The sequence below is a fragment of the Silene latifolia genome, chromosome Y (genome assembly GCF_048544455.1).
Source record: "Silene latifolia isolate original U9 population chromosome Y, ASM4854445v1, whole genome shotgun sequence".
Taxonomy (NCBI): Eukaryota; Viridiplantae; Streptophyta; class Magnoliopsida; order Caryophyllales; family Caryophyllaceae; genus Silene; species Silene latifolia.
The window spans coordinates 356,759,901-356,904,079 of NC_133538.1; the positions used below are offsets into that span (position 1 = coordinate 356,759,901).

The 144,179-nt window shown below is 39.3% G+C and overlaps 1 non-coding gene across 1 annotated transcript; it reads left to right on the forward strand.

Annotated features, from left to right (window-relative positions):
* Positions 1 to 108,416: 108,416 nt before the first annotated feature.
* Positions 108,417 to 108,523, forward strand: LOC141635027 (small nucleolar RNA R71). The gene has a single exon (XR_012539736.1). It is a non-coding gene; the product is annotated as a small nucleolar RNA R71 (small nucleolar RNA).
* The last annotated feature ends 35,656 nt before the right edge of the window (positions 108,524 to 144,179 follow it).

A 144,179-nucleotide genomic window follows, 5' to 3' on the forward strand; every position in this document is an offset into this window, starting at 1 on the left:
CGTGCTTGATCCAAAACGAGCCCATACACGACCCACTACATCTTTGGGACCCAAGGTTCTCCTCTTTGGTGGCCTCATCACATCCGGGCTAGCTCATTCGGCATAGTTCTCAAAGATGGCACGGTTGGCCTTGCCAACCTCTCGATAATTCAAGTCAACAACCTCGTTCTTACGAGACTTGGACCTTTCCTCCAAGGATTGGGCTCTTGCCCATTGACATAGGCGGGAGTCACCCATGTCATGGCAACGGGGTTTGGTACCTCCCAAAGCGGCCGAGTGTCCTACCATCTTTTGAAGACCTCCACGAGCTCGGAGTTTCGAAAAACACTCTCTTGGACAAGGGTATCTTGAGCGGGCACCTTTTGTTGACGCCCCATTTGCCTCATGAGCCTTTCGGGATATATGAAGGAAGCAACCTTCAAGCCCACCAGCACCAAAGAACGAGGACTAGCACCCGAAGCGGGCAACCCCGTAGAGGACCTCAAGTGCCACCATAGCACCATCCAACGGATATGAGGACCACCATTCTCCGCCAATCTTACAGCCCAATAGGTCTCGGTGGATGCGAAACTATCCGAGTAAAACTTCTTCCTCATAGTAAGGTGACGGAAGGAATAAGAAGAAGTATAAACCGGAGGCTCCACATACCTTAGCCTCTCCAATAGCCACATTTGGAGGATCCTTGGAGATCCAAACAAGGGAGCTTCTCCATGAGAGTCCTTCTTGTCCAAAGCTTGGATGATCCCGCCAAGCACCAACCATGATGGATCTCTACCATGCTCCATTTGCTCAACCACATGTACAAGGGTCATGCTACCATAGAATTTTGGCCCCTCCTTCTTCAAAGCATCAACAAAGAGGTATGCATGGACAAGACAAAAGGCAAGAGCCCTTCTCCTAGCCACCTCCAAAAAATTGGCATCCAATCGGTTTGACAAAATGTTGATAAGAGCCAACATATCCACACCATGAAGAGCAAGTAGAAAGTTGACTTAACTTTTTGACAAACCCAACATCAAACGGAATTTCTCCTTATAACATAACCAAGTCGGGGGAAGCACTGGAACACAACCCGGCCACGTACCAATGGCACCTACTTATTCGGCAAGAGGACAAATTTCACCTTTCGGGAAAAGGAAAACATGGTTTTTCGAATCCCAAAACCGAGAGCATGCTTCAAGAAATGAGGATTGCACCTTGACTTGACGAAGCACCAATAATTGACCAACTCCCATGCAAATGAGTTGATACTTCTCGGGAGGTGACAAATCCCGACACCATTGTCGCAACGCATTTTCAAAGGCATCCATGAACGATTTTGTGGAAGAAGAAGAAGTTTTTTGTAGAGATGTTTTTTGTGTTTCGGTTGATGAAACAATGAAGGGAGAGCTGGCTTCTATCGCCAATTAGCTCGCGCCTCTTTGGGGCTGTTCTCAGGATTCCCCCCTTGAATTGTCCCTTTCAAGTTGTGTTTTCTCCTGACACCTCAAACCTCCCGCCGCTTCGGGCCTATCCAGGATGTTTTGTGTTTCCTCACACTCGCATTCTCTTCTTTTCGCGTTTTACGAAATCCGACACGGTTTCCATGACGCAGCTTTAAACGTACGGGTTTTTCTCTTTTTTTAGGGGGAAGGGCTAGTCGCCCCGATCCGCGACGGATCGTTTCCATGTCAGTCGAAATTCCGAATTTTTTTCGCTTTTTCCACAAAAATCGGAAATTGATAACACGACATCAGTTTTCTCCAAAATCCGTCTTGATCTCACAAAAATCAAAAACCAAATACACTCGCGAAATCTAATTTAAAATTCACCTCTGACGGTTTGAGTTTGAATTTTTCGAGTAACAAATCAATTTCAACAATTACGATACAATTTAATTCAAGACACGAGTTAATTGTTCAATTTTCAAATCATTTCTTTTTTCGAGAAATCTAAATGTGACGATTTTTCGCGGAATTTTCAAAATATCATTTCAAATTTCAATTTTAACTTCGAGTCATCGTGGTTAATTTTGTTTTCAATCAAACGCTTTTTACTTGTTTACGTTTACGCGTATGTGCTACCTGTTGCCTGTGTTCTACACTAACGATGCAGGAACTAGTGCGACGCAGAAGGGAACTGACAGCCAACAGCGCTTCTCCGAAACACAACATAAAAAAAGCCAAAAATCACAAATAAACCACAATCCAAAAACACATATATACAAACCGCCTCACGCAAAATACATCGACACACGTTTGATACAAACAAATGACCATACAAACAGGAGCTAGTACAGACATCTATCATACAAACACTGGCTTAAAATAATGAACTGCGGGATATCTGCCACCTACCGAACTAAGCACTCCCTATCCTTTTGACCGGAAAAGAAAAGGAGAAACAGGGAAACAGAGGAGCAATAACGGAAGAAGAGGTGGTTACCATGACTGTGATACCTTGTTCCTACTCCACGACAAAAATGAATACAGTGTCTGGCAGACTTTGGATGATAGGAGGCCAAGAGCCATGCCACCGGACGCTACCCCGATGTTGAACCCCAATCATCGGAATTCAACAATGATTGAAGACGACAACGTAGAACAGTGCACCCTTCCTAACCCCCAATGATATGCCATCCTGCCTATGAGTCACAATGAAAAGGACAAGTCGGCCGCGTCAGCCGCCTCCCCTCCTCTACAGAAGCATCCTCTACCACCACCTCAGCTCTGGCAGCCTCTCCGGTCACTTGTGCTCCTCCCGGATCATCCTCCTCCTCCAAGCCCTCAACGAGAGACCCCGTAGGTCCCGAGCACTCCCCTACAACCAAAAGGCAAACAAAGAACGTCAGGCAAAATTTTGGCATTACGACAACATAAAATGGGCGAATCAAAAAAAAAAAACCTGCAAAATAAGACAAGGGCAATCCCGCCCGAACCCAAACAAACAAAACAATTTACAAAAAATAAAAAACACACACAAAAAACGACTCGCCATTCTTTTCAAGAAAAAGACGAGTCAAAACAACAACAACAACAAAAACAGTACCTCGAGATCCACACAAGGTCCGCCAACAACCCAAAATACGTTCCCGATCCAATGGGGTATTTTCTACGACTCAAAAGGGCAATCTTACGCCGATTTAGGCGCAAACAGGTCAAAATTTCAAAAATACTACCACAACGAGGCAACGTGATTTTACCACGTCTCAAAGCGACCTGAACTACCAATAAGGTCCATTTCAAAACAAAATGACTCAATTCAAGCCCAGACAGATGCTTATTTCGTCAGACATAAGACTGTCACAAACGGCAAAAATTCCAATCTTGCCCACACCCAACAGAGGTCCAAAATGGCAAACACGGTCTTCCCCGACTACGATACATCCTAGTGGGGCACACAATCAAGCAAATAAACTTGACTTTGTGAAATGAGACGGTTTCCTTGTCTCAAACGTTTTTCGAGCATAGGGAGCGGGAACGGGGATCAAAATGCAAACTAAAAGTACCCTTATACTCCTAAATAGGTCTCTAACCTAATGCAATCTTCAATTTCACTCGAAATGGGCTCAATCAAAAACGCCCAAATCGATTTGGAGGGTGTAATATTTCGCCCTAATTCAATCAACAACAAAGATTAACAAATTCAAGGATTAAAGAGGAATGACATACCTTGAGATGACATATTGATAATGGCACGAACTCAACAAAGCAAGAAGACTAACAATGGCGATTTTCTGCGGGTTTTCGAGTTTGCGTGAGGAAGACGAAGTAAATGGGATCGTCCTGATCCACACGTCTTTTTACAGAAAAAAAGGAGGGTTCCCTTCCTTCGTCAGGTAGCTCGCGCCTCATTGAGGCGTCCATATTTCCTTTAGCGGAATTTTGGGCTTTGGCCCAATTCCGCACATATTTCTTCAAATTTCATTACGACGGCAATTAAAACCGTCATTTAAAAAATAATAGTGAAAATTCAAAATTCACTATTCCTTCAAATTTCAAACGACGGCAATTAAAACCGTCATTTCAAAAATAATAGTGAAAATTCAAAATTCACTATTTGTTCATATTTCATTTCGACGGGAATTAAAACCGTCACCACAAAAAATAATAGTGAAAATTCACTATTCCTTCAAATTCCAAACGACGGCATGAAAAATCGTCATTTCAAAAACAACAGTGAAAGTCAAAATTCACTATTTCTTCAAATGTCAATAGCGGCGACAAAAACCGTCACTTCAAAAAACAATGATAGTGAAATTCAAAATTCGTTATTTCCACGGCGGCATCAAAAGCCCCATCTGTCAAAAAGCGGGCAGTAGGATCCAAACCCGCTATCCCCACAAACATTCAATACAAACACCGAGATTCCCCAACAGGATGTCAGGGGCTTCCTCGCGAAGCCCGCTATTTCAAAACAAGCCCATCCAACGCGACTACTTCCACGCTCGATCAATCGACCCTTCATTATGGCTGGCTGGCCTTACAATCGCATATGGCTGTCGAGCCTTACAACGCGCAACGGCTGGCGACCCCTTCATATACGCACAGCAGCTGGCGAGCCTTTGTCCGCAAATAATATGCAAATCAAGGACGTATCCCGAAGATGCCTCGGGTACGACTCCACCAAAAAGCTGGCGAGCCTTTGTCCGTAAACAATACACAAATCGAGGACGTATCCTGAAGATGCCTGGGGTACAACTCCTCCACACAGCTGGCGAGCCTTTGTCCGCAAACAAAGTACAACTCAAGGACATATCCCGAAGATGCCTCAGGTATGACTCCTTCTAATGGCTGGTGCAGATACCCAGTATATGCACCTCCCGAAAACCACCCGATGATGATCGGTCTGTAACGTGTTTTTGATATGCGTGCGTGAATTGGCTAAACAAGATACGGTTTAATGCACAACTCGAATATGAAAAATGATTTCAAAAGTTTTCTAACTTCATTTGCATTAAAATAACACTATTTAGAGTTAAAACCGTCTTCGAAATCAAAACCAACTCAGAAACCCACAACTCGAGTCAACCTAAGTCAACTCGAGTCAAACCAAATCTCGAATGTCAAAAATAATGCCATGAATGCCTTTATCATGTCATTTCCATTAAAATGACCCTAATTAGAGTCAAAACCGTCTTCGGACCCAAAACTGACTCAAAAACCCGTAACTCGAGTCAACCTGAGTCAACCCAAGTCAAACCAAATCTCGAATGTCGAAAATGATGACATGAATGGTTTTATATTACCATTTGCATTAAAATGACCCTAATTAGAGTCAAAACCGACACCGGGCCAAAAACCGACTCGAAATTCAAATCCCGACTCACACGGGTCAAACCCGAGTCAAGCACACAAATTACCTACCCCAAGTAACACCAAAATCATCTTATTAGATACCCATATTGTTACACGACATCTCATTTCAATACTACAAATCAAACCAACCAAACAATAGATAGAGCAAAGGCCACGTCCAAATTGAAAGGGACAATACACCCATTTGTATCACAAGGTAGCTCGCGCCTCAATGGGGTGTCTGCTTAGCCTCTAAGCAAACTCAACCGACCTACCATCCCACATTTCTCTATAAACACCACCCTTCACACACCATAATCCCCACGCGAGAGTCCGCCCCCTCCTTCTCCCTTAAACTTCTAGACCCGAATTTCTAAGTCACAAAATCGACACGTCTTTACGACCTACCGATCCTAAACACAAGCCGTACACATTTTGTTTGGTACCGTCGCCGTGCATTCGACCGACCCATTCGACCAACTCAACATTAATCAACATGTTTAATTAACATATTTTCAACTCATTTTAAAAACAAAATTCTTTTTTAAGGCACTCTTTTAAACTTCTTGATCGTGAGTAGTCGCTACGAGAAAACCGTCTCTAAAGTCGTCTACGTCGCAAACATCAATACACGTAAGTTTGAGGGTGTAAAAAACTCATTTATTTCTTGTCTTTACTGTTTTTATGAGTTTGTGAGCATGAACAATGCATAACGCGATTCAAATATAGGTTAGACGAGCCAAAACCGAGTTTTGGCCTAAGACAGAAGCCCCTTGCTATGCAAAGAGGCTCGCGCCTCAAGGGGTGTCCAGGTCAGACTCAAACATGTATGAGTTTGTCTTTCCTTCAACACTTTCTTTTATTTTTACTTCTTTCCTTTTATGGTTTTTACCATTTTAATCCATTTTCATGACAAATATTTTGACCATTACAAAAATCATCCTTGGTTTTTTATACCATGACGGTTTCTTCCGAGACTCGATGATATTGGTTAATTACAAATTAAAGGGTATTTTAACCCCCTTTTATTTTATTTACCATTTTTCTCATTTGTTCACATTTGTAAATATATTAGTAATAATTCATAATCATCCTTGGTTATTTATACCATGTCGGTTTAATCCGAGTACGATGATTAACTTGACTAATTACAAAGAAATGAACTTAACATAATTAGTTCAAATCAAACATTTTACATTTTTATTTGTAAACTGTGCTTTTCAAACTTGCAAATCCGACAACGAATATTACTAACATAATAGTATTTATTCCGAGTCATGCAAACAATACTTGCAAATCATTAATCACAAAAAACGGTTTTAAACAACCTTTTAAACAACCAGGAGATGCTCCTTGGGTCGCCTCATGGCTCGCGCCCCAAGGGAGCTCTTGTTTTCATATTTTGAAACCCGGGCAGAGCCTCACCCCTCGCCAATAGGCTCGCGCCCCAATGGGGCTGCCTGGCGCTGTTCTGTTTCGTTTTATCATTTGTCTAGGACGATCCCGATTACGGTTAACCCGAATACGTGACGGATCAGATCGACAAGTTTATGTTTTTCCACTTTGTCATTTGACACCCCTTTTCAAATAAATGAATCGTGTTAAGCAGCATAACCCAAATTTGGTAAATGGATGTTTAATTTCCATTTTCACATGCAAATCAATCTAAATCAAACTCGACATCAATTTCATTATATTTGGATAAACAAACCGAATTAGGAAATCTTCACATGTTAGGTTAAGACTTTTGGATGTGCATTCATGCATTTAAACCGTTTTATCAACTCTTGCACTTAAACAACCACGATCGATCAGTAGAGGCCGCTAACGCGGGCGGGATTGGGTGTTCTATTAAAGGGCTTCCCAATACGTACCCTTACCCCTTACTCAGAAGCTTTGGATAGTGGATGGTCTTATCCAGGGCGTACGAGAGTTATTTTAGGCATAAAATGCTAAAAGGGGGACGAGTCCTTATCTTTAGTACCTATGTCAAACACCGCTTTTTACCTTGATTGACCTAAGTATAAAGTGTATTCGAACGGGTTCCATGCATCCCACAAATTCTTGGTGGCGACTCCGAACATCTCTGCATCGTTTCGAGACCTTTACCTAGACGAAACCGACCGATCTAAAGCGATCTGGTCGAAAGCATTTTTACGTCACCGAGCGTGGCTTTTTGACCGCTGCATGTCCACGGATTGGCTTGGCGTGCAGGTGGCCCGTGACCGTAGATCGGTAGGTGGCCCATATCCATAGACCGGCCTGTGGCCCATGTCCACAGATTGGCGACTCCGCTGGGGAGAACTAGGACACTTATGTCTTCGTGATCCCTAGATGGTGAGACTCGAACGAGGTCTTGGTTGCAATGCACTAATTGATATTACGGTCATAAGTCGGATTCCTTGTCCGGGCCCACAACCTAACCCTTTTCGACCGATTGGCTCGTCTCGTCGATGTGAGTTTTCTCATCCTCGCGTTTCGAATCCCGATTGATTCAAGCATGCCATTGACGTTACACGTTTCTGTTTTGTCAAAGAGCTTTCATCACCTTCGAGCAGGAGGCTAGGGCACCCTCCTTACTCATTTTGTTTGGATTGGTATCCCTCTCGAAAATCGGGGTTTGATTGCTTGGTGTGTAACCCACCCTTATAAGCAAAAAACCCGTGTCAGCATTATTCATAATATAATGAAATTGTGAGTGCTTATGTGTTATGTGATCATAAGTCCTTCGGTGTCAATTTCAAACTTTCAAAAACACACTTTTGCGCCGTTATAATGGCCGTTTCAAACCTCGGTCTTTCGCCGACCATTGCATTTCAAATAACAAGCCTTTCTAGGCTGTCGTAATGACGAATTTCAAAACCGGTTTTCCAAAACCGTTACAAAAACACCTTTTTGCGCCGTTATAATGGCCGTTTCAAACCTCGGTCTTTCGCCGACCGTTGCATCACCTTTTTATGCCGTCGTAATGGCCATTTCAAACCCGGTTTTTACAACCGTTTCAAAGCACCTTTTTATGCCGTCGTAATGGCCATTTCAAACCTCGGTCTTTCGCCGACCGTTGTACACCTTTTTAGGCCGTCGTAATGACGATTTTCAAACCCGGTTTTTAAAACCATTTCAATGCACCTTTTTATGCCGTCCTAGTGACGACTTTCAAAACCGGTTTATTACAACAGTTTCAAAAACACTTTTTGTGCCGTTATAATGGCCGTTTCAATCCTCGGTCTTTCACCGACCCTTGCATACCCTTTTTATACTGTCGTAATGATGATTTTCAAACCTCGTTTTTTTTACAACCTTTTCAAAACATCTTTTTATGCCGTTATAATGGCCATTTCAAAACCCGGTTTTTATAACCATTTCAAATGCACCTTTTTATGCCATTGTAATGATGATTTCAAACCTTGGTTTTCACAAACCATTTCAAAATACCCTTTGCATCGTCATAATGTCCGCTTCAAACCTCGGTCCCTCGCCTACCGTTACATTCTCAAACCGCCCTCTTTACGTCGTCGTAATGACGAATTCTACCCTCGAATTTTCAAAAATTCGAAATCAATTTTCAAATTAAAACGTTTTTCAAACCGTTGTAATGACGATTTTAACCCGTGCAACTTTCCAAATTTCAAATCTCGTTTTCGAAATCAAATTTGGCTTTTCTAAGCCATCGTAATGACGATTTCAATTCTCACAATTTTTGATTTGCATACCGTCTTTCAAAGGTTAAAACGGTTTTCTACCCAAAGGGGGGGGGGGGTGAATTGAGGATTTAAAACTTTTGAAAGCTTTTTCGATTATGCGTATGTAATTTATTATTTAAAGTTTATTGATTAAACTTTAACTAATCAACTAATGAAAGTAAACGAAATAAACGAAAGAACGAAGAGACACACGGTTTTTGAAGTGGTTCAGTTTCACAAGTCGAAACCTACGTCCACTATTCTCGATTAATAAATTTAGTACCTTTCTACGGATTACAAATTTACTAACCCAACTCGTACAACTAACTCTAGCTGTAACTTAATGAGTACCGTTAAATACTCGAGTGACTAACTTACGCTAATAAGAAAGCACTAATGATTCTAACAAAGGTTCACGTTAATGAACAAGTAAGAAATCAACTAAGCACTATTATCTTATAACGATAAAATAAGAACAAGTATGCGAGCTTTAAAACACACGACCTTTCAAAATAACAAATCGGTTTTTCTGCTTTAAAACACACGATTTGCTTTGTAAAATTAAAATCAATTTTTATGCTTAAGGTCTCTACTTTAGATGTTGTAAATAGCAAAGTATTTATAGGAAAGAAAGAGAAGGCCACACGGTTTTGCACAAACCCTAATAGCCAAAATAATAAGATATGTAAACAAATCATATCTTCTTATTATCTCTTTCCTAAAAGCCTTAAAAGGTAATAAAGAATATTCCAAGAGATAGAATATAATCTATTCAAATATTATCTTTACTATAAATTCCAAGATTATGATAAGATTTCCTAAAACAAGAATATTTTTTACCATAAACAAATATATTAAGTAAGATATATAAGATATGTAAAGATTTTATTATAGAATAAAATCTTTACCAAACATACCCTAGGTAACACGAGATGTCACGGCTCATATGCCTCGTGACTCGTGCAAACCCTAGTATTAACATATGGGTTAGAATTTAGGTTTTAAGAGAGGCTATATTAAAACCCTAATTAGTAGTATGGTCCAACTCATAAGTTGGTCCAAAATAACTACTAGTCAACGTCCAACATAAAACCAAATTCCGCACTAAACCGGGCTTTAATATATAAATACTTTTATTAAAACAATTAACATAAGCTTTAAAAAATTTCCAAAACAATATTCGAAACAATATAAGTCGTGTATAAAAACTCAGCATCTCAATGTTATAGTAGGAGAGCTATAACATTGAGCTCTTTTACTAGTAATGTTATAGCTGCGAAGCTATAACTTTACTAATTCAAGAAACTCATTCTTTATTACCGTTACGAGATAATCACCTATATTATTCTAATCTTCAAGGAGATCTTCGAGTATAGGCTACGTCATCATCCAAGCTTGATTAATCTTTAGACGGACTTCGTCTTCACATAAATCTTGAATGAATCTTTATATCGTTTGATCTTGAATAGATGCTTGAGCATTCATGCTATCATCACAATCTTCTTTGTTACTTGCTTGTAATAAGTTGATTCTAAAACACTTAGACAAACGATTACACACAACAAGTATATAAATTATAAGACACCTTGACATCATCAAAACATAAACATATAAGCTATATGGTTCAACAAATTCCCCCTTTTTGATGATGGCAAGCCTCCTAAAATTGTGACTAAGTATGCAGTTCCCCCTCAACATAATACCGTTATCTTAATAATAAAGATCAACGCAAGATCAAAACGATTTATCAAAAACCGAAACTTTTGGGACATTAAGAGACAACCGGTCTTGATAAGGAGCAAGCTTAGGTAGATGCTTACTATAGACGTTCTTTCCCCCTCTTGACATCATCGAAAAGCTAAGAATAGAGCAAAAATGAGTAGAATAATATAAGACGAGACAAGAGATAAACCGTCATAAAAATTTATATTATCTTACATAACTAAAAGCATCGAGAAATTTAATTATTAAACAACTTAAGAAGACACGCATAAAGCCGATGGGCCGAATAACATGCATGTTTAATGAAACACTTGGGCCATAACCACAAGTGCATGCCAAAATTGGGCCGATTGACAAGTTTGTTAAACACACCAAAAGAAAATGAAAAGGAAAGCTAAAAATAGAAGGGGCTAAATATGGTAAGGTAGAGGGAGATCAAATGTTGCGGGTACGGTACGGGTTCATATAGTCGGGCCGAGTACGATGCTCTAAAGCATCAAGACGATCGAAAGAACTCAGCACAAGCTGAGAAAGAGTCTGAATACTCCTTTCAAAGTTAAGCACTTTCAGGGATAGAGCTTTCGTGGCCTCCAATGTAAGTGATTGATCACTTGCCATGGCCTTCCCGTGCATGACCAACGCTCCACCTTGACTCGTAAGGAAAGTAAGACAATCACCGTGTGGGAACACTTCCCCACGAATTGCCTTCAATTCCCTTTCAAAACCCGCTAACCTCTTATCCACTGCCTCCATCCAACAATACACCCGAGAAGCATCCAAACCCGAGTCTAAAGACCGAGATGGTCCAACCCGTGAAAATACTGTAGCCAAATTTGTTGAATGCTCCTCAAACTTCTCCATTAAACCACTCATAAAACCTTCCAATTTCGCCTCCATAGCTCCTAAACCCGAATCACCCGGGGTTTTCAAAACATCCTTAACAAGAAGTAACTCGGGTCCATCAACACCAAGACCCATAATCTTGATCAACCTATCACACATGCAATCTCGTGCACTAACACCGTAACTATCTTGTCCCACCACTCGTTTTATCTCCAACAACCGAGACACCCACATCCCATATGGTAAATCGATTGTTGTGCTCAACTTCTTATTTGTTACCGTGAGACTTCTTTGGATTATACGTGCAACACGACACTACCCAAATTCACTTTTTGTCCCTCCAACCAAGAATAAACAATGATAGCTTCATAACTCGACCCCTTATCACGACCTCCTCTCCTCGGCACAACCGTGTTCCACAAAAAGTTCAAGAGGAACTTGATTTTTGCCGAGAGAGGATGAACCACAATATTACCTCCATCCGTCCCAACCTCCTCAAAATACCTTTTAATTAACATCTCTTTTTCAGTCATCACATTAGACCATTCAAGACTCGGATTTACTTCGATTCCGTCATCGGGAACCGAAAAAGCAGAGCAAAAATCCGAAACAGAGACCGTCACATCAACCCCATTAACAACCGCATGCAAGACTCCTTTCTTAATTGATACACTAGCAAAGAATTGAACCACCTCAACTGGATAAATAGGACCCGAAAACAGACTAATGTGACTCCACCCTTGAAAATCAAGAAAATCAACAAAGAATTTAAGAGCGGGAACATTAATCAACCAAGATTTCAGATAGTACCGTCCACCATGAATAGAATACCTTACAACTCGATTAACTAGGATGCATTCTGATACGTGCATTTTATATAGTCTTTTTGGTCTATTTATGCACGTATTTCTATGCCATTATCGTAGTTTTATGCTACGAAATGCCCCGAATATGCTACTTTGGTTTATTTTGTCTTAATTGTAGGAATGGACCAGAAAGTAGTGAAATCAAGCCTTTTACCGTCCGATTTGCATGCATTTGGAGGAAGAGTAAATTTGGAGCGGAAATATAGCTGTCTTGGGATGCGTGAAGCCATTTCGGGAGCTAAAAGGACAAGTCAAAGCTTCACTAACGAGAATAAGTAGCTGCTGAAGTTAGTTTTCACTCGATCGAGTGCTTTTCTAGTCGATCGAGTGGTTTTAGGTCATATAATAAGTCGATCGAGCACTTTATATGGTCGATCGACCAGTTGCCATTTAGTGTTTAGTCGATCGAGTGGATCTTTTGGTCGATCGAACGGTTTGAGCCTTATTTTGCTCGATCGAGTAGTTTTAAGCCACTCGATCGAGTGGAATCGTTATCGGGCTTGGGCTTTTTAGTTTATTTTCTTCACTAGGTTAAATAATTCCTATTTTCTTATAAATAGGAGAGTAGGACGTCATTTGTAAGGGTGCTTTTGCTGGGGGAATCACACATTACTTTTCTCTGGTTACTGTTTTAATACTACTTTATGTTCTGCCTCTTATTTTCCGGATCTATTTCAGTAACATTTCTCTCCCTTTTCCTCTTTAATTTGATGTTTATTCCTCTTTCTCTCTTTATTTATGTTCTTTATTTAATTATGTCTAGCTAAATACCTCAGCTAGGATTAGGTGATTCAATAGACCAATGTTAGTTGCTAATTAGGTTATTAGATTTCTCGTTGTAGTTATGTCTTTGTTGTTAATCGCTGCTTTAACTGTATCCTACTAGTTGATTCGAAGCAATTAGCCTTTTAATATTGGTAAACCTTGACCTAGACCGAAAGGTTGGAAGGGGTGAGACCTGCAGTGATCAATAGGGTGCTTTAGTGAGGGCGAAAGTTAAGCTAATAGCATTTTAGGGTGAATTGAGACCGAAAGGAGATATTCAATGCCCCTTAGACCGACACATCGACTGACCTATAATCTTAGTTGCAATTGACTGACGTTTATTGATGACCCGAAATCCTAGTTCCCTCTTCCTTCTGTTAATTTCTCTTATTCATTCCTCTCTTGCCTTAGCCTCATTAGTTTAGTCAAAACATTTCAATCCCCTCATCTTGTGATATTACACAGACAGAATAGACAAGTAGATAGTAAACCGCCTCCCTGTGGAGATCGAACCTACTTATCGCTAGCTTTTGTTAGTTATATTTAGGTATTTATTTTTGGTATAGAAACGACCGTATCAAATTTTGGCGCCGTTGCCGGGGAGGCAACTATTTATTTATTTGATTAATTCTGTCTGTTTTTAGCCTTAGGGGATTTTTTCCTTGAGGTCGTTCTAATCTTTTTCTTTAGTGCTGTTTTGATAGGCCTTACAGGTACTACCTAGACAGTTCTAGGTGAAAGATCGTCAAAGGGAAGGACCTTTGACCCGTCACCTATGTTCCATTATAAGGCGCATCAGGTGATTTACTTTGGTAGATATGGTGCTGCTGAGCACAATGCAGCCTTTTGCATGGCAGAAAATGACGAAGTTTACGCGTTCTAGCAGCACAGTCGAGCTAGTCAAGCAGCTGTAGTTGTGCCACCATATCCACCCTATCAACGAGGCTACCAAGAGCCTCCGTTTGTCTGGCCACCGCAACAAGATCCTCCTGATATTCGGGAAGAAGACATGGCGGAGCTGAAGTTTTTAATGAAGGCACTTGCATTCCAAGTGCAAGAAGGTGATAGAGACACTTTTTCGCGATTTGATAAGCTCGAGTCTGAAATAGCTCAGTTAGTTGCTGAGTTGGATAGTTGGCAACCAGAAGAGGTACACTGTACCGAGATCGGTTTTCCCCATGAATAAACTGTGTTGCCCAATGCTGAGGATGAGTTTTATGACTCGGATGACGAATTTCTATCATATTTCACTGCCTTACACGAGGATTTCAGCGCTGTAAAGGAATAATCACTCGATCGAGTGACTTATATTAGTCGATCGAGTGAATTTCCAGAAAAGCTGTTCGATCGAGTGAAAATCAGGAGGGAATTCCTCGATCGAGTAATAATTCTGCTCGATCGAGTGAGTTTGCCAGCGAGAGCAAAGATTTGTTGCTTGGGTTCATTTTAGACGACAATTTTTATGATGATAATGGATACGGTGAGTCGCCCCTATTCAAAGCCGAGTTGGATGCACTTGAGGCTGCGATTTACGGGACGAAATCCACTGAGAAGGGTGACGAAAGGACAGCTGAGTCGGTAATTGCTCCTAGCACAGAAGAGGTAATAAATTCCTTTATATATGATTCCATCGTTGAGAGCAACCTACCTGAGGTAATTAGCGATAATTTTATTATTGTTAATATTCAAAGTACGCTACCTCGTTTGACTCGTGCTTTTAATGCTATACCCCCTCCCATGTGGACGTTTAATTTAACGAATTTTAACCATCCTTGTCATTTCAATTTTGTTAATCTAAAACGGAGCCCTAATTTATTGTCAATTGCTGCTGCGCTCCTTTATTTTGTGGATAAATTTATGAGCTCACATAGGAAATTTGTTAGGCTTAAACGGTTGTACAATTTTATTTCCTATTTCTTTATTCCACTGTGGTGCTACTTACATTTCGTAGCACATGCGCAGATTATGATTTAATGTCTGCGCGCTTTGAGTTGTTTTGATTATGACCGTTTAGAGAGGCTCAAGAAAAAGAAGGTCGAGCTGGGACTGATCAAGTTAGCGCTACCCGGGAGGCAACCCGCAGCTTTTATTTTGCATTTTTATTTCATTTCATTGTAATAAATGGTTTTCATACCATAGAATATATCAAGATGCTTGTTTTGTTAGTTTGCGGGCTGTTTTTATTGCGTTTTGCGGAACACATCGAGATCACTCGATCGAGTACTTTTGTACTCGATCGAGCACTTTTGCCGATAAATCCTCTCGATCGAAAGCGGTTGTTCTACTCGATCGAGCACTCGCAAAGAGAGAACTACTCGATCGACCTAATTTCCTTTCGATCGAGCAGTTTTGGATGCTCAACCCACTCGATCGACCACTGTTCGAGTGCCATCGAGTGTTTTTGACTTGGATTAGCTTCCTGTGACGGTATTCCGGGCCTTTAGCAACCTCCCATGTTCATGGCTGGTTTGGGGAGGTCCCTTATTCGTGTAATCTTGTGAGCTTTCCGTATTTACTCTCTTTCTCTTTTAGTTTGCATTTCCTTTCCATGTTTTTGTACAATGGGGGCATTGTACGGTTTGGTTTGGGGAGGTTATGCATCCATATCTGTGTCTGCATATTATTTTTATTGCATTTCTGTTATCACGTTTAATTTTTCTGTATGCATTGTTGTTTATCCTTAAATAAAAATTTAAAAATCCCATAAAAATTCAAAAATTCAAAAATTTCCCGGTAATTTTAGCATATAGGTTGAGTCGGAACAGTAGATTTCATATAGGTTGAGTAGGAACAGTAGGTTTCAATGATGAAATTGCACTGCAATTGTCTTTTTGCTTAACCCTTGCTATAAACTATTATCTTTTCAGCTTTGTCTTTTGCATATCTATGAGTTAATGTTGAATTTAGCTGGACATATATACTGGACCTGAAATTTTGGCAACCTACTTATAATTTCTAAGATTTAGATCCGTATAAACTGGTGACATTCATAACCAGTTTCATGTAGGATTGTGAGTAGTATACTCCTTGCATAACATGTTCATTAATTTGCACATATATGAAATTCAATTGCTTTTTGTCTTCATACATTCGGGTTAGTGGTTGTTGTCACATGCAGGGAGGTGCTTACAATTTCCCTTTCTTTCATTTTTACCCATTTAACTCCACATTAGCCAAATTTGCTTGTTGACCCTTAGCTACATCCAAATTTAGCCTGCCTTGTCAAGCTAGTTTATTGTGTTTTTGCGGTATATTTTTCATTGTGCCAAGTTTGGCTTGTATCTGTTGATTCGGAGTTGGTAATTTATGAAGGAAGGGAGGATGATGAAAAAAGATGTGAAAAAGAAAAAAAAGACATGAAAAATGAAAAAAAAAAAGAAAACGAAAAAAAAAGGAATGAAAAAAAAAATATTTTGAAAAAAAAAGTGTTGTTTGATGAGTCGGTTTCGCTCCTATGCTTTACTTATATCATTTGAGGAGTAAGTTCAGTTCGGTTTGGTGAGTTTTGTGCCAAATGAAAGGGACTCGTGCTTAAATCTATAATTGAGTTGGAAATGGATGTTGTTATATGGTTTAGTTTAGGTACTAGCTTGATCACCTATACCTCCACATTCCCATAAATGCTTTGCCTTTTCTTACCCATTGCCTCACTTCACCATATTTTTGTAAGCCCTCGGCAGTGACATGACCTTGTTTGGTTGGAATGTGTGTACGGTAGTTAGAATTGTCTATCATATTAGTTGCATGCATGATTATGTGGGTCCCAGTTTAGGTGAGCGACTATTTTTCTTTCTCTCTTACATATATATATATATATATATATATATATATATATATATATATATATATATATATATATATATATATATGTTCACCCTTTGCTTCATGAGAGAAGAGTGACCCGTGAGAGTCCATTATTAAAGGTCTTGCAAGGTCGACGGTTCAGCTTTATTATAAACATCTTACAACTCGTTTGCATTTGACTGTTTGCTATAAGTGTTAGTTTGCTTGCATTAAATTGGTTTAAGTGGGCATTTGTAGCTAGCTCTCAGTTATCTTTTCCGTTCCATAGTTTAAATTTAGTTTACTCGAGGACGAGTAAAGGTTTGGTTTGGGGAGATTTGATACGTGCATTTTATATAGTCTTTTTGGTCTATTTATGCACGTATTTCTATGCCATTATCGTAGTTTTATGCTACGAAATGCCCCGAATATGCTACTTTGGTTTATTTTGTCTTAATTGCAGGAATGGACCAGAAAGTAGTGAAATCAAGCCTTTTACCGTCCGATTTGCTTGCATTTGGAGGAAGAGTAAATTTGGAGCGGAAATATAGCTGTCTTGGGATGCGTGAAGCCATTTCGGGAGCTAAAAGGACAAGTCAAAGCTTCATTAACGAGAACAAGTAGCTGCTGAAGTTAGTTTTCACTCGATTGAGTGTTTTTCTAGTCGATCAAGTTGCTTTAGGTCAAATAATAAGTCGATCGAGCACTTTATATGGTCGATCGACCAGTTGCCATTTAGTGTTTAGTCGATCGAGTGGATCTTTTGGTCGATCGAACGGTTTGAGCCTTATTTTGCTCGATCGAGTAGTTTTAAACCACTCGATCGAGTGGAATCGTTATCGGGCTTGGGCTTTTTAGTTTATTTTCGTCATTAGGTTAAATAATTCCTATTTTCTTATAAATAGGAGAGTAGGACGTCATTTGTAAGGGTGCTTTTGCTGGGGGAATCACACATTACTTTCCTCTGGTTACTGTTTTAATACTACTTTCTGTTCTGCCTCTTATTTTCCGGATCTTTTTCAGTAACATTTCTCCCCCTTTTCCTCTTTAATTTGATGTTTATTCCTCTTTCTCTCTTTATTTATGTTCTTTATTTAATTATGTCTAGCTAAATACCTCTGCTAGGATTAGGTGATTCAATAGACCAATGTTAGTTGCTAATTAGGTTATTAGATTTCTCGTTGTAGTTATGTCTTTGTTGTTAATCGCTGCTTTAACTGTATCCTGCTAGTTGATTCGAAGCAATTAACCTTTTAATATTGATAAACCTTGACCTAGAGCGAAAGGTTAGAAGGGGTGAGACCTGCAGTGATCAATAGGGTGCTTTAGTGAGGGCGAAAGTTAAGCTAATAGCATTTTAGGGTGAATTGAGACCGAAAGGAGATATTCATTGCCCCTTAAACCGACACATCGACTGACCTATAATCTTAGTTGCAATTGACTGACGTTTATTGATGACCCGAAATCCTAGTTCCCTCTTCCTTCTGTTAATTTCTCTTATTCATTCCTCTCTTGCCTTAGCCTCATTAGTTTAGTCAAAACATTTCAATCCCCCCATCTTGCGACATTACACAGACAGAATAGACAAGTAGATAGTAAACCGCCTCCCTGTGGAGATCGAACCTACTTATCGCTAGCTTTTGTTAGTTATATTTAGGTATTTATTTTTGTTATAGAAACGACCGTATCAAATTTTGGCGCCGTTGCCGGGGAGGCAACTATTTATTTATTTGATTAATTCTGTCTATTTTTAGCCTTAGGGGATTTTTTCCTTGAGGTCGTTCTAATCTTTTTCTTTAGTAATGTTTTGATAGGCCTTACAGGTACTACCTAGACAGTTCTAGGTGAAAGATCGTCAAAGGGAAGGCTTGAGTACCTTTGACCCGTCACCTATGTTCCATTATAAGGCGCATCAGGTGATTTACTTTGGTAGATATGGTGCTGCTGAGCACAATGCAGCCTTTTGCATGGCAGAAAATGACGAAGTTTACGCGTTCTAGCAGCACAGTCGAGCTAGTCAAGCAGCTGTAGTTGTGCCACCATATCCACCCTATCAACGAGGCTACCAAGAGCCTCCGTTTGTCTGGCCACCGCAACAAGATCCTCCTGATATTCGGGAAGAAGACATGGCGGAGCTGAAGTTTTTAATGAAGGCACTTGCATTCCAAGTGCAAGAAGGTGATAGAGACACTTTTTCGCGATTTGATAAGCTCGAGTCTGAAATAGCTCAGTTAGTTGCTGAGTTGGATAGTTGGCAACCAGAAGAGGTACACTGTACCGAGATCGGTTTTCCCCATGAAGAAACTGTGTTGCCCAATGCTGAGGATGATTTTTATGACTCGGATGACGAATTTCTATCATATTTCACTGCCTTACACGAGGATTTCAGCGCTGTAAAGGAAGAATCACTCGATCGAGTGACTTATATTAGTCGATCGAGTGAATTTCCAGAAAAGTTGTTCGATCGAGTGAAAATCAGGAGGGAATTCCTCGATCGAGTAATAATTCTGCTCGATCGAGTGAGTTTGCCAGCGAGAGCAAAGATTTGTTGCTTGGGTTCATTTTAGACGACAATTTTGATGATGATAATGGATACGGTGAGTCGGCCCTATTCAAGGCCGAGTTGGATGGACTTGAGGCTGCGATTTACGGGACGAAATCCACTGAGAAGGGTGACGAAAGGACAGCTGAGTCGGTAATTGCTCCTAGCACAGAAGAGGTAATAAATTCCTTTATATATGATTCCATCGTTGAGAGCAACCTACCTGAGGTAATTAGCGATAATTTTATTATTGTTAATATTCATAGTACGCTACCTCGTTTGACTCGTGCTTTTAATGCTATACCCCCTCCCATGTGGACGTTTAATTTAACGAATTTTAACCATCCTTGTCATTTCAATTTTGTTAATCTAAAACGGAGCCCTAATTTATTGTCAATTGCTGCTGCGCTCCTTTATTTTGTGGATAAATTTACGAGCTCACATAGGAAATTTGTTAGGCTTAAACGGTTGTACACATCGACTGACCTATAATCTTAGTTGCAATTGACTGACGTTTATTGATGACCCGAAATCCTAGTTCCCTCTTCATTCTGTTAATTTCTCTTATTCATTCCTCTCTTGCGTTAGCCTCATTAGTTTAGTCAAAACATTTCAATCCCCCCATCTTGTGACATTAGACAGACAGAATAGACAACTAGATAGTAAACCGCCTCCCTGTGGAGATCGACCCTACTTATCGCTAGCTTCTGTTAGTTATATTTAGGTATTTATTTTTGGTACAGAAACGACCGTATCACTTTTGTCATGAGTAAGCCGAACACGATTTAACCCTTCCTTGGTCGCGGCTTTCGAAACATCCCGAAGCAAGGTACGAGCAACACCATTACGAACTATAACCTCGGGTTCCTCCACATCTTCACTTTCATCGAAAACTACCTTATTTTTTCCTTTGAAAATACGGCGTCTTTTACCTTCGAACATCGACTCGTCCCGACCACAAAACAGGGGCGTAGTTGGGTTTAGTTGAGGTGAAGGAAAGTTAGTGGAATTGGGATCATGTGGTGGTAGAGGTGATGTTTGGTTATGAGAGTGGCGTTTTTTGGTGGTGATGGGTTGATGATCGGGTGGTTTTTGCATGGATTGGATTCATGATGATGGTGATAGTTGGAAAAAGGAGGTGATGGTGATGGTTCTGTAAAGAAGGAGATTGTGATGATGGTAAATTTTTGAGAGGATAAAAAGTATGCAAGTGGGGTGTTTGGACGGGTTACACGCAAGGGAGGGGTAGATATAGGAGTAGTCTAGGTCTAGGTTTAGCAAGTGGAAAGCAATTATGGTAAGTGTCAATTAGGAATAGGAGTTATGGTAGGTATAGGAATTTAAGTGATAGAATTAATAGGGTAAAAGATAAGAATTAGGAAATAGAATTGTATGTGGAGTATATTTAGGCGTGTACAAAGAGTAGCAATTTAGGAAAGATTTTTGTAAATTGGAATTATACAAGATATGGTGTGCCATATTTATTTTATAAGGAATTAAGTTTGTATAAATAATAAAATTCTAAATAACAGTTAGAAATTTATAACAAATATATATTCCAATAACGAAATTATTCATGCAACGCAATATACGGACACAGTCATACAATCTTATCTTAACTAGTCAGTCATAGGGAAATTGAACGTGCATAGAAACTTAGGTACCACTGATTAAATCAATTTCCAACCGTAAAGTCTCAAATCGTTCTCTAGCTAATGATTTTTTCAAAATGTCTGCCCATTGTTATTCAGTACTACAAAATTCAAGTTTTATATTCCCCTTCTCAACATGGTCTCGAATAAAATGATGTCTTATTTCAATGTGTTTAGTACGTGAATTTTGTGCGGGATTTTTAGAAATAATAATTGCACTAGTATTATCACATAAGATAGGAATACATCCTACATCAATACCATAATCACGTAATTGTTGCTTAAGCCATAAAAGTTGAGTACATACTAGTCCTGCAGCAATATATTCGGTTTCAGCAGTTGAGAGAGCAACCGAATTTTGTTTCTTCGAACCCCACGTAATAATACACGGTCCGACAAATGTGGCGACACCCGACGTACTTTTTCTGTCTAGAGAACATCCTGCGTAGTCGGCATCAGAATAACCGACTATATCAAAATTACATTCCATTGGATACCACAAATATAAGTTGGCCGTTCCAATTAAGGTTCGTAAAATTCGTTTTACGGCCGTCATATGCGATTCTTTGGGAGATGATTGATATCTCGCACAAACGCATACACTAAACATTATATCTGGTCTACTTGCGGTCAAATAACAGTGACCCAATCATTCCATGGTAAGTAGTTTCATCAACTGATTTACCGTTTTCATCCAATGTCAATTTCTTGTTCTCGACCATTGGAGTAGGCATTGCATGAGAGTTTTCCATCCCGAATTTCCGAATTAATTCTTTAATATATTTCTGTTGATGGATTTTAATGCCTTCTTCAGTTTGTTGTATTTGCATACCTAAGAAGAATTTTAATTCTCCCATCATACTCATCTCGAACTCGGAAGTCATCAACTCAGAAAAATATTTACATAGGCTTCGGTTGGTAGATCCAAAGATAATGTCATCGACGTAAATTTGAACAACCAAAAGGTCAGAATCCTCGGTTTTTAGAACTAAGGTTTTGTCGACGGATTCTCTACTATATCCACTGTCAAGTAGAAACTTAGATAATCTATCGTACCATGCCCTAGGTGCTTGCTTCAATCCGTATAGGGCTTTATCTAATTTGAAAACGTGATCCTCAAATTTGATATTCTTAAAACCGGGAGGTTGTTCAACAAAGACTTCTTCTTGTAAATATCCATTTAAGAATGCTGTCTTTACGTCCGTCTGGAAGAGCTTCATCCCTTTGTGTGCAGCGAAGGCTATTAGAAGTCTAATAGCTTCGAGACGAGCGACAGGTGCGAAGGTCTCGTCATAATCTATTCCTTCTTGTTGATTATAACCCTGGACCACCAATCTTGCTTTGTTTCTGACAATGACTCCGACATCATCTAGTTTGTTCCTAAAGACCCACCTTGTTCCAATGACTGAACGATCTTTTGGTCTAGGAACTAAATGCCAAACCTTGTTTCTTTCGAACTGTTGTAGCTCTTCTTGCATAGCTATAATCCAATCTGATTCAGCAAGAGCTTCATTGATATTCTTTGGTTCGATCATGGATAGAAAAGAGTAGAAAGAGCAGAAGTTGTTCAAGGAACGTCTTGTCTGAACACCCTTCTTAATATTCCCTAGAATATTGTCCATGGGGTGTGAGTTCTTGTATTTCCATTTTGTTGAGGTACTTGGTTCTTCATCGTTATTTGAGCTTGTCCCAACATCATCTGGATCGGAATTGGAGGAAGTTCCCCCTGAATCCAATCCGGGTGTTGTATTAGAGCCGATTATAACCTCGGACTCTAAACCTTGATTTGGATTCAATGTTATAGTAACATCATCTATAACATTGGTTTGGGAGTTCTTGTTTTGAGTCAACATTATAGTATCATCAACTATAACTTTGTTTTTCTCCTTTTTATCTTTTGAGGAATGATCAAGTTCATCATTCGTTCCCTCAATCTCATTGTCCTCCAATTCTAGTTCCGGAGGATCGTCTCTTGAAAGACAGAAGTCGGGTTCATCCAAGTCTTCTTCCTCATCCTGTACAGGCTTATCAAACACGTTATCCTCATCAAAAATGACATGGACACTTTCTTTAATACAAAGAGTTCTTTTATTGAAGACTTTCTAAGCCTTGCTATGATTTGAATATCCTATGAAAATCGCCTCATTACTCCTAGGGTCGAACTTACCTAACCGGTTTTTACCGTTATTGTGAACAAAACATTTACTCCTAAAGCAACGAAGATGGGAGATATTAGGTTTTCGACCTCTAAGGAGTTCATAGGGGGTTTTCTGGAGAATAGGTCGGATCATAGCACGACTATGGATGTATCAAGAAGTACTTATGGCTTCGGTCCAAAAGTTACGAGGTAAACCACTACACAAAAGCATTGTACGTGCCATATCTTCTAAAGTTCTATTCATACGTTCAACAACGCCGTTTTGTTGAGGAGTTCTTGGTGCAAAAAAGTTATGCCCTACACCATTAACTCTACAATATTCTATGAAAGCTTGATTGTCAAATTAGGTGCCATAATCCGTACGAATAGATACAAGATTAGTCTTATACTTATTTTGAACACGTTTTATAAGATAATCGAATTCATCAAAAGTTTTGTCTTTTGAATGAAGAAAGATAGGCCATACATACCTTGAGTAATCGTCTACAAGAACAAAGACGTACCTGGATCCTCCTCTACTCCTTACCTTCATTGGTCCACATAAATCCAAGTGTACTAATTCTAAGGCTTGATTTGTGCTTACTACTCTTTTCGGTTTGAACGATGATCTTAATTGTTTGCACCTTGCACAGGTGTCACACATCCTTTCTTGGTAGAATTTGATCTTAGGTAACCCTTCAACCAAGTCCCACTTCTTGAGTTTGTTCAAGGTTAGTGAGCTAATGTGACCAAATTGTTTATGCCATAGACAAGGATCATCAAGAGTAACTTTCATGAATGAAAAAGAGTTAGTAGGCACAGCATTTATATCTACCATATAAACATTTCTTTTCCTGTGGCCTTCGAGAATAACATTGCTAGTTCCTTCAATAATAATGTGACAACTATCAGTATGAAAAACTACTTTGTTACCTTTGTCGCATAGTTGAGATATGCTTAGCAAGTTATGTTTTAGACCATCCACGAGATAAACATCACTGATTGCGTGAGACTTATAAATTCCGATTTTGCTAACGCCAATGACTTTTCCCTTTTTGTTGTCCCCGAACGTCACTTTTCCTCCATTGAACGGCTTGAGTGAAAGAAATAAATTCTTATCTCCGGTCATGTGCCTTGAACATCCACTGTCAAGATACCATTGGTTGTATTCTTTCACTACTTCCTGCAGAAAGGATTAGATACAATTTTTAGGTACCCAAGCTAAGTTGGGTCCCCTATGATTAGTTATTCTATATACTAAATCCTTTCGTATCCATACTTGTCTAATAACTGTTTTCCTAACCCTTGGTTTATTTTGCTTGGGAGGAGTTCTTGGGTTAGGGTATTCTTTTGGTCTAGGAATTTCTCTAGGTCTCTCTTGACTATTTCCCTTGTGATTAGGTTTACTAGGTTGAGATCGATAAGGGTTTTGTGAGGTGTTAGTTTTCTTGCTGTAGTCGAAGGCCATGTCATAGAACTAACGAAATTTATGGTTCCTATCTTCGTTAGATTCTTTAATGGGGGTTTCATCATTCTCATCAATCGTGTCAACAGTTTTAGCATGGTCGGCATTTTTTCGTATATCGTGAGCCTTTTTGACACAATTGATTTGGATGTGACCCGTATGACCACAGTAATTGCAAATCAAGTATTCAGGAATATCAGCATACTTCCTTTTCCTAAAATCAAAATCCGAAGGTGTTGATTTGCATTTAAAGTGATCTATACGGTTGTAGCACTCATGTCCTAACCCCATCTTCATATTATTGTCAGATTGTTCGGTTAGGAAGTTTAGGAATTTTGTGCTACCTTCCCACTTATCATGGACCTTTCTAGCATGTAGAAGTAGGTCTTTTAGGGTTTTAATTTCCTCTTGACATTTCGTGTGATCTACATCATTGTCCTTTTTAAAGTTTTCACGAAAGTCTTGGAATCGTTTGTTAAGAATGAACACAACATCGATGTGTTATTTCTTCACATTGATCATATCGGTCTTAGATTCCTTCAATTGTTTTAAAAGAGAATCTATCTCTTTTTTTTTGGTCTAAGATCACTGCTTCATCAGATGTGACTTAAGTTTCCAAAAGTTCTCTGGCTTTTCTAAGTTCTAAAGTTATAGCTTTATTAGCTATAACTTTGGCTTGAAGGTGCTTGATGTTAAGCTTTAGTTCTGAAGTTAAAGCTTCATTAGCTATAACTTTGGACTCTAATTCCTTCTTTTCAGCCATAGTCGAATCTAACGTTGTTGCTTTCTCAGCTATAACCTTAGATTTCAACTTCTTAACTTTGGCCTTGAGAGTATGATTCTCTTCTGCGATTTCGAGAATCTGTTCCTTCAGATCTTTTAATTCCAAGTACTGTTCGTGACACTTATCAAGAGATTGTTCAAAGAATTCAATTAAGGCACTTTTAGACAATTTCTTAGCACGTTTTTTAAGCTCAAGATAACTTACCTCTTCATCGTCATCTTCGTCTGATTCTCCAAGAAAGCAATAGTTTGAGTGAGAATTTGTGATTTCATCGTCACTGTCGGAGATTAGGTCAAGACTAACACTGCTGAGACAAAGGTTGGCCACTTCGTCCTCTTCAGATTCCTCGTCATCTTCTGGTTCAAGGTGTCCCCAACACGACGCTATCATAACTTGTTTGAATTCTCTCTTTGTCTTATCCTTTATCTTCTCCCATGTTGGACAATCTTTGATCATATGACCAGATTCTCCACACTTGAAGCAACCTCTATTTGCGAAAGACGATTTTGAGTCATTAACCTTTTTGTTGAATGACTTGTTGTTATAGGATGATTTTGTTTGTTTATTTCGAAATATATTATTTTTAAAGCGTCGTGCAAACAAGACAGTTTCATCCTCTAGTTCAGAGTCAACTTCTTCACTCATTAAGGCCATACTCTTATTACGGCTTGGTTCATCGTCATCCTTGTTAAGAGTGATTTCATGGGCCATAAGAGCACCGATGAGTTCTTGATAGGATAGGTTTTCAAGATCTTGTGATTCTTCCATTGCCGTGACTTTAGCACGCCACTTCTTAGTCAGGCTCCTAAGAACCTTCTTAGCAATATCCTCAGTACTGAATTTCCTACCTAGGTTTTTCAGTTCGTTTATGATGCTTGAAAACCTTGCAGACATACTATTTAAGGACTCATTAGGCCCCATATTGAATAGCTCATATTTTTGCATAAGCAAATCTATTCGGTGCTTCCTAACAATGGAAGTACCTTCATAACCTAGTTCAAGCCCATCCATATCTCCTTGGCCGTGGAACATGAAGAAAACCAATCAAACTCTGTAGAAGTCATTCAGTTTTGCAGGAGACTTATTGCTTTGGAGTTCTTTTCGGCCTTCTTGTAGTCGGCCTCGACATAGTCCTCTTCTTTCTTTTCATAGGTAGTGACTTCCTCGGATGCCACAAGAATTTTGTGCGGTCTGTTTTGGATAATCCTCCAGCACTCCCAATCGTGACCTTTCACATAGTGAGTCATCATGTTTTTCCACAATCCGTAATTCTTCCCATCAAAGACGGGACACTTGAGATATTTGGAATCCATTTATCACGTGATAGGCAGCAGAATATAAAACGATAAGATAAATGAAAAACAAGATAGGTCAGCCTCTTTGCGGTTAGGCAATCAAGAGCACGAGGCTCTGATACCAATTGAAGTGTCTATTGATCCAAAATACTCAAGAAAGAGGGGGGGGGGGGGGGGGGGGTGAATTGAGGATTTAAAACTTTTGAAAGCTTTTTCGATTATGCGTATGTAATTGATTATTTAAAGTTTATTGATTAAACTTTAACTAATCAACTAATGAAAGTAAAGAAAATAAACGAAATAAACGAAAGAACGAAGAGACACACGGTTTTTGAAGTGGTTCAGTTTCACAAGTCGAAACCTACGTCCACTATTCTCGATTAATAAATTTAGTACCTTTCTACGAATTACAAATTTACTAACCCAACTCGTACAACTAACTCTACCTGTAACTCAATGAGTACCGTTAAATACTCGAGTGACAAACTTACGCTAATAAGAAAGCACTAATGATTCTAACAAAGGTTCACGTTAATGAACAAGTAAGAAATCAACTAAGCACTATTATCTTATAACGATAAAATAAGAACAAGTATGCGAGCTTTAAAACACACGACCTTTCAAAATAACAAATCGGTTTTTCTGCTTGAAAACACACGATTTGCTTTGTAAAATTAAAATCAATATTTGTGCTTAAGGTTTCTACTTTAGATGTTGTAAATAACAAAGTATTTATAGGAAAGAAAGAGTAGGCCACACGGTTTTGCACAAACCCTAATAGCCGAAATAATAAGATATGTAAACAAATCATATCTTCTTAGTATCTATTTCCTAAAAGCCTTAAAAGATAATAAAGAATATTCCAAGAGATAGAATATAATCTATTCAAATATTATCTTTACTATAAATTCCAAGATTATGATAAGATTTCCTAAAACAAGAATATCTTTTACCATAAACAAATATATTAAGTAAGATATATAAGATATGTAAAGATTTTATTATAAAACAAAATCTTTACCAAACATACCCTAGGTAACACGAGATGTCACGGCTCATATGACTCGTGACTCGTGCAAACCCTAGTCTTAACATATGGGTTAGAATTTAGGTTTTAAGAGAGGCTATATTGAAACCCTAATTAGTAGTATGGTCCAACTCATAAGTTGGTCCAAAATAACTACTAGTCAACGTCCAACATAAAACCAAACTCCGCACTAAACCGGGCTTTAATATATAAATACTTTTATTAAAACATTTAAAATAAGCTTTAAACAACTTCCAAAACAATTTTCGAAACAATATAAGTTGTGTATAAAAACTCAGCATATCAATGTTATAGTAGGAGAGCTATAACATTGAGCTCTTTTACTAGTAATGTTATAGCTGCAAAGCTATAACTTTACTAATTCAAGAAACTCATTCTTGATTACCGTTACGAGATAATCACCTATACTATTCTAATCTTCAAGGAGATCTTCGAGTATAGGCTACGTCATCATCCAAGCTTGATTAATCTTTAGACGGACTTCGTCTTCACATAAATCTTGAATGAATCTTTATATGAACTTGAATAGAGGCTTGAGCATTCATGCTATCATCACAATCTTCTTTGTTACTTGCTTGTAATAAGTTGATTCTAAAACACTTAGACAAACGATTACACGCAACAAGTATATAAATTATAAGACACCTTGACATCATCAAAACATAAACATATAAGCTATATGGTTCAACAAAATTTCAATTTCAAAATCAAATTTCTGAAAACATATTTTAACCGTTTTCAGATTTCAAATCCAATTTCAAAATCAAGTCTTTGAAAACAAATTTAACCGTTTTCAAATTTCAATTCAAAATCAAACCATTTGAAAACAAGTTTAACCGTTTTCAAATTTCAAATTCAAAATCAAATCTTTGAAAACAAATTTAACCGTTTTCAAATTTCAAATTCAAAATCAAATCTTTGAAAACAAATTTAACCGTTTTCAAATTTCAAATTCAAAATCAAATCTTTGAAAACAAATCTAACCGTTTTCAAATTTCAAATCTAATTTCAAATCACTTGAAAACAAATTTAACCGTTTTCAAATTTCAATTCAAAAGCAAATCTTTGAAAAAAAATTTAACCGTTTTCAGATTTCAAATCAAAACTCAATCTTTGAAAACAAATTTAACCGTTTTCAAATTTTCGACCCAATTTTTAGTCCTTTGAAAACAAATTTAACCGTTTTCATGGCCATTGTGATGACGATTCCAAATTCTTCAATTCTCGATTTTCAAATCCGTGATTCGGAATTTAAACAACCATCTTTGGAAACAAAATAATATTTTCAGAGCCGCCGCAATCTTACCTTAAACCGTCTTCTGAAAACAAACCTAAGATAACCCTTTCAACTGGCCGACCTTTTGAAGATCATTACTCTTCGAAAGCCGTCCATAGAACGACAAATGAATCTTTTTTGAAAATTTCTATTCTCGAAAACTTCATTCCAACTTTCCGATTCAACCTCGAGTCGATTGGAGTCCAGTCGACTTCCAGTCCAGACGTCTAGATAACGTCGAGTCTCTGCAGAAGTTAGTAAATATCTTCTGGTCCAGGTCGTGTCGCCTAATTGTCGAGACATCTTCAATGGCATTAGCAGAGTTAAAACCTCTCGGGTATTAAACCCGTCATTCCCCTACATTACGGGTTAAAGGTCAAGTTTTTGTACATGTCTTGTCCAACTGCGTCACGCCAGCAACAAACCTCCAAACTAAGTCAGAAGTCGTCTGTCTAGGCATCATGTTGGGATTCATTAATCTCATTTGTTTACATATGGAAAATGTGATTAATTAATTTAGTCATAAAATTAATTCTAGATCTTATGCATGCAAAACAAATACAAGATTAAAGAGAAAAACGGTTCCTTACATTTGATATTTCGGATATATGGGCACTAGTCAGGTCACCTACCTTGGCTAGTTCTTGAGCTTTCCTTATGGATGAACAAGATTCAAGTGTAGAATCTCTCCCTAAGGATTGTACCAAGATAATACCCTTAATAGTTTAAATTAATATGAGACTAGTATTAATAAAAACTACTTAAAAATAGAAACAAAATAATTTGTATTTTGCTCTTGAAAATTTCGGTCAAGAGGAGGATTTTATGAGCTCTCTTGTTCTCTCAAAAATGTAGAATAAAAGGAACCACTAGTAAAAGTATAACAAGTATCATTTTACAACTTATAGAATGAATAAAAAATGTAAGAGAAAAACTCTTCTTTTTCTCTTTGGGAAACCGGGTAGCATGGGAGGAGAGGAGCCAATGCATGAGCTCATTTTCTTCCCAAGAATAATAGGTTTGCATGGCTATGAAATAGGTCATCAGTTTGTTTCTTTTGAATAAATAAATTAGACAACACAAACCTAATACTCCCTTCATAAAACTGGTTATTACCCATAAAAGGGAGGCCATTTTTATTTTTGTCATTTGTCAATTGTGACATATGTGACATGTTACTTGTCATGTTATATTATAATGTATTTTTAACATACTAAAAATCATCATAAAATTAAATATGTCACATACAAATATAATTAGTAATTCATAATTACTTGTACCAAAATGGGTCATATAATTATAAACTACAACAACTTGTATTTATAATAAATAATTCATTCTATTTTTAATTGTTTCATAGACAATAAATTAATCTAAGTAATAAAACAATTCAATTACTTAGACCGTATCTTATTTAGTCAAATTACAATAAGACATGTAATTTTACTCACAAAATCACTCGTCAATTTTAAGGAATTTAATTAACCCGTATCGTTATACGATTAATTAAATATTCAATTAAGAGCATTACCCTATAGGTATGACCTTAGGGGATCAACTGGTCACCACCGTCGTACGACAGTCAAGTCAAACTCTAGTCAGCCAATCATTACCGATATGTGAGGACCAGTTGACTAAGAAGTATTACTTTCCCTGATGTATTCTTAATATGAGATTTAAATATGTGATCTCAAAATGATCAACAATGTGATCGCATTATTGTCGGGGACACTCCAACAATCTCCCACTTGTCCTTGACAAGTGTGCGTCACAAATTCTCTTGTCCTATTACTATCTCCCACTCAATACAAGGTGCCTTTTAGGTCATACTTGCACGTGATCATATCGAGAGTGGTTTCCTCGATCTTGAGAACAATTGATTGACCGGAGTTATCTACCATAGATACCTTCCGAGCGTGGCCACGCATTTCCAGTTCATTACTCCTCGAGTGGCCCTGAGATATTGTTATAACCCTGAGAAGGGGTGGACAATTCCTATCGCACTATTCCCTTCGACTAGCCACAACTCATCATAACCCAAAATAAGCCCTTTTAACCCCATTTACGAAGGTCGTAGAAATATAAATCAAAGTTACTTTGAAACTGTGCCACCTTGAGTGAACAGTCTTTAGTCAAAAGAATCGACTCATTAGAATACTATAGTAGCTCTTGCCATGACCAGGCCATATAATTTGCCATAACTACATAAGCGGTCATTAGGCCCGATAGAGTGTTCCAAACCGTCTGCCTATGTGATCGACTAGTCATCTCTTATGACTCTATGGCACTTGAACTTGCCATCAATCGCATCACACTCTAGTCACTTCGAGACGTCACCTCATACAAGTGACTATGGGCGATTACTATGTCAATTTAGTTCACTTTAATGGGGTTCAATCTTGTCTCTACAACCCATTTGAATATGACAAAGTAATGAAAAAATTAAAAGACAAATGTGATTTTGCATATGAACAAATAAAACAACTCTTTTATTTCATATCAAAATCTAACATAAAACTGGCATGCGCTTAAGTCCCATGGACATAACATGTTCGCCATGTTTAGCTTGCGATAAAGGCCTGGTGCGCGGATCAGTAATGTTATCATCCGTCCCAACCTTAAAAATCGCAATTTCCTTTCTTTCAATGAAATCTCTAATTCCATGGAATTTTCTAAGTACATGTCCAAATCTGTTACTAGACTTGGGCTCTTTAGCTTGGATGATTGTCCTATTGTTGTCACAATAGAGAGTCATGGGATCATTGGCGGTAGGTACTACTTTTAGCCCTTCCAAGAATTGCTTGATCCACATAGCTTCCTTAGCAGCTTCTGATGCTGCTATTACTAAGCCTTCATTGTAGAATCCGCAGTCATAGCTTCCTTGAAGCTTCTCCAGCTTACGACAGAGCTCAGAGTCATCTCCAAACATTAAGACAGAATCCTTAGTCCTTTGCAAGTACTTAAGGATGTTCATCACGGCAATCCAGTGACTCTCACCTGGATTTCCTTAATATCTACTCGTCATGCTCAAAGCATACGAGACATCGGGACGAGTGCTTATCATGGCATACATGATTGATCAAACGGCGGAAGCATAAGAGATCAACTTCATGCGTTCAACATCTTTGGGTTCGGTGGGTGATTGAGACTTGCTCAATATGGTCCCACTAACCATAGGAACCAAGCCTCTTTTGGATTGGTCCATGCTGAAGCGTCGAAGAATCGTATCAACATAAGATTCTTGACTTAATGCCAACATCCTTTTGGGTCTATCTCTATATATCCGGATACCTAATATGCGTTGTGCTTTTCCTAAATCCTTCATTTAGAAATGATTCCCTAGCCACTCCTTGACGGAAGACAACATAGGAATGTCATTTCCAATAAGTAGTATGTCATCCACATACAATATTAGGAACACAACATTGCTCCCACTGAACTTCATGTATAAACATGGTTCCTCAATACTTCGAGTAAAACCATTTTATTTTATGACATGATTAAATCGATGGTTCCAACTTCTTGACGCTTACTTAAGACCATAAATGGATCTATGAATCTTGCATACTTTGTTAGGATTTTTAGGATCCACAAAACCTTCGGGTTGTATCATGTACACCTCCTCTTCTAAATGCCCATTCAGAAAAGCGGTCTTGACATCCATTTGCCATATTTCATAGTCATGAAATGCGACGATCGCTAACAGTATCCGAATTGATCTTAGCATAGCCACGGGGGCAAAGGTTTCGTCATAGTGAAGACCATGAACTTGAGTAAAACCTTTTGCCACTAGCCTAGCCTTGTAGACATCATCATGTCCTTCTATGTCATTCTTTACTTTGAAGATCCATTTGCACTGAAGAGGTCTTGCCCTTTCAGGCAAATGCATCAAGTTCCATACTTGATTTTCATGCATAGAACTCATTTCGGATTTCATGGCTTCAAGCCATAAAGCTGAATTGGGACTAGAGATTGCAGCTTTGTAGGTGGCGGGTTCGTCACTTTCTAAAAGTAACACATCGAGGGTCCCATCCTCTTCGATAAGTCCAACATATCTATCAGGATGGTGAGAAACTCGACCCGACCTCCTTGGTTGAGGAATAACAACAGAATTAGACGACGAAGGAACGTCTTCTTGCATCTCTACTTCGGTTTGTGGCTCTTGAACTTCATCAAGTTCAAAATTTCTCCCACTCTGTCTCATAGAAATAAACTCACTTTCTAAGAAGACAGCCTCACTAGACACAAACACTTTGTTTTCATGAGGTTTGTAGAAGTAATATCCTCGGGAGGTAATGGGGTAACCTACAAAGATGCATTTTTTGGATCTTGGGGCAAGCTTGTTGTCGGTCTTTGCCTTGACATAAGCATTACATCCCCAAATCTTCATATAGGATATATTAGGAACCCTTCCTTTCCACATCTCATATGGAGTCTTTTCGGTTGCCTTTGTTGGACTATTATTCAATGATTTGATTTCGGTTTGGATTGCAAATCCCCAAAACAAGTCGGGTAACTCGGTTTGACTCATCATGGATCGAACCATATCTAGTAGGGTTCGATTTCTCCTTTCGGCAACACCATTAAGTTGTGGTGTACCGGGTGGAGTGAGTTGTGACACGATGCCACAACCTTTCAAGTGTGAATCAAATTCATTACTAAGATACTCTCCACCACGATCGGATTGTAGTGCCTTTATCCTTTTGTTCAATTGGTTTTCTACTTCATTTTAAAATTCTTTAAATTTCTCAAAACCTTCACTCTTATACTTCATTAAGTAGATATACCCATATCTACTTAAATCATCGGTGAAGGTTATGAAGTAATCATAATTTCCCCTAGCGGTGATAGTCATCGTTCCACATACCGGTACGTATAAGTCCCAATAGTTCACTAGCTCGAGTCCCTCTACCACTAAAAGGATTACGATTCATTTTTCCTAGGAGGCAAGATTTGCATATACCATATGATTGAAAATCAAATGGTTTAATAACATTAGTGGAAACTAATCTTTAGATGCGAATCTCGTTGATATGACCCAGTCGACAATGCCAAATGTATGATTCATTTGGATCACTTGATTTGAGTTTCTTTGATTGTATATTATAAATGTCTTTACTGGGATTAGAAGTTTCTAGAACATAAATGCCATTAATAGAAGAGCCTCGGCCTATGACCAAGTCATTTCTTGAAATAATACAACAATTGTTTTTAATGGCAAAATTAAAACCCTCTATGTCTAACATAGCAATTGAAATAATGTTCTTAGAAAGAGAAGGTACATAAAAACAATTATGCAAATACAACTCAAATCCATTTGCGAAAACAAGCACATAAGTTCCCTTGGATGTAGCCGCTACCCTAGCTCCATTCCCAAGATGGAGATCAACATCGCCCTTGCTCAGCTTTTCCACGTTTCTTAGCCCCTGTAAATGATTACAAAGGTGAGAACCGCAACCGGTATCTAATACCTACGTTGTGGTGGAAGTATAATTTACATGAATAACATAAATTTCAGAAGGAATTTTACCGAGTGGAATAACATGTCCATCCCTAATATTTCCCAAATATATGGGGCAATTCCTCATCCAATGTCCCATGCCATGACAATAATGGCATTCATCATCAACTTTGGCTCCTTTGGTAGTCCCACTAGCCATCTTGTTTCCATTGTTGAATCTTGTACCTTTATTTTCCTTCCTTTTGAACCACTTTCCTTTAGTTGCAAGAACTTGCTTGCTAGAACTCCCACTAGTTTCGGCATCCCTTTCTTCCAAAGATAAGGATCTCATAGATTTAGCGAGATGGTCTTCCCGAGACACATTCACAAAAGATCTAGTCATAGTAGAAGGTATGGTGGAAGTAATGAAATTAAGGTTTCTAACGGAACCGATCCCAAAATGAAGCTCTCTAGTAGTATCGAGATTGTGGTTGGAGCAAATATCGTCAAATAAGTTATGATAAGACTCAATAGTACTAGGTGTTGTTGCATTAGTAGGATCCATTACGATATATAAACTACAAACATGGAGGTAAAGGAAATATTAACATTTGTCATTTGATCAAACTTGCAAACATTTTTAAACTAGTTTTAAACATTTATATAGTGACCTCCACCCAACTATTACAAATGAACCCGAGATCCAAATTCATATCAATTCGGGCACGGTGAGCCGCTTCATCCCTTACCAATATAGCTCGGTGGATTAACTCTTTAATTGATTCTACTTCTAGAACTCTCGGTCGATAAAATTACTCTAATATTTATCTTTAGCCAGGAACACATGCGACTACGGTCACCAATACTTCCGTTAAGCTCAATCCAAATTTCGATGTAATAACTCTTTACTACCCACTTACCCAACGTAACAAGTTTAGCACCTCGGTGAGCCGAGCCTACTTCCTTATGAAATTGGAATTCATGGTTTCTACTATTTGGTAAGGCCAATTCTCAATTATTATTTAGTGATAGGTCTTGTCAATTTATTATCTATCATGTTTTAAGTGAACTAAAGCGGTGAACTACGATAATTATAATTGACACGGTCGATGACTCGATAAAATAAAATGCATGTTTAGTTATGACGATTTAGCGATGCATGCAAATATATAAATAAATGCAAAACATAAAACATAAAATCCTAGTATGGCCTTCCTAAAAAGAAAATTTAATTAACTATTACAAATTCGGAAACCAACTCCATTGGTCCCTTGAACTTCACTTGGCACGCATTCCAAGGCAACACCGTCTTGTCGGAACGCCTTTCCTAATGGCACCGACTTCAAGGATCCCCGAATTACAGGTAATAATTAAAAATTACATAATTTCCTATTATACATTTATAATAAAAATTAAATCTATTAAATTACAAAACGGTAATCGAGATCACAATAATTACAACCGAATCGATATTCCCATATATTCCGGGTAATAGCAATTAAAAACTAAGGCCATACTAAGTAAAATTACATAATTCAAAAATTATATAAATCAAAATTATGACAATCATAAATAAAATGCAGCATTAAAATATGTATGAACATGCTTAATTTTATGCCAAATCGCCTTTAAAAAGCTAGTATCGTATATTTTTCTCGGTTTTATGGATTTGAATGATTATTAACTATTAAAATCATGAAATATTTCATAAATCACATTTATGTTCAAGTTAATTATCCCAACCTTTTAGGACTCAAAATTTAGTCTTCACCAAAATTTCGACAATAATTCAACTTGAATTTCTAATATTGTTCATTTGGACTCAAAATATATATAAAAACTCCAAATTTAAATTAAAATAATTTCAAATAATCTCAAAATTTGAAATTTAAACTCTTGAATATTCTGGAATAATTCCATGACATTCATAATGTTCAAAACTTAGGTTAAAAATTTCGAAAATCTTCCGAGAAAAACATCGTTGCGGTTTATCGAATTTGACAAATAAAATCATTAAAGCATAAGAAAAATATTTTAATCAACTTTTCACTTTTAGATATGATAAGTGGGATAAATAAGTAACATTGGACGTTTTTCTTAAGTCATGAAATATGTTTTAGCATTATAGGCTAATTTAAGTCACTATTTATTGAATTTTTACTCAAAAATTCATAAATCATGCAAAAGGAGTTCAATAAATCTAAAACTTTTACACACACTGAGTAAAAATGCATGTGATAACATATTAAATTTTCATGACCAGATTCGAAATGTAACTCATATTAACCTAATAACCCTTTTAAATTTAGCTTTAAGTTATAAAATTCATATTTTATGCAAAATGACTTTATTTTACACGAAATTTAATATGCAACCAGTAGATTATATTTCTGAAATCATATCCAAAAATCACTGAAAAATTCGAAGTTTAACTATTTTTCGTCCAAAATTGACATTTTTCTCATAAAAATCACATTTTAATGCCAATAACATATATAATGAACATTAAAATCCATAAATCATCCCATATGACCTAAAATCCATTTAGTACAAGAAACTTTTAACATGCAAAATTATTTCGTGATTTATCTTCATAAATCCTAAATAACAAGTTTTATTTGTTAACTAATTAACTCGGAAAAAAAAAACCCGATTTTGCATGCAACAACCTCAAGCTCTGATACCACTTATTGGGATTCATTAATCTCATTCGTTTACATATGGAAAATGTGAATAATTAATTTAGTCATAAAATTAATTCAAGATCTTACGCATGCAAAACAAATACAAGAGTAAAGAGAAAAACGGTTCCTTACATTTGATATTTCGGATATATGGGCACTAGTAAGGTCACCTACCTTGGCTAGTTCTTGAGCTTTCCTTATGGATGAACAAGATTCAAGTGTAAAATCTCTCCCCAAGGATTGTACCAAGATAATCCCCTTAATAGTTTAAATTAATATGAGAATAGTATTAATAAAAACTACCTTAAAAATAGACACAAAATAATTTGTATTTTCCTCTTGAAAATTTCGGTCAAGAGGGGGACTTTATGAGCTCTCTTGTTCACTCAATAATGTAGAGTGAAAGGAACCACTAGTAAAAATATAACATGTATCTTTTTACAACTTATAGAACGAATAAAAAATGTAAGAGAAAAACTCTTCTTTTTCTCTTTGGGAAACCGGGTAGCATGGGAGGAGAGGAGCCAATGCATGAGCTCGTTTTCTTCCCAAGAATAATAGGTTTGCATGGCTATGAAATAGGTCATCATTGTGTTTCTTTTGAATAAATAAATTAGACAACACAAACCTAATACTCCCTCCATAAAACCGGTTATTACCCATAAAAGGGAGGTCCACTTTATTTTTGTCATTTGTCAATTGTGACATATGTGACATGTTACTTGACATGTTATATTATAATGTATTTTTAACATATTAAAAATCATCATATAATTAAATATGTCACATACAAAAATAATTAGTAATTCATAACTACTTGTACCAAAATGGGTCATATAATTATAAAATACAACAACTTGTATTTATAATAAATTATTCATTCTATTTTTAATTGTTTCATAAAAAATAAATTAATCTAAGTAATAAAACAATTCGATTACTTAGACCGAATCTTATTTAAACAAATTACAATAAGACACGTAATTTTACTCACAAAATCACTCGTCAATTTTGAGGAATTTAATTAACCCGTATCGTTATACGATTAATTAAATAATCAATTAAGAGCATTACCCTACAGGTATGACCTTAGGGGATCAACTGGTCACCACCGTCATATGACAGTAATGTCAAACTCTAGTCAGCCAATCATTACCGATATGTGTGGACCAATTAACTAAGAAGTATTACTTTCCCTCATGTATTCTTAATATGAGATTTAAATATGTGATCTCAAAATGATCAACAATGTGATCGCATTATTATCGGGGACACTCCAACACATCACTATGCCAAAGTCGACACTCGAGTCTAAGTTCAAAGTCATGCACCAAGAGTTCAAACACAAGAGGTCATTCACAATCTTTAATGAACTCACAACCTATTCACACCGTCGCGTCTTCACGACATAACCGCCTTTAATACATATGTGCCGTACTTGCCTTTGTTTGTGCAATCTCTTACCAAGACAAGTTATAATGCCTATCGTTATGTCAAATAGGAATCCCTTGGGTGCCGTCAGTCATCAAGAAGAAACTCAAGAAGCCGATCAATCTTCATCCGCCATGACTTCTGTTAAAACCAACAACATGGTCCTTCGACTCCTAGCTACTGTGGAAAACTTGAGCACTCGCCTCTCCCAAGTTAAGGAAAAAATGATATTCGGGAATTTTACCTCTTCCGATACTGAGCAAAGGGTTAAGCTCCTTGAAAGCCGGCTACTTGCTATCGACAAAACCAAAACAAGACGACCTCATAGGTCCTTAACTGATTTGGGTATGCCTTATGCTGTAGCCTTGGAAAGGCTAATCTCCAAAGGAAAGCTCAAACCGATTGGCCTAACTCCAGACCCTCTACCAAACAAGCGAGGACATAGATGGGACGAAAAACTGTTTTGTCAATATCACCAAGGTCGCGGCCATGACACTGAAACGTGTCTCCCCCTAAAAGGCATCATCCTTGATATGATCGAAAAGGGCGAATTACCACAACCTCCCTCAAAAAAAAAAAAAAAAAAAAAAAAAAAAAAAAACAACCATCTTGAAAACCCCATTGAACACAGTCACTCCCCTAGACTGCTCTCACCTCATCTCTCATGATGAAGAGAAAATTCATATAATTGACGAAGATGGCATACAAATAGCTATAATGATGCTCTCTGTCTCTATCAACAACATATTCTTAAAGCTGCGAGTGGCTATCGATGATTTGAACACTCGGGTAGCTAATTTGGAGAAGAGGTTTGGTAGTACCGAAAATGAACCTTACCACCAAGGAGAAAACCAACCCTCCGTTCACCAACCAACAGCTGATGAAGAGTCATCCGATGGTTCCCACATCCATGAACCCACCAACAAAGAGCAAGAAATTGCCTCACCAAAATTCCTTTCAAAATATCAAACAACATCCCAAAAACTTCCCATTGACAAAAACCAAATCCTTTTTCCGCCCAGGATTGACAAAAACAAAACTCACAAAAACATCCCAAAAAACACCAATGTTGTAACCTTGGGAAGACACCAAAGGGTATTCACAGATCTGGGAATAACATATGACACCGCTCTGGAGATACTTGTTTCAGAAGACTGCGACCCATTGGTCCGACTCCGGACAAACCCGAACACAAAAGAGCCCGATCCTGGGATGGTAATGCCTATTGCCAATACCATCAAGGCAAGGTCCATGACACCAAAACCTGTTTCAAACTCAAGCATGCCATTCAAGATATGATTGAAGCTGGCAAAATCATAATTGCACCTCACAGTCAAGACAATCCTCTCGGATGTCTCAAGTCAAACAGCAAGGTTGAACGTTCTCAAAGGACATTCACCAACATCAACATAGCCTATACCGCAGCTCTTCAAAAGCTTGTGACTGAAGGGAAGCTACAACTAATCGGACCTACTCCGGACCCGCTTGAAAGCAGGAAAACCCGTTTCTGGGACGGCAGTGCCTATTGCCAATATCATCAAGGAAAAGGTCATGACACTGAAACATGCTTCAAACTGAAACATGCTATTCAAAATATGATCGACAACCATGAACTGGTAGCTTCATCCCCAGGCCAACCAAGTGATGAAAACAACCCTTAATGAAAACCTCTTTCTGCAAAGAGATGAAAGCCTCATGGACTATTGTCCTCATATCGTCCCAAACAACGAGAGTGAAGTGCTCAAGTGGGTCAAAGCTCAAAACCAAACATTCAAGCCGCTGGATGCTTTAAAAGAGACCTTCGAGGAGGAACATGATGATTAGGAGTTCGTATCTACGATTGAGTCCGAGTCCGAGTTCGAGTATTAGGCTTTCACATATCTATCCTAGCGTCTGTCCTTTTATTCCTAAAAAACAAACTGGGGGATGTCCCCATGAGTCACATGTATTCATCGTGTTTGTGCTGATATTTTATTTATCTAAATAAAAGCACAATTTCCAACTATCATATATTCTCCCCTTTACCATTTCTCGTTGACAACGAGAATTGATTTAAAACAAACACGTTCCAATTCAACGTGAGTACACTCGAGTGACGTCCCGTACCGAGTAAGCAGAGGACTCGAAACTCCGTGTCCATTCTCTTTACCTATTCCATGTCTGGCAATAGAAACCTTTCATTAGCACCCGATCTAGAACGAGCTCTCAATCAAAGGGATCCTACGACGAACCCAATTAACAAACCATAACATCTCCTTGTTCATGATCAATGACGGAAGGCAAGCCCATTCCCCACAAAAACATCTCATCACTGAGAATCGACCTCTCGCCACCGGGTACATCCTCGCTTACACCTTCACCATCCTCGAACGAAGGACAGCAAAAAACCAATATATCCAAAGCAAAACCAAAGCGAAAGGCCAAAATCAAAGGCCCAAGCCAATAGCCATTCACCCGAAGCCAAAGCGAAAGGCCAAAATCAAAGGCCCAAGCCAATTGCCATTCACCCAAAGTCAAAGCAAAAGGCCAAAATCAAAGGCCCAAGCCAATATCCATTCACCCAAAGCCAAAGCTCAAGGCCAAAGCAAAAACCAAAGCCAAAAGCAATTCACTCAACGTCAAATCCAAAGTCAAATTCAAAGCAAAAACCAAAGTCAAAGCCAAAGCCTAAGGCTACACACCCAACGTCAAGGCCAAGACCCAAGACCCAAGCCAAAATCAAAACAAAATAAGAATGAAACCATTTTCTCAAAAAGGCCAAAATCCAAAGAAAGCATCAAACACACAAAATCATAGACAAGTGAGTATAAAATACCAAGTCCCGGACCGACAAGTCCTAAACACCAAACAAGTCAGTCCAAAACACCAGGTCAAGGACCAACAAGTCCAAAGCCCATGACCAACGTTTCTTCCCTCCAAACTCCTGGACCAACAAGTCCAAAACACCAAACACTAAAACCTCAACCAAAACTGCTTCACCCCTAAGTCCTTCTAGAGACTGTTACAGGGAGACCTATCTAGGATCATGGGAATTCCCCTCAAGATCATAACCAACATCGCTTCACCCTTAAGTCCTTCTAGAGATCATATATAGGAGAACTATCCAGGCTTCTGAGGATTCCCCTCAAGCTCGTAATATCACACCTTAACCTTTAAGGTCCAGACATGGGAATCTGATCCCAAAATATTTACCAACCATTTCGTGCTCAGGCCACATCAAGCCGAAGACCACATTCTGCACCACATTACAAGACGTAACCCACCAGCCTAAACACCATAAAATAGAAATTCCAGATTTTTATCTGTAAAACAAACCTTTTATTACCAAGCTTCACATTCCAAAATGCCGAAGCCATTTTCACCTTGACTCAGATTAAAGGGCTTCCCAATACGTACCCTCACCCCTTACTCAGAACCTGTGGATAGTGGATGGCCTTATCCAGGGCGTACGAGAGTCATTTTAAGCATAGAATGCTAAAAGGGGGACGAGTCCTTATCTTTAGTACCTATGTCAAGCATCACTTTTTGCCTAGATTTACCTAAGTATAAAGTGGATTCGAATGGGTTCCAAGCATCCCACAAATGCTTGGTGGCGACTCCAAATATCTCTGCATCGTTTCGATACCTTTACCGAGATGAAACCGACCGAACTAAAGCGATCCGGTCAAAAACCTTTTTACGTCACCGAGCGTGGCTTTTTGACCGCTGCATGTCCACATATTGGCTTAGCGTGCAGGTGGCTCGTGTCCACAGCTGGCGAGCCTTGGTACGTAGTCTAACGGACTTTAAACGACTCGCATGGACAGTTGACAGACTCTAAACTGTTCTCGACGACAGGTCCTTGGCTCGTACCCTCGAGCCGCCTTGGTGTCGCCCTTTCCGACGCCAGGTCCTTGGCCTGAATCCTTTCGAGCCGCCTGGACGTCGCTTGGGTCTCCAGGTTGTAATCTTCTATTGACCTGGGGGCTCTAATTTGACTTTTGCCCTGTCCAAGCCTCAGTCAAAGTGGGGGCTCTGTAGATACCCAGTATATGTTGAGACTCCAACAAACACCCGATGATTATCGGACTACAAAATGCTTAGGAATCACGGCGTTTGATCGACAGTTTGTGTACAACTTTACGTCGGAAAACTTAAAACGATTTCGAAAATAAAATATTTCAAAACTTTTCAAAAGTACCTGGAGTGTTTAATGCATGACGATGGGGTCGCAATGACACTAACTAGAGTCAAAACCGACACCGGACCAAAAACCGACTCAAAAATTCAGATCCCGACTCCAACAACGAGTCAAACCGAGTCAAACACAAAAAACAAAACACTCAAATGCTTCTATGTTAAGATTTCCGGAATCTTACATAGTCAAGTACCAAACATGTTCATACAAATCCTAGGATAGAACAAATCATGATTGCATTCGTGTGATAGTGACAAGACACCTTGAAGACGTGCGACATGGCTCGCGCCTCTTTGAGCAGCCTATGTGGCCACGTCGCTCAAAACACACACAACAACTCATTTTCCTTTAAATACCCCTCAAATGCCACCATTTGAGAGTTATGCGAGTGTCCGCCCCCTCTTTTCTCCATTAAAATTCTCGACTCGACTTCCTAAGTCACAATCCAACACGTGTTTACGACCTACCGATCATAAACACAAGCCTTACACATTGTTTGGTACCGTCATCATGCATTAAATCACTTGACCGACCATCTCGGCCAATACACCATCACTAAACTTAACAAAACACTCTTTTTACTTGCCAAAACGGTTTTAAACCGAGTTTTCCGACCAAACGAGTTGATACACTTACGTTGATTTCTCGCCATAAGCCTAGCATGTAAGTATGAGGGTGTAAAAATCTTCTTTTATCATGTTTTCATATGTTTTATGACTATAACATGCTAAATCATGCATAACATGGTCCAAAACATGAGAAGAAGGAGCCAAAACAAGACTTTTGGTTGAGGTAGAGGCTACTTACGTAGCAGATAGGCTCGCGCCTAAAGGACCCTGTCCAGCCTTAAGTCAAAACCGTGTTTGGTCTCTTCATTTCCTTTATTTTCATGTTCATATTTGTAATCGGTTTTTACCATTTCAAGTATTTTCAAATCATTTTTACAAGTTTTTAACCATAAAACATTTTTCACCCTTGGTTCTTAATACCATGACGGTTTAATTCGTGTTTCGGTGATAATATTTAGTTAATTACATTTTAAAAGGTATCTTAAAGCCTTTTGTTACATTTCTTTAAATTTTGGTGGGTATTTTAAAGCCTTTCATCATTTATTTACATTTTCAAAACAAATGCATTAGTCACCAATACAAAGTCATCCTTGGTTCCATATACCATGTCGGATTTTAACCCGAGTACGATGATGAATATTGACTAATTATATTCAAATGAACTTATAAACAATTACTTCATAATCATTTTCAAAACTATTCATGTCAAGCTTGCAAAATTGAACCCGCCATCGAATATCGCCAAAACAATGACGATTATTCAAGTCTCGTCTTCAAATAACCACAAAAGCGGCCTAAACGGCCTTTCCAAAACAAAACGGGTTCAAATACCCATTTTTCAACATGTTTTATAAACGTTTTTCAATGGTCAGAACACGTCTTATATCGTTTACTGACCTGCGCCTGAACAGGCCACTCCTTTTTTATTTTTCAAACTAGGGGAGACCCCCTTGCATCGCCAATAGGCACGCGCCTCTTCTGGCTGCCTGATGCAGAGTCTGTTCCCTTTCCAGCACTAGTCTAGGATGATCCCTACTTCGGTTAACCCGAATACATGACGGATCAGGTGACTAGTTTGCTCATTCAAACACCGTATTTGCAAAACGCCTTACTAAGATAAACGGATCACGTTATGCACCATAAACCTAATTTATTAAATGGATGTATAATTTCCGTCTTGCATGCAAATCAACATTAAATCCAACTCGACATCTTATACTTGATACTTGGATTAAATCAACTGACATAGAAAGCTCTCACATGTTAGGTTTAAACCAATGGATGTGCATTCTGTCAAACAATATCACACTATTCTGTCAAACAATATCACATATTATGTCAAACAATATTACATACTGTAACACCCCCATACTCCGAGTGCCTTACCAGGACCACTCAGGTATGAAGACATCACCATCTCGGTTGCCCGAGGCATGATAATCAAATAGACAAAACAGAAACAACATTTATTATAAGTAGTTTAATGAATAAGTACAATCCTCGAAACCAAACGAAAGTACAATACATTATTCCAAACTAATCGTTCTCAATCAAAAATGTAAATAAAACTAAACTACAAATGAAGACTCTATCGTCATGTCGTGGCCATCCCAAATATCCCAAGTATCATCTCTATACCTGTTCAATATCTGCTCACCATCCCCGAATGGATCACCGCAGGTTTTACAAAACAACACCGGGGTCAGTACTAATCACACAATCAATACAGATAACAACAATAAGACAAACATACAATTAATCACACACACAACACCACCAACTCTCCCATCATCTCAATCTTGATCCCACTGGACCCACCGCCGATGGGGGACCGCAGCCGTTCCCACCTAAGCCCCGCTCATCGTACGAGCGATAACCCTGTCCATTAATGTGCACATCCCCTTTCGTGGCGGGTTCCACGAAGGGCAAAACTAGGGCGTGAGATCACTCCCGCAAGTGACCCCACTCAGCCGAGAACGCATCTCGAGAGCCATAGGAACCAATCACAATCACAATCACAATCACAATCAACATATCAAATAACTAACTACAGCACATCACCAATATCCCATTATGGGACTAATACTGAGTAGGAAATCCTACCTGGAAAGCACAACACGCAGACGGTATCTACAGCTGTCTCAAAACGCCTCTTCTATGAATTCTCCTCCTAACATATAACACATAAAGACTACCAATTACTTACTATTCACAAAACCCCCAAATCCCAAATTAGGGTTTGACCAAACCTAGCAAAACATTATATAAATTATATTAGAAGCTTACCCTCGACGCAAGGAATCCAACGACACGAACTACGATGCAAACTGACTGTCTGAACTCCGGGAATTGTCAAGAACGCGATTAGGAAGAAGAACAAGTTGCTTTCTCTCTTAAACAGGTTTTAGGTTTTGTAACAAGTGATTTAGAACAATGCCGAATAAGTTTAAATACCTTAATCGCGTAATTAACAAAACCCGAGAAAAACCCCCGTAAAACCGGACACTCGATCGAGTACCCAAGGTACTCGATCGAGTACCCCCCTACTCGATCGAGTGCCCCCGCTACTCGATCGAGTGCCCAACAGGTCAGAAACTATTTTCTTCTGCAACATACCCTTACTCGTCAGAGTAAGGGCTACTCGATAGAGTACCCCCAAGACCATAAATACGGAGTATTACAGTCTTCCCTCCTTAAAAGGAACTTCGTCCCCGAAGTTCAAACCACTACTAAACAAAGGTACTCCCATAAGCTTCCCGACTCGAAGGTCAATATAAACACAACGTAAAACATGCTACTAACCCAACTTATCCCGACAAACATACCGACACAACATATAAAAGGGGTGTAAAAACTCTTAAAAACTCTCGCGATCATCTCCTACCCCCCTAAAAGAAACAAGGTTACGTCCCCGTAACCATACATACCTGATCAAAAAGGAAAGGGTAACGCTCTTTCATGATATCCTCCGCCTCCCATGTAGCTTCCTCAGTCTCATGGTTAGACCAAAGGATCTTAAGCAAAACTGTCTCACCACTCCTGGTCTTTCTAACTTTTCGGTCTAGGATCCGCTTAGGCATCTCAAGGTATGATAAAGACTCATCCACTCTAAGCTCTCTCCTCCAACACATGTGACGGGTCACTCACATATCTTCCTTGACTGCGATACATGAAACACATTATGCACTCTCTCCAAAGCGGTAGGGTAAGCCAAACGATAAGCCACTTCCCCAACTCGCTCTAAGATCTCATAAGGCCCTATAAACTTCTGACTTAGCTTGCCTTTCTTCCCAAACCTCATAACTCCTCGCATAGGAGACACTTTCGGAAGAACCTTGTCCCCAACCCGAATCTCTATGTCCCGACGATGTAGATCTCGCATAACTCTTCTCGTCGATCCTGGGTGCTCTCATCCGTTCCCTGATCATCTTAATCTGTTCCACCATCTCATGTACCATCTACGGTCCTAAAACCACTTTGCCTCGACTATCGTCCCAACAGATCGGACTCCTACATCTCCTCCCATACAAAGCCTCAAACGGTGCCATACCAATACTTTGGTGTGATAGCCGTTGTTGTAAGAAAACTCTATTAAGTCCAACCTCTACTCCCAGCTACCACCAAAATCCATCACACAAGCTCGCAACATATCCTCAAGAGTCTTGATTGTTCTCTCGATCACCCATCTGTCGCGGGATGAAATGTCATACTCATCTTCAAAGCCGTTCCCAACGATTCCTGCAACTCCTTCCAAAACCTTGATATAAACCTCGCATCTCTCGTCGACACTATGTCCTTAGGGACTCCATGTAACTTAAGCACGTTCTTTCGATAGGCCATAGCCAGTTGTGCCTTAGTCCATGTATCTTTCATTGGAACAAAGTGAGCCGACTTGGTCAAGCGATCCACTATCACCCAAATCATGTTGTTACCTTGTTGACTCCTTGGCAAACCCACAATGAAATCCATGGAAATGGATTCCCACTTCCACTCCGGCACCTCCAAAGACCGAACCTTACCTTGTGGTCTTCTCTGTTCCCCTTTAACTCTACGGCATGTCAAACAACGGGACACAAACTCATTATCTCTTTCTTCATCCCAGGCCACCAAAACGTTTTCTTCAAATCTTTGTAAAGCTTGTCTCCACCCGGATGAACTGAATATGGTGTGCAATGCGCTCATCATGATTGTCTTTTTCAACTCCTCGTCATTAGGAACACACCACCTACCATCAAACCTCAAGCTACCGTCTGTATGAATGGAAAACCGGACACTGTCCCTTTCTCTACCCTGACTCTCCACTCCACTATCTTAGGATCCAAAGCCCATTTACCTCGAATATCATCATAAAACTCCATGTGTCTTTGTCATATCACCCATAGCATCCCCTTTCTGCATCATATGAATCCCAAAGCTCGCTACCTCATCCCTCGGCCTCATCAAAGATAGAGTTGTACACAAGGAATGTACACTCTTTCTACTCAAAGCATCAAGAACAACGTTGGCCTTTCCTTCATGGTAGATGATTTCCATGTCGTAATCGCCAATCCACTCCATCCACCTCCTCTGTCTCATGTTCAACTCCTTCTGCGTGAAGATGTACTTGAGACTCTTGTGATCCGAAAATACCTTAAAGATTGCTCCATAAAGGTAGTGCCTCCAAATCTTGAGAGCAAACACCACCGCACCCAACTCCGTGTCATGAGTAGGGTAATTCTCCTCATAAGGCTTCAACTGCCTAGAAGCATAGGCAATTACTTTACCATTCTGCATCAACACACATCCCAACCCATTCTTCGAGGCATCTGTATAAACCTCGAAATTCTCGCTCCCTTCAGGCAATGCCAAGACAGGAGCTGTGGTCAAACGCTCCTTTAAGGTTTGGAACGCCGTCTCACAACTCTCATCCCAACGAAACCTGTTCTCTTTCCTCATCAATGCTGTCATCGGTCTAGCTATCTTGGAGAAATCCTTCACGAACCGCCTGTAGTATCCAGCTAAACCCAAGAAACTCCTCACCTCAAAGAACATTCTTCTGCTTCCCACTTTGTCACTGCTTCAATCTTCGCCGGATCCACAGCTACCCCATCTTTAGAGATTACATGCCCCAGAAAAGCAACTTTCTCCAACCAGAACTCACACTTGGACAGCTTAGCATACAACTCATGATCCCTCAAAGTCTGCAACACGATCCTCAGGTGCTCCTCATGCTCCTCCTTAGTCTTAGAGTAGACTAAGATGTCATCGATAAACACTACTACGAACTGATCCAAGAACTGTCTGAAGATCCTATTCATCAAATCCATAAACACTGCCGGCGCATTAGACAACCCAAATGGCATCACCACATACTCATAATGGCCATACCTCGACGTGAAAGCTGTCTTCGGTATATCCACATCTCTAATCTTCACCGATGGTACCCGACCTCAAATCGATCTTAGAAAAGACCGTTGCACCACTCAACCGATCAAACAGGTCATCTATCCTTGGCAAAGGATACTTGTTCTTTATCGTCACACGGTTCGGCTCTCCCGTAGTCTATGCATAACCTCAAAGTTCCATCCTTCTTCTTCACGAAAAGAATGGTGCTCCCCAGGCGATACACTTGGTCGAATGTATCCCTTCTCTATCAAATCATCCAACTGCTTCCTAAGCTCCTCCATCTCCTTAGGACCCATACGGTGCGGTGCCTTAGAGATTGGCCCCGTCCCCGGCTTCAACTCAACGGTGAAATCTATCTCCCTCTTCGGTGGCAACCCCGGAATCTCCTCCGAAAAACATCTCGCATACTCTCCCACCACTTGGTATCTCGTCAATCGCTATAGGGCTCTCTATCCGGTCATCTCTCACATGGCACAAAATCGGAGGACATCCCTTCCTCGGATACGACTTCAAAGTGACAAATTGAATCAACTTAACTTTGGGTTTGACTAGAAACCCACGATAAGACACACTTACACCCTTAGGACCTCTAAGGGACACTCTCTTTTGATGACAGACTATCTTAGCCTTATACTTTCCTAACCAATCCATCCCAACTATCATCTCAAAACCATTAAAAGGAAACTCTAGCAAGTCTACAGGGAAATCGACTTGCCCAACTATCAAAGATACATCTCTAAACAACCTCCCACACGATCTGACTACTTTGAAGGTATGAAAACTTGCTCCCTAACGGACTCATATACTCTCAAACCCAACTGTTTTACATGACTCGAAGACACAAACGATTGAGAAGCCCCCGAATCAAACAAAACGAAAGTAGGAATACAATTAACAAGGAATGTACCGGTGATAACGTGCGCATCCTCCTCACCGCCTTCTTGTCCATCATGAACAACTTGCCATCGGTCTTCCGCCCACCTCCCGGACAAGACTAGGCGATGCGGTCGGCTTAGCACCCGACCCTTGATTGTTGTTGTTGTTCATCGGTGTCTTCGATAAGAATTACCGCCGTTGCGGTTGCCTCCCACTCTGTAGCTCGACCTCCCGGTTTGGCCATGATCCAGTGGTGCATTGCTCGCAAAGCTCATGCGGTCTCTGAAAAGATCCCGGTGCGCTCGTGCACTCATGTCTCTTGTGGCCTACGCCACCACAACCAAAGCGAGTCACTCCCCGGCAAATTTGCTCACACTCCCACGACCTCGCCCAAAGGAAGTCCCGAAGACTAAACCCGGACCCGAAGAAAATCCCTTAGATTGATTGTGGTTGCCTTTCTTGAAATTAGATTGGCCACCACCCTCGCTCTCGGACTTCCTCTTCTCTCCACCCGACCTCTCCCGAGCCATCTCCACTAGCCTCTCGGCTCTCCCGGCCCTCTCATATGCTTCCTTCACATCGGTAAGGACTCCCACGGGTAACTTATCCATAATTTTCGTGGTTAGCCCTCTCTCAAACCTCAAAGCCGATTCTCCTCACTCAAACCCATGTCCTCGGCATATCTGGATTTCTCATTGAACTCGCTCTGTAGTACTCGCCACGGACATCTCACCCGTCATCTTAAACTTATCGAACTCCTCTCTCAACTTACTCCTCACATGTTCTGGTACGAACTCCTTCCTCACACCCTACGAAACTCCTCCCAAGGTATAGCAGGTAACCCCTGGTTGGTATATATCTCCTTGGCACTCACTTTCACCGAATCCCACCATTTGCCACCGCCTCCCTTAGATAGAATGCAGCTGATCCACTCTCATCTCATCGGACAAATGAACTAAATCCAAATGTTCTCCATCTCCCTCGGCCAAACTATCAATATGGTTAGGCTCCTCAACTCCCTTGTACTCCTTCGGGTTAAACCTCGCAATATAGAGGCTGACTTTAGCATGGTCAACCTCCTTCTCCTTACTCTTATCCTTGTCCTCATTCACTCTCTTCAGGGTCTCTGTAAGAGCGTCCTGATGTTCTAACATCTTGACGATGTCATCCGTAGTCATAACCTCAGCTCTCGCGTACAAAGCATTTCTCTTGGGCGGCATCTTGAAGCTATAGAAGAAAGGGATAAACATAAACACGCGTACTAAACCTCAAAACACGAAAACGCGCTGCATAGGACCTACTCGATCGAGTATCCAAACCCACTCGATCGAGTAACGGGCTACTCGATCGAGTGCCCCCATGTACTCGATCGAGTACCCAAACTCCAGAACCAAACAGACCTTCTGATCTCTAACCCACTCGATCGAGTATCTAGGCTACTCGATCGAGTGACCCCCTACTCGATCGAGTACCCCTAGTTACTCGATCGAGTGCCCCAAAACTCGATTCTGGACTCAAAATCGCCAAAAACCTACCCGATCGAGTCAGCCTTACTCGATCAAGTACCCCCAATACGTAAGAGCTACCCGCATATTACGTCGTATACTAACATGCTACCTTTATAAAATCATATGGTATCATAATACATATGCTACGCATCTATTATACTATCAACAAGATCAATTCATCATGCTATTAAAGCCACATTGTAAACATCCAACATGTTATTTCATCATCACGTCTACATATATATATTACCTTTCTTTCACATTCTCAACTTCTCCTTCAACATCCAACAATCAAATCACACATTCCATCACATTGTCACGCAAGTTACTTAGCACACACATGACTCAACACACATTTCCCCCATGTGACCGGTTCAAAGTTGTAGGGCGACCCCCGCGACTTTAGGACGTCTCCCAAGCCTTTGCACTAGCTCCTACAACTTTTACCCCGGGTTCATTTTAATTGACTCCCTATGTTCATTAAGTTCATTGGTTACAGGTTTCAGGATCGTCGCTCTGATACCATTTGTAACACCCCCATACTCCGAGTGCCTTACCAGGACCACTCAGGTATGAAGACATCACCATCTCGGTTGCCCGAGGCATGATAATCAAATAGACAAAACAGAAACAACATTTATTATAAGTAGTTTAATGAATAAGTACAATCCTCGAAACCAAACTGAAAGTACAATACATTATTCCAAACTAATCTGCTCTCAATCGAAATGTAAATAAAACTAAACTACAAATGGAAGACTCTATCGTCATGTCGTGGCCATCCCAGCTATCCCAGTATCATCTCTATACCTGTTCAATATCTGCTCACCATCCCCGAATGGATCACCGCAGGTTTTACAAAACAACACCGGGGTCAGTACTAATCACACAATCAATACAGATAACAACAATAAGACAAACAGACAATTTGAATCACACACACACAACACCACCAACTCCCATCATCTCAATACTTGATGTCCCACTGGACCCATACCGCCATGGGGGACCGCAGCCGTTCCCACCTAAGCCCCGCTCATCGTACGAGCGATAACCCTGTCCATTAATGTGCACATCCCCTTTCGTGGCGGGTTCCACGAAGGGCGAAACTAGGGCGTGAGATCACTCCCGCAAGTGACCCCACTCAGCCGAGAACGCATCTCGAGAGCCATAGGAACCAATCACAATCACAATCACAATCACAATCAACATATCAAATAACTAACTACAGCACATCACCAATATCCCATTATGGGACTAATCTTTTGAGTAGAAATCCTACAGGAAAGCACAACACGCAGACGGTATCTACAGCTGTCTCAAAACGCCTCTTCTATGAATTCTCCTCCTAACATATAACACATAAAGACTACCAATTACTTACTATTCACAAAACCCCCAAATCCCAAATTAGGGTTTGACCAAACCTAGCAAAACATTATATAAATTATATTAGAAGCTTACCCTCGACGCAAGGAATCCAACGACACGAACTCCGATGCAAACCGACATTTATCGAACTCCGGAATTGTCAAGAACGCGATTAGGAAGAAGAACAAGTTGCTTTCTCTCTTAAACAGGTTTTAGGTTTTGTAACAAGTGATTTAGAACAATGCCGAATAAGTTTAAATACCTTAATCGCGTAATTAACAAAACCCGAGAAAAACCCCCGTAAAACCGGACACTCGATCGAGTACCCAAGGTACTCGATCGAGTACCCCCCTACTCGATCGAGTGCCCCCGCTACTCGATCGAGTGCCCAACAGGTCAGAAACTATTTTCTTCTGCAACATACCCTTACTCGTCAGAGTAAGGGCTACTCGATAGAGTACCCCCAAGACCATAAATACGGAGTATTACACATACTCTGTCAAACAATATCACACTTGCTGTAAGGCACAAAATGAGACTACATGCATATCACACCAATCAGCTTTTACTAAATTAGACAATTCATATCACAACAATCATATTTTGTAATAATATCAATATGACAACTTAATCTTAGGGCAAACAAAAACATAAAACATGAAATAACAATTAAGATGCACATAAAATATTTTTAGGTACAAAAATTATATGAACAACAGTAAGATGACTCATAATTGGGAATATTTGTCAAAAAATAAAAGAACATGTGATTTAAAGCTGAAAGTACAAAATAAAGAGAACATAAAGCTGAAATTAGGAATAATAATGTTCCTGATATCGGGATGATGATTGAATAAGCGGAGATTAGAGCAAAAAAACTAGAAATCCAAAAAAAAACGTAGCGAATTTAGGGAAACACAAAATTAAACTAAAAATGACAAATAAAGCATGATGAAATTGAAAGTATAGAAATAAATGTATAAGAAACGCAGTAAGATGACTACTAATTCGAAACATAGGTACGAAAAAACGAAAAATATGTGATTTAAAGCTGAAATTACAAATTAAAGAGAACATAAAAGATGAAATTAACAACAATAGCGTACCTGACAACACGAATATGATTGAAATAGTATGATAATTGATAAGAATGAGAAGAAAAAACTGAGATCACGCCTAAATTCTAGGGTTCCCGAGCTCGACAATGGAAAAACGAGTTACAGTAGAGAGAAGTTAGAGGGAGAAGGAGATTTGTGAGATAAAGACAGTTTTGGCTGATAAAAAGGGGCTTATATAGTGGCTGTGTAAAATTACTAATTTGCCCTTATTTGTTCCGCCCTAAATACTATGAAGGTATTAATCCTCAATCCTCAAATATATGACTCATACTCACATGATCCCATTCCTATATATATATATATATTCAAGAAAATTAGGGATCTTAACCAAGTTAAAAAGAGAGATTAATATAGAGAAAGAAGAGAGACTCAAAATTTCCTTGTAGTTTCTGACAATTCTTTATCAATTTACAAAGATTCAAGCTTTCGTTCACCAAGTTTCTTCATTGTTCTTGTTGTTCTTCATTGTTGGTATATTTCCATTTCCTTTCTTTTCCTTTTTGTTCATTTGTCTACATTTACTTCCTCTTAGGTTATTTTGATTGTTTGTATTTGGATTTCTCTTATTTGTTGCTAGAATAGGAATTTTGTCTCTCTTGTTCATCATTGTTCATGTTGTTTGGTGTTGTTGCTCTAGTAAAGTTAGAATCTTTGATTAGTTGTGATAAAGTTTGTTCCTTTTTATATTAATCCATCTTAATCTTAGTTTAATTAGTTAATATTTTCCTTTCACACAATTAATTGCATGATTAGTTGTGAGAATCAAATTATTGTCATGTTTATTGTTAAAGCATCCATCTTTAATTTATTAATTGCCTTGCCTCAATCGACATGAATAGTGAGTAGTCCCCATTACTTGGGTGCGATTGAACCCTGACATGATATAATTTATCTAATTGAGTCTAATTAAATTAGTTATTGTGCGGGGGTTGTTGAGTTTAAACAAAGGAATTGAATTGTTGAGTCTATTTGGGAATAATTGTCGGTTTTGAACCTTGTCCACCAAAAAAAGTTGGTCAGGTTGGGATTGATTACATCACCCCTCTTGGTCGTGCGCCAACTTGGGTTGAGCCCGGAAGGGAGAACCCGAGTGGGGTGCCTTTGTTTGTCGGTTTGAAGTTCACTTTTGGGAGAAGGGTAGGGATGACTGGGAGTCTATCGCGGGCTTAAGCCCTTGATATTATTAAGTGGTGAGCGGTGTGGGCCCACTTTGGTGAGCCTTGAGTCATGAGTCGGGGGAAATCGGGTCATTAGCCCGGAAGGGAGTTGATTCGGTATCACTAGTGTCTCACCATGAGCCCGGAAGGGAGTTGGTGGGCGAATTTGAGGTGTCTCCACCCAGTACACTTCCCCCTTAACAACTAGTTGAAGGAACTCATGGGTTATTACGAATGTCGGTGGTATAGTCATGCCCTAGGCGTTAATTCATTTGAGTAAAACCGAATTTATTTGCTTGCTCCTTATTTTAGATTTTACTTTAGTTTATTTTATTTCCTGTCCTTTAGTGTAGCTCCTTTGATAATCAATCAACTTGTTTTATTTGACTTAGCTAAACATGTGAACAAAACGATTAGTATTCTACTTGCTGCCTGTGGTTCGACCCTTGATTGTGCAACGAATACGTGCACTTGCGAGTTTTAAACTTTAACCATCATTGGTCCCGGTGAACTTGATGCAAATTATATAGTACGATACCTAATTTGGAAGATATGTGAAAACTTCTTAAACTAATACGGAGTAATATTTACGCATCTATGTAAAACTAATAAGAGACTTCTTTTAACATAGGTAATACAAAGATATCTGATAGAATATATATAACGATCTGACCCTTTAAAACTTTATTCATGGTATATAAATAGATGTATGTTTATTCTTGAAATATAGCTAAATAAATATTTTATTTCTAAAAGATAAGATAGTAGGCTATTACTCTTAAATCTGATTAGTTTTAGATTAATTTTTGAAATTTTCTACATGGTACTCTCGTGTTTTTCCGATTTTTATGTGGTACCCCTCGGTTTTTAAAAAACATCATCGGCACCCTTAACTTCTATAAATTGTCCACAAAATACCCAAACTTATTAATAAAATTTGAGTTTTCAAACGGTTAAATTTAAAAAAGAAAATACACTCAAGATTAAGTAAAAGGAATTTGTCATAAAATTTTGACAAAATATATATCGCCAAAAAACCAATAAAAATTCATAAACTAAACATTTAAAAGTGACCAATTAGATCTTTTTGGGTATTTTAATAATTTTTTTATTAAATGTAAGGGTACCAATGATGTTTTCAAAAGATGAGAGGTACCGCATAGAAATAGAAAAAAACACGAGGGTACCAATGATTATTGATGGATCATCAGTCCTTTTAACATAAAAGGTACTTACTTCATTTTGTATTAATTATATCAGTTGTATGACATCCAAAGAGATGGTTGTATATAGTTACCTTTTTATATTGTTGTACACACCACCGGTTTTTAGTTAATATAAAACGTTATTGTCCAAAATAAACGCGTGATAACTGAGGCTGATCTTGCAAATTAGATTAACCTACAACATCTACCTATATATTCCAGCTTGTAGGCATACGACGGTGTAAAAGCTGAATTGTGGTACACATAACAACATGCATCAATTATATGTGTAAATTGTTTGGAGAATTTTTTTAATCTGATTTTACCATTTGGCTTTTATAATGGCGGTGGAAGGATACTTTTTTTCTTTAATGACGATATTAGAGATAAACAACTTCAATGATGATATGGAATAGTTTTGAATCTGCGTTTCTATACCGTATCAAATGTGTGTGTGCTTAATTAGAGTATTTGCTGAAAAGGTAGGATAACTACTCAACCTTTCTCGTTATTGTTGATAATTGTTTTATTGTTGTTAGTAATTGTGGAATTGTGTGGTTATTTTACATTGGATGAGTATATTTTGGAGAAGGGTTATATTGGCTGTTGGAGTTTATAGTTGCAAGATTCATATCGTTTGTTATTTTACATTGGCATATCATTGGTTATTTCATATTGGCATATCATTTGCATTGGATACCTCAGTTTCTACGGGGATGATGGATACTGTTGGAGTATTTGTCCTAAACAATAGTGTGATCACATGTTTAAATCTCAAATTAAGAATACGTAAGGGATGATTCATTTATATAGTCCAATGATCAACATTAATCAGTAATGATTGGCTAACTAGAGTTTGACATTACTATCGTTTGACGGTGGTGATCAGTTGATCCCTTAAGGTCACACCTAAAGGATGAGACCCAAATAAACAATTAATTAATTGTATTCGATACAGATTAATTAATCCCTTATTTATATGAGTTGGATTTTGTATCTTATTGTAATGTGATTAAATAAGATTCGATTTAGTGGATTAATATATTAATTTACTAAATTATGTTTAGGTTTTATAAATATTTCGAGGTAGAGGTAATTAGTTATTTGCATTTACAAGAGGTTGTAAATTTAACTAACTAGCTATTATGGGATCCATTATATGTTGATATAATGGTAAAATATTACTCAATAAGTTGAGTGAACATATATGTTTATTAATTTGTCACATAATTGTTTTATGATCAAATTAATATTTAATTATGTAAGATAATTAAACATAAGACTTATAAGCATTTGTGGGACAAATATTATAAGACAAAAATGGACCAAAATAGAGCATGGCCACCGGTTTTTAGAGTAGATAGGACACTTGTCCTAAGTCTTCTATTTTGCCTAAAAATATTATGACACAAGCACCACTTGTGATGTTGCCTATAAATAATATGACATTACCAATAAAGCATTTGCATGTGATTTTTGAGAAGACAAAAATGCTCTATAAAGAGCACTTTGGCCGGAACTTTCAAAATGAGAGAAGAACATTTGTTCTCAATGTTTCTCATTTTATTCTCTCTAAATCCTCATCTCTTCCTTACATGCAAAAACCTCAAAAACCTCTCAAATACTAATATTTTTTATATATTACTAGTGTAGTAATATTAGTAATATTAGTAAATATTAAGGGTGCATTACTACATAATATCTAGTTAACATTAGTAATAATTTTGGGTTAAATCTTGGGTGCAATCAATAGGAGGGCTCTTAATATAGAGTCTTGGAAGATTATGCTAATACTTATCATAGCTCAAGAACAAGTGACGGTAGGAGACCTTACTTGTGCCCATTTCGTGCCATACAACAATGTAAGAACCATTGTTTTCTTATTTTATCTCTATTTTTGTTATGCATGCACTAGATCCACTATGACAAATTTAATATGTGTTTAAATCACTATTAGAAATGTCTAATAATAAGTATATGAACCTAACAATTGGTATCAGAGCATAGGATGTTGCATGCATAATCGATTTAGAGTTTTTTCGAGTTATTAGTAACTTAATTAAAACTAAAAATTTGTGATTTATTAGATAAAGCCACGAAATATTGATGCATATTGTATATTTTGGTCCTAAAATTTATTTAGGTCATTTTTATGATTTATGGTATTTTATTGCTCATTTTAATGATTTTTAGTAATTTTATTACATTTGTATGACTAAAATGGTATTTAAAATGCTAAAAATAGTTAAACATAATCTATGACCTTGAATTTTTTATATGCCCTCACATGCATATTTAACTTATTGTATGTAAAATTTCGTATAAATTTGATTTATTTTGCATGATTTATGATTTTTATAAGATAAAAATGAATTAAATGGAGGTAAAATGGTTAAATATAGTTAAAATTTGAAATAGGCCATGAAATTTTAATATGTTGTTATATGAACATTTTACTCACTGTGTGTAAACTTTAAGATGAACTTGATTCATTTTGCATGATTTATGAATTTTTAGAGTAAAAATAACATAAATAGTGACTATTTTAGGAAAAATAGCTAAAATAAATTACATGGCATGAGAAAATTATTTTAGGTTGAATTTATATTCCACTTATTAGATCTAAAGTTATAAAAGTGATTAGATTAATTTTTGTATACTTTAGATGTTTTATTTGATAAAACCGATAAATCGCAACTACATTTTTCTCGAAATAAATTCGAAAATTTTAACCATTAATTTTGACATTATGAGTGTCATGGATATATTCCAGAATGTTCAAAACTTTAAAATTCAAATTTTAAAATTATTGTAATTTAATTTGGATTTATTTCATAAATGTTATGATTTTGGGGTCAAAATGAGCATAAAATTAAATTAAGTTGAATTATTGTCAAAAATTATGTGATGACTAACTTTTTACACCAAGAGTGTTAGGATAATTAACTTTGACTAAAATTATATTTTAGTATTAATTTACGATTTTAATAAGTTAAAATCATGAATTTCCATAAAACCGGGTTATATGATTGATATAAGTTAAATAGGGCGATTTGACACATAATTTGGCATGATAGACACATATTATAATGCTGAATATTTCATTGTTGAATGTCATATTTTATTTTTGTAATTTTGAATTATGTAATTTTATCTTAGTATGGCCTTAGTTTTAATCAATATTACCCGTAATGTAAGGGGATATTGATTCGGTTGTAATTTAATGTGATCTCGTATCACTTTTATTTTTACTAGTTTTTGATATTACAAGTGTATAATAGTAATAGCTATGTATTTTTATTATTATTTGTAATCCCGAAGTTCCTTCAAGACGGTGCCATTCGGAAAGGCGTTCCGACAAAGACGGTGTTCTTGGGAGGCGTGCTACTTGAAGATTCAAGGGACCAAAGGAGTTGGTTTCAGAATTTGTAATAGATTATTTGATTTTCTATTTTAGGATGGCCATACTAGAAATTTATTATTTGCTTTGCATTTCTTTTAATATGTTGCAAGCATTGCCAAATCGCCATAACAACACATGCATATCATATCGAGTCATCGACCGTGTCAATTATAATTATCGGGAATTCGTTTTTTTTTTAGTTCACTTAAAATAGATAGATAATAAATTGACATGACCTATCATTAAATTTTAAAATTTAGATTAGCCTTACCAAATAGTAGGACCTATGAATCCCCGTAACATTCTGGGTAGATTCGGTTTTTTCGAGGTGCCTTCATTTATCATTGGGTAAGTGGGGTAATAAAACATTATTACACGCGAAATTTGGTTGGTCTCAATGGGATATTATGACTAGTATTATGTTCCGGGGCTAGAGATGGGTTTTATGAAAAACATCGACCGAGAGTTCTAAAGTAGAATAAATTAAAGAGTTAATTCACCAAATTTGTATAAAGTATGGGATGTATCGGTTTCCCCGTGCCCATATTTGTATAAAGATGGATCTCGGAATCATTTATTATAGTTGGGTAGAGGTCACTATATAAATGCTATACTTGTATTTACAAGTATTATAACGATAAATGTTAATTTTTTCCTTCATCTCCGTTTTTGTAGTTATTTATCCGCAATGGATTCATCTAATACTCTTACACCGATCACCATTAATTCGTGGCTCCAATCATTCAATGAAAAGTGCTCCTTGTATGACAATGATACGACTGGAGAACTACGCTTTGACATTAGTGAGGATGGAAATCTTTGCTACCTTACCACCTCCATACATCCCACTCCCATATTCATGCTCACCTCTTTGGTAAAAGAATCTTGTGAGAAAAATCTCACAAAATCCATGACATCCTTGTTTGTAGAAGCAAGGAGAAATATCATATTGAGTGGCAGTTCTAGCAAGAATGTCCTTGCAACTGAAAGGATTAATGGTATTATTAAAGGAAAGGCAAAGAAGGGAAAGAAACCCAAACCCGATAATGAATTGGAAATGGATAGTGAGATTACCAAAACCAAAACCAAGACGGGTGCCCAATCCTACGATCAATGTCATTATTATAATGTCATGGGCCATTGGAAGCGAAATTGGCCCAAGTATTTGGGAGATATCAAAGCTGGACCTGTCACTCTAGTCAGGGTTAAGTAATGTGGAAGCACTTAGCAAAGGTGACGTGGATCTCCGATTAGCAAATGGATCTAGAGTAGCCGCCATTTCAAGGGAACCTATCTGATTGCCTTAGCTAAGTGATTTTAAGTTGCATCTACATAATTGTTATTATGTACCCACTTTGTGTAAAAACATTATTTCCATTTCTATGTTAGACATAGAAGGATTTTTCTTTTGTCATAAAAAACAATCGTTGTATTTTGTTTAAAATGACTTGGTCGTGAGCCAAGCCACTTCTATAAATGGTATTTATGTTTTAGACACTTTCAACTCAACTAAGGATATCTATTACATACAATCCAAAAGACTCAAAACAAGTTACCCAAATGAATCGTACATTTGGCATTATTGATTAGGTCTCATAAATGAGAAACGCATTAAAAGGCTAGTGTTGACTGAAATTATCAAACCATTTAATTTCTAATCATATGGATTATGCGAATCTTGTCTCCTTGAAAAATTATTGGAGCCCCCTTTAGTGGTAAAGGGACACGAGCATGTGATACGTTGGGACCAATGCATACCGATGTATGTGGTCCAATGAGCATCACCGCAAGGGGAAATTATGACTACTTCGTCACTTTTACTGATGATTTAAGTAGATATGGGTATGTTTACTTAATCAAATATAAAAGTGAAGCATTTGAGAATTTAAAGAATTTCTAAATGAAGTAGAGAACCAATTGAACAAAAGAATTAAAGCGTTACGATCTGATCATGGTGGCGAATATCTAAGTAATGAATTACATTCTCACTTATGGATTATGACCTTGTGTCACTACCTATAAGATCAAACTAATATGAGTCGGATTGAGTTATCGAACACACTTTTGGGGATTTGCAATTCAAAACGGACACATTATTTTAAACGAAAGGTCAACCTGGAGATACCTAAAATAGCAAGTCTATTTAACAAATGACATGGATCAGATTCGCATATTACATGAATCAAGCTGCCATAATAGAGCTGGTCTTTTTATGAGCTAACACGTCAGTCTAGATGAACTTCTATTACTTCATCATATATGTTTTTAACTCACAAAAGCTATCTCTTAAGAAGATAGAAGTGTTTCTAAGAGATAGAGTGGGAGTAGATCGTCACAAACATGTCTTATAGTTAATATGTTACTTTTGAAAGTAATGGAACTATAATCTATTGAGATAGAGTGGGAGTAATGTACACATTTCTTATTGTTAATAAGTTACTTTTCGAAAGTAATGGAATTATGACCTATTGAATGATCAATTGCGAGTAGTCCCAAATCGACTTTGTTGCATAAAAGCCATGGCATTACAATCCAAAAATTTTATACTCAAGAGTAGATTTACTTTAAGGCGACAGTCTCTTTAAAGTAAGTAGAGCTTTAGACTACCTAAAAGCATAGATTGACATGAAGATGTTAATCAAGATAAATCATGTTAGGAATTGCCACATATCATTTTGATGAAAAATGGCAAATGATACTAATTTAAAAAAATAATAATAAAAAAAAAATCGTTTTTCTAAAATGGGAATTTAGAGAAGGATGTGTATGAAACACAAAACCTTAGATAAAGATCTAAGAATCCTAACATATTATGCAAAGCTTACTTAAGCGATCCTAGAATGGTCTTAAGCAAGCATCAAAGGATTGTAATTATCATACTTTCGTTCATGTGATAATTGAGAATGGTTCCATTCACATTGTTGGAAAATCATGCTTATACATGAAGTTAAGTGGGAGCCAGAATTATTTTTTCCATGTCTTATATGTTGATAACATATTACTCATTAAGAATAATGTACCAATGCTCTCCTCTGTGAAAGAGTGATTGGGAGACTGGGAAAAGGTACAAGTATTCTAGATTTCTGAATCTATGTGTTAAATTTGAGAGAATATTGGTATAGAGTCGAGAGCCTTATGATGATAAGTTCTTTCATATCTGTTTAACATCAACAAGGTTTTGTAGGTTATTCATATTGATGAAAGTGGAATTACTATGATAGAGTCATAATCATTCACTGAACCTAATAAGTTGTTGATCACAAGAAATCGATTGCTAATGTTTCCGCCATTAGAACGATCATGTATGCCATAATATGCACATGCCATGATGAATCATATGCTTGGAGCATAATAAGTCAATAACAAGTTAATTCGAATGAAGGTCTTTTGAAAGCCTTAAGGAACCTCCCTTAAGATTCTTGAAGAGAACGGGGGATTCGTTCTTATGTTTGGATGATTGTAGATACCCACTATCTGCACCTTCCAAAACCACCCAATGATGAACGGACTGTAACGTGTTTTTGATATGCGTGCGTGGATTGGCTATACATGAGATGGTTTAATGCACTACTCGAATATGAAAAATGTTTTCAAAAGTTTCCTAACTTCATTTGCATTATAATAACACTATTTAGAGTTAAAATCGTCTTCGAACCCAAAACCGACTCAGAAACCCGCAACTCGAGTCAACCTGAGTCAACCCGAGTCAACCCAAATCTCGAATGTCAAAAATAATGCCATGAATGCCTTTATCATGTCATTTCCATTAAAATGACCCTAATTAGAGTCAAAACCGACACCGAGCCAAAAACCGACTCAAAATTCAAATCCCGATTCAGACGGGTCAAACCCGAGTCAAGCACACAAAACACCTACCTCAAGTAACACCAAAATCATCTTATTGGCCCATATTGTTACACGACATCTTATATGAATGCCACATATCAACAATGGATGGAGAATTGGCCACGTCCAAATTGAAAGGGACAATACACCCACTTGTATCTCAAGGTAGCTCGCGCCTCTTTAGGGTGTCTGCTTAGCCTCTTAGCAAACACAACCGACCTACCTCCCCACATTTCTCTATAAATACCACCCATTACACACCATAACACCCACGCGAGCGTCCGCCCCCTCACCTCTCTCTTAAACTTCTAGACTCGACTTCTTAAATCACAAAATTGACACGTGTTTTCGACCTACCGATCGTAAACACAAGCCTTACACATTTTGTTTAGTACCGTCGCCGTGAATTCGACCGACCCATTCGATCAACTCAACATTAATCAACATTTTTTTCAACAACATATTTTCATCTCACTTTCAAAACAAAATCCTTTTTTAAGGCACTCTTTTAAACTTCTTTGATCGCGATTAGTCACAACGAAAAACCGTCTCTAAAGTCGTCTACTTCGCAAAACATCAATACACGTAAGTTTGAGGGTGTAAATATCTCACTTATTTCATGTCTCTACTATTTTTATGAGTTTATGAGCATGAACAATGCATAACTCGATTCAAATATAGGTTAGACGAGCCAAAACCGAGTTTTGGCCTGAGACAGAAGCCCTTTGCTATGCAAAGAAGCTCGCGCCTCTTGTGGGTTCTCGGGTCAGACTCAAACGTGTTTGAGTCTGTCTTTCCTCCATTTCATTTTCTTATTTGCAATTGGTTTTTACCATTTCAAATGTTTCAAATCATTTTCATGACAACCTTTTTAACCATAAATCATAATCACCCTTGGTTCCTTATACCATGACGGTTTAATCCGTGACTCGGTGATATTATTAGTTAATTACGTTTTAATGGGTATTTTAACACCCTTTTCTTTTATTTACCATTTTTCTCATTTGTTTACATTTGTAAATATACTAGTCATAATTCATAATCATCTGTGGTTCTTTATACCATGTCGGTTTAATCCGATTACGATGATTAACTTGACTAATTACAAAGAAATGAACTTAACATAATTAGTTCAAATCAAACATTTTACATTTTTATTTGTAAACTATGCTTTTCAAACTTGCAAATCCGACAACGAATATTATTAACAGAATAGTAATATTCCGAGTCATGCAAATAATATTTGCAAATCATTCGTCACAAATATGGTTTTAAATAGCCTTTTTAACAACCTTTTAAAACGGTTTAAAACAACCTTTTTTATAACCAGGAGATGCCCCTTTGGTCGTCGTCTGACTCGCGCCCCAAGAGGTCGTCTATTTTCATGTTCTAAAACTTGGGCAGATACCTTTATCTCGCCAATAGGCTCGCGCCTTAACAGGGCTGCCTGGCACTGCTCTGGCCCATTTTGGTACTTGTCTAGGACGATCCCGATTACGGTTTATCCGAATACGTGACGGATCAGAATGACGAGTTTGCATTTTATACTTTATCTTTTAAACACACTTTTTCAAATAAATGGATTGTGTTAAGCATCATTATCCGAATTTGGTAAATGGATGTTTAATTTCCATTTTCACATGCAAATCAATCTAAATCCAACTTTGACACCAATTTCTTGGTACATGGATAAACAAACCGACTTAGCAAACTTTCACATGTCAGGTTAAACTTTTGGATGCGCATTCATGCATTTAAACCGTTTTATTAACTTTAGCACTTAAACAACCACGATCGATCAGTAGAGGCCGCTAACGCGGGCGGGATTGGGTGTCTCATTAAAGGGTTTCCCAATACGTACCCTCACCCCTTACTCAGAACCTTTGGATAGTGGATGACCTTATCCGGGGCGTATGAGAGTCATTTTAGGCATAGAATGCTAAAAGGGGGACGAGTCCTTATCTTAGTACCTATGTCAAACACTGTTTTGTGCTTCGTTTGACCGAGGTATAAAGGGGATTTCGAACGGGTTCCAGGCATCCCATAATTGCTTGGTGGCAACTTCGAACATCTCTAGATCGTTTCGAGACCTTTACCGAGAAGAAACTGACCGAGCTAAAGCGATCCGGTCGAAAGCATTTTTACGCCGCCGAGTGTGGCTTTCAAAATACCGCTGCATGTCCACAATTTGGCTTGGCGTACAAGTGGCCCATGACCGCAGATCGGTAGGTGGCCCAAATCCATAGACCGGCCTGTGGCCCACGTCCACAGATTTGGCGACTCCGCTGGGGAAAACTAGGACACTGGTGTCTTTGTGATCCTTAGAGGTGAAACTCGAACGAGGTCGTGGTTAAAGTGCATTAATTGATATTACGGTCATAAGTCGAGTTCCTTGTCCGGGCCCACAACCTAACCTTTATGGACCAATTGGCTCGTCTCATCGGCGTGAGTTTTCTCATCCCCGCGTTTTGAATCCCGATTAAGTCAAGCATACCATTGACGTTACACATTTCTGTTTCTTCAAAGAGCTTTCATCACCTTCGAGCACAAGGCTAGGGCACCCTCCTTACACATTTTGTTTGGATTGGTATCCCTCTCGAAAATCGGGGTTTGATTGCTTGGTGTGTAACCCACCCTTTTAAGCCAAAACCCGTGTCAGCATTATGCATAATATAATGAAACTGCGAGTGCTTATGTGTTATGTGATCATAAGGCCTTCCGTGTCATTTCAAACTTTCAAAAACATATTTCGCGCCGTTATAATGGCCGTTTCAAACCTCGGTCTTTCGCCGACCGTTGCAAACCTTTTTATGCCGTCCTAATGACGACTTTCAAAACCGGTTTTCTACAACCATTTCAACACACCTTTTTATGCTGTCCTAATGACGACTTTCAAAACCAGTTTTCTACAACCGTTTCAAAAAAACATTTCGCGCCGTTATAATGGCCGTTTCAAACCTCGGTCTTTTGCCGACCGTTGCACGCCTTTTTAAGCTGTCGTAATGACGATTTTAAAACCTGGTTTTTATAACCATTTCAAATCACCTTTTTATGCCGTCCTAATGATGACTTTCAAAACCGGTTTCTACAACCGTTTCAAAAACGCATTTCACGCCGTTATAATTGCCATTTCAAAAGTTGGTCTTTCGCCGACCATTGCAAGCCTTCCTAGGCCATCGTAATGAAGCTTTTCAAACCCGGTTTTTACAACCGTTTCAAAACACCTTTTTAGGTTGTCGTCGTAAGACGATATTCAAACCCGGTATTTCACAACCGTTTCAAAAGCACCTTTTTAGGCCGTCGTAATGACGATTTTCAAAACGGGTTTTTCACAACCGTTTCAAACCTCGGTCTTTTGCCGGCCTTTTCATAACTTTTTGTGCTGTTATAATGGCCATTTCAAAACCCGGTTTTTATAACCAATTTCAAATGCACCTTTTCATGTCATTGTAATGACAATTTCAAGCCTTGGTTTTCACAAACCATTTCAAAATACACTTTTACATCATCATAATGGCCATTTCAAGCCTCGGTCTCTCGCAGACCGTTGCATTCTCAAAGCACCATTTTACACCGTCGTAATGACGGATTCTACCCTATAATTCTTAAAATTCGAAACCAATTTTCAAAGAAAAACGTTTTTCAAACCGTCGTAATGACGATTTCAACCCATACAACCTTCCAAATTTCAAATGTTGTTTTCGAAATCAAATTTAGCTTTTCTAAGCCGTCGTAATGACGATTTCAATTCTCACAAATTTCAATTTCAAATCATTTGAAAACAAATTTGACAGTTTTCAAATTTCAATTCAAACTCAATCAATGAAAACAAATTTAACCGTTTTCAAATTTCAAATCCATCTTCAAACCATTTAAAAACCAATTTAACCGTTTTCAAATTTCAATTCAAAAATCAAATCTTTGAAAACAAATTTAACCGTTTTCAAATTTCAAATCCAATTTCAAACCATTTGAAAACAAATTTTAACCGTTTTCAAATTTCAATTCAAAATCAAATCTTTGAAAACAAATTTAACCGTTTTCAAATTTCAAATTCAAACTCAATCTAAAAAAATTTGGCCGTTTTCAAATTTCAAATTCAAAATCAAATTATTTGAAAACAAATTTAACCATTTTCAAATTTTCAATCCAATTTCAAATCCTTTGAAAACAAATTTAACCGTCTTCATGGCCATTGTGATGACAATTCCAAATTCTTCGATTCTCGATTTTCAAATCCGTGATTCAGAATTTCAAAAACCGTCTTCGGAAACAAGACATTATTTTCAGAGCCGCCGCAATCTCAACTCAAACCGTCTTTTGAAAGCAAACCTAAGACAACCCTTTCAACTGGCCGACCTTTTGAAGATCCCTACTCTTCGTAAGCCGTCCATAAAACAATAAATCAATCTTTTGAAAATTTCTATTTTCGAAAATTTCAGTCCACCATTCCGGTTCAGCCTCGAGTCGATTAGAGACCAGTCGATTTCAAGTCAAGTCGTCTAGATAACGTCGAGTCTCTGCCGAAGTTAGTACCTATCTTCTGGTCCAGGTCGTGTCGCCTAATTGTCGAGACATCTTCAATGGCAGTAGGAGAGTCAATACCTCTCGGATATTAAACCCGTCTTTCCCCTACATTACGGGTCAAAGGTCAAGTTTGTGTACATGTCTTGTCTAACGGCGTCACGCCAGCAACAAACCTCCAAATCTCGTCAGAAGTCCTCTGTCTAGACATCACTATGCCAAAGTCGACACTCAAGTCTAAGTTCAAAGTCATGCACCAAGAGTTCAAATACAAGAGGTCATTCACGATCTTTAATGAACTCATTACCCAGTCACACTATTGCGTCTTCACGACATAACTGCCTCTTATACATATGTGTCGTACTTGCCTTTGTTTGTTCAATACCTTGCCAAGACAAGTTATAACGCCTATCGTTATGTTAAATAGGAATATCTTGGGTGCCATCGATCATCAACCAGAAACTCAAGAAGCTGATCAATCTGCATCTGCCATAACTTCTGCCGAAACCAACAACATGGTCCTTCGACTCCTAGCTACCGTGGAAAACTTGAGCACTCGTCTCTCCCAAGTTGGGGACAAAATGATAACCGGGAATTTTCCCTCTACTGATATTGAGCAAAGGGTTAAGCTCCTTGAAAGCCGGCTACTTGACAACAATAAAAACAACCTTCCAGAAAACCCTATTGGACACAGTCAGGAATCTTCCCTAGACTGCTCTCATCTCATCTCTTCTGACGATGAGAAAATTCATGCAATTGATGAGGATGGCATACAAAGCGCTATAATGATGCTCTCCGTCTCCATCAACAACATATTCTCGAAGCTGCAAGTGGCTGTCGATGATTTGAACACTCGGGTAGCTAATTTGGAGAAGAGGTTTGGTAGTACAGAAACGAACCTGACCACCAAGGAGAAAACCAACCCTCCGTTCACCAACTAACAGCTGTTGAAAATGACGAGTCATATAATAGTTCATACACCAATGAACCCACCAATAAAGAACATGAAATGGCTTCACCAAAATCCCCTTCAAAATGCCAAGCAACATCCCAAAAACTTCTTATTGACAACAACCAAATCCTGCTTCCGCCCAGGATTGACAAAAACAAAAACAAAACTCACAAAAACATCCTAAAAACACCAATGTTGGAATCATGGGAAAACATCAAAGGGTATTCACTTATCTGGGAATAACATATGGCACCGCTCTGGGGATACTTGCTTCAGAAGGAATGCTCCAACCTATTGGTCCGACTCCGGACAAACCTGAACACAAAAGAGCCCAATTCTGGGATGGTAATGCCTATTGCCAATATCATCAAGGCAAGGTCCATGACACCAAAGCCTGCTTCAAACTCAATCATGCCATTCAAGATTTGATTGAAGCTGGCAAAATCATAGTCGCACCTCTCAGTAAAGACAATACTCCTGGATGTCTCAAGTTAAACAGCAAGGTTGAGCGTTCTCAAAGGACATTCACCAAACTCAACACAACCTATGCCGCAGCTCTTCAAGAGCTTGTGACTGAAGGGAAGCTACAACCAATCGGGTCCACTCCGGACCCGTCTGAACAGAGGAAACCCCGTTTCTGGGACGGCAGTGCCTATTGCCAATATCATCAAGGAAAAGGTCATGACACTGAAACATGCTTCAAACTTAAACATGTTATTCAAAATATGATTGACAACCATAAACTGATGGCTTCATCCCTATGCCAACCAAGTGATGAAAACAACTCTAATGGACATCTCTTTTGGCAAGGAGATGAAAGCCTCATGGGCTATTGTCCTCATATCATTCCCAACAACGAGAGTGAAGCGCTCAAGTGGGTCAATGCTCAAGACCAGACATTCAAGCCGCTGGATGCTGCGAAGGAGACCTTCAAGGAGGAAGATGATGATTAGGAGTTCGTATCTACGATTGAGTCCGAGTCCGAGTCTTAGGCTTTCTCATATCTATCCTAGTGTCTTTCCTTTTATTCCTAAGAGACAAACTGGGGGCTGCCCCCATGAGTCACGCGTATTCATCGAGTCTGTGCTAACATCTTATTTATCTAAATAAAAGCACGATTTTCAAATATCATATATTCTCCCCTTTACCAAACAAACAACGTGTTCCAATTCAATGTGAGTACACTCGAGTGACGTTCCGTACCGAAGTAAGCGGAGGACTCAAAACTCCATGTCCATTCTCTTTTCCTACTCCATGTCTAGCAATAGAAACCTTTCCTTAGCACCCGATCTAGAACAAGCTCTCAATCAAAGGGATCTTACGAAGAACCTAGATAACAAACAAGAACATCTCCTTGTTCATGGTCAATGAAGGAAGGTAATCCCATTCCCCACAAAAACATCCCATCACCAAATATCAACCACTCACCAACGGGTACATCCCCGTCTGCACCTCTACCTTCCTCGAACGAAGGACGGCAAAAAACCAATATATCCAAAGCAAAACCAAAGCGAAAGGCCAAAATCAAAGGCCCAAGCCAATAGCCATTCACCCAAAGCCAAAGCCAAGGCCAAAATCAAAGGCCAAAGCCAATCGTCAATTCACTCAAGGCCAAAGCTAAAGTAAAAGTCAAAGCAAAAACCAAAGTCAAAGCCAAAGTAAAAGGCTACTTACCCAACGTCAAGGCCAAGACCCAAGCCAAAATCAAAACAAAACAAAATTGAAACCCTTTTCTCAAAAAGGCCAAAATCCAAAGAAAGCATCCAACACACAAAATCCTGGACAAGTGAGTCCAAAATACCAAGTCCAGGACCAACAAGTCCAAAGCCCAGGACCAACGAGTCCAATACACAAAATCCCGGACCGACAAGTCCAAAACACCAAACAAGTCAGTCCAAAACACCAAGTCCAGGACCAACAAAATCCAAAGCCCATGACCAACGTTTCTTCCCTCCAAACTCCGGGACCAACAAGTACAAAATACAAAAATACCAAAACCTAATGTCAAAGAGCTAAAACAAGAGCTCAAGACCCGTCAACTAACAACAAACCCACCACTGCTTCACCCCTAAATCCTTCTAGAGACTGTTACAGGGAGACCTATCTAGGATCCTGGGGATTCCCCTGAAGATCATAACCAACATCGCTTCACCCCTAAGTCCTTCTAGAGACTTTTATAGGGAGAACTATCTAGGCTTCTGAGGATTCCCCTCAAGCTCAAAATATCACACCTTAAACTTTAAGGTCCTGCCATGGGATTCTGATCCCACATTTGTTTACCAACCATTTCGCGTTTAGGCCACATCAAGCCTGTGACCCCATTCCGCACCACATTACAAGCCGTAACCCATCGGCCTAAACACCACAAAATACAAACTCCAGATTTTCATCTGCCAGAAAAACCTATCATTACCAGGCTCCACATTCCATAATGTCGAAGCCATTTTCACCCTGACCTAGATACGAAGTCTTCAAAAAACATTGCTCCCTCGAACGGAGCATGCCCATTTCATTCTTAGCGTCCACTTTTTAGTGTGCTCACGTAACAAGACACATTTTCATAAACTACACCTCTTCGATTCATGATCAAGAGGTATTTTTCTCCAAACAAATTTCAAGTCACCAAACGGAATTTACCGTCTTGACCCTCAACTCCAGATTTTTATCTGTCAAACAAACTATCATTACCAAGCTCCACCTTCCATAATGTCAAAGCGATTTTCACCCTGACCCAGATACGGAGTCCTCGAATGCTTTGCTACCGAGAACGGGACACACCTAATCTACCCTTAGGGTCCACTTTTTAATGTGCCCACAAGATAAGGAACATTTTCACAAATTACACCTCTTCGATTCATGATCAAGGAGGAATTATCTCAAATCAATTTCTCGAGTCACTAAACAGAGTTTACCATCGTGACCCTCACACTTTAAGGTCCTAACAACTAGCTTAGGCACACATTCAGACGAGTCACCAAACGGAATTTACCGTTGTGACCCTCACATTTCAAGGTCCTAACAACTCGCTTAGGCACACATTTAGAACTACGATCTGGTTTCATTTCACTTAACGTAAATACGTAGGCAGTCCTTCAAGGATAGAACCATACCCCTCAAAATCCTTTTAAGGTCCTAACAACTCGCTTAGGCACACACATTCAGAACTACGATCTGGTTTGATTTCTCAAACACGCGAATACGTAGGCAGTCCTATTACGAGGACACAACCACACCCCCACACACATTCAATTTTCACACTTTTGATTTGCAACCCATTGCACACACATACAGAACTACGATCTGGTTTGATTTCGCAAACACGCGAGTACGTAGGCAGTCATATTACAAGGGCACAACCACATACTCCTTTCACAATATTTCCAATTTTCAATCCTCAACACACAGCTCATAACTACGGTCTGGTTTGATTTCGCAAACACGCGAATACGTAGGCAGTCCCCCAACAAGGACACAAGCGCATATCCATCTCAACCGTTAACATCGATCCTCAAAAGCAGTCCACCCAGCTGCAAAATTTAATCTTATACCTCTACACTGGGGGCTTCTTCCTTAAGACGTCGCCCATTCCTTGTTTTGTCAAATTCCCACCTTCTCAATCTGGGGGCTTCTCTTTCAAGACGCCACCCGTCCTTTAACCTCAAACATCTTTTGAGTCTCAACTAAAGTCCAAACTAAACCGCCCACAGTCTACTGCTTAGTTCGGACGATGACAAGGTCTCGGTTCCGCTCTCCGAATCATCATACCTCGAGAAGGGATCTCAAGTAAGCAAACACGGGCAAAGATGTCTGAAGAAGATAATCAATTCATGTTCCCTAGCCAAGCGAACCTTCTACCTCAGGGATTTGATATGCGTTGTCACCATTTCTTGGCTAGGAGTTGCACTTACATGTGCAAAGTCTATCAGAGTCATCCCCGTGTTCTGTCGACACTGCCATTTGCATAACGTTCACGACCGCCTGTTTGTCAGTCTGTCAGTATACGTCTGTGTCACAATGGCACGTGTCTCCAATCTATCAAATCACGGATCTACGAGTAACAAGACTCGCCTTTAAGCTCACAACATTCAAAAATTCTATCTCCCTTCGCGTGAGATATTATATGCTAGTTGCTTATATGCTAACTACCCACATGCTTTTGTGCTTACGTGCTTATATGCGTATGTGCAAGTTGCTTATATGCTAACTGCTCACATGCTTATGTGCTTACGTGCTTGTACGCTTGCATTCGACGTGCTTGTTTATGCGGCTGCGGGTTTGTGTTGTCACTAACCATGCAGATAATCTTGAGAAGACAAACTCGCTCCAACTGAGTACTGGGTTCTTCCCAACAAACGACGAGCCATCAAGTCCAAGAGCTTTAACCCTGCCGATTACATGGCTTACGCTACCTCTCAGCAAGCAGCAACTCATATCCCCGACGAGTCTTGAGAAGTTTCTAACTCCCCAGCAAATGCTGATTTTTAAATGGATGTCACACATGCTATTTTCCACAGTCGATCATTCGACCATAGATGGCTGGCGAGCCTTACAACGCATATGGCTGGCAAGCCTTTGTCCGCAAACAAGATACAACTCAAGGACGTATCCCGAAGATGCCTCGGGTATGACTCCTTTTCACAAGCTGACGAGCCTTTGTCCGCAAACAAGGTACAACTCAAGGACGTATCCCAAAGATACCTCGTGTACGACTCCTTATCACAGCTGGTGATCCTTTATACGCACACAAGATACGACTCAAGGACATATCCCAAAGATGCCTCAGGTATGACTCCTTCCCATGGCTGGCGAGCCTCAAAACGCATCGCCTTCAACACCGGCTGGCGAGCCTTTCCGCGCAAAAGATTCATGGACGTATCCCGAAGATGCCTCAGGTATGACTCCTTCTTATGGCTGGCGAGCCTTTATACATAGTTTAATGGACTTTAAACGACCCGCATCGGAAGTCGACAGACTCTAAAATGTTCCCGACGGCAGGTCCTTGACTCGAATCCCCGAGTCGCCTCGACGTCGCCCTTCCCGACGGCAGGTCCTTGCCTCAAACCCTTTTGAGTCGCCTCGACATCGCAATGGTCTTCAGGTTATAATCTTCGATTGACCTGTGGACATAGCCACCTACACGCCAGGCCAATCTGTGGTGGTATAGCGGTCTTTTCGAAAGGCACGCTTGGCGGCGTAAAAATGCTTTCGACCGGATCGTTTTAGATCGGTCGTTTTCGTCTCGGTAAGGGTCTTGAAACGATTAGAGATGTTCGGAGTCGCCCCCAAGCATTTGTGGGATGCCTGGAACCCATTCGAATTCCACTTTATACCTCGGTCAAATCGAAGCACAAAGCAGCGTTTGACATAGGTACTAAAGATAAGGAAATCGTCCCTCTTTAGCATCCTATCTCTAGAATGACTCTCGTACGCCCTGGATAAGGTCATCCACTATCCAAAGTTTCTGAGTAAGAGGTGAAGGTACGTATTAGGAAGCCCTTTAATCAGACACCCAATCCCGCCCGCGTTAGCGGCCTCTACTGATCGATCTTGGTTGGTTGAATGCAAAAGTTGATAAAACGGTTTAAATGCATGAATGCTCATCCAATAATTTAAACCTAACATGTGAGAGCTTTCTAAGTCAGTTGATTTAATCCAAGTATCAAGTATAAGATGTCGAGTTGGATTAATGGTTGATTTGCATGCAAGACGGAAATTAAACATCCATTTACCGTATTAGGTTTAGGGTGCATAACATGATCCATTTGTCTTAGTAAGGCATTTTGCAAATATGGTTTTGGATAATCAAATAGTCATCTGATCCATCCTATATCCGGGTTAACCGGAGTCAGGATCGTCCTAGACTAATGCTGGAAGGGAACAGGCCCTGTACCAGACGGCTATATGAGGCGCGAGCCAGCCGGCGGTGTAAGGGGCCGCCCTCTGGTTTTGAAAATGAGAAACGGAGAGCCTGTTTAGGCGCGGGTTAGCCCACGGTTTATGTTCCGTGTTCTGACCTTTTAGAAAATGTTATAAAACGTGTTGAAAATGAGTATTTGAACCCGGTTTGATTTGAAGGGGTCGTTTAGACCGCATTTGTTGATTTGAAGAACTAGACTCGAATAATCCTCATTATTTTGATAATATTCGGTGTCGGGTTCGATTTGACGAACTTGACATGAATAGTTTTGAAAATGATTATGGACTAATTGTTTTAAGTCCATTTGAATGTTATTAGTCGGTACTCATCATCGTACCCGGGTTAAAATCCGGCATGGTATGTAGAACCAAGGATGACTTTGTGTTGGTGACTAATTTGTTTGTTTGAAAATGTAAAGAAATAAAATAAAAGGCTTTAAAATACCTTCTAAATGTCATTAACCAAATATTATCACCGAAACACGGATTTAACCGTCATGGTATGAGGAACCAAGGGTGAAAAATGCTTTATGGTTAAAACATGTGAAATAAAATAACAATGGTTCGAAAATACTTGAAATGGTGAAAACCGATTACAAATATGAAAAATGGATTAAGGGAAATGACGAGAACAAACACGGTTGATTTCTGGTCTGAATACCCCATTTAGGCGCGGGCTAGTTGGCGACCTAAGGGGCTTCTGCCTCAGACCAAAAATTAGTTTTGGCTCATTTATTCCATGTTTTGGTTCATGTTATGCATGTTTTATCATGTTAGAGTCATGAAACGAATGAAAAGATAATAAAAGAGGATTTTTACACCCTCATACTTACATGTTTGGTTATGGCGAGTGACCGACGTAAGTGTAATAACTCGTTTGATCAGAAAAAACTCGGTTTAAAACCGTTTTGGTAAGTAAAAAGAGTGTTTTAAGCTTTAGCGATGGTGTAGTGGTCGAAATGGTCGATCAAGTGGTTTAATGCAGGATAACGATACCAAACAATGTCTAAGGCTCGTGTTTACGATCGGTAGGTCGTAAATACGTGTGGTGTTGTGACTTAAGAAGTCGAGTCGAGAATTTTAAGGGAGAAAAGAGGGGGCGGACACTCGCGTAATTCTTAAATGGGTGGCATTTGAGGGGTATTTATAGGATAAATGAGTGGTTGTGTGAGTTTTGAGCGACGTGGCCACCTTGGCTGCTCAAAGAGGCGCGAGCCACGTCGCGGGTCTTCGAGGTGTGTTGTCGCTTTCACAATAAACGCAATCATGATTTGTTCTATCCTAGGTTTTGTAGTCACATGTTTGGTACTTGACCAACATGAATCCGGGAAAACTTAAGGTAAAAGGTTTGAAATGTTTTGTTTTTGGTGGTCGACTCGGTTTGACTCGTTGTTGGAGTCGGGATTTGAATTTTTTAGTCGGTTTTTGGTCAGGTGTCGGTTTGGACTCTAGTTAGTGTCATTGTGACCCCGTCGTCGTGCATTAAACACTCCAGGTATTTTTGAAATGTTTTATTTTCGAAATCGTTTTAAGTTTTCCGACGTAAAGTTGTACACAAACTGTCAATCAAACGCCGCGATTCCAAAACATGTTGTAGTCCGATAATCATCGGGATCTGTCTTTGAAAGGTTGCGGACAAAGGCTCGCCAGCTGCGATAAGGAAATGTACCCGAGGCATCTTCGGGATCTGTCCTTGGAGGATTGCGGACAAAGGCTCGTCAACCACGACAAGGAAATGTACCCGAGGCATCTTCGGGATGTGTCCTTGAGTGTTTGCGAACAAAGGCTCGCCAGCCATGATAAGGAAATCTACCCGAGGCATCTTCGGGATGTGTCCTTGAGTGTTTCCGCACAAAGGCTCGCCAGCTGCGATAAAGTAATGTACCCGAGGCATCTTCGGGATGTGTCGTTGAGAGCTTGCGGACAAAGGCTCGCCAGCCATGATAAGGAAATGTACCCGAGGCATCTTCGGGATGTGTCCTTGAGTGTTTGCGGACAAATGCTCGCCAGCCATGATAAGTAAATGTACCCGAGGCATCTTCGGGATGTGTCCTTGAGTGTTTGCGGACAAAGGCTCGACAGCCATGATAAAGAAAAGTACCCGAGGCATCTTCGGGATGTGTCCTTGAGAGGTTGCGGACAAAGGCTCGCTAGCCAATGGTAAGGAAATGTACCCGAGGCATCTTCGGGATCTGTCCTTCAAAGATTGCGGGCAAAGGCTCGCCAGCCAAGATAAGGAAATGTACTCGAGGCATCTTCAGGATCTGTCCTTGAAAGGTTGCGGACAAAGGCTCGCCAGCCAATGGTAAGGAATTGTACCCGAGGCATCTTCGGGATCTATCCTTGAAAGGTTGCGGACAAAGGCTCGCCAGCCAATGGTAAGGAAATGTACCCGAGGCATCTTCGGGATCTGTCCTTGAAGGATTGCGGGCAACGGCTCGCCAGCCATGGGTACGGTCGATTAATGGACTATGGGAGTAGCCGCGTCGAATGGGCTTGTTTTGAAAGTAGCGAACTAGTGATGCCGCTGAGGGAATAGTGAGAATGGATTTTCACTATCACTGTTTTTGGAATGAGCGGGTTCCGCGAGGAAGCCCCCTGCTGGTATTTGAAAGAATAGTGAATTTGGCATCTTCACCATTCGTCGTTCTTCTTTGAACTTGAAATGGCGGTTTTGATCGCCGTTTGTTTTAATTTTGAAGGAAAATAGCAAATTTGAGTTTGCTATTGCGTTTTGAAGTGACGATTTATATGCCGTCGTTGACATTTGATGGAAATAGTGAATTTGGAATCTTCACTATTAATTGAAGTGATGGTTTATGTGCCGCCGTTGACATTTGATGGAAATAGTGAATTTGGAATCTTCACTATTAATTGAAGTGACGGGTTATGTGCCGCCGTTGACATTTGATGGAAATAGTGAATTTGGAATCTTCACTATTAATTGAAGTGACGGTTTATGTGCCGCCGTTGACATTTGATGAGAATAGTGGAATTCAATTCCCAACTATTATCTTGAAAATGACGGTTTTAATTGCCGTCGCTTAAAATTTGGAGAAATAGCGGTTTTTGAATTTTCGCATTATTATTTTTTTTGAAATTTTGAAGGGCAATGGTGAATTTTGATTTCACCATTATTTTTGGAATTGGCGGTTTTGATCGCCGTTTGCTTGAAAATTTTCGAAAATAGTGAATTTAAATTTTCACTTATTCGATTGGAGGGACGGTTTATGTGCCGTCGTTTAAAGCTTTCGAAAATAGTGAATTTAAGTTTTCACTATTTGTTTTCGAGAAAAATGACGACCTTATATATCGTCGAATGAAAACTTGAAGTTTATCACGAGAAATTGGGCTAAAGCTCAAAATCCGCTGAAAGAGCAAAGGGGAAACCTGGTTTAGGCCCGAGCCACCTGGCGAACCAAAGGGGCTTCCCTATTTTTCTGTAAAAGATGCGAGGTTGGTCCGCATATCAACCTCACTTCATCTTCTTCCTTTTGACACAAAACCCGCAAAAATCGCCATTTGAAGGACCTTTGCTAGCTTCTACTCGTGCCACTATCAACAATGTTATCTCAAGGTAAGTATTTCCTCTTGAATCCATTCAAATTTGTTGATCTTTAGCTTGATTGAATTAGGGCGAATTTTACCCTAAAAACTGAATTGGGCGTTTTTGATTGAGCCTATTTCGAGTGAAATTGATGCTTGCATTAGGTTAGAAACCTGTTTAGGAGTATAAGGGTGCTTTTAGTTTGCATTTTGGTCCCCATTCCCGCTCCCTATGCTCGAAAAACGTGAGTGAGGCGAGAAACCATCTCATTTTGCAATGCCAAGTTTATTTTCTTGGGTAGTGGGTCCCACTAGGTTGCATTGTAGTTGGGAAAACCCGTATTCGCCATTTATGGACCTTCGTTGGATATTTGTGGGCAAAATTGGATTTTTGCCCTTTGTGACGGTCTTACGTCTGACCAAATAAGCGCCTGTTTGGGCTTGAATTGAGTCAGTTTGCCTTGAAATGGACCTTATTGGTAATTTAGGTCGTTTTGAGGCGTGATAAAATCACGTTGCCTTTTTGCGGTCGTTTTCGAATTTTTGACCGGTTTGGGCTCAAATTAGCGTATGAATTGCCTTTTTGAGCCGTAGAAAAATACCCCATTGTGTCGGGAATGTATTTTGGTTTGTAGGCGGACCCTGTATGGGATTTTGACTCGTCTTTTGCTTGAAAAGAGGGGCGAGTCGTTTTTGTGTTTGTTTTTTTTTTTAATGGTTTTGTTTGGTTAGACTTTGGGCGGGATTGCCCTTGTTTTGCATTGCAGGTTGTGTTTTTTTTTTGAATTTATCCATTTCATGCCGTCGTGATGCCAAAATTTCGGCTGACGTTTTTTTTTTGTTTGTAGGAGAGTGTTCGGGACAGGCCGAGTCCGTTGCTGCGACTCTAGAGGAGTTGTTCGGGGCGGGCCCGGTTGGCACTTCGGTTACCACGCCCGCCGTGGTTGTGGAGGACGTCACCGAGGGGGAGGGACCTCCCGAGGAGACTGTTGGGGCCACATGGGCCGTCGAGGAGCGTGGGGAGCCCGTTGTTGGGGCTGCTAGCACTGGGAGAGCTCAGACTGGGGCTGAGGCGAGTACCTCCGGGAGGAGGGTTTTTTCGAGGGAGCGTCGCCCTCGGGCGACTAGGCGGTCGATATGGGATGTCAACAGGGTCGTTGAGTTGGGCCCTACCCACCACGTCGAGTCTCGCGGCCATAAGAGACGGAGAGTGGAGACAGCTGAGGACGATGCTGACGTCGCGAGTAGGAGAGCCAGGCGAGTTACGGCCCTACGGGGGTTGCTTTTACAGGCGGCGCCTGAGTGGGCCGAGGGTTCTGACGGTAGCCAGTTGTTGCTTCGACTGGACCGACACCTTTCCTACCGCGCTCACGAGGGCTTGGTGAATCGTGTTCCCCAATTGAATTTTTTTCATTTTTGAAGTGTCGGGCCTAAATAGGCATTCTGACGTTGTCTGTTTTTTATTTCAGGAGATTGGCACCATGAGGACTTTCTCGGGCTTTTCTACCTGCTTAGGTTTCTAGGACGTTCTCCGAGCCGGGTCGATGGCGTTGATTGAGAGGTCGGCTTTTGGGCCGTTGGTGGCCGCTTGGCGGGACATTCACAGGTCTTCGATTAGGGCGAACTTGTGTTTGATCCGTGCTATGTTGGATCGGTATTGGGATACGACGTCGTCGTTCCACATGGAGTTTGGGGAGGTCGGCGTGACTTTAGAGGACTTCGCCATGGTATTCGGCCTTCCCTGTGGCGAGTTGCCCATTGAGTTTACTGAGACGCCGGATAGAGTGTCCTCTCCTGCGGTCACGGCTTTGATCGGTACTACTTTGCCGGAGCCTTCCGACGTCACTCCGTACTTGATTGCGAGCTCGTACGTGAAGGACCACTTCACTGGGAGGGTGGCAGGTGTTACTCCGGCGCCGTTGGCGAGCCCGAAGGCAGAGGTTGAGGCCGACATGAAGGAGGCGCGGCTGTGGTTGTGGTACTTCTTGGGTGCCACATACTTTGGTGACAAGGGTGAGCGCTTGTCGACCAAGGTGCTTCCTCTCCTTACCGACCTTGACACTTTGAGTCGGTTTGTCTGGGTTATGCCGACTTTCGCGAGCTTCACCCGGTACTTGCACGCGGCGGTGCGTCTGGAGACAGTGGGAGCGGGTAGTGCTCCGGCCTTAGTTGGTCCCGGCCTCATCTTTGAGGTACCAGTTTTTTTTGTGGTAGTTTTTTTTTAGTTTGATTTTGATTTTGATTTTGGCAATTTTTGAGAAATTGGCTGATTTGTGTTTGTTGTGTTTGATTACAGGCTTGGTTGTATGCTTACTTCACTCTTCTGCGTCCGGGGACCTCAGACGGTGTTCCTTCGGCTTACCCTGTCGTGAGGGGTTGGACGGTGGCTCGGAAGAAGTCGATTAAGTCGACTTACGAGGACTGCAGGCGTCATGTGAACAAGCTTCGGGTTGCTGATGTAAGTTCCTGCTCTCTTCCCCTTCTCCTTTATAGAAATAGATAGAGATAGGATGATTAGGTAGCTCATGAAGCCCCATTAGTCAATAGCTTTGTTTTGAATGCAGTTTGTTGGGCGGCCTTGGGAGCACTACACGGGTGTACTGGCTGCCATCAGGGAGCGTTTGCGGCCTCGCAGCTCCCTGCGTCTGTACTTGGAGACGGCTATTGAGCAGGTTTAGTACTTGGGCGAGCGTTTGGTTCGCCAGTGCTTTACCGAGACTTTCGTCGTGCCGGTTGACCCGTCGAGGGTGTTGTTCCAGGAGTCGACCCCTGACGAGGTTGAGGATCACCTTCATGGTCGGGGAGGTGAGAAGTTGTTGCTGCGAGGCGTTGACTACGACACCTTCCGGTTGTCGAGGCTTGCTTGGTACCCGATTGGGGTCTGTTTTCCTCTGTTTTTTTCCATTGCCTCTCCTAATAGGAGGGCTTGTCATCTTTGATGTGGGTCCAAATGGTAGGGAGTCGACCCGCTGATGAGGACTCAGCCCCCAGCTTTCCCGACGGAGACCACTTTTCTGGGGCCGGGTGGTGAGGAGCTTCAGTTGCGCTTACCAGAGCCCGCGGTGGCCGAGGTGACCGATGCCGGCATGGAGTGGAGGTTGATTGTTCTGAGGGTGAGTTCCTAACTTGAACACTTTCTCCGATTATACTTTGCCTTACATTGTATTGAAGGACATTTTTGTTTTGCGGTGTGACGATCGTTAGTCACCGGGCCGGTGGCGGATGGCTAACCGCTGGAGGGCGCTTGCTGGTGACCTGGCTACGAGGGAGGCTCGGCTTTCTCAGGTACGTTTTGTGTGCTGTTTTTGTGTGTTTGGTGTTGTATTTCATGTTTTCAGATCTTGAGGATCTGTTACTGTGTTTTTTAGGGCACTGCGGATCCGGCGGAGCTTGCTCGGATCCATGCTGAGTTGGAGGCAGCCAAGTCGATGATCGCGGGCCAGGAGATGGGGATCATCCATCGGGACCAGGACTTGAGGCGTCGTGAGGACGAAGTGCGGAGTCGAGACGCGGAGATTGCCTCCCTCAGGGCTCAGTTGGCTACGGCGGAGGAAGTTCGCGTCGTGATGGAGGAGGAAACGCTGGAGAGTTCGCCGGAGAGGGAGCCTGAGCAGGTGGTGGTGTCTACGTTGGCGGAGACTCCTAGTGAGACCAGGACTGGTCCGACGGGAGAGGTCGAGTAATTATTGTAGTTTGTCCGTGTCTTGGACTCTTGTCTGTACATATTTACATTTTTCGTGAGGCGGTTTTTATATATGTGTTTTTGGACTGTGGTTTATTTTGTGATTTTTGGCTTTTTTGTGTTGTGTTTCGGAGGAGCGCTGTCGGCTGTTTGATTCTCCTTTTGCTTTGCACCAGTTCCTGCATCGTTAGTGTAGAAAACAGGCAACAGATAGCACATACGCGAAAATGCAGACACGTAGAAGCATTTTGATTGAAAACACGTAAAGCATTTGTTTGAAGATCAAAATTAACCAAGATGACTTGAAGTTAAAATTAAAATTTTGAAATCAATTTTGATAATTCCGTGACAAGTCGTCACGTTCGGAATTCAAAGGGAATGATTTGAAAATTTGAGCAATTAACTCGTGTCGTGAATTAAATTGCGTCGAAATTATTGAAGTTGACTCGAAAAATTCAAACTCAAACCGTCAGGAAAGAATTTTAGAAAAGGGGTTTTTTTTTTTTGCGAGTATATTTGATTTTTGAGGTCAAGACTCGAATTTGTGAGTGCTTGAATTTTTGAGGAAATTTGATGTCGTGTTATCAATCTTCGATTTTGATTTTTGCCGGCAAATTGCGAAAAAGCGAAAAAATTTCGGAATTTCGACTGACGTGGAAACGATCCATCGCGGATCGGGGCGACTAGCCCTTCCCCCCTTCAAAAAAGAATGAAAAATCCGTATGTTTAAATCTGCGTCATAGAAACTGTGTCGGATTTCGTAAAACGCGAAAACAAGGAAATGTGAGTGTGAGGAAACACAAAATGTCCCGGATTATCCCGAAAAGGCGCGAGATTCCTGGCGGGAGGTTTGAGGTGTCAGGAGAAAACACATGTTGAAAGAGACAAGTCAACAGCGGGAATCCTGGCGATGGAAGCCGGCTCTCCTCTTTTTCTGAAAAAATGCGCTGATCATTTTGTATAAATGGGGACGTTTGCGCTTCATTGTTTCATCATCCAAAACACAAAATCATCTCCACAAAACCTCTTCTTCTTCCATAAAAATATTTCATGGATGCTTTTGAGAACGCATTGCGACAATGGTGCCGGGATTTGTCGCCTCCCGAAAAGTAACAACTCGCTTGCATGGGAGTTGGTCAATTGTTGGTGCTTCGTCAAGTCAAGGTGCAACCTTCGTTTCTTGAAGCATGTTCTCGGTTTTGGGATTCGAAACACCATGTTTTCGTTTTCCCGAAAGATGAGCTTTGTCCTCTTGCCGAAGAAGTTGGAGCCATTGGTGGGTGGTCGGGTTGTGCTCCGGTGCTTCCTCCGACTCGGTTGTGCTACAAGGAGAAATTCTATTCCATGTTGGGCTTATCAACAAGCCAAATCAACTTTCTTCTTGCTCCACATGGTGTGGATATGTTGGCTCTTATCAACATCTTTTCAAACCGATTAGATGCTAATGTCTCGGAGGTGGCTAGGAGAAGGGCTCTTGCATTTTGCCTTGTCTATGTGTACCTCTTTGTTGATGTCTTGAAGAAGGAGGGGCCAAGATGCCATGGTAGCATGACCCTTATCCATGTGATTAGGCAAATGGAGCAAGGTAGAGATCCATCATGGTTGGTGCTTGGAGAGATTATCCAAGCTTTGGACAAGGAAGGCTCTTGTGAAGAAGCTCCCTCTTTCGGATCCCCGAGGATCCTTCAAGTGTGGCTATTGGAGAGGCTAAGGTATGTAGAGCCTCCGGTTAATCCTTCTTCTTACTCCTTCTGTCACCTTACTATGAGGAAGAAGTTGTACCCGGATAGTTTTGCTTCCATCGAGGCCTATTGGGCTGCAAGTTTGGCGGAGGAGGGTGGTCCTCATATCCGTTGGGTGGTGTCGTGGTGGCACTTGAGGTCCTTCACAGGGTTGCCCGCTTCGGGTGCTAGTCCTCATTCTTTGATGGTGGTGGGCTTGAAGGTTGTTTCCTTCATATATCCCGAAAGGCTCATGAGGCAAATGGGGCGTCAACAAAAGATGCCCGCTCAAGATACTCTTGTCCAAGAGAATGTTTTCCGGAACTCCGAGCTTGTGGAGTTCTTTGAAAGGTGGTGGGCCACTCGGCCGCTTTGGGAGGTACCAAACCCCGTTGCCACGACATGGGTGACTCCCGCTTATGTCAAATGGTCACAAGCTCCGTCCTTGGAAGAGAGATCCAAATTTCGTAAGGACGAGGTTGTTGACTTGAAGTACCGAGAGATTGGCAAGGCCAACCGCGCCTTCTTTGACGAGTATGTTGATGGTGTTACTCCCGATGTGATGAGACCACCGAAGAGGAGGAGTTCCGGCCCCAAGAATATGGTGGGTCGTGCATTGGCTCGTCTTGGGTCAAATATGGGGTCTTGTGCTAGACCGGAGGCCATCGCCGTCTTAGATCCGTTGAGGATCCGCTCCGAGGAGGAAATCCATGTTAGGCGGGCCAACAAGAGGAGCAAGGAGAAGATGTACCTCGAAAGAAAAGGAAAGGGTAGAATGGAAGAGTGAAGACCTCCATTACCCGTTTTATTATTATGTTGTATTATAGTTGTAGGTTTTTATTATGTTGTACTAGCTAGTTGTTGTGTGTTTTGTGCTAGTTTTATTATGTGAGGTGTGTTAGTTGACACCTTAGCTTTGACAAGTTGTAGACTCGTCGAGCTTTATTTGTTGTTGAAATTGTAATCCCTCCCACTATTAATTAAATAAGAGGATTGCCCGTGTCGAAAATTTTGAACGTTTGTTTCTTCCATCCATTTGGTGAAGGCAATTCGATTTGAATCGTCCTAAACAATTGCACTTGGGAAAGTGGTATTTTGTGGAAAGGGAGAAAAGCTCATTTTTGTATGTTGGTGGGAAAGGGAATGGTTTTCCCTTTCTTCCTTTTTTGGGATGTTTTTGTATGTGGGTAATGTTTTTTTTATTGTGGGAATGGTTGTATCCTTTTTGTGAAAGAAAGGACTGCCTACGTATTCACCTGAAGAGGTGAAATAAAACCATGATCGTAGTTCGAAATGTTTTGTGAATTTGAATTGGGTTTTGTGGTTGTATCCCTCAAGCATAAGAGGGACTGCCTACGTATCCACCTGAAGAGGTGAAATCAAACCATGCTCGTAGTTCAGGGGGTTTGTTGTTTTAGTGCAAATGGACGTTGCCTTTGACAGATCAAAGGACATTTGAAATGGGTGAGGTGCCGCAACTTAGACTCGATAAAACATGCAATTTCAAATCAGAACACGTTAAGGAACTTGACTTGAAAAGGGTTGAGGTCGTTGCTAGTTGTAAAACTAGGCTAGGTCGTTGGTTGCTAGGGTTTAAGGGTAGTATTTCTTGAGTTGGACTAGGTTGGTCGGGTTTGTAAAGTCCTCCCCATCTAGGTCGCTCAGTCTCACTGCGCCCCCCGAAAGTATTTTCTTGACCAGGTATGGCCAGGCCCAGTTGGGTTTGAATTTTCCCCTCGGATCGACGAGTAATGGTGCTCGAACTGACTTGAGGACCAAGTCGCCCTCCTGGATGTTTCTGGGTTTAACCTTCTTGTTGAATGCCCGTTGTATACGTCGTTGGTATAACTGGACGTTGTGCAAGGCGTTGATCGCTGATGATTTCATGGGGTACCCCATATCGGCAGATGATGTTGTTTTGAATGAACTTGGCCACTTGTTTGGCGGTCAAGACTGCATATGACTGAGCTTCTACCCATTTGGTAAAGTAGTCGATGGCGACGAGGACAAAGCAATGCCCCTTGGTGCCTATCGGGTTGACTTTCCCGATGATGTCGATGGCCCTGGTTGAGAAAGGCCAGGGTGACGTCATGGTGTACAAAAGGGATGGTGGTATGTGTTGTATGTTGGCGAAGATTTGGCAATTGTGGCAATGTTTGACGTAGTTATGGCAATCGGCTTCCATGGTGGTCCAGTAGTAACCTAGCCGCATGATTTTCCGTGTAAGCATCATTGCACTCATGTGAGGGCCACATTCTCCGTCGTGAACCTCTCCCATGACTTTTTTGGCTTTGTGATGGTCAATACAAAGGAGGAGAATTCCTTGGGGTGTTCTTTTGTAGAGTTGATTTTGGTTTATCACGAATTGTGATCCAAGTAAAAGGATGGCTCTTTGTCCTCTTTGATCAGAGTTGGGAGGAAATTCGTTTTTGGTTTTGTAATTGAGGATGGCTTGGTACCAAGGTTCATCATGGCTTTCCTCGTCGTCGATAATGGCACAAATGTGAGTTGGCTAGCTCCGTCTTTCGACACATAGGGGCATTGACATCATGTCGTCTGGTATGTTGACGAGCGCGGCAAGTTTTGCCAGGGCATCAGCAAATTGATTTTCCTCTCGTGGCAAGTGGAAGTAGTCGACTTGGTCGAAGAACTCGGCCTCTTGATTGATCCTTGCTCGGTAGGGAGCTAAGATGTCAGATCGGATTTTCCATGATCCGGACACCTGATTGATGATGAGCGAGGAATCGCCGTGGACCCTCAATCTCTTGATGCCAAGTGTGATGGCTGCTTGTAGGCCGATGAGACATGCTTTATATTCAACGGCATTGTTGGTGACGGCGACGTCTATCTTGACCGAGATCGGAACATGTTCTCCCTCTGGTGATATTATAAGGATTCCTACCCCGAAGCCTCTCAGATTAGATGCACCATCAAAGTATAGGTCCCATGCGTCGGAGTCGGCACAAAGGATATCTTCGTCAGGAAGTGACCATGTGTCGGTCGTTGGGTCCTCGTTGACGGGATTCTATGCCAGGAAATCAGCGACTGCTCTTCCCTTGATAACCTTGAGGGGTACGAACTTGAGATCAAACTCGGATAGCACCAGTGTCCATCTAGACAGCCTTCCGTTTAGTACGGGTTTATCGAAGATGTATTTAACCGGGTCCATCTTGGAGTAGATGTGGACTGTGTAGCTGAGCATGTAATGCCGCAGCTTCTTTGTTGACCATACTAGGGCAAGGCATGTCTTTTCCAGTTGGGTATACCTCATCTCGTACTCAATGAACTTTTTGCTGATGTAATAGATGGCCCGCTCTTCGCTACCAACTGTTTGTGCTAGCATTGCTCCCATGGCTGTGTTGGTAACAGTCAGATATAGGGATAGAGGAATCCCCGGTTGAGGTGGCATGAGGACAGGAGGTTTGGATAGGATTTCCTTTATCCTGTCGAAGGCTTTCTGACAGTCTTCGTCCTAATCGGTGTGATTGGAGGCTCGAAGCTTTTTTAATATTGGTTCACAAATCATTGTGAGCTTGGCAATGAAATGGCTGATGTATTGGAGCTGACCGAGAAATCCCCGAATCTCCTTCTCGTTCCTAGGCCGAGGCATTTGTTGAAGGGCTTTGATTTTGGTTGGATCAATCTCAATGCCTCTCTTGCTGACGACATGTCCCAAGAGATTTCCGTAGGTGACCCCGCATGCACACTTCTGAGAATTTAGTCTCATGTTATATTTCCGCAGACGAACGAAGAATTTCCGGAGGGCGCTGATGTGGCCGTCCCTTTCTTTTGATTTGACAATCATGTCATCGACATACACCTCTACCTCCTTGTGCACCATGTCATGTAGGAGAGTAGTAGCGGTTCTCTCATAGGTTGCTCCGGCGTTTATGAGGCCGAAAGGCATAACTGTGTAGCAATATGTACCCCATTGTGTAGTGAACGTAGTCTTGTGCATGTCTTCCTCAGCCATTTTAATCTGGTTTTACCCAGCATACCCGTCCATGAAGGATAGGAGAGCATGCTCGGCAGTGTTGTTCACCAGAATGTCAACATGTGGCAAGGGGAAGTCGTCCTTTGAACTCGCCTTGTTCAGATCCCTGAAATCGACGCAAACCCGAATTCTTTCGTCTTTCTTTGGTACGGGCACAATGTTGGCCACCCAATCCGAGTATTCAGACACTTTGATGAACCTAGCCTTGAACTGTTTGTCCACTTCTTCCTTGATTAAGGGCCCACTCAGGACGCATCCGGCGTAGCTTCTGCTTCACATGTTTAGCCCCAGATTTAATGGGTATCCGGTGCTCTGCAATTTCCCTGTCAATCCCAGGCATATCTCTGTAAGACCAGGCGAACATGTCCTTGTATTCGTGGAGGAGGTCAATGAACTGTTATCTTTCCGAGGGGTCCAGGGTTGTCCCTATCCTAAGTTCTTGAGGTGTGTTGTCGGTTCCTACGTTAATAGGCTCGGTGTCCTCAATGATGGGGGTTCTAGTTTCCCGCTTGTCAAGTTCTTTGGCTAAGTGAGGTGGGTAGTTACTCAAGTCAAATTCCTCAGAGTCATTCAGAATTGCATTGCAGTTAAATTGAGACGAGTCATAAGCAAACTTAGCGTTCATTAAGTTGACACGAGCGAAAAGCTCGGAAAGGACAGACATCTCGTGGTCAGTCAGAGGCGACACAACAGAGGAGGTAGCCCCTAGAACAGGCTCCAGGTTATCACCTTTCATGGGAGTGGGGGTGACCCTAGTAGACTCAGCCTCTGAATCAGCCACGACTTTGTGATAAAATAGTGGGAAGGGGACCTTGACTGGGACATCAGAAGTGTTAGGAGCTATGACAGACTCTGACTCTGACTCAGACTCAGACTCAGACTTGGATCCTTCTTCACTTCCCTCCTTGAACATAGGGCCTTCTCCAGTTGTTATCTTGAGAATGCGGCCCTGGCGATCGGTCCACTTGACGGTTTTCCTCCAGCCCTGGGTGGCTTTCTCCGGGTCAGTATCGGAGATCAAGGCGGTTGGATCAAATTGATTGTCTTTCAGGGCGATGTTGATGATGTCCTCATAGTCGAGGTGTTTGACGTTATCTTCCCCAAAGAGGAGTGTGACAGGTTATCCGTCAAGGCATGGTGACGGCTTGGACTCAGTTGATGCAGCTTCGATGTTGTCGGGGATAAAGTAGCAGTCCTGGAAGACTTCCACTCCCGGGTACCTAGCCTTCGCCACAAAGTCATAGATTGGTTCCGGAAAGCCGTGGTAGAGCTCGGACTCTCCCTCGGGGACAAAGTATCCGTTGAGAGTCAGGTAGTAGGGATGGAGGATAACCTCGTGCTTCTTGCGTTTTCGGACTAGGAGGTTCATGCCCCGGATATCTTCGTCAGTAGGTTCGTATCTCAGCCCGAAGGGAATGTTGGGGACCTTAGCCTACTTCAAGGGAGGCAATGGGTACTTTAGTGGATTGAGCGGAAAACCCGGGAAGTAACCCTGACGCATCATGATATGGTTGACCGTGAGGTTGGTGAACGGGTCGCAATCAGAGGGCGTCAATTCATCAGTTATGGCGTTTACGGCTTGGAAACCCCACATTTCATTGTCGTCCTCCTCAATGGCTTGGGAGGCTATCCCCCTTCTCATAACTGCTTTGATTGGGGAAGCGGGAATCATGATTATTTTCCCGTTGAAGGGGACCCTGATCTTCTGGTGGAGAGTTGAAGTGACCGCCTTGACGGCGTGAACCCAGGGACGCCCCAGGAGCATGTTGAAGGACGCTTCGGTGTCGACCACTTGAAAACTGGTTTGTCTTTCTAGTGCTCCGGTTGCGACGGTCAAAGTGATAAGCCCAGTGACCTTGCGACGAGTGTCGTCGTAGGCGCGTACTCCTTGATTCGTTGGGATCAAATCAGATTCCTTGATACCCAGCCTGTGGGTAGTTTTGAGAGGAATGACATTCACGGCGGAACCGTCATCCATGAGGACCATGGGTATATTTTTCTGGAGGCATTGTACGATGATATACAGGGCCAGGTTATGATTGGCTCCGAACGGAGGGATGTCCTCATCGGAGAAGACGATCGGGTTGTTTAGATCGGGGGCGTCTCTCGTCATGTGCGCCACTATTTCTTCTGGGGAAGAGGTGGAGGGCACGATTAATTTTCCCAAGGCCTGCAGCAAGGCCTATCGATGCTCAAAAGACGTTGCGATCAGTTGCCAAATTGAGATTTTGGCTTTTGCTTTCTGGAGCTATTTCAGGATTGAGTTCTCGGGGGCCTTTGGTTGAGTGTCCACCTCTGGGACGATTTGGTCATTCGTTGTTGGAATGACCGTTGGGTTGTTCGGATTTTGATAGGGACGTCCGGACCGGGTGAGATGTCTGATTTCTTTCGCCCGCTTCTCCTTCCCTAGGAGGATATAGACATCCTCAACATAATCTCTCCATATGCCGTTAATTTCGGAGTCTCGGGGATACCTTGGAGGGGTATTCCTCGGTGGGTAGTTCTTGTGGGGAATATTTTTGTGAGGGCGATTTTTATGGGGGTAGTTATTTTGGGGGTAGTTATTTTGAGGGTAGTTATTTTGAGGGTGATTTTCGTGAGGTCTATGCCAGAATGGTCGCGGGAGCAATCCATCCTGGGGTGGGTAGTTTTGAATGCTTGGGGAGTTCTCCCTTGGGCGCGGTGTTGGGGGATTGAAGATTAGTCGACGGTAGGCGTCATCGAGTCGGGTGATTCTTTCAGAGAGGCTGGCTATGGCCTCTTCAACTTGCTGAAACATAGTGAGCATAGTGGCAGCACTAAACACAAACACTCCGTCTGAAGGATCCTTTTCCAAAGCATTCACCTCGTCGTCAATTGGCAGGATGAGGTGAGAGGGGTCTAGGGTCGGCTCATCATCATAAATGGCGTGAATTCCTAAAGGATTCGTCTTGTTGTTCGGTTTAGTTGGTGGGGGTAGTGGCAAATCTCCTTTCTCAATCATGTCTTGAATGAGGTGCTTGAGTTTGAAGCAATTTTCGGTATCATGCCCTTTCCCTCGATGATACAGACAGTAGGCATTGGGGTTCCAGAATCGGGACTTCTTGGTGTCGCTCGGATCCGGGGTGGGTCCGATCAGTTGTAGCTTCCCTTGGTCCATGAGCCTTTTCAGGGCACTTGCATAAGTCGACCCTATGTTGGTGAACACTCTTTGGGGGCGCTCAGTTTTCTTAGCAGATGGTTAGACGAGGTTAACCTCATCGATCTTGTTTGTCTGGCCATAAGGGCGAGATTCGGTTGAGGTGGATCCCTGGTAACCTCTGTCAGTGGTCTTGGCTAAGACACCCTTTCGGAGGTCGTCCTCAATACGCGTCCCCAGAATCTGCAGATCTTGAAAAGTTTTGATATTCTGATACCTCAGTAAGTTGGCATAAACCGGTCGGAGATTGTTGACAAACTTTTCCACCAGAGTTGATTCACTCGGCTTACTGACCAATTGAGTACTCACCCTCCTCCAACGGGTTAGGAACTCAGTGAACCCCTCCTTGTCGTTTTGGGTTAACACTTCGAGAGTACGGGTGGTGGCCTGGATCTCGACGTTGTCGGCATACTGTTTGGCAAACTCAACTGCGATCTCATCCCAAGTAGTAAGGTTTTTCGGATCCAAGGAGTAGTACCATTGGCGAGGAATCGGCTCTAAAGAGGATGGGAAGATCTGGGTAAAAAGCTCCTGCTTGACCCCCGTAATGGCCATGTAGTCTTTGAAAGCATGGATATGGTTGAGTGCGTCCTCCACTCCCTTGAACTTAGGCACATCAGTCAGGGTGAAGTTGTCAGGTAACTGGTCCCCAACGGGTTCGAACCTTCGGTTGTTCTCAAGATGGATATTGTTACCTCGGGCTAGGAGCTGTTCTTCCAAGAGCTTCAGCCTCTTCTCAGTTTCAGTCAGAGGTGGGGTATTATGTTCCCCAGTTTCTTTGTTCTCCAGGGCGTCGATACGGGTCTTGACGCGATCCAGGGTGACCTTAAGAGCGGTAAGAAGGCTGGCTAGCTGATCAGTTGTGACATCTTTGTTGTTAACATTGTTGTTGTTGGATGAAGCTGAAGACGGGGCCATGGCTCTGAGGCAGAAAAACGGCTCACATTACAACTCAATCCGACACGGTTCCAAGACTGAACGCAGACAACACAAAGGACGAGACAAAGACCAGACTCAACAAGACAGGGTGACGCAATTGGACGGGTCTCGTGGTGAGACGACTCATAAGTAAAGACCCATAAGTACGTTTGCTTTGACTCGATAGACACAAGGCGGAATTGGAATGGTGGACTGAAGTTTTCGAAAATAGAAATTTTCAAAAAGATTCTTTTGTCGCTTTAATAGGCGGTTTCCGAAGGTAGAGATCTCCGCAAGTCGATCAGTTGAAAGGGTTGTCTTAAGTTTATTTGCAAAAGACGGTTTGAGTTTGAGTCGGCTCGGGAAAACAGTGCATTGTTTCCCAAGACGGTTTTTGAAATTCAAAATTGTATGTTTTGAAAATCGAGTTTTAAAGGTTTGAAGAGGTCTCGGGGACGGTGCATGGTCCTCGGGATCCCGAAAGTGTCTCGATAAAAGGGCATGTGCTTTTCTCGGGTTTTGAAAGAGCCATTATCGACGCGAAACGGGTTAAAATCCGTGTCTAGACGCGACGATTATAACGGCGTAAAAAGGTGATTTGAAATGGTTATACAAAACCGAGTTTGAAAATCGTCATTATGACGGCCTAGAAAGGCGTGTTGAAATGGTTATACAAAACCGGGTTTGAAAATCGTCATTATGACGGCCTAGAAAGGCGTGTTGAAATGGTTATACAAAACCAGGTTTGAAAATCGTCATTACGACGGCCTAGAAAGGCCTGTTGAAATGGTTATACAAAACCGGGTTTGAAAATCGTCATTAGGACGGCCTAGAAAGGCGTCCTGAAATGGTTATAAAAACCAGGTTTGAAAATCGTCATTACGACGGCCTAGAAAGGCGTGTTGAAATGGTTATACAAAACCGGGTTTAAAAATCGTCATTACGACGGCCTAGAAAGGCGTGCAACGGTCGGCGAAAAACCGAGGTTTGAAATGGTTTGATCAGATAGCACATAAGCACTCACAATTTCATTATATTATGCATTACGCTGACACGGGTTTTGGCTTAAAAGGGTGGGTTACACACCAAGCAATCAAACCCCGATTTGCAAGAGGGATACCATTCCAAACAAAATGTGTAAGGAGGGTGCCCTAGCCTCGTGCTCGAAAGTGATGAAAACACTTTGACGAAACAGAAATGTGTAACGTCAACAGCATGCTTGACTCAATCGGGATTCAAAACGCGGGGATGAGAAAACTCACGCCGAAGAGACGAGCCAATTGGTCGAAAAGGGTTAGGTTGTGGGCCTGGACAAGGAAACTCGACCGTGACCGTAATATCAATTAATGCATTCCAACCAAGACCTCGTTCGAGTCACACCATATAGGGATCACAAAGACGTAAGTGTCCTATTTTTCCCCAACGGAGTCGCCAATCTGTGGACATAGCCACCTACACGCCAGGCTAATATGTGGACGTATAGCGGTCTTTTTGAAAGCCACGCTCGCCACACTCGGCGGTGTAAAAATGCTTTCGACTGGATCGTTTTAGATCGGTCGGTTTCGTCTCGGTAAGGGTCTCGAAACGATTAGAGATGTTCGGAGTCGCCACCAAGCATTTGTGGGATGCCTGGAAACCGTTCGAATTCCACTTTATACCTTGGTCAAATCGAAGCACAAAGCAGCGTTTGACATAGGTACTAAAGATAAGGAAATCGTCCCTCTTTAGCATCCTATCTCTAGAATGACTCTCGTACGCCCTGGATAAGGTCGTCCACTATCCAAAGTTTCTGAGTAAGAGGTGAAGGTACGTATTGGGAAGCCCTTTAATTAGACACCCAATCCCGCCCGCGTTAGCGGCCTCTACTGATCGATCTTGGTTGGTTGAATGCAAAAGTTGATAAAATGGTTCAAATGCATGAATGTGCATCCAATAATTTAAACCTAACATGTGAGAGCTTTCTAAGTTTGTTGATTTAATCCAAGTATCAAGTATAAGATGTCGAGTTGGATAAATGGTTGATTTGCATGCAAGACGGAAATTAAACATCTATTTACCGTATTAGGTTTAGGGTGCATAACATGATCCATTTGTCTTAGTAAGGCATTTTTCAAATATGGTTTTGGATAATCAAATAGTCATCTAATCCGTCCTATATCTGGGTTAACCGGAGTCGGGATCGTCCTAGACTAATGCTGGAAGGGAACATGCCCTGTACCAGACGGCTATATGAGGCGCGGGCCAGCCGGCAGTGTAAGGGGCCTCCCTCTGGTTTTGAAAATGAGAAATGGAGAGCCTGTTTAGGCGCGGGTTAGCCCATGGTTTATGTGCCGTGTTCTGACCTTTTAGAAAACGTTATAAAACGTGTTGAAAATGGGTATTTGAACCCAGTTTGATTTGAAGGGGTCGTTTAGACCACATTTGTTGACTTGAAGAACTAGACTCGAATAATCATCATTATTTTGATAATATTCGGTGTCGGGTTCGATCTGATGAACTTGACATGAATACTTTTGAAAATTATTATGGACTAATTGTTTTAAGTCCATTTGAATGTTATTAGTCGGTACTCATCATCGTACCCGGGTTAAAATTCGGCATGGTATGTAGAAACAAGGATGACTTTGTGAAAATGACTAATGTCTTTGTTTGAAAATGTAAAGAAATGAAATAAAAGGCTTTAAAATACCTTCTAAATGTCATTAACCAAATATTATCACCGAAACACGGATTTAACCGTCATGGTATGAGGAACCAAGGGTGAAAAATGCTTTATGGTTAAAATATGTGAAATAAAATAACAATGGTTCGAAAATACTTGAAATGGTGAAAACAGATTACAAATATGAAAAATGGATTAAGGGAAATGACGAGAACAAACACGGTTGATTTCTGGTCTGAATACCCCATTTAGGCGCGGGCTAGTTGGCGACCTAAGGGGCTTCTGCCTCAGACCAAAAATCAGTTTTGGCTCATTTATTCCATGTTTTGGTTCATGTTATGCATGTTTTAGCATGTTAGAGTCATGAAACGAATGAAAACATAATAAAAGAGGATTTTTACACCCTCATACTTACATGTTTGGTTATGGCGAGTGACCGACGTAAGTGTAATGACTCGTTTGATCGGAAAAAACTCGGTTTAAAACCGTTTTGGTAAGTAAAAAGAGTGTTTTAAGCTTTAGTGATGGTGTAGTGGTCGAAATGGTCGGTCAAGTGGTTTAATGCACGATGACGGTACCAAACAATGTGTAAGGCTCGTGTTTATGATCGGTAGGTCGTAAATACGCGTCGAGTTGTGACTTAAGAAGTCGAGTCGAGAATTTTAAAGGAGAAAAGAGGGGGCGGACACTCGCGTAATTCTCAAATGGGTGGCATTTGAGGGGTATTTATAGGAGAAATGAGTGGTTGTGTGAGTTTTGAGCGACGTGGCCACCTGCTGCTCAAAGAGGCGCGAGCCACGTCGCGGGTCTTCGAGGTGTGTTGTCGCTTTCACAACAAACGCAATCATGAATTGTTCTATCCTAGGTTTTGTAGTCACATGTTTGGTACTTGACCAACATGAATCCGGGAAAACTTAAGGTAGAAGGTTTGAAATGTTTTTTTTTTTTGGTGGTTGACTTGGTTTAACTCGTTGTTGGAGTCGAGATTTGAATTTTTGAGTCGGTTTTTGGTCCGGTGTCGGTTTTGACTCTAGTTAGTGTCATTGCGACCCCGTCGTCGTGCATTAAACACTCCAGGTATTTTTGAAATGTTTTGAAATGTTTTATTTTTGAAATCGTTTTAAGTTTTCCGACGTAAAGTTTTTCACAAACTGTCGATCAAACGCCGCGATTCCAAAACATGTTGTAGTCCGATAATCATCGGGTGTTTGTTGGAGTCTCAGCAGATACTGGGTATCTACATGACCTGGAGATCATACTTTGACTTTTGCCCTGTCCAATCTTTGGTCAAAGTGGGGGATCTGTAGATACCCAGTATCTGCACCTTCCAAAAACCACCCAATGATGATCGGACTGTAACGTGTTTTTGATATGCGTGCGTGGATTGGCTATACATGAGACGGTTTAATGCACTACTCGAATATGAAAAATGTTTTCAAAAGTTTTCTAACTTCATTTGCATTAAAATAACACTATTTAGACTTAAAATCGTCTTCGGACCCAAAACTGACTCCGAAACCCGCAACTCGAGTCAACCTAAGTCAACCCAAATCTCGAATGTCAAAAATAATGCCATGAATGCCTTTATCATGTCATTTCCATTAAAATGACCCTAATTAGAGTCAAAACTGACACCGAACCAAAAACCGACTCAAAATTCAAATCCCGATTCAGACGTGTCAAACCCGAGTCAAGCACACAAAACACCTACCTCAAGTAACACCAAAATCATCTTATTAGATGCCCATATTGTTACACGACATCTTATATGAATGCCACATATCAACAATGGATGGAGAATTGGCCACGTTCAAATTGAAAGGGACAATACACCCACTTGTATCTCAAGGTAGCTCGCGCCTCTTTAGGGTGTCTGCTTAGCCTCTAAGAAAACACAACCGACCTACCTCCCCACATTTCTCTATAAATACCATCCATCACACACCATAACACGCACGCGAGCGTCCACCCCCTCACCTCTCTCTTAAATTTCTAGACTTGACTTCTTAAGACACAAAATCGACACGTGTTTTCGACCTACCGATCGTAAACACAAGCCTTACACATTTTGTTTGGTACCGTCGCCGTGAATTCGACCGACCCATTCGACCAACTTAACATTAATCAACATGTTTTTCAACAACATATTTTCAACTCACTTTCAAAACAAAATCCCTTTTTAAGGCACTCTTTTAAACTTCTTTGATCGTGATTAGTCACAACGAGAAAACCGTCTCTAAAGTCGTCTACTTCGTAAACATCAATACACGTCAGTTTGAGGGTGTAAATATCTCACTTATTTCATGTCTCTACTATTTTTATGAGTTTATGAGCATGAACAATGCATAACTCGATTCAAATATAGGTTAGACGAGCCAAAACCGAGGTTTGGCCTGAGACAGAAGCCCTTTGCTATGCAAAGAGGCTCGCGCCTCTTGTGGGTTCTCGGGTCAGACTCAAACGTGTTTGAGTCTGTCTTTCCTCCATTTCATTTTCTTATTTGCAATCGGTTTTTACCATTTCAAATGTTTTAAATCATTTTCATGACAAACTTTTTAACCATAAATCATAATCACCCTTGGTTCCTTATACCATGACAATTTAATCCATGACTCGGTGATATTATTAGTTAATTATGTTTTAATGGGTATTTTAAAACCCTTTTCTTTTATTTACCATTTTTCCCATTTGTTTACATTTGTAAATATACTAGTCATAATTCATAATCACCAGTGGTTCTTTATACCATATCGGTTTAAACCGAGTACGATGATTAACTTGACTAATTACAAAGAAATGAACTTAACATAATTAGTTCAAATCAAACATTTTACATTTTTCTTTGTAAACTATACTTTTCAAACTTGCAAATCCGACAACAAATATTATTAACACAATAGTAATTATTCCGAGTCATGCAAATCATATTTGCAAATCATTCGTCACAAATACGGTTTTAAATAGCCTTTTTAACAACCTTTTAAAACGGTTTGAAACAACCTTTTTTATAACCAGGAGACGCCCCTTGGCTCGTCGTCTAACTCGCGCCCCAAGAGGCCGTCTATTTTCATGTTCTAAAACTTGGGCAGAGCCCTTTATCTCGCCAATAGGCTCGCGCTTTAACAGGGCTGCCTGGCACTGTTCTGACCCGTTTTGGTACTTGTCTAGGACGATCCCGATTATGGTTTATCCGAATACGTGATGGATAAGATTGACGAGTTTCCATTTTATACTTTATATTTAAAACACACTTTTTCAAATAAATGGATCGTGTTAAGCATCATAATCGGAATTCGGTAAATGGATGTTTAATTTCCGTTTTCACATGCAAATCAATCTAAATCCAACTTTGACACCAATTTCTTGGTACATGGATAAACAAACCGACTTAGAAAAATTTCACATGTTAGGTTAAACTTTTGGATGCGCATTCAAGCATTTAAACCGTTTTATCAACTTTTGCACTTAAACAACCACGATCGATCAGTAGAGGCCGCTAACGCGGGTGGGATTGTGTGTCCGATTAAAGGGCTTCCAAATACATACCCTCACCCCTTACTCAGAACCTTTGGATAGTGGATGACCTTTTTCGGGGCGTACGAGAGTCATTTTAGGCATAGAATGCTAAAAGGGGGACGAGTCCTTATCTTTAGTACCTATGTCAAACACTGCTTTGTGCTTCATTTGACCGAGGTATAAAGTGGATTTTGAACGGGTTCCAGGCATCCCATAATTGCTTGGTGGCGACTCCGAACATCTCTACATCGTTTCGAGACCTTTACTGAGACGAAACTGACCGATCTAAAGCGATCTGGTCGAAATCATTTTTACGCCGCCGAGCGTGGCTTTCAAAAGACCGCTGCATGTCCACAATTTTACTTGGCGTGTAGGTAGCCCGTGACTACGGACCGACAGGCGACATCTCGCCCGCGACCGGCCTGTGGCCCATGTCCACAATGATATACTAAGTTGTGTGTTGAAGGGCTGCACAAACTCTAGTTTCCAACCTATATGGATTTGTCGAAATGCTAGGCTAATTTTATTGACTTAGGAGTAAGAGACTAGAGAAATGTTTTAGTTTCAACCATTGCAAGTTCTACAAACAGCATCTAAGTACATTGTCATAAGATGGTCAATGTAGGGAATGAGAATAGATCCCTCTACCAAGGACTTTATCACAAGTTATATTATAACAGTGGGAGCATCTTCCAAGTACAAGAGCCCAAGTCTAGTAAGAAGACTAGACATCTACTTAGATAAATTCATGTCATTAGAAATAACATTGAATAGGAGGAAATAACAATTCATAAAGTTGGAATGAATGGATACATGGTATATCCACTTGCCAACCTTTTATTGCGATTTAACTAGTGGACACTATAGATTATGAGATACGAAGTAGTAATAAAGTATTGACTATTCATATATTATAATCGCATTTATCGTTTGAGTTTCTTTAAACTCATTCATTACTTTGTTATATCCAAATGGGTTGTTGAGACAATATTGAACCCCATTGAAGTGAACTGGATTAACATATTATGCGCCCCTAGTTACTTATAGGAGGTGACGTCTCGAAGTGACTAGAGTGTGATGCGATTGATGGCAAGTTCAAGTGCCATAGGGTCATATGGGATGACTAGTCGATCACATAGACAGACTGTATGGGACACTCTGTCGGGTAGTGACCGCTTATAGAGTTCTGAAAATTCATAAAGCCTGGTCGTGGCAAGAACTACTATAGTATTCTTATGAATCAATTCTTTTGACTAGAGACTATTCGCCCAAGTTGGCACAAATTTCTGAATGGCTTTGATTTATACTCTACGACTGTCATAACTGATGTCAAATGAGTATATTTTGGTTCATAATGAACTGTGGCTGTATGTAGGGAATAGTGCGATAGGAATTGTCCACCCCCTTATCAGGGTTGTTTGAAATCTCAAGGCCACTCGATGAGTAGTGAACGGAAAATGCTCGTCGGACTATCGTTTTCGGTTACTTGTCGTTAGGAGTACCTAGACCAAAACAATATTTATAACTTCACAAACTACTCTACTATTAGTAAAGAGGTAAGTAAAGGTCGGATCCCAAGGGACGGGTATTGATGTAGGATTTTCGATTGCAAATAGTTGTGTCTAAGGGTGTCACAATTTGGGTTAAGATAAGAGATCACTAAACTAAATAACAATGTAAATAAATAAGCAAGATGATAAAAATGAGATGTAGACAATTGATTAAAAGCACTAGGGTGTCATGAGTTCATAGGGGATTCTTGGGAATTGATCATACAAACATATTCTCAATTTATAAGCAAGCAATTATTGTTGTGATAGGATCGAGTTGGTTTATATCTTACAATCCTAGGAAGGTTTGGGTCCCGAAGCCGAATCGATTAGATTGTACAACACCTACAAGTCGACTTAATCCTCCCTACTCAACTATATGCATGGTCTAATGAGACTCGAGTTGGTTTATGTCTTACAAGTCTCATTGAATAGATAAGTGATGGGTAAAAAATGCAAGGGTTCATAGGCTCACATTTCATCAAACATAACATGTGCATAAGTTGAGATCATAACAAGCAACCAAATAAAATATGTGAACATATTAGATTAAGCATGAATCATTTCCCATGTTGGTTTCCCGTAATTCCCTATTAACCCTAGTTAAGAGACAACTCACTCATTATCAAGTTTAATATGCTAACAAGGTTGTCGATCATATTAATAAGGCAAAACATGATGAGTGAATGGAAATGATTAACAATAATTAAAACAAGGATTAAGAGAGAATTTATACCTAATGATGATTCCAAAATAATAAGCAAAGAATAATATAAGTACTTGATGATTGATGGAAGGTTGTCAATCTCCCAATAATTCCCAAATAATCTTCAATTACCCAAAATAAATGATGAACAATAGAGAAATTAAGGAAATGAGATTTTGTATTAATGCTTAATTAAGAGTTGATTACATGATTAAGATTAGATTAGAAAAACATAAAAAGAGTATATGAAGGACATGATAATCTAATTAGTACAATGGGGGTATTTATACTAAGTATTAGGTACATAAATTAGGGTTACTAAGGGCTTAAATGACGATTAAGACCCTTAAGAAAATTTGAGGAAGTCCTCCTCTGGAGGGAGATGCGGATATCCGTTTTGGTGGTCTTCATGGAGTACGCTCGTCCCGAGCGGCTTGGCTGAGGGACGGTCTGCACTGGAGAGGAATACGAGCGGATTGGTGAGGGCGACGCTCGGATTGATAGGGACCAGGATGAGCGGATTGGCCACGGGACACTCGGATTGTAGCAGGCCAAGACGCTCGTCCCATGCACTGCGACGCCCGGATTGTTAGCCAGTGAGCTTCTCGTCTTTTCTTTCTCCAACAATCCTCAAGGATCTTGTTGGAGATGCAAGGATCTTCTCATCATTTCCCATTTACTTCATTATTTACATAAGCCTTCTAGTCTTGTCTTCACTTTGATGCTTGGTCATTAGATTCGATCAATTTAGCTCCATTTTTCCATGAAAATGCAAGGTTCTTACTCCATTCCTACCAAGGGATCAAAGCCTCAAAGAGTATGCAAAACGAAAGACTAAAGATAGTAAATGGCCAAATTATGCACTAAAAAGCATAGGAACGAGGCAAATTCGGAGACTAAATATGCTCTGAAATGAGTCACATCAAATATCCCCAAACCGAACCTTTGCTCATCTCGAGTAAAGAGGTGACAAAAACTAGGACCCTTATTTAAAATATCCTAATAATATAGCCGATATGAGACAATTAGCGGGTCTCACTCCACCCCTACAAATCACAAAAAGACAACCATGAGGCAGGATGCCTTCTTGCAAGGCAAGGTGGGTCTTGCCAAAATGGCGGCACATCCAAACATTAAAGCACACAAAATCAAGTAATGTATGCATCTACAAAAATGAATACCACTTTCCTCATCTAAGTGGCGGAAATTATCTAAAGGGGAAGCAATCTAAGGGTTCACATTCCATTATAGATATGGTTTCTTCAAACTACTAAGCCTAGAAGGATACCAATAAATCACCTCCAAGTTGTGTCAAGCTAGGTTACATTTGTCCTCAATCGTTAAATGCTTTTGTCAAGAATAGACTCCCTGTGGTGTTAGAAACACTGGAGGATCGCGGAATTGCCCTTCTTGCCTAGACAAAAAGAAGGGTCGTCCCCTCACTACCATGCACAAAAGTGGATACGATGGATAAGGGATCAATAGTATTTGAGTTTCATTTTGGGAGTTTCTTTTGTTGTTGTTTTTCCCTCAATTTCTTGTGGCATTTGACATTTGAGAACACTTTTCTTTTTGCCATTTCTTTTGATGTTTGGCATTTTCAACACTTGATAATTTCAACTTTTCTTTGCATTTCTTTTTGAACGTTTTCAAAGTCACCCCAATTAGTAACGAGGGTGCCTTTTATTTGAAGCATAAGAGTTTTTATTTTTGTTACTCCTCTTTTCTTTTGATGCAATTGCAAACTTTTTCTTTTCTTTTCATTTCTTGAACTCAAATTTTTGAACAACTTTTGTGCCCATTCCCTTTGATGACAAAATGTGGTAGAACATGGATGATGGTTGCATGGTTTCAAGGGTCACCTTGGAATAAACGGTAGCCAAGGAGTTATCACATGACAAGGTACTCTTGACTAGGCCTTAATCCATGGGTCAAAGGATACTAGAATGACACATCCTAGGGTGTTTTACAAGTATTCTAGCAAGCAAAGTCTTAAGAAGAAAAAGTATCTACAAGGGCCTATATACACTTGTCAAGTTTCCCAAATAGATGTTTTCACAAAAATTTTCCTAAATGCAACTATATGCCATGATGCAACTAACATTTATACAACCTAATGCATATGCTTCTACCAACTAGTATGCCATGCAATCCTATAATCACATTGTTTATACCGGCATCAATCAAAATAAAGCCACATAGTCATTAACATAAAGAGGAGAAAGGAGATTGGAAAGATCATACCATGCGGTCTTCAATATCCTCATGTCTCAGATGTGGCGTAGTCGATCAATCAATGTGAAAAAGGGTGAACAAATACAATATATACAAACTAATATATACAAGACTACACTACAAAGGAAATGAACATGTTTTTGAATTTTTGAATTTTTTTTGTATTTTGTTTTAATGAAATTAAAAGACATATTTTTGTATTTTTCAATAATTTTTCAATTTTTATCATTTTTGTTTTAAAAAGGTCAAGTTTGTATTTTCCATCCCCACACTAGTATGTGTATTATCCTCAATGGCCAATACGATAAGAAATTATGCAATTTATAGTGAAAATGCATGATTTCTAAGCTAAATGCAAATTATATGACATATAAATAAGAGTGAATGCAAACTAAGCTATGCTATATGATGCATGGTTTTTGTTATGGTGGAGAGCATAATTTAGATTAGCTCCCAATGCATATGCATAAACTTCCCCAAACCAAAATAGACACTATTTCTAATGTCAAAAATTTTGGGGGAGTTCATGCACAAAAATGCAATGCATGAAACTAAAATTTGTCATTTTGGATTTTGAAAATGGGAACAATAAAATGAACACCTCAATGGGACAAAGGTGTTAGTCCTCTAGATGATGCTAGGACCACACAAATCATGATCAAGATAAAATTATAAGAAAAACAAGAGAAGAAGACAACCATAAAGGAGATGTAAGAATGTAGGATCCTCCCAAGAGTTTGCTAGTCCTCGCCTATTGCGTCATCACCATCATCATCAACCTCCTCTCTTGAGGCATCATCAACCTCCATGGATGTGGAGTCATCACCACTCTCACTTGCACTTCCCTCCTCTTCTTCATTCTCTTCTTCTTCTTCGCCTTCTTGCTCACCACTCTCATCAACAACCATCTCCTCTTCACCCGATCTACCACCTCTAGAAGTGCTAGGAAAGAAGACCTCCTTATCCGCCCAACTAGGAAAAGGACAAGATGGAACGAGAAGTCCTTGCCTAGCAAGATGTAGGAGGGGCGGATATTGCATTTGTAAGCATTGACTCTATCTTCATAAGCTTGTTTATGCATTTCCTTCATTAATAGAGTCAAGTAGTCGTTTCCCACCTTAGCATTTTCGGGATTAAATTCATGGTAGGTGAATGGGTAAGGTGGGGTGATAATGGAGGAGGAGGGGTCGGCAACATCTTCCCCTTGGTGTTGAATAATATATTCGGCTTCCTCGGAGAGTGGGAGAAGGTAATTCGGCCTATGAACATTCAAGCGGCAAATTTTGCTAGGCAACGTGAAGGATTTCGCTTCATTTGTAAACCACCCAAATTTGTTATCAAGAGTATCATTCTTGACCCATTTGACCTTTTGGACCATGGTGTGCAAATCAATAATATGGCCTCCCTTTACCGGTGTATATGTGTCATTCTTGTTGAAATCCCGGGTAAAGTGTTTAGCCAAATAAGTCACTAATCATCCATTGACAATAAAGGCCGTGCCTTCTTTGCCACAATCAACATTGAGCCATCTTTCAATCAAAAGTCGTAAAGCATTGTATTGCTTTGTGAACTCTCTTCCAATGTTCAAAGTCGACTCAAGAAGAATAAAGTCAAGTTCGGTGAAATGGTTTGTACCTTTTCTAGCAATCAAAGTATGCCCAATGACCTTGTGCCATACTCTTATGCCCGGATGATGGACTAAGAGAGCACGACAATCATGATAAGATGTAAATTCTTTTCCGGTAATGGCCTTCCATAAGGGAGCGGGGTCATACTTGGTAGGCTTCTTTGTATAAGTCGGGTCATCACTAAGGCCAAATATTTTACCAAACTCTCCATAAGACAAACATCTATCAACATTCTCGAGAAGAAACTCAATATTAGTTCGGGTCTCCACCTTGGTGACTTTCAAAGAGCTCAAAAACTCTAAGGTGAGGGAAGAGTAGGTCAATTCTTGCATTTCAAACAATGTACTCAATCCCATAGACTCGAAAAAGGTCTTTGTTTGCTCTAGGACACCCAATTTCGACAAAGTGTCTTGACAAATGAACTTGGTGGGCAAGATATTTTTCTTAGCAAAGGAAATTAAATTTTTCCTATAGGAGTCGGAAGTGAAAATTACCTCCGGATTATCGGTTAGTTGTTCAACAACCGGAGTAGTAGAAGTAGTAGCTTCCATAGGAGGATCTTGCTCTTGAATTTCCAACCTTGCATTATGAACTACCAATGTCTTTGATGCTTGAATAGCTTGAAGAGCTTGTTGTATCTTAGAAAGGTTCTTCTTTTGGGGTGCCTTACTTCCACCTTTTGTTCTTGTCATGCTCCTTTACTTAGTAACACCAAAGAAAGCATGAAATCTTCAATTTCTAGTAATACCCAAATCGATTTAGGATATTTGAATGTTGCCTTGTATCCCAAAAATCGACTAGAACCTTGAATATGTTGGTGTTTGAATCACTTGTTGTTGGTAAAGGAGTGATTTAATTTTGTTTTGACGAAGTTTGGATTTGATTTGGTTAATTTTGGTTGAGAAATTTGTTGTTGGTTGATGGAGAGAATGAGGGTTTTGGGGTAGTGTTTATGTTTGAATGAATGAAAATGAATTGGGAAAGGGGGTTTTTAAGACCCGTTGGATTTGAAAACCAGAGGGGAGACGAGCGGCCTGGCGTCGGGACGAGCGTCTTTTTCTTTGCGCACTGGTTCAAAAATGCGGCTGGGACGAGCGTCTTATAAGCAAGACGAGCAGATTCTTGAGTTAGGACGAGCGTCCTAAGTTGGAGACGCTCGGATTCCTTTCCAGGGAGAAATCCCAAAAATTGCCAGTGAAAAGACAAGCGGATTTCCTCTGGGACGACCGTCCAGGCTGAGACGAGCGGATTCTTTGGTAGGATGCTCGGATTCTCAGTCAGAACCAAAAGTTGTTTTTCCCAGCTTCTCAAGACGAGCCTCTTTGGCCCTGGACGCTCGAATTTTCTTCAGGCGGAGCGGATCCTCGTCGGGTCGCTCGGATTGTCCCTCTGCCACACAGATTCAGGTTCATCCGTGGGTGCTTCCTAACCCGTGTCATTTTTACCCTTCATTTCTTGTGGTCTTCATTGTTGGGGTACTACAAAGGCTTGGATAGCCTAGGCAAATGCTATCCCCACACTACGGCAAAACACTACACATCAATAAACAATTGAGTCCCTTCCTCACTTCTCTCAAAATTATGAAAATCTTGATCAAGGCATAAAAATGTAAATCCAAAATTGACAAAAAATGCAATACATTAATTAAAATGCAAGTTAGGGAGTTAGAATATTTACAAGTGGTGGTTTAGGGAGGACTCCACTAAACTCTCATCCAATAATGAGAAGTCAAGGGGGAATGTTCAAGGCGTTGTTTATGTTGCTCAACACCTTGAAAAAGTAGTCGAAAGCTTGTTCATTGTCATGATAAAGATCTTCAATAGACCTTTGCACTTGTTTTTCTTCATGGTGGTCTTGGGTTATAGCATTACTGATATAGGGATTGAATATCCCTTCAAACTCATCATCCCAAATAGGGGTGAGCAAAACCGGTTAACCGAACCGGATTTGAAAACCGGTTCGGTTACCGGTTTTCAAAAACAGGTTTTTCCCAAACCGAAACCGCCCCGGTTTTAAACCGGATAACCGGTTTTTTAGCAACTTAAAAACCGGATCCGAAAACCGGTTATCCGAATCCAAATTTATAAACCGGTTTTAACTTTTTTTACTCCCAAATTGACGCTTTTCAACACACCTCTCCATCCTAACTCTTAAATTCCTACCTAAACCATCATGCATCCCCATTAATTCAACCAAATCATACGTCTTTGTTTATTTTATGTCATTTTTTATTGTTTTTTTCCGAAAAAAAACTAAACCGGTTTAAAACCGGTGTCCAGTTTTGCTTTTTTAGGACCCGAAACCGAACCGGATTTCCCAAAAAAAAACCGGTTCGGGCACCGAACCGGAAAAAAACCGAATTATCGGGTTTCTTAATTCGGTTATCGGTTCGGTTTCGGTTTAAAAAATTGGTTCGGTTTATTTTGCTCAGCCCTAATCCCAAAGACCGCATACTACGTCTACTTGATCACTAAAAATGTCATGAGTTGATGAAGACAACTCTCCTTCTTTCTTATCTTGGTCAATGATTCCTTCTTCTTCACTTGCCATGGGTGAGCTTTTCAAGCTCTCTTTGTTGAGATTTCCTTGCTCTTTGGATGGAGCATCACCCACTTTCTTCTTCCATTGAAATGCCAACTTCTTCCGATCATCTTGTCGGCTATATTGATCAACCATAAAACATGGCTCATGTAATCGGGGAGCTCTCATAGTCTTGTCAAGATTGAAAGTGATGGTTTCATCTCCCACTTCAAGAGTGAGCTCTCCATGTTTTACATCGATCACCGCTACCGCGGTGTGCAAGAAAGGTCTTCCTAAGATAATAGGAATGTTGGAATCTTCTTCCATGTCAACAATAACGAAATCCACCGGGATGAAGAATTGGCAAATTCTTACCGGCACATCTTCCCATACCCCTAAAGGTGTTTTTGTTGATCTATCAGCCATTTGAAGTGTAATATTAGTGCACTTGAGCTCTCCCATTCCTAGCCTCTTGCTTACCAAATACGGCATGACACTCACACTTGCCCCAAGGTCACATAAAGCTTTGTTGATCGTAGTGTCGCCAATAGTGCATGGAATGGAGAAACTTCCCGGATCCTTTAGTTTTGGAGGTGAACTTCCTTGTAGGATGGCACTACTCACTTTAGTGAAAGCAATAGTCTCAAGCTTCCGGATGGATTTCTTATTTGTTAGAATGTCTTTCATATACTTTGCATAGGCCGGAACGTGATTGATTAATTCCGTAAATGGAATCGAGACTTCCAAATTCTTCACAATCCCCATGAATTTTCCAAGTTGGTCATCAAACTTAGGCTTAGTTTAACGACTTGGAAAAGGGAGTCTAATCACAATAGGTTCCTTCTCTTTGGCCTTTTCTTCATCCTCCTTTGAAGCTTCTTGAATGGTGGGTTCTTCTTCCCTAGAGTTTTGCACAACTCTTTCCTTGTCACTAGTCTCCACAATGTCTTCCTCAACTTGCTTCTTTGGCTCTTCATAGCTTGTACCACTCCTCAAATGGATGGCACTCACCGATTCTTGTCTTGGGGGACTACCTTGAGGTGGTAATTGCCCCTTTTGTCTTTGTGAAATTGAAGATGCTAAATGAGACATTTGGGTCTCCAACATCTTTGTGTGAGCTAGTATATTGTTAATGGTGATGTCTTTTGCTTGGCTATCCTTTTGCATTTGAGTGAAAAACTCTTGTTGGTTCTTTTGCATTTGGAGGACCGCTTTTTGAACATCAAAACATTGGTCATTTGTTTGATTGTATGGAGTTTAATTTTGGTAACCTTGGTTTTGGTTGTAAAAGGGTCTTTGATTTTGGTTTCTCATTGGAGGTGGGGTGTATGTTGTTTGAGGGTTTGGAACATTTTGGCTATTGTATGAGAGGTTGGGATGGAATTTGGTGTTTTCATTGTAATAATGGGAATAAGGGGTACCACTCTTGTATGCTTGGAAAGCATTCACTTGTTCACTTGTTCCCCTACATTCACTTTGGTCATGTCCCAAAGTTCCACAACTCTCACATATTCCACTTGGAATTGATGAAGATGCCACCATGGCATTAACATGTTGCTTAGGTGATTTGGAGGCTTCTTCAAGTTTAGGCATAGCCTTCTCAAACTTCAAGTTGATGGTATCAATATGAGCACTAAGTTGATCACCCAATTGAGTAATAGAGTCCACTTCATGCTTTCCTCCTCTAGTAGCCGTCCAAGGTCTACTATATTGTGAGTTATGGATCGCCATTTCCTCAATCTTGTTCCATGTTTGATTATCGTCAACTTCGGTGAACATACCATTTGATCCCATGTTGAGAATGTTTCGGAAGTCTTCATAAAGACCATTCCAAAATTGTTGTACCAAGAACCACTCGCTAAGTCCGTGATGAGGACATGAGCGACAAGTTCCTTTGAATCGCTCCCAAGCTTCATATAAAGATTCTTCGTCCCTTTGTTTGAATCCCGTGATTTGGGCTCTTAGCATGTTAGTCTTTTCCGGAGGGTAGAATTTCTTGTAGAAAGTAAGTGCCAATTTCTTCCTAGAGTCAATACCAAGAGTAGCCTTATCAAGGCTCTTTAACCATTCCTTCGCGGTACCAATCAAAGAAAAAGGAAATAATACCCATCGAATTTGGTCTTGAGTCACTCCAATTTGAGAAATCGCATCACAATAGTCACAAAAAGTCTCCATGTGAGAATGAGGGTCTTTACTATATTGGAGCTTGTGTCCTCCACAAATTAGTGTGATAACATTAATAAATATCTTATAGGTTCACAAGGGTATACTTCGTATTTTATCAGTTGATTAAGAATTACCTAATAACGGTTGGCTTGCTAGAAAGTTTGACATTATTATCATACAGATGGCGGTGATCAACTGGTCTCTAAAAGTCACACCTAAATGATGTATTTGAGAGATGTGATTGTGTGAAAATATAATCACATTGATGCCTGACTAAAAGGTTAGTCCAAGTAATTGACTAAACAAATAGTCAACGTGTTGATGAGACAATTATTTAATGTCGATTAAATAATATTATCTGAGACGAATTAACGGTCAATTCGTAAAATTGAATATAATATGTTATATTTAATTAATGTATATAATGTTAAGCTTGGACGAATTAATATGTTAATTCGTAACTAAATGTAATCAGTTATATTTAATTAGCAAGTTAAAGTATATATTATATGATATTGTCACAGACCGGCTTTAATAAATCCACTGCAAGCTGTTGTGTGTAGACTTATTAATACGGAATGATATAAATGAAAATTTATAAATAATACCTTTTATACATGGTCGATCGACCGGGTGTGTCAGTCGATCGACTGATATGCCTATTTCGGTGAATGGGCCGAAAATTAGAAGAAAGAAAATCTACCCTAATTACTCCTTATACTCGGTTTAAAGGAAGATTAGGGAGATCACTTCTTAACCTAATTTTTCTAACTCATTCTTGCCTCTTATCTAAAAACACAAAAACGAAAAACCCTAGCAATTTACAGAAAAGGGGATCGATTCTAGCAAAATCAAAAGAGCATATCTCATATCGTCTTGGGTGCAACTGATAGGTGAATATCATTGCGATATTGTTCTTAGGCCGTTTTTGCTAGGACCGAAGGTTGATTTCTTTATTCCCTACCTTTTTGTTTATGTAATTTATTTTATGACTAGTTATCATCACAATAAATTCGTTATAATCCTTAAATTTAAAAGGATGTATACAGATAAATCCCACAAGTGGTATCAGAGCCAAGGCCACGAATTTTATTTTGATGATTTTCATAAAATTGGATGTAAACAAAAATTTGGTCTCGAAAAATTAGGGTTTCGGCTGTAAATTTTTTTTGAGCCGCAGCTGATTTCGTTTTACGGTTTGGTCGATCGACCACCCACAGTGATCGATCGAACGCCTCGACTGATCGACCGATTTTTTTTTTTTCGTTTTTTGATATTTTGATTTCCATTTGATTCATACATATTGTTGTTTTAATCAGTTAAGATGATAATAAAATGAATTTGTAGATGCTTTGATTTAATTCGGATTAAATTAAATTGTAAATGGAATCATCATGTTGATGATATAAAATTCGTTTTTGCTATATAGTTTTTAGCATATACGGTTAATCACGTTTCATTAATTCATATGCTAATCGTGTTCTAATAGCAACTATAAACGATTTTCTTCATCTTATTTTTTTTGTTTTAGGGCATTTTTGCCGCAAGAGAAAAAAAATATATGACGGCTGTTTTTTAGGGTTTGCCGAATGCAAAAGAGAAAAAAAAAAGGTTACTGTTTGTTCTTCTTCTTCGTTTTTTTTTGCTGAAAAAAAATATTGGCTGTTTTTTTGTTTCGGTTTTTTACAGAATTGCCGAAAGAAAGAATTTTTTTTTTTGATTTCTCTTTCTTTCAGCCGAACTGAAAAAAAAAAATTCGGGTGTTTTTTGTTTTGCCGAGACCAAAAGAGAAAAAAAAAGGGATTTTTTTGTTTTGTTTCTGGCCAATTAATTATTGTGAAGCGGTTCATAATTCATAGATACCTAATTATTTTAAAGCAGATTAAAATATTGATGGATTAAATTCATATTACAAGTTTAATATGAATTAAGATTAAAATTAATGTGATTAATTGAGGAATTGTCACTTAATTTGATCATTTAAATGGGTGGTTTGGATAAAATTAATCTACATAATTAAAAAATTATGTCTTGCAAGTTTAATTTTTTTAGTTGATGCATTTTTTTGTTGAATGAATCGTTGAATTGTTTTATTTACGTATTTTTACAATCGGTTGTAATTTGTAATACCTAGTGTGGCCTTAGTCAAATTATGTTTTCGTAATGATGGGAACATAATTTTTAATGTAATTTGAGATCTCGTATCTCCGTTTTGGTTTTCTTTATTTATTACGGTTTTGAAATTAGAATGTAAATAGGTTTATTATGTAATTTTTAAATTGTAATTTTTGAAAAGACTAAAGATGGAGATTGGAGCTCACTCCCGCTACATGGATCAAGATGGAACATCAAGACAAGCTTTTCGGGTCCATGGATGGATTCCAAAGTTGTATTTATGTTCATTTTGATAGGATAGGCCACACTAGGACTTTATTTTTTGTTTTACGTTTTACCGTTTTTATTGCTTTTCATTCACATGATAGTTAGTGCATCATTTTCCCGCCTAAAACCAAACCACCTACTAAAATGCATGAAAATTGACACATATAGGTTGTATGTAAGTTTTCATAGACATACAGATGTCACATGTTTATTAAGCCATCACCTTAGTTTATTCATTCACGCATGCTAGATATTAGTTCACTTAATATGAATTAAAATAAAGTTGATGGGATCTTCCTCTAAAACGGAAATTGAGACTAGTCTTTATAACGGCAAACAACTATGAATCCCTTCTTCGTCGGTAGGCATAATATGACCCCTTCTACGTTAGGTAAGTAGTTTGTGTTGACTTAGTTTATCTCAACATTATAGTCCGAAGAGTTTCTCGTGATTATGATGGACTAAAGATAGAATTTACAGAAACTAACATGAGATCTAAAAAATTCTCCAAACAATTTACACATATAATTGATGCATGTTGTTATGTGTACCACAATTCAGCTTTTACACCGTTGTATGCTTACAAGCTGGAATATATAAGTAGATGTTGTAGATTAATCTAATTTGCAAGATCAACCTCAGTTATCACGTTTTTATTTTGGGGAATAAACCACATTTTGGGGAATAACGTTAACTAAAAACCGGTGGTGCGTACAACAATAAAAATAGGTAACTACATACAACCGTGTCTTTGGATGTCATACAACTGATATAATTAATACCAAATGAAGTAAGTACCTTTATGTTAAAGGCACTGATGATCCATCAATATTCAATTAAATCAACTCCAAAGTTTTGTTTGTTCTAATTTTCAACATAATAGACTTTTTATTTATTTATTTTTATTTTTTATTGGTAATCTAATCATACACATTTGATACGTTATAAAAAGTCAGAGTTAAAACTATTTCATGCCATCGTTGAAGTTTTTTTTTCTATTATTGTCATTGTAGAAATTTTTCACCTTCTACCGCCAATGTAAAAGCCAAATGGTAAGTAAATGTCATTGTTTACTTCTTTTTCATTACATGTTACTTTTTGCTGAATTAATTTTTTTTTTTTAATAAATCAGCTTTTTCCTAAGGTTTTGTAAGATAATTACGGGTTTTGTTATAATTAACAACTCGAATCTATTGTTTTTAAATCTTCTAAATATTCAAAAAAGTTTTAAAATAAAATTATCTTTGTTACTACACGAGTTTCACTCTGTAGTTAAAATCAAACAGCTTAGTTTTTACAATATTATTTTATATTTGTAAAAAATTAGAATCTTTTTTCTTTTCTTTTCTTTTCTTACAAAGAGTAAATGTATGTTTATAAAATATACAATTTGACACTTTTATACGTTTATAATACGACTTTTTTTTGCGTTAAAAATGTTTCTAAGATATATATTCATTATAAACTTATTTTTGGATTATTGTTTAAGTAAAGAATAATAGATAAATTTTTAGATCCACTTCTATTAGTATTATTTTTGTCATAAATTATTAAATCTACGTCTATTAGGATTATTTTCTCATAAATTTCTAGATCCACTTCGATTAGGATAATTTTCTCATAATTTATTAAGAGGAAAAAGCTATATCTACACTTATTAGGATAATGATAATAATTTTATATAAAAATTAATTTATATATAAGAATTTAAAAAAAGTTGGACTCTCTAATATCGCTCGAAAAGTTCCCGCTTTATATATATGTATTGATTGATTTGGACCATGCAAATACACTATCTTACCATACAATTAAATTTGGACCACACAAACATTTACCAAAAAATGAAATAGAGAAGGTATTGTGAATAGACGAAAAAGAAAATAGAGAAGTTCATTGTGAATAGGAGGGAGTATTTAATTTTGTTGCAGTAAACCGGTCGATGTTTATCTTTCAAAGTAATCGTAGAACTATAATTTACCAATAGTGACGGAGCTAAAATTTGCGAATAGGAAGGACTGCGGGAGTGAATGAGTAATGTTATAATGGAAACTCGAAAAAAATTTAAAACTTTAACTTCAATTGTTTAAATTTTCACTTTCCAATAGGGACGAGCGCCCTGCTAGATTCCCTCGCTCCACCACTGTTTATAAGCTTTATATGATACGATAAATTATGTACTCCCATCATCTCAATTATTTGTTTCTCTTTAATTAAAATATCCCTTACAATGACTTGGCAAACGGGTCGTGTTCGGGTCGGGTCAGTTCAAGTCTCTCATTGATTTCGGGTTAATTCGGATCGATTCGGGTCTTTTCGGATTTCAGGTTTCTTTCGAATTGGTTGGTCGGGTCTGATTCTATAACACCCCCATACACCAAGGTGCCTTACCAAGACCACCTAATGCATGGAAATGCTACCATCTCAATTTTCCGAGGCAATGTATATCAAATAGACCATAAAGAAACGTACTTAATTAAGTAAATGAGTTTAAGTAATTACAACTCCAAAACCAAAACTGTAAAGTAAATACAAATGTTCCAAAACCAAACCAACTGAAAAGAAAAGTATGTTCAAGACACAGCGGAAGACTCTAATAACATGTGATGACTCCATCCCAGTTATCCCTCGCACAAGCCATCTCAAACCTGCTCAATAACTGCTCATCATCCCCGAATGGATCACCACATTTTTCAAAACATTTAAAACGGGGTCAGTTACTGATTACGTAAAATAAGATACACAAGATACAACACACACACAACTCCCAACTCCATTATATCTCCACACACCTGACTACACACTAAAGTGTGTAGTCCTGCCAGAATACCCATCGCAACAGATATTCCACGCCGCTAGTGGGGGACCGCAACTGTACCAACCAAATCCCCGCTCATCTAATCCGAGCGATAACCCATGTTCCTTAATGTGCACATCCCCTCCTGTGGCGGGTTCCCCAAAGGGCGAATCAAGGGCGTGAAGCCACTCCCGCAAGTGACTCCACTGAGCCGAGGACAAGCCTTGCAAACCACAGATAATTACACAACCAATTATACAACAACAACACCAACACAATACCTATACGTTAAAGATAAACAATAATCACAACCATCACCAAACAACTATGTAATCAATAACCGAGTAGGAAAACCCTACCTGGAATAAGCAAATCACCAGATCATCACAAATCAGGTACTCAATATTGCTCCTCTACGAAACCACCTCCTATAATCACATAATCATACCATCACTATCTAATACACATCATACTCCCAAAATCCCCCAAAATACCCAATTAGGATTTTAAACAAAATCAACGAAAAGGCATAAAAACTATACACGGATCTTACCCACGACACGACGAACTCAACAGCATAAAGAACACGATGATCTGACTTCTCTAGCCTTTGGGAATTGATAGGAACGCGAAGAAATGAAGTAACATAACTTGTTTTTCTCTTGAGAAGTTTTAGAAAAGATAAAAATGACAAAGAAACTGACGGAATACTTTAAATATCAATCACACATTACTAACAAAATCCGGCTAAAACAACCCGCAGAACCGACTTACTCGATCGAGTAAGTCACTTACTCGATCGAGTGAACCTTACTCGATCGAGTGCCACACTTACTCAATCGAGTACCCATCAACGGAACACTGTTTCGAAATCCAAACTCACTTTCTCGACAGAGTAAGCCCCACTCGATAGAGTACCCAACAGCATAGAAAACCGTAGTATTACAGCTTCGGGTCAAGCGGGTCGGGTTATTTTCGGTCGGGCCATTGAGCAAGAGAGAAAAAGTCATGACAAGTCTTTTCAGTTCAAATAGACCTATATTTTGTCCGGTCATACTCGGGTTGAGTGGTTTCGGATCGGGTCATTTTCAGGTCGGGTCAGTTACGGGTCAAGAAAGCTCGGGTCATTTTCGGGATGGGTTGGGTCAATTCGTGTTTCGGGGCACATTCGGGTGATGTAGTACGGGTCAATTTCGGGTCTTGAGTCAACCTTTTCGGGTCGGGTTGCTTTTGCCAGGTATATTTGATAAAAATTAAACAAATGATGGAGAAACAAATTACTTATTTAATTTGACAACTTTTTAAAAGCAAAGGCAAAAAAAACAAAAAAAAATATCAAGTTTGTGAAAGTTACATGTCTTGATTTATAAGATCATTATCTAGGCTAAATTGAAGGAGTTATGTCCACTGTCCTATATGAGTCTATGTAATCGATATGCCTTGCTAGAGGCCAATATCGGTTTGACACTTAAATCGTTTGCATGTCTGGTAGTCTTAAATGGGCCTATTGGGTCACGCCCAAAATTAAGGTACGAGATTAATATAATTATAAGTCGGACTTGTAATAATACTAATAGTGCTATAATAGTGATTAGGCGTAGCTGCGCTCAAGCAGAGTTAGTAAAAAAAACCCGGTGTATTTCACTATTATAAGAGAGGGTATGTGAGACAAACCCTATTATTCATCCACTCAGTTTTAGTCTGAAATAAAGTGAAAAATACACAGAGAGAAAAAGTTTCTTCTCTAGTTTATCTTTCTTCCCTTCAACTACTAGCATACAAGGCGGAGCATAGTAATTGTGTGGGTACTGCTAGAGGCATCATATCTGGGGTGCTTATTATTCGTCTGGGGTTTCGGATTTGTAGAAGCAATTTCATACTTATTATTATTCCACTGCGCTAGAAGGTATATAACAATTCATCTTATTTACTATGTTGTTTTGACTAATACTTGTAATTGTATCTGGTCTCATAGGGCATTCAAAAACCTTACAATGGTATCATAGCGGTTATTGCATAGTATTATTCAAATCGACTTGGATCTTGGCTCATAATTGGTTATGGGAGAGTCAATTGATATTATGAATATGATTGTATGTAGATCCGCTAAAAACATGCTTAGGGTAGTTTCAATTTGCGAATTTAATGTTGTAAATAATGAAATTGAATTTATACAAACTCTAATTTTGAACTAGTGTATAATTTGCTCTAAAATTGTAACACCCCCTTCTTACCCGGCTAAGGTAATCGGGAGATGTCACCATCTCGGTTTCCCAAGGGAGTGAGATCGGAATTACAATTAAAAAACATTTTAAATAAGTACATGTTTAGTGAATTACATAATGAGTAAAAGAAATACATGTGATCTCTATTCTTGGTTATTCCTATATATATGCTATCTACAACACGACCAAGCCACTTATCTCTAACTCCATGTCTTAGCCAATGATCCTGCCCATTACCAAAAGCTAACCTGTACTCAGACTGCTTTCCATATGACCGGAAATATCATATGGATCAACACAGACCATCCCGGATATAGGTGACAATTTACAAACAACTACACACGTCAGTTTCAATAATATAAATACGTAAACACGACACATATGTATGAATATGCAATACGACATAAAATGCATAAGACACAATGCTACATCCATGACAACTACACTGCTATCTCACCGATACCAGGGTAACGCCCACTGTAATACCCTAGATTTTTAGTTGGTGCACTCGGCCGAGTTAGGGATGACATTCGATCGAGTAGTGGTGACCGAGTATGAGTTGGGTCTACTCGACCGAGTGGGTTGTCGTACTCGGTCGAGTTGGTTTGGGGACGGGAGTCTATATGGCTTGCCTTATTTAAGTTGTGGGCTTCCTTATTCTTTTCCTCTTTTAAGCCCAACTACTATAAAAGCACCATAAACCTCAAAACCCTAGCCTCCATTGTTTATTATTCAAACCCATCAAAAATAATTAGAGATAGAAATGAGAAAACTCAAGAGATCTAGAGCCTTCTAGTCCATTCACCCCCATGGTAAGTATCTATTATTCTTCTATGACTCTATTATGCATCTTTTGAGTCTTATTTATCCATGTAATTAGAGGTAGGGTCATGCTTAAGCACATAAGGTTAAGATTAATATATTAAATTGTAGACCTATGATACCCGTCTTGAGGTGTCAAAAATAAGATTTATAATTTCCAACTACAACTATAGCAAGCGGCAGTCGGGTCGAACCACAGAGAGGCAGATGTAAATTCTAGTTGATTCAAATTCAGTCTAAAGTAACAATTGTGGGGGTTGAGTTGAATTGGTCTACAGCTAAGAGTAAATAGTAAACTAGAAAGTCGGATTACACAGATAAAGAAGGGGTACTAGGATGGTCGGTTCATTAAAGCTTCGGCGGCAGCATACTAAACAGGTCTAAATCGAACACAAGTGAGGCGGGAAACAAGAAGTCCTCTCGGTCCACTCTTAACAAATAGCATCTTTCGATCTCGCTATAGGCCCCTAATGTCACTAATACTAACTTTCGTCCTGAAAAGTGACTAACAATCTAAACTTTACCTATCTTTCGATCTCAGCATAGTTTAGTCTATTTAATTGGTGGTCTACAACATACCCTACCTTTCGATCTAATGGGTTAGCTATAAAATAAGCATCTAACTGGTCGCATGCATTCGATTCATTAAATACAACATTAAAATCAATTAAAAAGAAGGGTAACCTCACGAGGTCAGTCGATCGACCGCGAATGTCAGTCGATCGACTGACACGCGAATCAGTCCGTATTCAATACTTTGCCGCCTACGCTATAACTTGCCTACATCCTAGCACAAACTAATTAGCTACTCATGCTAAGGGTAAAAACAATAACATTAACGATAAGAATTACTGCATTCATGCTTGAAACGATAAAGTAAACAATTAACATAAACGATAAAATTGGTTGCGGGAATCTAGCTAGCAATTCTATACTAATGATAAAATAAAGCAATAAACTGAAATTAGGGTAGATGAATACCAAATTTGCAGAGGAAATATTAATAAGAACCAAAGATCCAAGGCTCAACAATAATCCCAAACCCTAATTAATTATAAAGAACTGTATGTAAAATTTAATGTAAAACTACTGAATAAAGCTTGATGATAAACTGAATGAATTAGGTTACGTTATAAAGAGAGTATACGTAACATAATTCCTAAACCTAGTAACTAATGGGCTTGATAAATCTCGATCTTTTAATTCTCGTCTGAAATTGCGTCTTGGTCGATCGATCAAGTGGCTTCTGGTCGATCGATCGCTTAGCAAGCAGATGTCTGATAGCTTCGTACCCCGATGGTTGGTCGATCGACTGAAGGTAACGGTCGATCGACTGCTTTAGCTTCTACTTGACTTCATATTTCTCGTGGACTTGTCTTTAGGGCTTTGAAATGCGCACCAAGCTCGTTCCTCGGGTGAATACTTCACGTCAAAATGCAATGCAGGATACTCGGGGACGGATTTAGCTTTATTTCCGCTGGATTCTTCACATTTCTGCAATAATGTACAAAAATACGAAAGTAGACGGAAATAGGGAGAAATGTAGCATAAACTACATGAATGAGCTCTGAAATGCGTGTAAAATGGGATGTAAAACATCATATAAAAGACACGCATCAAACTTCCCCAAACAAAACCCTTGCTTGTCCCCAAGCAAGAACTAGACTCGATCTAATGACCTAATGGAACGAGTTCAATCTCAGAGCGAATTACAAACTGCAAAGCCTAAACCATTTTAATGCACAACTAACAATCAATTAGTAACATGAATCATGCAAACGAGTTATGGAGTCGTTAAAAATATTGCTGAACCGTCAACTGTAGGGACTTATCAAATTGGACTCTCACGGGTCGCTCAAATCACTCAAATAAGCACAGGTGAATAATGTATAAGATAGAAAGAAGTAATTTTATGGTGACTCTCACCTAACTATGACCTATAAGAACATGCCTGCAGTCTAATGTGAAAGAAATCTCTACAACCGTACATACGCATTCCAACCAACAATAGACCATGACACATGCCTAGGTATATATGGGATATGTGAGGTATGGGTAAGAAGAGGCAAAACATTTATGGAAAAGTGGAGGTACAGGTGATCAAGCTAGTACCAAAATGGAACCAAATGGCAACATCCAACTTCTTGCTCATAAACAAATGAAACGGTGCTATAGCAAGCACAAATCTCACAATTTCCAGAGATAAAAGTAATCAACTAACTCCCCATGAAGTAAGAATAAAACATGGGAGCAAAAATCGCCAAAAGATAAAGGATTGAATTATGCGAATAGATTTCCTTTCTTCACGGACCTTCAGTCGATCGACCTATAAGGGCAGTCGATCGACTGCTTAAACAGTACATAACTCTCTTTTTTTTTTTCTTTTTCGAATCATTTTTTCATTTTTTTTTCTTTTCTTTCCTCCTTATTTCATTTTCCCAATACCATCTTGAACAGAGCATATGCCACCAAAAATGAGTAACAACCCCAAGAACAAAGACTACTCGCTTGACAAAGGACAGGCTAAATGTAGGATGTAGTAAATGGGACAAAAAGGGATATTTTTGGAAGTGTGGAGTTTATGGGCAAAATGAGAAAAGGGAAACCTCTACCACATGTGTCAACTAACCACAGACCGAATGCATACAGGTATTAAGCAGATCAAGTTCATATTTATGCACATTTATGTGACATGCCTCATAAGGAGTAATACTCACATTCCTAAATGAACTGGTCATGAATGTCACCAGTTATAGGCTCTAAGTCTCAGAAATATGATGTAGCTTGCCAATTTTCAAAGTCAAGTCTCAAGTCCAGCAAATAATTAACGAAAATTCGTAGATATGCATTTACGATTCTACTAATAACATGTTAATCTAGCAAGGCTTAGGCAAAAACAGGTGCAAATGCTATATCATCCTTGAAATACTACCGTTCCGACTCGACCTATATGCTAAAATAAACGTGCATTTTATTGAAATTGCGAAATTTTTCAAATTTTTTTTTTTATTTTGATTTTGTATGTATAAATTTGAAATGAACAACAATGCAAGACAAAATGTAAACGTGAATGCAAGCAAATGTAATGCGACGCAAAACCCTTCCCCAAACCAAATCGCACAATGTCCCCATTGTGCAAAATCATGTAATGAAATAAAAGAGAAATGGGAATTTGCGAGAAAATAAGTAAAAAAAATGACATGAAGTGAAAATCGGGAACTTACAAGACTTTAAGCGCATCAAAGGAAACCTCCCCAAACCAGCGTGAGCTAGGAGGTTTCAGTAGCCAGCAGTGCTACTAATAGGTACCTGAAAGACAAGCAAAACCACGCATAAAACCGAGAAAACAATTTTGAAGCGGGAAAATTGTGCACGATTGAGAAAATCAGAAGAAATAAATAATTTGACGGAAAGTAAAGTGGAGTAGAAAACTACCTTAAGTCCGCATATCGACCAAACACAGCAGGGGAGAGGTCATGAACAGGTACAACAGCGTCTTGGGTCGATCGACAAAAGGGGGCAGTCGATCGACCAGATGAACAGGAACAGAAGCTCCTGGAAAGTGCAACTCAGTCGATCGACCAATGAGGCCAGTCGATCGACTGAAAGTACTGCTGTACTCCTTATTTCTTCGTATTTGCTCAATAACTTGAGCAAATGAGGTCTAAAAACCTGCAAATGCACAATAATACGCGCCCAAAATTGCGCGAAACCCAGAAATAAAGTCTAAAGTACTTAAAAATCCTAAACAAACAAAATAAAATGCGAAGTTTTCGCGCACACAAAGGCAATAAAAATTGTCTTAACAAAAGCAAATAAAATGAAGTTTATAAAGAGCTCGATCAACTAATAGTTGATCAAGAAAGACCACGGTATTGCCCACCTCGTCGGCTTCTGGCTACTAGAGGTAGACTCAATGGTGCTTATCTGAGCAGCTGCACCCTTCTTAGCTTCCACGTCCGTATGGCTCAACGAATCAACATTCTCATCATCTCCCCAGTCAAGGATCTCTTCGGGCTTGTCAGAATCCAAATCAGACTTTCTGGCTTTGACTGGCTCGTCATCAACTATCTCATCAATTCCATAGCTCAGGCAACCAAGACCTCCTCTTTGAATGATAGGCTTTGTTACAGTTGGAACAACTTGCAGCACTTCCTTCCCCAAACCAGCTCCTGCAACATCTAAAACAACAGATTCTTCCTCCTTTTTGCTCCCAATCTGGGGCGGAGGGGTTAGCACGGGAGTAGTAATAGAGACAGGCAATTCAGGAAGCACAAAGTACGATTTCTTATCAGAAACTGTATTGCAAGTCACAGGCCACATGGGGTCCTTTTTCTTAACCGGTTGGGCGAAGACAATAGAATGCTTGCCTACTTTGAAAGTCAAGGTACCTAGACCGACATCTATGACTGCACCAACAGTGTGCAGAAATGGCCTACCCAAAATAAAGGGTATATGAGCATCCTCAGGCATGTCAAGTACAACAAAGTCGACGGGGAAAAAGAACTTCCCTATTTGGACAGGGATGTCCTCTAGGACTCCTATGGGTTGGACCGCGGAGCGATCGGCCATCTGAACTGTCATATCTGTCAATGCGAACCTAGTCAACTTGAGCTTCCTAGCTAGACTCAAAGGCATGACGCTTATACTAGCTCCTAGGTCACATAATGCCTTCTCAATAGAGAAGGTACCTATATTGCAAGGAACAGAAAAGCTACCCGGGTCTTCTAGCTTATTGGGTGCAGTGTGAGACAAGTAAGAGCAAGATTCTTTAGTTAAAGCGACAGTGTGAACATGTTCAAGCAACTTTTTCTTTGACAGGAGTTGTTTCGTAAATTTAGTGTAGGCAGGCACCTGATTGACCAACTCAAGGAAGGGTACTTGCATATTCAAGTTACGAATAACTTTTTCAAATTTACTAAAAGATACCTGTTCCTTTGTTGGCACTAGTCTCTCCGGATATGGGGCTGTAAGAAGTACCTTAGCCCTCTCCTCTAAGTTGCGCATGCCGGCATCCGTGGACTTAGGCTGGAAGTCCACTGCTTTCTCCTTGTTCAAGCTTGAATACTCCTCAGACCGTCTCAAATGAGAGCCATTAACCGTTATCGGATCGAACTTCGGAATTGGGACGGACCCATCAGCACTCGGGTCTGGTCCTAACACTTTCGGAGTTGTCGTGCCCCGAAACAAATAGTCTCTCAAATTGTCGGGCATTAAAGGACGAAATTCCTCGACATCAGCAGTGACCTCAGTCGATCGTGAAGGAAAGGTAGATCTTTATACCTAACAACATACTCATATATGCTTAAATTTAATTTGTCATAAAATTAACTAATGATCTTATGCATGCAAACAAAAGATATAATAGAGGAGAAATCATGTTCTTACATTGCAATATCGGTATATATGGGCACAAAAGAGTTCTCCTTCTCTTTTGTTCTTGAGCTATCCCTTAAATGGAAGAACAAAGAACCCAAGACCCAAGTATAGGATCTCTCCCAAGGCTTTATACCCAAAGCTTTCTCTTAATCAAAATTAATATTATGAATACTAGACAATATTAATTCTTTGCATGAAAATTGAACCAAAAATCTTTATCTTTGGAGCTCTCAAAACTCACGTATGAAAATGGAAGAGGAAGTAGATGTGTTATGCTCACTAAACACTTAAAGTTTCAGCATATGATTGAATGAAATAATTCTAGTAATTATAGGCATAATAAAATAAGAAAAGCAACCTCTTGGGATTCCATTTGGGCCGTGCAAATGGAGAGGGAAGAGGAAAAGTTTATGCTCTTCTATGTTTGGTACTATTGATAATATGGATTCCATATTACATTTGTCAATTTGTCAATATGTTACATGTCATATGTCACATAAATTTGTTATGTATTTTTAACATTTTAAAAATCAACGTATTAATAAAAATACGTCACATACAAAAATCGACTTAGTAATTCACAATTACTTGTACCAAAATGTTTTACCAATTATAAATCACAACAACTTGTATTTATAATAATTCATTCAATTTCAATTGTTTCCTTAAACAATAATTTCATCCGAGTAAAGATACAATTCGATTATCGGACCGTATCTCATTTAAATGAGACACGTAAATTTTACTTCCAAAATCGTCCGTCAATTTTCAAGTAATTTAATTAACTCGTAACATTATACGATTAATTAAATAATCAATTAAGAGTGTTGCCCTATAGGTATGACCTAGGGGATCAACTGATCACCACCGTCGCACGACAATAATGTCAAACTCTAGTCACCAATCATTACCGATATGTGTGGACCAGTTGACAGTAAAAATACTCCCCAAATGTATTCTTTAAAATGAGATTTAATAATGATATTTAAATCATATGATCGCACTGTTGTTGAGGACACATTTCCCAACAATCTCCCACTTGTCCTCGACAAGTGTGCGTCACCAATTCTCTTGTCCTATTACTATCTCCCACTCAATGCAAGGTGTCTTTCAGGTCGTACTTGCAAGTGATCATATCGTGAGTGGTTTCCTCGATCCGGAGAATAACGATTGACCGGATTTATCCACCATGGATACATTCCGAGCGTGGCCACGCATTTCCGTTCATTACTCCTCGAGTGGCCCCGAGATATTGTTATAACCCTGACAAAGGGGTGGACAATTCCTATCGCACTCATTCCCTTCGACTAGCCACGACCATCATAACCCAAAATATGCCCATTTGACCCCATTTACGAAGGTCGTAGTAACACAAATCAAAGTTAATCTGAAACCGAGCCATCTTAGGTGAATAGTCTTTAGTCAAAAGAATCGACTCATTTGAATACTATAGTCGCTCTCGCCACGACCAGGCTATATAAATTTGCCAGAACTCTATAAGCGGTCATTAGGCCCGACAAAATGTTCTTAACAATCTGCCTATGTGATCGACTAGTCATCTCACATGACTCTATGGCACTTGAACTTGCCATCAATCGCATCACACTCTAGTCACTTCGAGACGTCACCTCATACAAGTGACTATGGGCGAATACAATGCTAATCCGTGTTCACTTTAACGGGGTTCAATTGTCATTACAACCCGTTTGGATGTAACAAAGTATAAAAGGAGTTTTTAAAGAAAAACTCGAACGACAAATGCGATTATCACATATGAATAGTCAATGCCTGATTACTATTTCATGTTCTATAATCTAATTTGATCTTGTACGTAGTTGTTTATTTCAACTCAATTGAAATGACATGACTCATCATGTTTAGCCTTTGAGAAGGCTTTGGTTAGTAGGTTTTATCAACTTCTTGTACCTTACTCAACCTAACTACATACTCGTTTTCCTTTGTAATGTATACATTTGCATTACAAAACTTTCTGAGTACGTGTCGAGATCCAATCAAGACATAGGCCCTCTAGCCTAAGAATAGCTCCCACTGTTTTCACAAAAGGGACTCATCTTTCTTGCACATCTCATGATTGCAAGTGTACTCAATTTCTGTTATAAATATCTCTCATTGTTCTTTATTGCCTAGAACGATTCTAGAAAATCTACTTCTTAATTATCATAGCCATAATGGTCTCTTAACCACCCTAATGTGTTTTGATTATGGTTTTGTCAAAACCATGCGCAATCTCAATTGTCAATTGTCACTTGTGTAACACCCTTACACAAAATTGCATCATAAACACTTTGCTTTACTTCCTTAATGCTTCTGCAAGCACTTAAGGGTAATCTTCATGGCTTACTTGATAAAGATTTCTTAAATTCGATTTTGAAAACAATTCATCATACTCAAAGTATATGAAGTGTTATACATCATTACTCATTTAATTGATCCGGAATGAAGCAAATGGAATCAATCAAATATGTTCAATTTAATTGAACTAGTCATGAATCTTATCAACATAAGACTTCTTATTGACGCTAATATCATGTGGATTTATCTACATAAATCTAGATATTAAAGATGTATTATATTACTCCAAAAGTCTTAAATCATTCTCAATGATCAATATGTCATCCACATATCGGACTAAAAATTTCCGTAACTCCCACTAAACTCCATGTATAAAACAACTTCTCGTCTTATCGAGAAAAGTTTTATAACATGATCAAAACATTGATTCTAACTCATTGATGTCCTACTTAAGACCCTCTCTTAAGTTTCACATTATCTTAGGATTGCAAGAATCTATAAAACTCATGACATGTATTGAATACATTCTTTCTATTGAAGAAGTGGGTTTTAGATTCACTTGCTGTATTCATATCCTCATAATGAAACATAATCCCTAAGATGATCCAAATAGACTTAAGCATTTCAACCAGTGCAAAACTCTTTGCCACCAATCTTGCTTTGAAATCTCTCTTTATTAGTGCAAAACCCTTTGTCACTAATCAAGCCCTTTTGTTTCGGATTTTCATGGCTCTAAGCCTTGTATTGAGTTGTGACTTAAACACTCTTATGTAAGTCATATGTTCATTACTTTCTAGAAGTAATCAACTTGAATCAAACAATTTCTTTTGTAAGTTATAAGCTCTTTACTTTCTTAAAAGTAGCTTGAATTCATCATCTTTAACAAGTGACGAATTTAACCTCCTAGGTTTTAAAGAAACAATGTCTTACACAACACGTCTCATGTAGCCAAGAAAGACCTGTTTCTTGCGACATGACATTCTTTGTGGCTCTTGAATAATTTTCTCCCACTCTGTCTTCTAGAATAAACTTGTATTTTAGAAAGACAGCTTCACGAGCCACAAACCTGGTGTACTCGTGATTATCATTAGGAAAAATGAGCATTTGTTTCTTGTGAAAACTTACAAACATGGTACCCTTACCATTTCATATCTCATATGATTCTATTTAGTGGAAAAAATTTAGACAAAAATGATAAAATCCCCAAAAGTATCAAGTAACTCAAAGTAACTTGATTGAAGTCCAAACCATATCAAATAGCGTTTGATTTCTTATCCAACCACACATTACTCCATAATGCGTGCTAAGAGAGATTAACTTGTGATACTATATCACATTTCCTTTGGCTTATATCAAATTCTTCACTTTGATAATCCCATCACGACTAAATCGTGATTCCTTGAATTCTTTGAACTTCTTCAAAGATTTCTCTATTTACCTTATCAACTTAAATCGTTGATAAAAGAAAATGATCAACCTATTATGGATCAATGATTTACAACCTCGATCTCCTTTTCAACCAAAAGGCACGAGACATCTTGCTTTGAATACAAGATACGCATATACCATTAACAATCTAATGGTTTCAAGAGTACTGATAACTCTTTGCGTTCATCATTCCAAAATTTAAGATTTAATCTTGGGGTACCAATTTGAGTCTTGCATCATCTTCATGATATATCATTCTAGTTTGGTTTAGAATATAAACACCTTGATAATGGGCTAGCCATACATCAAATCGTGGTGTATAGGGTCACAAAAAGTGAAACCTCCTTTGTATCTTAACAAGTTTGTATTCTTATTTAGAGTTTTTGTACTTAATAGTCACAATTAAGTACAACTCCAAACCCAAAACTAGATTTAGTACACAATGACTCTATCTCTCGACTTCATTGTTGCTAGTCGTCATATTCTAATCATCCTATGTATCAAACATAATGATGAAAACCACCACTGGTTTCTAATATTGACGAAGTGGTACTAGCAAAATTTATGTTTAATCAAATAAACATTTAAAGAAGAAGATCCCATTAGATGTCCCACAACTAACTTGTTGATTCTTCAATAATTTGGGGTAGTTTCCTTTCTCGTGTCCAACATTTAAGACAATGGAAACTTTATTGGTCGGGATTGATAGGTTTAGTATCGTCATTCTCAACAACTTTACTTTTAACATTACCTTGTATCAATTCCATTATAATCTTTACTTCTTGAACCTCGTCCTCATCTTAACGGTTTAAGAGAATGCTCCCACTCATTTCAATGAGTCTTTGCTTTGAGAAGCAAAATTGAATTCATGAAGAACACTCTTCATTTGTTCGTTTTAGTCTTAAAAACTCTCATTGAGGTGGTTGCATTATTTTGGTCAATTACGAATTCTGACAAAACTAATTACCAAAACAATCATTTCAAGGTACTTAATTCTTTTAAGTACATGAAAAACAATCCATTCGATGTGTTAGTCTAGAATCAAAAACCTGTTTGATAATAGATAACTTTAATCTATACTCTTTAGAAGAGATCCTTAGCAATGGTTCATTTTGAGGTTTTAGGAGCAAAATCATATTTGTCTCTAGTTACGATGTTTTAATGGAGATTTTGTAAAATCGAAATGATATCGTATATGAATTGTGGTAAAGAAATAGAACAATATAATAACGGAATAGTGGAAAACTTAACACTTATCGTTTTAATAATACTTGTAGATAACAAGTTTTATGCATTTTTCTAGTGACCTCTACCCAACTAGATAAATGATTCCAAGACCCAAATTCATATCGACTTAGGCACGGTGTGGCCGATGAAACCTTCATCAATATAACTCGGTGGATTAACTCTTTAATCGATTCTACTTTTAGAACTCTTGGTCGATAAAATTACATTAACATTTATCTTTAGCCCAAAACACATTCAACAAGGGGACGGTGTGGCCGATGAAACCCTTATCGAAAAACTTTTGTTGAGTTCAATCCAAATTTCGAATAAATGTGTCCATGATCCAAACCCACATTAACTTGGGCACGGTGTGGCCGATGAAACCCTCATCAACATGAATTCGGTGGATTGACATTCATCACCCACTTCCCCTACGTAACAAGGTTTGTACCCCGGTGTGGCCGAGTGCACTCCCTCACGAAATAGGTTTTCATGGTTTCTACTATTTGGTAAGGCTATATCTCAATTGATTGTTTTAGCGAGAGGTCATGTCAATTTATTATCTATCACGTTTTAAGTGAACTAAAGCGGTGAACTACGATAATTCTAATTGACACGGTCGAAGGACTTGATTATGCATGTTTTAGTTATGGCGATTTAGCGATGCATGCGACATAAATAAAATGCAAAACATAAAAATCCTAGTATGGCCTTCCTAGAAAATAGAAAACTGTTTAACTATTACATATTCGGAAACCAACTCCATTGGTCCCTTGAACTTCGGTTGTGGCACGCATCTCGAGGTAACACCGTCTTTATGTATCGTCATCTTGAAGTAATCCGTCTTTGGGAACTCCGAAATGAATTAAAATTACATAATGAATTACATAATTCCTATTATACATTTGTAACTATAATAAAAATAAATCTATTAAATTACAAGACGGTGATACGAGATCACATTAAAATTACAACCGAATCGATATTCCCATACATTTCGGGTAATACCAATTAAAACTAAGGCCATACTAAGCAAAATTACATAATTCAAAAATTATATAAATAAAAGACATTCAACAATTGAAATATGCAGCATTATAATATGTATGAACATGCCCAATTTTATGCTAAATCGCCTTTAAATTTGCCAATATCATATATTACTCGGTTTTTACGGATTTGCGTGATTCAACATTTTACAATCACCAAAAATACATAAATTCATATTTATGCATAAGTTAATTACCCTAACTGTTTAGGACTCAAAATTTAGTCTTCACTAATAATTTGACCATAATTAACTCATATTTGTTCATAATGGACTTAAAATTATAATAAAATGCTATAAACTTCAAATAAATCATAAAATTTCAAATAAATTCAAAATTTGAAATTTAAACTTATGAACATTCTGGAAAAATACCATGACACTCATAATGTTCAAAAAACTTAGGTTAAAAATTTCGAAAATTATCCGGAAAAACAATGTTGCGGTTTTATCGATTTTAACTAAAACAACCATAAAAATATGAGAAAAAATATTTTCATCAACTTTTCAATTTTAGATCTGAAAAAGATAATAAAAAGCAACATATCACGTTTTTCCTTAGTCATGAAGCATGTTTTAGCAATTTTTCACTAAAAATGTCACTATTTATGCTATTTTTCTTCAAAAATCCATAAATCATGCATAAAGACTTCAATATAGCCAATTATTTTACACACATCTTGTAAAATTGCATGTGACAACATACTAAAATTATATGACCAGAATCGAAATTTATCTCATATTAACCTATTTTTCACCAAAAACCGAATTTAATAATGAAAAATTCATTTTTCGAGCATAAAAACTCATAAAATTATGAAACTTTCCAGATCATCTAATAATAATATATGTGAAAACATATCCAAAAAGAACTGGAAAATTCGAAGTTTAGCTAATTTTCGTCCAAAAATGGCATTTTTATCATAAAAATCACATTTTAATGCCAATATTATATATTATGAACAGTAAAATCCGTAAATTAACCAAAAATCCTAAAATCATTTTAGGACCAGAAACTTATCATGCATGAATTAATTTCGTGATATATCATAATAACACAAATTCACAAGTTTTATATGTTAATCGTATAACTCGGAAAAACTATAACCGATTTGCATGCAAACAACCATTGCTCTGATACCAATTGAAGGAAAGGTAGATCTTTATACCTAACAACATACTCATATATGCTTAAATTTAATTTGTCATAAAATTAACTAATGATCTTATGCATGCAAACAAAAGATATAATAGAGGAGAAATCATGTTCTTACATTGCAATATCGGTATATATGGGCACAAAAGAGTTCTCCTTCTCTTTTGTTCTTGAGCTATCCCTTAAATGGAAGAACAAAGAACCCAAGACCCAAGTATAGGATCTCTCCCAAGGCTTTATACCCAAAGCTTTCTCTTAATCAAAATTAATATTATGAATACTAGACAATATTAATTCTTTGCATGAAAATTGAACCAAAAATCTTTATCTTTGGAGCTCTCAAAACTCACGTATGAAAATGGAAGAGGAAGTAGATGTGTTATGCTCACTAAACACTTAAAGTTTCAGCATATGATTGAATGAAATAATTCTAGTAATTATAGGCATAATAAAATAAGAAAAGCAACCTCTTGGGATTCCATTTGGGCCGTGCAAATGGAGAGGGAAGAGGAAAAGTTTATGCTCTTCTATGTTTGGTACTATTGATAATATGGATTCCATATTACATTTGTCAATTTGTCAATATGTTACATGTCATATGTCACATAAATTTGTTATGTATTTTTAACATTTTAAAAATCAACGTATTAATAAAAATACGTCACATACAAAAATCGACTTAGTAATTCACAATTACTTGTACCAAAATGTTTTACCAATTATAAATCACAACAACTTGTATTTATAATAATTCATTCAATTTCAATTGTTTCCTTAAACAATAATTTCATCCGAGTAAAGATACAATTCGATTACTCGCATCGTATCTCATTTAAATGAGACACGTAAATTTTACTTCCAAAATCGTCCGTCAATTTTCAAGTAATTTAATTAACTCGTAACATTATACGATTAATTAAATAATCAATTAAGAGTGTTGCCCTATAGGTATGACCTAGGGGATCAATCGATCACCACCGTCGCACGACGACGATAATGTCAAACTCTAGTCACCAATCATTACCGATATGTGTGGACCAGTTGACAGTAAAAATACTCCCCAAATGTATTCTTTAAAATGAGATTTAATAATGATATTTAAATCATATGATCGCACTGTTGTTGAGGACACATTTCCCAACAGATCGACCACCTTGCTCAGTCGATCGACTGAGATGAACAGTTCCAGAAGCTCCTGTAACCCGTGCATCAGTCGATCGACCGGGTATATCAGTCGATGGACTGATATACCTGGTAGACGCCTGTTTCTTTGATTTATTCGTTGAAGCTTTCGTTTGACTTGTTTCCGCCTCATTCTTTTCAACAGCATCCTCGACCATGGCAGGCCCCTCCAGGGTGGACCCACTCCTCAACGTGATGGCGTTCAAGGTCTCCTTTTGGTCGGTTTGAGCCGGAAAGTGTCCGGGAGCTCGAGTGTTACTTTTGCTAGCCAATTGAGCAATTTGGCTTTCTAGCAACTTCATCCCGGCCTCTCTTGCTTGGGACTCCTTTAGCAACAAGTTCTTAAGCTCGGAAAATTCAGAATTCTGCGATTGTTGCTGCTGAGGCACATAGGGAGGTTTTTGATATTGTTGTTGCTTTTGATGAGGGGGCACATAGGGTTGCTGCTGCGGCGGAGGTTGAGTTGGATTCAGGACATTTTGGCTCCTCCAACTCAAGTTTGGATGGGTATTCGGCTCATAGTAGGTGTTTGTCTGCCTATAGTGTTGAAAGGCAGCACAAGACTCCAAGGGACTAGGACAATTCTTCGAAACGTGTCCCTCATCTCCACACCTTTCACAGACGAAAGGACCGTCTGACACAGCATTTACCTGGTACATCCCACCTTTAGAAGCTCCTCCCAATTCATATTTGTCAAATCTCGCAGTGAGAGCTTCAAGTGCAAAACAACAGAGGAAGATTCAAAGCTCTCCTCCGTTCCCTCCTGAATTCCCATACTCGGCCTTGTGGGTAGCTAGATCGTCAATGATCTTCCACCCCTTGGTTGCTCCCAAATTTTCAAAAATCGGCCATTGGGTCATGACATCCAAAATAGCCCTCTGATCGTCATACAGCCTATTATAGAAATGATTGCACAAGCTCCATTTTTCGAAACCATGGTACGGTATGGTTCGCACCAGCTTCTTAAATCGGACCGATGCCTCGTGGAAGTTCTCATCTGGCCCTTGTTTGAAACTTGTGATTTGGGCTCTAATAGCAATCGTCTTTGAAGCAGAAAAGTACTTCTTGTAGAATGCCAATGCCAAGGAATTCAAGTCGGTGATCCCATGAATGGCTCGGTCCAGATCTCTATACCACTCCCTTGCAGCATCACGAAGGGAGAAGATAAACATGGTCTCCTTGATCTGGTCTTGGGTCACGCCAGCTGGTGGGGGTATGGAACAACAGTAGTCAATAAAGGTCTCCATATGCTTAGCTCCATCTTCATTTGCAGCTCCCCCGAACTGGTTTCTCTCAACCATGTTAATGTATGAAGGCTTTGGTTCGAACTTCCTGGCATCTCCTGGTAATTCGAACCCCTTATATAAATTTTTAGCTGTCGGCTCAGAATGACTAGCTATACTCGCTTCCTTGGCCATGATTGGAATTTCTGGAGAAGTAACTGTCTCAGCTGAAGAAGTGGAAACGGGTGAAGAATGTGGGTCTTCTTCGAACAGCTCGTTCTCGTAATAGCTTGACAGAGTACTCAGCTCTTCCTCTGTCGGTAATACCCTTTGTGTTCATCTCAACTCGCGCAAAGATTTCTCTATCTCAGGATCAAATGGTACTAGTTCACCACCCAGTGACTTGCGCATAAGAAGAAACTACAAAAAGAATATAAGAAAAGTTTAAGGAACGGATGTCCCTTAAACTAAGAAAGACAAAAATTAAGACAACTAAAAATTAGAACTATTGCCTCCCCGGCAACGGCGCCAAAATTTGATACCCGTCGTGAGGTGTCAAAAATAAGATTTATAATTTCCAACTACAACTATAGCAAGCGGCAGTCGGGTCGAACCACAGAGAGGCAGATGTAAATTCTAGTTGATTCAAATTCAATCTAAAGTAACAATTGTGGGGGTTGAGTTGAATTGGTCTACAGCTAAGAGTAAATAGTAAACTAGAAAGTCGGATTACATAGATAAAGAAGGGGTACTAGGATGGTCGGTTCATTAAAGCTTCGGCGGCAGCATACTAAACAGGTCTAAATCGAACACAAGTGAGGCGGGAAACAAGAGGTCCTCTCGGTCCACTCTTAACAAATAGCATCTTTCGATCTCGCTATAGGCCCCTAATGTCACTAATACTAACTTTCGTCCTGAAAAGTGACTAACAATCTAAACTTTACCTATCTTTCGATCTCAGCATAGTTTAGTCGATTTAATTGGTGGTCTAACAACATACCCTATCTTTCGATCTAATGGGTTAGCTATAAAATAAGCATCTAACTGGTCGCATGCATTCGATTCATTAAATACAACATTAAAATCAATTAAAACGAAGGGTAACCTCACGAGGTCAGTCGATCGACCGCGAATGTCAGTCGATCGACTGACACGCGAATCAGTCCGTATTCAATACTTTGCCGCCTACGCTATAACTTACCTACATCCTAGCACAAACTAATTAGCTACTCATGCTAAGGGTAAAAACAATAACATTAACGATAAGAATTACTGCATTCATGCTTGAAACGATAAAGTAAACAATTAACATAAACGATAAAATTGGTTGCGGGAATCTAGCTAGCAATTCTATACTAATGATAAAATAAAGCAATAAACTGAAATTAGGGTAGATGAATACCAAATTTGTAGAGGAAAGATTAATAAGAACCAAAGATCCAATGCTCAACAATAATCCCAAACCCTAATTAATTATAAAGAACTGTATGTAAAATTTAATGTAAAACTACTGAATAAAGCTTGATGATAAACTGAATGAATTAGGTTACGTTATAAAGAGAGTATACGTAACATAATTCCTAAACCTAGTAACTAATGGGCTTGATAAATCTCGATCTTTTAATTCTCGTCTGGAATAGCGTCTTGGTCGATCGACTGAAGTGGCCGGTCGATCGACTGCTTAGCAGATGTCTGATAGCTTCGTACCCCGATGGTTGGTCGATCGACTGAAGGTAACGGTCGATCGACTGCTTTAGCTGCAACTTGACTTCATATTTCTCGTGGACTTGTCTTTAGGGCTTTGAAATGCGCACCAAGCTCGTTCCTCGGGTGAATACTTCACGTCAAAATGCAATGCAGGATACTCGGGGACGTATTTAGCTTGATTTCCGCTGGATTCTTCACATTTCTGCAATAATGTACAAAAATACGGAAGTAGACGGAAATAGGGAGAAATGTAGCATAAACTACATGAATGAGCTCTAAAATGCGTGTAAAATGGGATGTAAAACATCATATAAAAGACACGCATCAACCTAGAAGTTCAACATTTGGACAGATTCGTAGGACTGATTGTTCGTCTCATTTGGGGGTCTTAAATTCTTTAGATTTGAAAAGTTTAAGCATAGACTCGGATTTCTTTCAAGTCTAGTTTATGCCTTTTAACGTAGCCATATTCGTTACGGTTTGTCCTAGGTGATTTTGTTATGAACATATCGGTAAAAGTCCGCGAATTTGATTGTATTGTTGAGAATGATTCTAAACCCTAACTTAGGAGTCTAATCTGCTATAGGTCTTTCTCATACATCAAATTTGGAGAGTCTAGATGATGGTAGGGTTTGGCTTTGCTCGAAATTGATTTGTTAAACTCGTTTTATAAGTAAATACTTTTTATGGGATGAATTCTGTCAGTTATTATAAATCTGCCTATAAACCCTTAAAAGGTTTGGAATTCGGGAAAGTATCACGGTTTATGATTTTTAGCTAAGAGTCTTAAGGTCCCGATCTAATTAGCCTTGCATCATTTCGATTTTTCTAGGATTATTAGCTATGAATTTTATAGTGCGGCTATTTTATTTTGGAAAGTCATAAAATTCGAGTTGAGTCTTTAAAGTTGGAATTACTTACAAGTCGGTATAAGTCTAGGAATGTGCATGAATTGGTTGATTGAGCATGTACTAATTATAGATAATCATGCTATGTAGGTGCCGGATGTGTAAGTGATCGTTTTGTTTGCTTGGTACTTGGTTATGGAGCATGTGTGCTTGTTGCTAGCTTTGTAGAATTACTAAGCAGTAGGGTTTTCCCTACTCGGTTCTCATTAATTACATATAACTTTTTGTGTCTTATTTTGTGTAAACGAGCCGTGTTGGTCCTTGTGTTTGGTTGTATTGATACATGTGATATGTGGTTGTGATGATAGTTGGGTGATGGTGTGTATGAGATTAGATGGTGTTGCGCGTACTCTTGAGATATGGTGCTTGGTGATATAGTGAGGAGGTGTGGGAACCGATCTCACGCCTGAGATAGCTCCTTGGAGGGTCCCTCACCTCCAATGACGATATGCACATTAATGGTTCGGGTTACCGGGTTCGTGTTGCGATGCAGACTCAGGTACTTCGTGTTGCAATGCGAGTACCTCGGGCTGCGGTCTGGCAGAGGTTGGTGATGGTGTTGCGATGCCATCACCGTGGCTGTAATGAGACGGAGATGGATATAGCATTGGGAGATGTGACAGTGTGATTGTGATACGAGTCATGAGGTCCGAGTGTCATGTCGTTGGTCATAGTATGTTGAAAGTCATCATTATATGTATTGTGAGACTAACGGGTGCGTGTCTGAGTAATTGTCACCTATTTTCAGGGTGGCCTGTGTTGATATATATGATATTTTAGGTCATATGGAGAGTAGTGTATGACAGGTTAGCATTTGCATATGAGCGGGTTTTGGGCCGAGCACGGACGAGAGGGAGTTTAGTATAATCATCGCATTAGAGATGACGTAGATCACATTAGAGTCATGTGTTATATTATTTATATTCATAATTTGTATAAATCATTCGTTTTGTAATAACATTTAAATCATCAATTCTATTAAATGTTTCGTTATTGGAGTTTTGATGCACTATCTCGGGAAACCGAGATGGTAACATCTCCCGATTACCTTGGTCGGGTAAGAAGGGGGTGTTACAAAGTGGTATCAGAGCAACGATTTTAGAACCTGAAACCAAAGAACCCAAATGAATGTAGGAGTGTCTAATAAAATGAACCCGAATAGAGCTACTAGGAGTCTCGTTCGTACGGTTAAGTAGATGTCTTTAATAGTACCATGATCTCTTAGTCGTGAACCGGTCACCACGTGGTAAGCACCGAGAGTGTGGGTAGATAGAGTGGATACTATTTGTTTACACATGATGTAATAAGTTTGACATGAGTTTATGTGTATTCATATGGTGATAATGGTTGAGAAAAGAAGCATGATTATGAATGGGCGATACGAAATTATCTTGGCAATGAGGCATAATGCGCATATGTGGTGTTAATGGATAAGAAAGGGCATGATTATATGATAAAGTGATGTGGAATAGTCTATTGAATTTGAATGTGTTTTCATATCGTGATTAAATGTGTTTTCAGATGATGGAAATGTGTATACTTGTTGTGAATTTTTGTGATGATATATTGTTGCGTCATAGGTAGGAACATGTGAACTAAGTTTGTTTGGTATTTGCCATACGTAAAATGCCTACTTGCTGGGATTTCTGTAGTACTCTATCGAGTAAGCTTGGGGACTCGACCGAGTGGGGATCAGTCGACCGAGTATACCGAGGTACTCGACTGAGTGGACCCTCTGAGATTCTTGTCATGGCTCCTGGAAAGAGGACACTCGACCGAGTATGGAGGTGGTCTCGGCCGAGTAGACAGGACTCGACCGAGTATGCCCTGTCACTCGACCGAGTGCCTTTGAGAAAGAGGATTTTGCTTATTTGTTCATAATGAGTAGACTTATTTGATTTGTTATTTTATTATTATCCCATATGTTTCTTTTATTGATTATTCATGATACATGATGAGTTAGAGGGATTGCATGATGCATGGGTGTCATATTGAAGAGTTTAGGACTCTAAGTACCTAAGAGGGAAGGTGTCGAATTTGGTACTATTTTAAAAATTTTAAGAAATAATCTTTATTGCTTTAAATTAAGTTGATTAACAATATGAGAAACAAATGGATACATCAAATAAATCGAGTAATTAGAAGTGTATCACGTTGTTAAAGGAAGTTACTGAAATCTAGAAACAACAGTTATTCTGACTATTACTTATTTGTCTTAACAAATGAAGTAAAGGCTACAGACCGAAATTAACATTATTCAGGACTATTGCCAAAGGAAAGTGGAAATGAAGAACAAGTAAACTAATTGCAGCGGAATTTAAAGTAACGAGAGATCAACACAACGATTTTTGAATTGGTTCTGCCAACGCTCTAAGGGCCTACGTCCAATCTTCTTTTTATTGATTAGTTAAGTGATCTACTACGACTACTTAAAACCCTTACAATAAAAAGGACCAACAACCTACTCCAGTTGCGACAAGAGTTCAAAGACTACTCCGTCTAAGAACTCGACACTCTAACTTAAAATGTTTACAAGATCAAGTTTCCTCAAACCGATTCTTAAAAAGAATTGAGAAGGACAACTTATTAGATCAAACGATTCTAGATGATAGAGTACAATACTTAAAGCAACGGTAGTGAAGACCGTGACACTTGAAGACTTAGAAGATTTTTGAAAATGAAATAAATGATTTGAGTTCTTAAAAACGGTTTTGCAAAAACACTTTGAAATTCCCAGAGAAAAGTCTTAGTTATAAATAAAGGGAAGTGCTCCTTATAAAGAGGAGGAAATCAAGAGGGAGCAAGCTAGGGTTTATAAGTCAAAGCAATTGGTATGTGACAAAATCTTTGACCTTCCTATGTTTGCACCAAAAAGAGCGCTCTTCTAAGAAGCAAAATGAGGAAAAGAGGATTTGTAATTATCTTTAAAGGGATTTTGGTTTTCCATAAACAAATAGGAGAGACAATCACAAGAAGATACTTGTTGAGATCAAAAAAGTAAAGGCCAAACATTGTTTTACGAAAAGCCAAAGGTATGTTTTTGAAGGAAATGTAGATCTATATACATACTAACATACTCATATATGTTTAACTAATTTGTCATAAAATTAATAAGGTCTTATGCATGCAAACAAATTAACAAAATAAAGAAGAAATCACCCTTACATAGTAATTTCGGTTTAAATGGGCACAAAAGAAATCTCCTTTTCTTTTGTTCTTGAGCTTTCCTTTAATGGAAGAAACAAGATCCAAGTGTAGGATCTCTCCTTAGGAATTATACCCAAAGCTAACTCTTAATAAAATTAATATTATATGAACTAGTACAATATTAATTTTGAAGAAAAATTGAACCAAAAATGTTTGGTTTTGGCTCCTAAAACCGGGTAGGAGAAGAGGAGAGGAAGAATATTATTTTTGTCTCTCTAAAAATAATTTTTATGAAGTGAATGAATAATAATTATCACACACCCATTCATATGGTGAATGATAATTATTTAAGCAAAAGAACCCCTTGTTCTTTTCTAGGTAGAACCGGGTAGGAGGGGGATAAAAGGCCAATGCATGCACAATTTGTTCTTTACAAGAATGTGTAGGGTGCATGGCTAGTATTAGGTTAATCATCATTATGCTTTCCATTAACTTTAATCAACATATTATATATGTTAATTCCACCCAATATTTCGGCCCAAATGGATGACATGAAATCCATTTTATTTTTGTCAAATGTTAATATGTCACATGTCATATGTAACATAAATTTGTTATGTATTTTTAACATATTAAAAATCAACGTATTAATAAAAATACGTCATATACAAAATCGACTTAGTAATTCATAATTACTTGTGCCAAAATATTTTACCAATTTATAAATCATATTTATAATAATTCATTCAAATCCAATTGTTTCTTTAAACAATAATTTCATCCGAGTAATGATACAATTCGATTACTCAGACCGTTCTCATTTAATCACATTTCAATTTGATACGTAAATTTTACTTCCAAAATCATCCGTCAAATTTTCAAGTAATTTAATTAACTCGTAACATTATACGATTAATTAAATGATCAATTAAGAGTGTTGCCCTATAGGTATGACCTAGGGGGTCAACTGATCACCACCGTCGCACGACAGTAATGTCAAACTCTAGTCAGCCAATAATTACCGATATATGTTGACCAGTTGACAGTAAAAATACTTCCCAATTGTATTCTTTAAAATGAGATTTAATAATGATATTTAAATCATGTGATCGCACTATTGTTGAGGACACATTTCCCAAAAATCTCCCACTTGTCCTCGACAAGTGTGCGTCACCAATTCTCTTGTCCTATTACTATCTCCCACGTAATGCAAGGTGTCTTTCAGGTCGTACTTGCAAGTGATCATATCGAGAGTGGTTTCCTCGATCTGGAGAATAACTGATTGACCGGACTTATCTATCATAGATACTTTCCGAGCGTGGCCACGCATTTCCAGTTTATTACTCCTCGAGTGGCCCTGAGATATTGTTATAACCCTGACTAGGGGTGGACGATTCCTATCGCACTCATTCCCTTCGAGTAGCCACAGCCATCATAACCCAAAATATGCCCATTTGACCCCATTTACGAAGGTCTTAGTAACACAAATCAAAGTTAATCTGAAACTGTGCCATCTTAGGCGAATAGTCTTTAGTCAAAAGAATCGACTCATTTGAATACTATAGTAGCTCTTGCCACGACCAGGCTATATAAATTGCCAGAACTCTATAAGCGGTCATAAGGCCCGACAAAATGTTCCTAACAGTCTGCCTATGTGATCGACTAGTCATCTCTCATGACTCTATGGCACTTGAACTTGCCATCAATCGCATCACACTCTAGTCACTTCGAGACGTCACCTCATACAAGTGACTATGGGCAAATACTATGTTAATTCGTGTTCACTTTAACGGGGTTCAATTGTCACTACAACCCGTTTGGATGTAACAATGTATAAATTAAAGATAAAAGACAAATGTGATTATGAACATGAACAAAAACAACACTTTTATTTCATTTCCAAATCTAACAAAAATTTGGTACACGTGTAAGTCCCATGGACGTAACATGTCCATCATGCTTAGCCTGCGATAAAGGTTTGGTGAGTGGATCGGCTATGTTGTCATCCGTCCCAACCTTACAAATCGCAATTTTCTTTCTTTCAATGAAATCTCTTATTACATGATATTTTCTAAGCACATGTCTAGATCTATTACTAGACTTCGGCTCCTTAGCTTGGAAGATCGTCCCACTATTATCACAATAGAGAGTGATGGGATCATTGGCGGTAGGTACTACTTTTAGACCTTCCGTGAATTGCCTGATCCAAACAGCTTCCTTAGCAGCTTCTGATGCCGCGATGTACTCAGCCTCCGTTGTAGAATCCGCGGTTACAGCTTCCTTGAAGCTTCTCCAGCTTACGGCACCACCATTGAGCATAAACACGAAACCAGCTTGTGATTTCAAGTCATCTCTATCTGTTTGAAAACTTGAGTTCGTGTATCCATTAACACGCAACTCAGTGTCTCCTCCAAACACCAGGATAGAATCCTTAGTTCTTCTCAAGTACTTAAGGATGTTCTTGACAGCAATCCAGTGACTCTCACCTGGATTTCCTTGATATCTACTCGTCATGCTCAAGGCATACGAGACATCAGGACGTGTGCATATCATGGCATACATGATTGATCCAACAGCGGAAGCATAAGGGATCAACTTCATGCGTTCAACATCATGGGGTTCGGAGGGAGATTGAGTCTTGCTCAATATCGTCCCGGTCACCATAGGTACCAAACCCCTTTTGGATTTGTCCATGCTGAACCGTCGAAGAATCTTATCAACATAAGACTCTTGACTTAGTGCCAATATCCTCTTGGATCTATCTCTATGGATCCGGATACCTAATATGCGTTGTGCCTCTCTGTGGACAAGGCCCTCGGGAACTGCGTCCGCGGGATCCACACCAGGCATTATCGACTCGAGGTTCTTTCGAATATAATTAAGACATATTAGAGTCGCCACCAAGTTTTTTGGGAACTTGGAACCGTTCGAGTCAACTTTACACCTTTCATCGAAAAGCATAAAGCCCATCGACTACGAGTGATTAAAGATAAAGACTTGTACCCTATATCACTCGATTTGAATGACCCTCGTAATCCAATGGTATTTAGACGGATCCACAAACCATAGATCTTGAGAAGGGGTGAGGGTACGTGTTGGGAAGCCCATAAGGACACCCAACCCCGCCCGTCGATAACGGCCTCTACTAAGTCAAGTGTCGGATTTCAAACAAGGTCATAGCTACTGCGATGTATGATATGCAAACGTTGTTTTAACCCTATCATGTGACAACAATTTCTATGTCGTTTTAGATGCAACTAAACTAACTTTGTCAAAGTTGTAATTTAGCATGTGGGTTGATTGATCTAGCAACATACAAACGAAACAAACAAGGCTTGATGGGAATGGGGGAGCCGTTGGGATCTAACCTATTACAAACCAGGCATTTCATGCCGACACAACGATAAATTAAAGATACAACTCGATCTAAATACAATCGCTAAATACAAAATTGCACACGACACATAACATGGCCATTCGGCCCAGAAAACCGTGCACAAGGGGGTGACTCACGGCCTACATGACACACGGCCTTGGGTCACTCCTCGTGTTGCGTGCTTTCACTTAACCTCATCGAATTAGACATATGGCTACGCACCAAAGCATGCATTAGCATAAACCGGGCCATGTTGCTTTAGACAACATGCGGTTTACTACGCTCCTACAAGCATTGGGGAACAACCGTCTAACCAAACAAGACCAAGGTTTTTTGAAGAGGTTTTGACTCAAAAGAAGTAAAACAAACTCGAAAATTACAACTCGATAAACAAACGATAAATTACAAGCTAACAAACGACAAAGAACAAAAGGTATAAAACAAACGAGACAAGGAAAGACGTGGCCAACCCCACGGCCTAAAGCCACGGCCCCCAGACACGGCTACCCTAATTCCTAGGTCGGGTTCATTAGTTAGAACGATTTGTAAAGCGATACGGGAGATACATTAGAAAACGACGATAAAAAAAGGTCTGAAAGCTTCGCTTAAAGTCGAATATTCTACACGGTCCAAAGGGGGGTTGAATTAGGTCAAGTTTGCAAATTAAGTTAACTCATCGAGTGTTAATAAGAAGGTGCTAATCACGCACTATTATACTAGCGAGAAATTAGGTGAAAAAGAAAGATGCGTTCAATTATTTACAGAATTGTTAGTTGATTTTTAAAGCTATGTCGATGCACCCTAATATGTCTAATTAGGTTATTAAATTAATTTAATGTCATCTAAATACGTCATAGGTTAACAATCAGAGGTTAAACTAACATACAACGGGTCCTAGGGTATGTCGATTTGGCCGAAACAATAAGGGGGTCGAAAGCGAAGAGCGAAGTTAGACAACTCGTTTTATGTATGCCCTACCTTGAACACGAGGATATGTAAATGAGACGGGGGTGTACGACCGACTGATGTAGCGGTTTCTTTTCCCATCTCAAGTCAACGCGGGTGTTCATGGTGGTACTTTAACTCATACTCGGACTAAACTAGTTTCATAGTTAATTTAAAACAATCGATAAACAAACGAGAAAACGAACAAAAAAAGACAATAAAAACGAGCATAAAACAAACGAAATAAAAGGGAGAAGAGGAGGATTTGATGCACCCTCAACCTACATGTATCGTTGAAACCGTCTTGGGTCGTAATCGATGGTATATTTTATCTCGAGAGGCCGTCGTCGACGAAGAATAAAGCAAACACGCGTTTTGGAAACTTTCTGGACAGCGATTTTCAAACGATGATATCTCCCTCGTTTCACGACGAAAATTCGATTTGAAAGATGTTTTGAAAACTAGAAAGAGAGGAGAACAGTGATCTTAAAGCAACCCCTGCTCGTTTTGGGTTATTGGGCACGAAAAACGAGCACAAACAGAACTGGACAGACAAGAATAAACCGCGAAAACAGAGTGTTATTTCACTCTGTTTTTCGAGGGATTTCGTGTACTCTCAAGGGCAATTTGGCTCGTAAATCTTTATCTAATGTGTAGATGGATGTTATGTGGTTAATTAGGAGCAAGAAAATTGAGTTTTGATGGAGGTTTGATGGAGGAATGAAAGGGTTTTCGAAGAGGACACACAAACAGTTCAGTTTGTGTGTCGGTTTTGTTTAGGGTTTTTGAAGGATGTTTAGGGTTTGTTTCTGAGGTTTAAAGCTTGTGGGTGATGGTAGGATGTATGGAGAACTTAGAGGAATGAATGTATGGTGAAGGGGTGGTATTTATAAGGAGTTAAAATAGGTTAAAAGAGAGGGAGGGGCAATCGGGCTTCATCCCGTATGGCTGCTGTCCAGCCGTTTTTGTGAGGGTTTGAGGGGGGTTTTCTTGGTGATTAAGCTAGGATAATATGGGTAGGATACTAGGGTATGGGTTAGGGTTAATGGGTACGGGTCTTGGTAGTGTTTGGAGCGGGTTTGGGCTCGGGAATTGGCTGCCAAAACAGGGGGCTGCTCGGTTTATGCGTGGGCTGGTAGGGGATTTGGGACGAGAATTTGGGCCATGGATAGGGGGTTCGAACAAGGGTGGATGGGTATTGGTCTAGGTTGGTTAATGTACTCGATATTCGTGCCAATTCGTAAAGGAAACAAGCTCAAAAACCGAGCTAAAATCGAGCTCAAAAACAAGTGTTCAAAACGAGTTCTTTTCGATTTTCAAATCGATTTTTCAAATCAATTAACCCATTAAAATAAATGACTTTTCAAATCAAATATACTCATAAAATGATTTTTCAAATCAATTATTTATTTTATTTTCAATAAAATAAACTTGGGAAAATAAATTCAAAATAAAATAAAATAAATTAAATTTACCTAAAAAACCATAATTTAAATATCATTTAAATTAATAAAATGAACTCACTAAAAAACATTAATTTAAATATCATTTAAAATAATAAAATGAATTCACTAAAAAAACATTAATTTAGATATCATTTAAATTAATAGAATACTTCATCGACGACGCCCATTCTACCTCGTAAACGAGCTCCAAATAATGACAATGACAACTAAAGAATACATGTGTCCTATCATCATCGGGTGTTTGTCGGGTTCTCTATAAATTCCAATATCGACGGATACGGGTATCTCTGAGCCCCACTTTGACCGAGGCTTGGACAAGGCGAAAGTCAAAGTATACCCCAGTCCCTTTCGACCTGAGGATTCTTCGGGTCGTTTATAGTCCATTAGACTTGCGTACATAAGCTCGCCAGCCATAAGAAGAGACCATACCTGAAACTTCGTTGGAGATTGACTCTTGCTTCTGTTGCGTCGAAATATCATCGTTGGTCATCGACCCATAAATTGCATAAACGGTGGATTGAGCCTTATCCTTAGGCGCCTACGTATCCGTTTCTGACGGAATCAAACCCGTGTCGTAGTTCGGCCGCTGCTGACACATGCCCAAAGTTTATCATCTGCTGGCATTTGTCCGAATTCATCATCTGTTGACTTTTGCCCAAAATTTATCATCTGCTGGCGCTTGTCCGAATAGGACGGGACTTTCCAAGGAGGTTGCCGCCGCTTTCATCAT